Source organism: Colletotrichum karsti, assembly GCF_011947395.1.
Source record: "Colletotrichum karsti strain CkLH20 chromosome Unknown Scaffold30, whole genome shotgun sequence".
In the NCBI taxonomy this organism is placed as follows: domain Eukaryota; kingdom Fungi; phylum Ascomycota; class Sordariomycetes; order Glomerellales; family Glomerellaceae; genus Colletotrichum; species Colletotrichum karsti.
In genome coordinates this window covers 61,365-195,372 of record NW_024065930.1, presented here as the reverse complement: position 1 = coordinate 195,372, position 134,008 = coordinate 61,365, and the positions used below count along the sequence as shown (strand labels likewise).

At 55.1% G+C, this 134,008-nt stretch overlaps 36 protein-coding genes across 36 annotated transcripts; 15 read left to right on the top strand and 21 right to left on the bottom strand.

The window, feature by feature from the left end:
- Positions 1-3,156: 3,156 nt before the first annotated feature.
- On the top strand, positions 3,157-3,992 carry CkaCkLH20_08779 (uncharacterized protein; the record flags this gene model as incomplete). Its single annotated transcript, XM_038891494.1, has 2 exons — positions 3,157-3,208; positions 3,298-3,992. The coding sequence occupies 2 exons, from the start codon at positions 3,157-3,159 to the stop codon at positions 3,990-3,992; spliced, it is 747 nt and encodes a 248-aa protein (XP_038743130.1).
- Positions 3,993-4,445: 453 nt separating this feature from the next.
- CkaCkLH20_08778 (diacylglycerol kinase catalytic domain-containing protein) lies at positions 4,446-6,209 on the bottom strand (the record flags this gene model as incomplete). Its single annotated transcript, XM_038891493.1, has 4 exons — positions 4,446-4,814; positions 4,863-5,878; positions 5,937-5,993; positions 6,050-6,209. The coding sequence occupies 4 exons, from the start codon at positions 6,207-6,209 to the stop codon at positions 4,446-4,448; spliced, it is 1,602 nt and encodes a 533-aa protein (XP_038743129.1).
- Positions 6,210-7,918: 1,709 nt separating this feature from the next.
- CkaCkLH20_08777 (uncharacterized protein) lies at positions 7,919-9,172 on the top strand (the record flags this gene model as incomplete). The annotated part of the gene is made up of 1 exon (XM_038891492.1): positions 7,919-9,172. One exon carries the CDS (start codon positions 7,919-7,921, stop codon positions 9,170-9,172), a length of 1,254 nt encoding a protein of 417 aa, XP_038743128.1.
- Positions 9,173-9,610: 438 nt separating this feature from the next.
- CkaCkLH20_08776 (acetyltransferase catalytic subunit) lies at positions 9,611-11,883 on the bottom strand (the record flags this gene model as incomplete). The annotated part of the gene is made up of 3 exons (XM_038891491.1): positions 9,611-9,768; positions 9,819-10,931; positions 10,980-11,883. The coding sequence occupies 3 exons, from the start codon at positions 11,881-11,883 to the stop codon at positions 9,611-9,613; spliced, it is 2,175 nt and encodes a 724-aa protein (XP_038743127.1).
- A 920-nt stretch (positions 11,884-12,803) lies between these two features.
- CkaCkLH20_08775 (caffeine-induced death protein 2) lies at positions 12,804-13,457 on the bottom strand (the record flags this gene model as incomplete). The annotated part of the gene is made up of 2 exons (XM_038891490.1): positions 12,804-13,327; positions 13,391-13,457. 2 exons carry the CDS (start codon positions 13,455-13,457, stop codon positions 12,804-12,806), a joined length of 591 nt encoding a protein of 196 aa, XP_038743126.1.
- A 1,427-nt stretch (positions 13,458-14,884) lies between these two features.
- Positions 14,885-17,243, top strand: CkaCkLH20_08774 (ankyrin unc44; the record flags this gene model as incomplete). The annotated part of the gene is made up of 2 exons (XM_038891489.1): positions 14,885-15,327; positions 15,380-17,243. The coding sequence occupies 2 exons, from the start codon at positions 14,885-14,887 to the stop codon at positions 17,241-17,243; spliced, it is 2,307 nt and encodes a 768-aa protein (XP_038743125.1).
- A 244-nt stretch (positions 17,244-17,487) lies between these two features.
- Positions 17,488-21,233, bottom strand: CkaCkLH20_08773 (uncharacterized protein; the record flags this gene model as incomplete). Its single annotated transcript, XM_038891488.1, has 5 exons — positions 17,488-19,377; positions 19,865-20,246; positions 20,308-20,480; positions 20,531-20,829; positions 20,900-21,233. 5 exons carry the CDS (start codon positions 21,231-21,233, stop codon positions 17,488-17,490), a joined length of 3,078 nt encoding a protein of 1,025 aa, XP_038743124.1.
- An 829-nt stretch (positions 21,234-22,062) lies between these two features.
- On the top strand, positions 22,063-24,341 carry CkaCkLH20_08772 (uncharacterized protein; the record flags this gene model as incomplete). Its single annotated transcript, XM_038891487.1, has 7 exons — positions 22,063-22,160; positions 22,219-22,238; positions 22,307-22,405; positions 22,462-22,531; positions 22,594-23,576; positions 23,647-23,811; positions 23,887-24,341. 7 exons carry the CDS (start codon positions 22,063-22,065, stop codon positions 24,339-24,341), a joined length of 1,890 nt encoding a protein of 629 aa, XP_038743123.1.
- A 1,736-nt stretch (positions 24,342-26,077) lies between these two features.
- CkaCkLH20_08771 (uncharacterized protein) lies at positions 26,078-33,179 on the top strand (the record flags this gene model as incomplete). Its single annotated transcript, XM_038891486.1, has 7 exons — positions 26,078-26,320; positions 26,424-26,694; positions 26,756-26,866; positions 26,936-27,344; positions 27,404-27,712; positions 31,481-32,813; positions 32,877-33,179. 7 exons carry the CDS (start codon positions 26,078-26,080, stop codon positions 33,177-33,179), a joined length of 2,979 nt encoding a protein of 992 aa, XP_038743122.1.
- Positions 33,180-38,934: 5,755 nt separating this feature from the next.
- On the top strand, positions 38,935-42,184 carry CkaCkLH20_08770 (C6 finger domain-containing protein; the record flags this gene model as incomplete). The annotated part of the gene is made up of 5 exons (XM_038891485.1): positions 38,935-39,849; positions 39,936-39,992; positions 40,280-40,699; positions 40,750-41,227; positions 41,319-42,184. 5 exons carry the CDS (start codon positions 38,935-38,937, stop codon positions 42,182-42,184), a joined length of 2,736 nt encoding a protein of 911 aa, XP_038743121.1.
- Positions 42,185-43,723: 1,539 nt separating this feature from the next.
- Positions 43,724-44,935, top strand: CkaCkLH20_08769 (uncharacterized protein; the record flags this gene model as incomplete). Its single annotated transcript, XM_038891484.1, has 4 exons — positions 43,724-43,764; positions 43,825-44,039; positions 44,111-44,529; positions 44,588-44,935. The coding sequence occupies 4 exons, from the start codon at positions 43,724-43,726 to the stop codon at positions 44,933-44,935; spliced, it is 1,023 nt and encodes a 340-aa protein (XP_038743120.1).
- A 743-nt stretch (positions 44,936-45,678) lies between these two features.
- Positions 45,679-47,086, bottom strand: CkaCkLH20_08768 (adenosylhomocysteinase; the record flags this gene model as incomplete). The annotated part of the gene is made up of 2 exons (XM_038891483.1): positions 45,679-46,127; positions 46,186-47,086. 2 exons carry the CDS (start codon positions 47,084-47,086, stop codon positions 45,679-45,681), a joined length of 1,350 nt encoding a protein of 449 aa, XP_038743119.1.
- Positions 47,087-49,278: 2,192 nt separating this feature from the next.
- On the bottom strand, positions 49,279-50,557 carry CkaCkLH20_08767 (uncharacterized protein; the record flags this gene model as incomplete). The annotated part of the gene is made up of 3 exons (XM_038891482.1): positions 49,279-49,846; positions 49,912-50,390; positions 50,501-50,557. The coding sequence occupies 3 exons, from the start codon at positions 50,555-50,557 to the stop codon at positions 49,279-49,281; spliced, it is 1,104 nt and encodes a 367-aa protein (XP_038743118.1).
- Positions 50,558-51,532: 975 nt separating this feature from the next.
- On the bottom strand, positions 51,533-52,234 carry CkaCkLH20_08766 (uncharacterized protein; the record flags this gene model as incomplete). The annotated part of the gene is made up of 2 exons (XM_038891481.1): positions 51,533-51,746; positions 51,798-52,234. 2 exons carry the CDS (start codon positions 52,232-52,234, stop codon positions 51,533-51,535), a joined length of 651 nt encoding a protein of 216 aa, XP_038743117.1.
- A 1,629-nt stretch (positions 52,235-53,863) lies between these two features.
- Positions 53,864-54,820, bottom strand: CkaCkLH20_08765 (uncharacterized protein; the record flags this gene model as incomplete). Its single annotated transcript, XM_038891480.1, has 2 exons — positions 53,864-54,618; positions 54,694-54,820. 2 exons carry the CDS (start codon positions 54,818-54,820, stop codon positions 53,864-53,866), a joined length of 882 nt encoding a protein of 293 aa, XP_038743116.1.
- A 2,870-nt stretch (positions 54,821-57,690) lies between these two features.
- CkaCkLH20_08764 (nitric oxide synthase) lies at positions 57,691-61,092 on the top strand (the record flags this gene model as incomplete). The annotated part of the gene is made up of 6 exons (XM_038891479.1): positions 57,691-58,172; positions 58,221-58,321; positions 58,372-58,448; positions 58,495-58,808; positions 58,857-58,995; positions 59,047-61,092. The coding sequence occupies 6 exons, from the start codon at positions 57,691-57,693 to the stop codon at positions 61,090-61,092; spliced, it is 3,159 nt and encodes a 1,052-aa protein (XP_038743115.1).
- Positions 61,093-61,420: 328 nt separating this feature from the next.
- Positions 61,421-61,915, bottom strand: CkaCkLH20_08763 (uncharacterized protein; the record flags this gene model as incomplete). Its single annotated transcript, XM_038891478.1, has 1 exon — positions 61,421-61,915. One exon carries the CDS (start codon positions 61,913-61,915, stop codon positions 61,421-61,423), a length of 495 nt encoding a protein of 164 aa, XP_038743114.1.
- Positions 61,916-62,753: 838 nt separating this feature from the next.
- Positions 62,754-65,172, bottom strand: CkaCkLH20_08762 (uncharacterized protein; the record flags this gene model as incomplete). Its single annotated transcript, XM_038891477.1, has 6 exons — positions 62,754-63,296; positions 63,350-64,356; positions 64,412-64,692; positions 64,748-64,878; positions 64,944-65,070; positions 65,129-65,172. 6 exons carry the CDS (start codon positions 65,170-65,172, stop codon positions 62,754-62,756), a joined length of 2,133 nt encoding a protein of 710 aa, XP_038743113.1.
- Positions 65,173-66,440: 1,268 nt separating this feature from the next.
- CkaCkLH20_08761 (allantoate permease) lies at positions 66,441-68,221 on the bottom strand (the record flags this gene model as incomplete). Its single annotated transcript, XM_038891476.1, has 4 exons — positions 66,441-66,876; positions 66,926-67,283; positions 67,343-67,802; positions 67,862-68,221. 4 exons carry the CDS (start codon positions 68,219-68,221, stop codon positions 66,441-66,443), a joined length of 1,614 nt encoding a protein of 537 aa, XP_038743112.1.
- Positions 68,222-68,346: 125 nt separating this feature from the next.
- On the top strand, positions 68,347-77,369 carry CkaCkLH20_08760 (uncharacterized protein; the record flags this gene model as incomplete). The annotated part of the gene is made up of 4 exons (XM_038891475.1): positions 68,347-68,547; positions 71,379-71,453; positions 71,505-75,508; positions 75,557-77,369. The coding sequence occupies 4 exons, from the start codon at positions 68,347-68,349 to the stop codon at positions 77,367-77,369; spliced, it is 6,093 nt and encodes a 2,030-aa protein (XP_038743111.1).
- A 1,489-nt stretch (positions 77,370-78,858) lies between these two features.
- Positions 78,859-79,409, top strand: CkaCkLH20_08759 (uncharacterized protein; the record flags this gene model as incomplete). Its single annotated transcript, XM_038891474.1, has 4 exons — positions 78,859-79,000; positions 79,056-79,148; positions 79,196-79,316; positions 79,370-79,409. 4 exons carry the CDS (start codon positions 78,859-78,861, stop codon positions 79,407-79,409), a joined length of 396 nt encoding a protein of 131 aa, XP_038743110.1.
- Positions 79,410-79,835: 426 nt separating this feature from the next.
- Positions 79,836-81,406, bottom strand: CkaCkLH20_08758 (phosphoglycerate kinase; the record flags this gene model as incomplete). Its single annotated transcript, XM_038891473.1, has 3 exons — positions 79,836-80,602; positions 80,662-81,082; positions 81,341-81,406. The coding sequence occupies 3 exons, from the start codon at positions 81,404-81,406 to the stop codon at positions 79,836-79,838; spliced, it is 1,254 nt and encodes a 417-aa protein (XP_038743109.1).
- Positions 81,407-82,553: 1,147 nt separating this feature from the next.
- Positions 82,554-83,718, bottom strand: CkaCkLH20_08757 (integral membrane mpv17 pmp22; the record flags this gene model as incomplete). The annotated part of the gene is made up of 4 exons (XM_038891472.1): positions 82,554-82,670; positions 82,724-83,268; positions 83,334-83,424; positions 83,650-83,718. The coding sequence occupies 4 exons, from the start codon at positions 83,716-83,718 to the stop codon at positions 82,554-82,556; spliced, it is 822 nt and encodes a 273-aa protein (XP_038743108.1).
- Positions 83,719-85,741: 2,023 nt separating this feature from the next.
- CkaCkLH20_08756 (glycosyl hydrolase family 53) lies at positions 85,742-87,002 on the bottom strand (the record flags this gene model as incomplete). Its single annotated transcript, XM_038891471.1, has 3 exons — positions 85,742-85,864; positions 85,915-86,875; positions 86,926-87,002. The coding sequence occupies 3 exons, from the start codon at positions 87,000-87,002 to the stop codon at positions 85,742-85,744; spliced, it is 1,161 nt and encodes a 386-aa protein (XP_038743107.1).
- A 702-nt stretch (positions 87,003-87,704) lies between these two features.
- CkaCkLH20_08755 (uncharacterized protein) lies at positions 87,705-89,840 on the bottom strand (the record flags this gene model as incomplete). Its single annotated transcript, XM_038891470.1, has 1 exon — positions 87,705-89,840. The coding sequence occupies one exon, from the start codon at positions 89,838-89,840 to the stop codon at positions 87,705-87,707; it is 2,136 nt and encodes a 711-aa protein (XP_038743106.1).
- Positions 89,841-90,150: 310 nt separating this feature from the next.
- Positions 90,151-91,466, top strand: CkaCkLH20_08754 (uncharacterized protein; the record flags this gene model as incomplete). The annotated part of the gene is made up of 3 exons (XM_038891469.1): positions 90,151-90,250; positions 90,306-90,617; positions 90,670-91,466. 3 exons carry the CDS (start codon positions 90,151-90,153, stop codon positions 91,464-91,466), a joined length of 1,209 nt encoding a protein of 402 aa, XP_038743105.1.
- Positions 91,467-91,945: 479 nt separating this feature from the next.
- On the bottom strand, positions 91,946-92,152 carry CkaCkLH20_08753 (metallothionein-i transcription activator; the record flags this gene model as incomplete). Its single annotated transcript, XM_038891468.1, has 1 exon — positions 91,946-92,152. One exon carries the CDS (start codon positions 92,150-92,152, stop codon positions 91,946-91,948), a length of 207 nt encoding a protein of 68 aa, XP_038743104.1.
- A 504-nt stretch (positions 92,153-92,656) lies between these two features.
- Positions 92,657-93,235, top strand: CkaCkLH20_08752 (hit domain-containing protein; the record flags this gene model as incomplete). Its single annotated transcript, XM_038891467.1, has 1 exon — positions 92,657-93,235. The coding sequence occupies one exon, from the start codon at positions 92,657-92,659 to the stop codon at positions 93,233-93,235; it is 579 nt and encodes a 192-aa protein (XP_038743103.1).
- Positions 93,236-93,396: 161 nt separating this feature from the next.
- Positions 93,397-94,439, bottom strand: CkaCkLH20_08751 (aldo/keto reductase; the record flags this gene model as incomplete). Its single annotated transcript, XM_038891466.1, has 3 exons — positions 93,397-93,792; positions 93,857-94,340; positions 94,405-94,439. 3 exons carry the CDS (start codon positions 94,437-94,439, stop codon positions 93,397-93,399), a joined length of 915 nt encoding a protein of 304 aa, XP_038743102.1.
- A 4,284-nt stretch (positions 94,440-98,723) lies between these two features.
- CkaCkLH20_08750 (uncharacterized protein) lies at positions 98,724-99,472 on the bottom strand (the record flags this gene model as incomplete). The annotated part of the gene is made up of 3 exons (XM_038891465.1): positions 98,724-98,998; positions 99,054-99,166; positions 99,393-99,472. 3 exons carry the CDS (start codon positions 99,470-99,472, stop codon positions 98,724-98,726), a joined length of 468 nt encoding a protein of 155 aa, XP_038743101.1.
- Positions 99,473-106,276: 6,804 nt separating this feature from the next.
- Positions 106,277-109,009, top strand: CkaCkLH20_08749 (GTPase activating protein; the record flags this gene model as incomplete). Its single annotated transcript, XM_038891464.1, has 1 exon — positions 106,277-109,009. The coding sequence occupies one exon, from the start codon at positions 106,277-106,279 to the stop codon at positions 109,007-109,009; it is 2,733 nt and encodes a 910-aa protein (XP_038743100.1).
- A 712-nt stretch (positions 109,010-109,721) lies between these two features.
- CkaCkLH20_08748 (ubiquitin-conjugating enzyme) lies at positions 109,722-110,274 on the bottom strand (the record flags this gene model as incomplete). Its single annotated transcript, XM_038891463.1, has 2 exons — positions 109,722-110,186; positions 110,239-110,274. 2 exons carry the CDS (start codon positions 110,272-110,274, stop codon positions 109,722-109,724), a joined length of 501 nt encoding a protein of 166 aa, XP_038743099.1.
- Positions 110,275-113,781: 3,507 nt separating this feature from the next.
- Positions 113,782-116,086, top strand: CkaCkLH20_08747 (mitochondrial outer membrane protein iml2; the record flags this gene model as incomplete). The annotated part of the gene is made up of 2 exons (XM_038891462.1): positions 113,782-115,727; positions 115,777-116,086. 2 exons carry the CDS (start codon positions 113,782-113,784, stop codon positions 116,084-116,086), a joined length of 2,256 nt encoding a protein of 751 aa, XP_038743098.1.
- Positions 116,087-116,329: 243 nt separating this feature from the next.
- On the bottom strand, positions 116,330-117,349 carry CkaCkLH20_08746 (sterol desaturase family protein; the record flags this gene model as incomplete). Its single annotated transcript, XM_038891461.1, has 1 exon — positions 116,330-117,349. One exon carries the CDS (start codon positions 117,347-117,349, stop codon positions 116,330-116,332), a length of 1,020 nt encoding a protein of 339 aa, XP_038743097.1.
- An 8,158-nt stretch (positions 117,350-125,507) lies between these two features.
- CkaCkLH20_08745 (uncharacterized protein) lies at positions 125,508-128,195 on the top strand (the record flags this gene model as incomplete). Its single annotated transcript, XM_038891460.1, has 1 exon — positions 125,508-128,195. One exon carries the CDS (start codon positions 125,508-125,510, stop codon positions 128,193-128,195), a length of 2,688 nt encoding a protein of 895 aa, XP_038743096.1.
- A 2,289-nt stretch (positions 128,196-130,484) lies between these two features.
- CkaCkLH20_08744 (uncharacterized protein) lies at positions 130,485-131,501 on the bottom strand (the record flags this gene model as incomplete). The annotated part of the gene is made up of 1 exon (XM_038891459.1): positions 130,485-131,501. One exon carries the CDS (start codon positions 131,499-131,501, stop codon positions 130,485-130,487), a length of 1,017 nt encoding a protein of 338 aa, XP_038743095.1.
- Positions 131,502-134,008: the final 2,507 nt, after the last annotated feature.

Below are 134,008 nucleotides of genomic sequence, written 5' to 3'. Positions count from 1 at the left end.
GATGGCTACTCTCATAGAACACCACTATGCTGACGTCCAGCTCATCGAGGCCATTCGTAAGGAGGAGCGAGCTACTGTCGAGCTACTGTCGAGAAAGTCGCTGCGTACCAGATGAACATGATCGGAGAGTTCAATTTGGACCGGGAGACAGAGCTGAACTCGAAGATTGCATTTTTGGAGGGCTCGAAGAAGGCCGGAAATGCCTAAGAGGGGGTAATGAGAGCGGGTGGTACTTTGCGGGTTTGTAGATAAGATCTCATCCTCAGCATAATGGAAATCCGGTGCGCAAAAGCAAGATGATACAAAAAGTTTTCGAGGCAAGGCTTGTCTGAAACTTTTGCTGTTTTCATGATTCTTTGCTTACAAGTCGCAATGTTTTTGCCGGATTCCCCTATCTGCCGAGGGGCAGAAAGTTGATCTTGGTAACGTTACTGATGTGCCCCGGATTTGTCGAGGCTTTAGACGGTTTCACCTGGAGGCTGGCTCCTTCTGGCCATTCAGGCGATTAAGGCCAAAGGCATCGAGCTTGCCGCTCTGAAGGCCCAGAAGAAGTTCGACAAAGTCGTGCCGAGATCTTGAGGTGTTTTCATGCAACCGTATAAAGCCCCGGAAGCAGCAGAGAGCCTGGTGGGTAGCGGTGGCCAGCTAGACCGTGACGGCTCATGTGGTCAATTTGTGCCAAGCACGCCATCCCATGCTAGCATTAGAGAAATCGAACCAAACACTGAGGTTCTTGACGTGATACTAGGTGAGTTGGAGAATGAAACCTTTGACGTTGTCTCTTGCCCGCTCGGTTTTGACTCGTCATGGGCCCGACCCGCACGGCAGAAGTCTCCGCGTCGTATACGCCTTCTTTCTGGGCTGTTTCCTTTCGTGACCGGTATCGGTAGCTTTATCGAGGAACCGGCATTGTTAACCTTCTGCCTACTTTTTCAAGGGATATTGGACCTCGGGTTTGGCGATCTCGGCAAGCCTCGCGACTGTGTGATAAACCCTCGCAATGTCTTCAAGTACGTTATTTTGGTTGGCCGCGTTTGCGGGCTGTGTTGTAGTGAAGTTGTGATCGAACTTGTTCCGAAGGTCTCGCATGGAATGCTCACGGGCGTTCTTGACGTATGGGGCCTGCCGGGAATTGATGCTTTTGGCCGCCTTGGTAACCCCGACTTTTGTTGATAATCAGAAGATGATGTTATTTCTTCGTATGTTTCTCTTCTTCGTTGTTGCCTCCTTCTACGCGGTCTCCTCGCAGCGCACTCTAATCCCTCATTCAAGCAATTGTAGCTCTGTAGTGGTCGCGATTCTTCTTCGAAAGCCATGAAAGAATCTTCCGCTTGCTGACTAATAAGTTCATCATTGGCGAGACCGTCTCACCAGAGCATTCGAACGTCCTCAAGAACAACTCGAATCAAAAGGACATAATGGCCACCCAAGATGAAACCCTCAGGCTCTTGTTTTGCACTGCCTTGTGTAATTCGAATCCACAGGACGGTGAAGCGTAACTCCAAAGCAGTTGCAATGACCTCGATGTACTGAAGAAGCCAGCGGGCAGTAGTCTGCTTCGCCGGCGCAAGCTCCTCTCCGAATATAGAGACCGCCTCGGTAGTCTTGCCGACAACGTCGTCTTGATCGTCATCGCAGCATCTTCTTAGCGCTCTGCCTTAAGGGGACGGCAGAATCGTTGAGGATGACTAGGCATTAAGGGCTCGGGGCAGTGAGAGTCTTTTAAACACCACAACTGGTCATCTTAGGATAGAAACAGGCTTTGATGGCTGTTTGAATTGTAGTGGTGATGATTTGGGCTTCATACAGGTGATGAAATTACTGTCAAGTAGCTGGCGAGAACCCATTGATGTTCCCAGTAGCCCCGCTGCACTAGGTGGATATGGATATCTTAGATTCAAGGCAAAGGGACGCGAGGGGACACATTATAGTAGACCATCACGAACGATTCGCGCGAGTGTATTCGCGTCGGGTCATTCAGAGATTTGGCTCAAACCGTCCCAACGCGGATAGCAGCCGGAAGAGATAAAAGCAAGCGGAAACAGTAAACCCGCACGAGGGATGAAGGGAAGACGAAGATTAAATCAAACCATTGTCGACCGAAGTGGACAGGACTAGATGCGGTGGGCTTTGATGAGAGGCCTGGAGGAGGCCCCATGATGGGTGCTCCATGTTAAGCTTGCTGATCTTGTGATTTTCTCTATGGCTGAATGGAGGGTAGATCTTTATAGAAGACGAGAGCACATATTATACTTCTCAAGTTTTAGTTCATGAAGGCTATGACGACTTCACCATGGTAAAGCCTGGAATGATAGTTTTGGTTACGTGCAAATCACAGGCAACCAGAAGGCAACCAAGCCGCCACCTTCCAATAAAGACTTACAAACGCCCAACACTTTTTACAGTGTTACTTCCAAGGAAACTAAACTCTCTGGCCTTTGCAAAACAAACCCTCTTTGAAGAAAAAGTCTGTTATCAATCTACTCGACTTGATTGCTGTCCACAAACGGGAAGAATCTGATTGTGTTGTCCTTTCTAACCTGAGCTTAGAGTCTTGAATGACTGTTGTCTTGTAATCCACTTTAATTTTTGTTGTACTGAGAGGGAACCCGATTGTCGCAATTGGCATATCATAAAGCCCAAAATAATGTCAACAGGAGCCCTTGTCACCATGTCTTTGCCTGCAGGTGGGAAAACGCACAATGGGTTTGTATGTACTAGATCCCAGAAGACGAAACACATGACATCTTTCCAGGCTCCTCAAAACAGAAAAGCCCAACATCGCTTGCAAATTTGAAGTATGTGCTGTTCCCAAAGACGTTGATTCAGAGCTATGAAGACAGGTAGTCGGGCCCGACAGGCGCCAAGCCGGAGCCGAAGTGGATGCACCGGGCGCGAAACGGGACCCGCTCACCCCAGCCGGCGCCCAGACCCAGAATTCCAGGCGGTGACCCGATTAGGTACCCCTGCCATTTCACACCGAGGATCGGCGGGGCAGTTTTTCTCGGTGAACAATAATTTTATTTTCCCATCCCGCCCAGCGCAGAGCAGAGCAGCCTCTCCGCCGTCACCCAGAGAAGTTGTACCAAGCGATCATACGCCCAACACCAACCCACGCCCTCAGATTGAGCAGGACATGCTCAAACCCCAAACACGATGGCGTCCCACGAACAAAACATGCCATTCATAAAAAACCTGGCCTCAAGCGGTTCGTCCTCCTTCTCCCCGTCGCAAAGACAATCTCAACGCGCACAAGCAGGAAACAAACAGAACTAACTCTTCACCCGAAAAAAACAGACCGCAAGCTCCGAACCCAGGCCCTGACCTCCCTCCAGACCTTCCTCGGCTCCCACCGCTCCCTCGCCCGCCTCGACGCCCTCAAGCTCTGGAAGGGCCTCTTCTACGCCATGTGGATGTGCGACCGCCCGATCCCCCAGCAGAACCTCGCCTCCGAGCTCGCGGGCCTGACGGCCTGCCTCAAGAACGACGACGTCCCCGCCTGGCTCTCCGCCTTCTGGGAGACCATGTCGCGGCAGTGGACCGACATCGACGTCCTGCGCATGGAGAAGTTCCTGCTGCTCGTGCGCCGGACCTTCGCGTCCGGCCTGGCCTGGGTCAAGGAGGGCAAGTACGCCGAGGCCCGCGTCGCGGCGCTCGAGGGCGTCTTGAGCGAGTGGCCCTTCGAGGTCGAGGGCGACCTGCGCAAGGTGCCCATCGGGCTGCGCCTTCACGGGGTGGACATCTGGGTCGACGAGCTCGAGAGGGCGGATATTATCAAGGATGACGCGGAGGAGAAGGCTGTCGCGTTCGCGAAGAGGGTTAGCAAGCTCGTCGAGCCTCTCAAGCGGTCGCCGGTCAAGACCGTGCGCGTCAAGGCCGTGGATTCGCTCGAGGACGAGAGGCTGCCGTGGGTTGAGGAGAAGGTGGAGGAGAAGGAGGCCGATAGTATGGATGAGGACGACGACGAATGGGGCGGCTTCGGCGATGATTGAGGGGGGTTCTGACGTTCTGCCTCGGTTTGTCTTTGCATCGGATGGTGAACACGGCGTTTTTTTGGGTCTAGAAAGGGAGGCGGCTAAAAAGATCACACTTGTCATGATTTATCGGAACTGCTTCAAGAGGACGGCGGAACCGAAGAAGGAAAGCAATTATATGTGCTTGACGACGCTATTCTATAGTATACATTGATATCCAATGGCTCGCTTTGCCGGCCAGGCCTGACTCGGTCCGGCGACGGTTACGCTTGTTCCCATCTTGGTCTATCTGGGTATCTCGACTTTTTGAAAACACTACTCTGCCGCTGTTTTCTCCTGATGTCTCCCAACATTACCACTGCCCCTCCCGTTGACGAGTTTACCTCGTCATGTGTTTCAACGTGAAGGTCCCCGCCATGCCGCACAGGCTACTCCCATCATACCCTCTACTAATGAAACTCCTTTGACGACCTAGGCCATGATTCTGTTACCAATCGTTATTTTGTCCCAGTTCATGGGTCCCGCAGCCTCGTATCCGCCGCGCTTCGAGATAACCCTGCCGAGACTCTTGTGAATCTCGGCCTGGAATGGCTCAAACGGCACCTTCTCACCGTCGATGCTGATGTAGCCGTCTTCTTGATCGCGCGGGATTATGCGGTATGCCGTGACTTTCTTGTATGATACGAGTGGGTTGTCGAAGAATTTGCCATTCTCGACGGACAACAGCATATTCAGCTGAGAGCTGACCGACACGTCGCCATCAATTAAGACGAGGTCCATGAGACCGTCATTCGCGAACGCTGCCGAGAAGAAATTGGCGTCGGCTGCCATGTATGCCATCTGAAGCGTGTCAGTAAATCCATCTGCTAGTGAAGGTAGCAAACTCACATTGCCGCAGTAAAAGTTGCCCAGCGTGTTGTGGGGAATGAGCTCCCAGCCCTCTGGCAGATCATCGTTGATTGTGCCGTACTTGAGCGGCGGTAGACCTCGCGTCTCGGCTTGGCTCGATCCCGGCTCCGCGGATTCCGGCTTAGGGGCCTCCGCAAACCCAAGATTTGTTGCTGACGCGGCACTCATCATCCGCTTGTAGTGCTCCTTGACCTCTTGCTTGTCCTCGATTTCCACCTTGGCGGCAATGTCGCAGGGATAGCACTTCTTCTGGAAGATTCGCTGCAAGAAGCCCACCGTGAAGCGCGCACCGCCCATCCAGCGCATATGCTCCGTTGCCAAGTCGCTCTCGGCGACTACACCGAGCGCCTGGCTGAGGAAGCTCAGCGTCCGCCTGTCTCCTTGTGTGATGCTGACCAGGTCTAGCGCGGTCTCGACTCCCTTGATGATGGCGAGCGCAGCCAATGAGGGTCTAAAGGTGCCGTAGAGATTGCAGCTCATTGCGTTGCCGGATCCGCAGGGGATGTGCGACACGGCAATCTTCTGCAGCGCGCTGAACGCATCGGGGCGATTGCCCAGCCCATTGAAGACCTCATACGCCAGGCCATCGCCAGAGCAAGTAACAATGGTGTCGAAGGCGTCCACATCCAGCTCTTGCGACAGCTCCACTGCCTGTCCCGAGTACGTCGTGAGGGTCACGTCGATTGGCATTCGCGCCGCCTTGAAAAGGGGCTCGCAGTCCACGCGCCACTTTCTCTCCGCGCCTCCTGGGCCCGCGTGGGGATTCACCAGAACCTTGGCCCTCTTGCATCGTTTCGCCGGTCCATAGGCCTTCGTCAAGAGGGTGTCTGCCCATGTTCTAACATCCGCGGTGTCGGCATCGGCGATCGTGAAGTTCCATTGCGCGGCCTGGACTCTATGCTTGGCGACGTACTTGGCGTAGTCAATCGTGAGTCTTTGGTCGGCGAGCTCAACCCAGAGGACGTTGTACAGGGGGACGCTGGATGTTACTGGTGCTGCGTCGGCGAGCGGTGTTAGCGAGGAGAGGGAGAAAGCGCAGAGACCCGGACTAACCTGACGTTCCAAAGCCAGCGAAGCTGCAGGTACGACTGGCTTTCTTTGCTGTAGGATCTGGGGAGAGTCAGCGTCCTAGGCGCATCACGAGAGCTCCAAGCCGAATAACACACCATTCAATAGGAGGTTCTCTGGCGTCAAAGTCAAAGACTTGTTGCCGTCAACTTTGATCGTTTCCGGCAGGCCGCCTCGCGATGCAGGCTTGCCGTATGACTGAGACGACTCGGAAATGGATTCGGGCATTGTTAGGGGGCTGTTTTGGACGTTGGCCATGGTGGGATCTCGACGGGCTCCGCGGAGCGCAATTCACATGCTACTGCGAACCAGGGGCGCAGGCGCAATACGGGGATCTCGGGAGGGTTCGAGCGATTCGGGGGTGACGAGAATCTTTCGTGTGTATTTCTAGAAGCTGATGGACTCGGGACTCGAGAGACGTAGGCAGACAAGAAGAGTAAGGAGAAGGGAGGAGAATAATGGTGGGATAATTTGGGAGGAGGCGAGAGGAATCAATGCTAGCAGCAACGAGACATTGTCAGTTATCGATTTTTTTTTTCAGGTCTTTGTCTGTCTTTGTGAGGAGGCCCTTGCTTCCGGTATTGTCACTTGTCTCGTCTGCTACCGTTGATGTCGCGCCGTTCGCCGTCGCTTCTGCTTTCTCGGAGCATGAATGCCAGGGAAGAAATGCGAAGCAAGAACGGCAGGTTCGGGGAGGACGTGGAGATGAGAAGAAGGGCACGGGGATGAGGGAGCAGCAGGTCAGAAGGAGCAGGTCCCGAGGCATCGTGTCGTGGACGTGGAAGACGCCAGTCTTTCTTGGGCCTGGTCTGCGCCTGTAGAATGGAACGGTGGCACGGGCGGATGAATCGGAGATTGTAACGCGGACTGCAGCGGAGCAGTAGGCAGGAACCTGGCGCGTCAGCGAAATGTAGGTGCAGTGTCATGTACCTCGCTACTACCCAGCCGGCAGAGTGGCTTTGATAGCATTGGACAGCTGCGATAAGCACTGACATGGCACGTCCTGCAGCGCCTAATGCGAGGGGCCCGCGGTGTCCGGGCGCTTGCAGCACCGCGACGGGATGCGAGAGAAGCCTGCACCTCTGCATTCTGCTCCTGGGACTTGATGGTGTTTTGTGCGGAAATCCTCTTCGTCGACTGTAAGCGTCACGAAATGCACAAACAGACCCAAAACCTCCAGATAACCTCAATCCAGGAGCAGAAGAGTTTGTTCCTTTCAGGCTGGTGAGATGTCTAATATGGTGTGATGTTGGTGGTGTGAGTAAGCCTGCAAGGCACCGGACGGCAGAGCGGGAATGAGACTCAATGAGGAGGGACTATTGATGCCATTTCTACCGGCTGCGAATCGCCTACCTTACCAAGTTACGGATGCTTCAGGTGCGTATAACATAAGAGGCAGTGTCTCCGACGGTGAGGTTTCTTCTGATGTGACCATGAGTAATATGAGACAAACAGACCAAGGCTGCGCTGCATAATTAGCTGGTGGAAAGTAAGTTGGGAATATCAACAAAGCCTTGGACAGAAGGAAGAAACAATGCAACTCAAATAGCAAATAGAACAACAGACGAAAGAAACATCCAACGGCGAACGTGGAATTCGGCGCCTGCCACCGTTGATCGCCCAAATGCGGGAGCGGAGATTCCCTAACCGGAGAGGTCCCACTGCCTCCGCACCCAATCATGCCGCCCCGTGCCGTCTAAATCTGGTAATAATTGACCAATCAGCTGTGGGCCGCACCGCCAACCCGCAAGGTACCCGGTCTGGTTATCGGGACTCAATGTCATTAATCTCATATTCATCGATACATCGACTTTGACTCACAACAACTACATCTCACAGAATTTCGGTGACTCAGTACCTTCGAGACTTATACTACATCGCGCCAATCGATCCTTCCAAGACACTCCGACGTTCACTCACATCTTCAATCCTCATCCGCCCAAAAAAAGACAAGAGGCCCGCCCGCAATGGCCTCCTCTCAACCTCCTCCAGTCGCGGGGTCCGACGACACTTCACTCCCCCTCATCGACATCAAGCCCCTCCTCAAGAAACTCTGGCCCGTCCCGGACGGCGGCCTCGCCGTCACCCCGGACGAGATCGCCGAGGCCATCTCCAAATTCTTCACCCACCAGGTCTCCGACGCCCAGGCCGCCTCCCTCCTCATCTCCCTGCACTTCACCAACCTCGACCGCCGCGCCGACGTGATGGCCCGCTCCGCCCACGTCATGCGCCTCGCGGCCGCAAAGGTCGACTTCGACCACCTCTCGCAGGTCGTCCGCTCCAAGAACCTCGCCGAGGGCGCCTACGCCGGCGGCCTCTGCGACATCGTCGGCACCGGCGGCGACGCCCACAACACCTTCAACATCAGCACCACCGCCAGCATCCTCGCCTCGTCGCTGCTGCTCGTCGCGAAACACGGCAACCGCGCGAGCACCTCCAAGTCCGGCTCCGCCGACCTCGTCAACAACATGAAGCCCCGCCCGCCCGTCCTCATGGCCGTGTCCCCGGAGACCATCTCCAAGGTGTACTCGGCGACCAACTACGGCTTCCTGTTCGCGCCCGTCTTCCACCCGGGGATGCGCTACGTCGCGCCCATCCGCAAGGAGCTGCCCTGGAGGACGATCTTCAACCTGCTGGGTCCGCTGGCGAATCCCGTGGAGGACATCCTCGAGGCTCGTGTGATCGGCGTGGCTAGGAAAGAGCTCGGTCCCGTGTTCCTGGAGGCGCTCCGCATCGGCGGCTCCAAGAAGGCCATGATCATCTGCGGCGAGGAGGAGCTCGACGAGGTGAGCTGCGCGGGGCCGACGCTGGTCTGGAGACTCAGCGAGGCGGCGGACGGCGAGATTGTGCAGGATCACTTCAAGGTGCAGCCCAGCGACTTCGGTCTCCAGACACACGCCCTGGACACCGTTTCCCCTGGAAAGGAGCCCGCGGAGAACGCCGAGATTCTGAGGAGATTACTGAGCGGCGAGATGGCAGACGACGACCCCATCCTGGAGTTCGTGCTGTTGAACACGGCCGCTCTGTTCGTGGCGTCGGGCATCTGCGAGGCGGAGACGAGTAACATGGGCCCTGGCGACGATGGCAAGGTCATTACGGAGCGGGGCCCCGGTGGAGGACGCTGGAAGGAGGGCGTACGGAGGGCGCGCTGGGCTGTCAAGAGCGGCAAGGCGCTGGAGCAGTGGACTTCGTTTGTCGATATCACGAACAGCTTCCAGTAGAACGTGTACGATGAAGCGTTTCTCTGATCATCTGCCTTATTTGGGTGTACATAATTGAGCGTCGGGGCAGATGGAACAAACGGGCGCTTTCGCAGAGCAGAAAAACAGTTCACGGGCGAAATGGTCGACAGAAAGGACGACCGAAGCGGAACTTGGGACAGAACTTCATATTTGCCCCTGGAATGGACAGGGTGGGGGGTATCACGGCCTCGGTACAAATGCGACATACAGGGAATGCGCGACGACTCGAATGGAAATGGAGTCTCATAAGCTTTTGGTAGCCCTCTATCACAACCTTTTATGCACTATACCCCGGACACCAGATGACTCCCTTCGTCGTCTCCGTCCTTGACAAACAAAGTCGTCTCCATTTCATAATTTCGATATCTTTAGAAAGCCGTATTGGCCGTTCCCTTCGATCGGTTTGGCATCGGCGTCCTACGCGGCGGCCTTGACGACCTCCTGCACCTTGGCTGGCAAGCTGTCCAGACTGGATTGGATCTTGGCGAATTCAGCCGCGCGCTGTTGCACGCCGGGGTTGGAGTCGTCCAAGGCGCGGGCAGCGTTGAGGCAAGCGAGGGCCAGAACGTACTTCTCTGTAGATTGATTAGCACTGAAGTCATACTGAGGGGAAAGCGGTACTTACTCCGGCGCAGGTAGACATCGAAACCGGCAAACTGGGCCTCGATGTTCTTGGGGCTGTACTGCAGGAGAGGAACGACGAAGCGCATGGCGGCGCCGAGAGGCTCAGCTTCCAACAGCTTCAGGCCGAGCGGGTCGTCGTCCTTCTTCTTGGGCTCATCGGTCGCCTTGCCCTTGTTCGGGTCCTGCTTCGCTGCGCGCTCAGCCGCCTCGCGCTCCAGACGCTGTTGCTCCCTCTTGGCCTTCTTCGCAGCCTTCTTCCTTTCGGAGGCGTCGTCGCCGTTCGCGGCACCGTTGGCTCCGTTTGTCGCGGGGCGGTCAGCCCGCTTGAGGTACAACTGAACAGCATCGAGGGCTGCTCTTGAGTAGAAGGGGTGGTCCCGCAGGTGGTCTTCCCACCGCACCATATCAACGTAAGCCCGGATCTGGCCCTTGCGGAGAGAAAAGCTGTGGAAGTCGAACTGGTCTTCTTGCCACACGTCGAAAATGGTGTGAACGGTGTGGAATCGCTTCAGAGCCAGCGCGTCGTCGCCTAACCTGGCAGCAGCCTCTCCGTCCTCCGTCAAGTACCAGACACACTGCATATCCAAGAGATCCGCCAGAGGTCCGCCAACGGTGTCAGCCCTGGTGAACAGGCTCATGGTCTTGAGCGCCTGATCCCTCTCATTGTTGCGTAGCTGGTACTTGGCCGCTTTGGTGTTGATGTAACGGTCCCTGGTGTCCAAAGAACGGGCTTGGTCCATGGTCTCAGACGCCTTCTGCAGTTCGCCCTGGTGCTTGTATATCCTGGCCTTGGTCATGTGGAAGTCGACGCTGTCCTTGACCTTCTCGATCGCCTGGTCGATGTACTTGTGCGCCTGGTCAAGATCGCGGCTCAGGTGGTAGTTGTAGTGTTGCGCCAGGAAGTAGAGAGCGGCAGCCTCGCCCTTGGTCTGGTCGCCGTTTGTAGATGCCGTGCTCGAGCTTTGGGACTGAACGTATTCCTTGGCGAGAGCCTCCAATGCCTCCTTCTTGGACGAGTCGGCGTAGAGGTGCTTCAAGTTGGCAAAAGTCGAAGGAACACCCTTGTTGAACATCAACGTAAGATAGTCCTTCGCAGCAGAACGGAATTCGTCACCTGCCGTCTGTTAGTTGCTGAACGTGAGTGCGTTGAAGTCCGACTTACCAGAGAGGAAGTTCAGGGGCAGGCGGCGAGGGGCATCTGAGCGAGGGAACTGTTTGGCGTATGTGTCGTAAATTTCCTTCCTGGCGTCCTTGTCGCCGTCGGAGAATGCGTGGGCGCTCTCCAATCCCTCAAAGTAGGCGGGGCGGTCGGCGTTCCGCTCAATAAGGGCTTTCCAAGCGGCGATAGCTTCCTCCTTCTTGCCCAGGTTGAGCAGGTACTTGGCACGCAGCTCCAAGTACTCCAACCTGTCGAGGTTCTGCTTGGCGGCAGACTCGAGGTGATCGAGAGCTCTTTGGTAGTCGCCCTGCTCAGCAATAATGGTGTTCTTGTACATGACGGCCTCGGAGTTCTCGTAGTCGGTGCGGGAGGGCGTGGCCTTCAGAGTGCCTTCGTAGGTGGTCAGAACGTTCTCGGCAGCGGACAGGTCACCTGCGAGATGGTGAGCGATGGCCAGGGCAGTCCAGCTCTGGCGCAGCTGGGGACGCGCCTGAAGCATGGCAGTGCGGCTTTGGATGTAGCCGGCATAATCGCGCATCTGGACCTGGAGGATGGCCAGGTCGCGCTGAATCTGGGCGGACTCGGGCTCGAGCCTGAGGGCAAACTTGTAGGCCTTGATGGCCTCCTCGAAGTTCTTGTTCGCGCGATACAGCAGACCGTAGACGTGCCAGCAGATGTGCGATTTCATGTCGACCGTCAGGGCCTCCTTGCCGAGCGCAAAGGCCTCGTCGGTCTTACCCTGAGCGTTCATGATCAGGGCCTTCATAGCCATGGTGTCGCCATGCTTGGGGTTCTTCTTGAGGATCAAGTCTGCGGACTTGAGACCGCGCTTGTACTGCTTGTCCTCATAGGCGCGGATGACGGCTCGAAAGAGGGAAGCCTCTTTCGAATTCAGAGGTTGCGGCATTGGGTTGGTATTGAGGAGGGGTCGGAGAGTATGACTCGGTAGGGCCGCGATGGGAGCGAAGAAAGAATCGTCTCGGACGGGGCTGTCTCGGACGAGGCTGTGAGGCTATTCTGAGTCGCCAGACGCAAAACTCTTCGGACGCCTGTTCGGCGGCGCTGCGCTGTCGGGGGTAGAGGGGTACTCGGAGAAGGAGGGGTAGCTGCAGTCGCGTGACCGGGCAGCTCTTCTCGGAGAAGAAAATGAAGAAGGGCGATTGAGATGCAAAGAGCAGGAGTCGGCTGTGTCGGGGACCGATTCTCGTGCCTTGGCGGAGGTGCGGTGGGAAGTTGGCAGGAGTTGAAAGAACGAGTCCACAATCGCAGCTGCAGACGAGATCGAATCAGAGCGAACCGCTGAGGTTGAGGTCCAGTGTCAGGTCCAGTGAGAATTGGCTGGAGACGGTTCGGCCACACAGATGTTCCAAGGCTGGCGGGGGTCCAGGCGGGCTTCCAGTCTTGGGCGGGTGGCTTTAGCGAACGCCAGCGCTGTGGAAGATGGTGGGGCAACGTTCCGTGGGCTGACTTTCACCGTGTCGCCTGCCCGTTTTCACCGCCCAGGAACATCGCATGAGCCACTAACGAGACGGGAACACGCATTAGAAGTCGGCATCATGCGATCGTGCATCAAGTCAAAAGAAAAGAAGCCAAGACTTGGTCGCCGTTTGGGTTTAGTGAGTAAGGTAGCTATTCGAGATGCTGTGCTGCTGTTGGCATGAGTTCACGGGTTCTGAAAGAGTACAGAAAACGTCAAGTCTGGCTACGAATTTCTTCTCTATCATTACTCATTTGGAGTGGTACAGTGTTGGTACACGATATGCTGCTGTTTTACATGGGTATTTACAAAATAAGCACCTCGTCCGGAGAGGCGTCTAGGAAGAGGTGTTACTGATTGTCTCCCTTCACCCCAGTCCGTTGACGCCATCCCTCAAATGCTTCCTCCCAGGTATTAGAAGACTCGCCGCATCTCTGCTTGACCATATCCCAGGTTCTCGTGCGCACGATGTTTTCTACGCCCTTCTCCTGTCGGATCAGCATGGCCAGTTGCTCTGTACGAGGCTCTCGCGGGAAGAACCTCCCCGAGTAAGGGTCCAGACGCTCATCTACTACTCTTTCTTTGTCCCTGGCCTGCTCGATCTGCCGTACTAGAGCCTCCGGATCGTCGGGGTCAGGACTCGTGGCGACAACTCCACAGTAGTGCAGGACTTCGGCTCGCGCGTGCCATGTCGGGAACAGCGCCTGGTCTTTGAAGCTCTGGCAGGACTTGGGGTCTATTTGTCGCGGGAAGGTCTTTGGTGTTCGTTGCGATGTCGACGATGGGTCGAATCCGGCTCGAGATGGCGCCACAAGAGCGTTGAGGTTTTGAGTTATCGAGTCGTCGATGCTAGCGCGTGACAAACGAAGGAAGTCTAGATGTGGATTTTAGTCAGATCAGGCGTCGCATTGCTTCAACGGCACGCGAAATGGCTCACCTCTCAGTGTACCGGTCGAAAAGCAGAACTGCGGCGTGAGGTGTGGTATTGGTGGCGGTTGGGCCATGATGTCGGGAGGTGCGGGTAGTGATGGGTTTGCGACAGGAGCCACGGGAGACGGCTCCTTTTTCCAGAGAATGCCAGCCAGCTTGATCTTCTTTTCTCGTAGAGTCGGTGTATTTATTACTCGTGTGTTCTTGGTATTGTTCAGTCTTCTCGTCTTGAATTTCGGCGATGGTAGAAGGACAAAGACGGGAGTGTGCAGTAGTGACACTATGGTCGGCTTCGATTACGTCGACGGAGTGGACGCTAAAGCTGGGGAGCTTGGGACATGGAATGCCTGCAAAAAGGAAGAGCTCCGGCTGTCCCCGGCTGTCCAATCATACGACTTAAAATGAAGAAAAAAAAAGAGAGCCAGGCCGGGTCGGGAGATCTTCGGGGGCCGGAGCCGGTGGCCCGTGTCGAGGTCCGGGCGGGTCAAGTCCGTCTTGATGGTCCGTGCTGACGAAGCTATCGGGTGGTCAAAGCTTCAACGAAATTCAGGGATCGAAATCGAAATCGTCGTCTCTCCCGCTTCCGTTTCTCTTTTTCTTCTTCCCACGTGTGTGGCCGCTTGTCAAAAATGTCAGCATCTCATCAAATCGCTCGAGCACCGTCTTAGCGCCATGTCAAATCGTCAATAGTCCCAAAGCCACAAACATATGCCATCCTTCAACCCCGCGACTCAAGTCCTCAATTCGTCCACATCACGAATGACAAGCGTCAACCGTAGGAAATATGTTCTGATGTGATGCCTGGTCATCACCGCGCGGCACGGATCACCTCCGCCTCCTGGGGTTATGATCCATATGGAATCATGGGTACTTCACGGACAAAGTTTCTCGATCTGTGTCCCCCGTTTGTTTGGCTCCCCTGATATCTCGGCCAATAATGAACATCAAGCGATGTCCACTTGCAACATGAACTGAGTAAGGTGCCGTTCTGTCTCCCGCAGTCCGCATCGCTGATCCCAATACCTTGTCACCTTGGGGACCACTCCCCGGCACCTGAGCTGTGCTCGCCTTCTCCTCCTCTCCCGTCATTCCGATTCTAGCTGGATATCGATATTCATCAGTTGGATTCAGGTTCAGGTTCGAGTCCAGGACAATCGCCTCAGGTTGTGCTAATGCGCCGCTACCCCCTTGGCGAGTATCCAGACGGCCGGGTTCACCAGTTTTCTCATTTCGCCAAATGGTTCCCAATAGTTCTCCCCTGCCTACTAGCAACGCTCTGACTACCGTTTTAGGACGAACCACATCGTGTTGGTCTTTGGCTCGCTATGGGTCGTCGCCCAATTCGGCTCCCTTGCCCCGCGGTGGTGACTTTCTCGTGCTTGTTTCCCCTCGTCTCGCTCGACATAAAAGCAATGAGCTTTCTTCCGCTACTCTTCAAATCCCTCTTTTCGATCTTGATGCCGCTTTCTACCAATGCCTCTCGCTACTTAGGTCCCCGGCGATGGACTCCCCGGGATGTCTGCCCGGTGCTGGTCTTGCCGACTTGATACGGACCGCACAACTTCTGGCCGAGCGGTACGATTGCACTGCCAACAGTCTTAACACGGCTCCTGTCACCTTGGCTGCGGTGGCCAAAGAATGTCGCGCCGTCACCGACGCACTCCGTCGGTTCAAGTACCTCCGCCAAACAATCCCCGAAACTCTCGTCTTCGACCCTGTACTACTAGACGACTCCTGTCATGAAGCCCTCGACGCACTTTCGAAGAACCTCTCGTCCCTCGACTTCTACAGCACTCGCATCCGTTCCTCGAGCACCGACGGCGATGTCGACATGTCCACGGGTCACCTCACCATCATCTGGAACGAGGACAATCTGAAGCAGATCCTACGGAAACTGAGGACCAGCCGTCAGTCCCTAGCTTTTCTTCTGAACTGTGTCCCAAGGTGAGTTCACTTTCCTCCTTTGGTAATCAACTTCGATTCTCATACCGTTCAGCGAGCATGTTACGTCCAAGAACCACTCCACATTCATGCACTCGTCGCGTCTAGGTCCGTGGGACTGCGCGATCAGCCCAGCTATTCTCAACAAAGGCAGTAGACTGCGTTTGTCAACGATCGGCCCACGACCCCGTCCCGATGTGTCCCCGGTATGCGATGTGTCCGGTATTCACTCCGCCCTGAGGAGACTGAGGCCGAAACCCGGCGTGTTATTCAAGCAAAGCATGCGGGCCACCAAAGAATTACACGATGCCATCGATCACGGAGACGAGGCCACCGTGGTTAAGTTATTGTTGCAGCGTATCGACCCAAACGCACCGAGCCTCGGTTCAAAGACAACGCCGCTGCGACGAGCCCTCACCCGACAACTTCCATCGATTGCAACGTTTCTCTCGATGGCTGGAGCAGACTTGGAAACCCGTAACGAAGACGGCGAAACAGCTTTGATCACCGCCGTCAAGCAGAATTTCTCCGACAAGTACATCTCCTTGCTTTGCGATCTCGGCGCCTCTCTCGACGCTGTCGATGCCCTGGGTTGCTCAGCAGTCCATCACGCCGCCATGTCTCCCAAAGAGGACGATGATACCCTGGCGGTGCTAATTTACGCTGGAGCCGACGTCGATCGCAGGGACACGGGTGGGCGAACACCGCTAATTGCCGCCGTCCAGAACTATCGTTTCAAGTCGATCGAGAAGCTCCTCGAATACGGCGCCGACTTGGAAGCTCGCTTGCAAAATGGACGCACGGCACTTCATGTCGCGATCTCGATGCGGAGCAGGCCTCTGGTTGAGTTTCTGTCCGACCAGGGGGCATATCTCGATCGGCGAGTAAACGAGCACACGGCTCTGACTTTCGCGATCGCCACTGCCTCCCCTGACATTGCCGAAGTCCTAGTAGAGGCCGGCGCCAACATCAATCACGCCAGTTTAAAGGGCAATTTTCCGCTTCTTGCAGCCGCTGCGGCTGGCGACTTGCGCACCATGAAGCTACTACTATCTCGAGGAGCGAAGTTGGACGCTGTCGGCGGTGAGGGCTATTTGCCCATTCACATGGCAGCCCACAAGAATCGCGTCGAGATCCTGCATCTTCTCTTCAAGTCAGATTCGCCGATTGATCCCCTGACAGAGCACGGTGAGACACCGCTTACCATCGCCATGCATTTGGGATGTTACGAAGCGGCGCAGTTCTTGATCGAGATCGGAGCAAATGTTGACCACGCCGCCCCGGGTGCTGAAAGAATCATCAGTCAGGCGCTGAAAGCCGGCAACACGCGCATCGCAATGGCTCTCGTCCGAGGCGGCGCCGATCTCACGACTCCTCTGAGACGAGACGCCAGCATGACGCCGATACATCAAGCAGCTCATCTAGCACACAATGATGTGCTTGCAACGATGATCAAAACCGGCGTTGATCTGGATACTAGAACCTGGCCAGGCTATACGCCATTGTTCTTCGCCGCACAAGCCGGTCATATTGCTACAGTTCGCCTACTTCTTACTGGAGGTGCCCACCTCCGTGAACGCTCAAGATCATGCGCAAATCTGCTGTTTGTGAGCACGGCTTTCCCCTCTATGATGAAGTTCTTGATGGATCTGGGCCTGGACCCTAATGAGCGCGATTTCCATGGCGCCACAGCCCTTCACTACGCGGCATCCAAAGGCCACATGGCGAGTGTCAAATTGATGTTGCACCGGGGAGCGAGGATGACACACGCAAGCGCCGTCTTCGAGACTCTGGACGATTACAAGACGAAGGCTGCTTATCGTCAAGGCACTCCTGCGGGCCTGGCGAGGCAGAAGGATCACATCAAAGTCGCTCGATTACTCGAGGGCTGGAAGTTCAAGCCTCTTCAGCCCTCGTGACGTATTCGAAGGCCTTTATCGACCTCGTTATTTGCAATGCTTTTTCCCTTTGTCTTTGGGGGGCTTGGTTCGGCATAAGAAGATACCCGGATAAAACAATCAGGCGTTTGGCTGACACGACTGGACTTCCCACAAAAAACATCCAACTTTCTTTCTCCCATATTCAACAAACATTCCAGAATCTCAAGTCAATACATACCAGCATATGCCTGCCTGACTACATACAAACTATTACAATAAGAAATCATTGGAAATGAGGAAAGAAGTTGGACAGCTCCGGAGTCTCATACAATCCTTCGGGGGCGTCTCGAAGACTGAGGAACGCCTCAACGACCAAGAAGACCCTCGCCGCAGCAAAAACAACGAGCACGGCACCCAATATCCGTAACTTTGCCCTCTTCAACCACGGCTTTTGGTTCACGAATCCCGTCAAACGAGCTCCTGGCGCCTCCCCCGAGACAAATATGTCGAACCGTGGCCAGACCTGGCGGGCAAGAAAAAAGATCCAGAGCAGCACACCTGAACACGCTATGATGAGAGACGAGACTATCCACATCGTGCGCTCTACTCGCGTGGGGAAATGATCGACCCAGCCTGAGAGGTGGAGGCCACCGTAAGCCGCCGCCGTCATGGCCAAGACGGACCGCAGGGCGTCGCGGTGGACGTTGACCTGCCCAAGTCCGAGATTCGTCATGGACGGGAAGTTGACAATGTGAGGCACCAGGTAGTCCGTCTCGCCGAGGAAGACGCCAATGGTCGGGACCGTGGTGAAATAGTACGAGTGGTACATCTGCGTCTGACGATTAACGCACTGAGACCACAGCCTGTCCGCTGCTTTGGCGATCTGCGCCAAATACGTAGGGTCTATAGGCTTGTGACTCGCAGCTGTCTTCTGAACATCCGGAAAGACCCTGCGACAGTAAACATTACTATGTCGCAACGAGAGGCCTTCGTAAGCCGGGGTGAAGTACGTTCCAAAGCACTCGGTTGCGACGGTCTGCTTGGTTCGGTCGATGTGATATTCGTACGCTGTGCGGGGAACTCTCCCCTTACGGTACTCCTGAGTCGTCAGAGCCACACTTGGTCGAAGGTCGCTGACCCCGAAGCCGAGAAATCTTGACGGGTCCCTCGAGCCGGGTGAGCCAATGGATAGGTGCGTTGTGACGAGCCCTCTTTTGCTCTTCTCTCCGACGTTTCCGGCGTCGTTTCCATCTGCAAACCCTGCAGGTGGGTATATGAAGCAGCGTATATCGGTGACGCCATCGACCGCGCTGATGGACGAGCACGCAGTCATCAGGGCCAGAAAATCATCATGGCCATCACCGAGAACCGTGGGGTCGAGGACATCCAGCGGCTTGCTCCACCAAAGAAGGTACAAAAGAACAGCGCAGGCGACATGCCCGCACGTGTTGATCTCGAGCAGCGACACCGGCATTCCCTCAATCACCCGACCAATGACCTGTGCCACCATCCACCCGGCCTGGATGCACACGAGCGACTTGGCCATCCAGTCCGCCTTGCTCTTGTCCTGGATCTGTGACTCGTGGATGTCAGGCAACTTCCCGATGAAAGAAAGAAGTCGGATACCCTCTGGTGTAATCGTGGCCCTCCGAACACTACTCTCCTCCCCCGGGACCGGCCGATCGACGACGAACCCGCCCATGACAGCGTAAAAGCATTGCGTCATGTCCCAAGTATGCCTAGAAAGCCCCCCGTTCTCCGCCGCGCTGCCGCTGCCATCATCGCTATTGCGCCGGTGATCGGCGTCCCTCTCGATCTCCCGCTTCAACCACCGGGCCACGATGTACTGCGCCGCCGCCGTCGCGACCACGATCTCGGGCGCGAATATGCCGTAGAGGACCCACTTGGCCCGCTCCAGAGCCCGGCTCCGGACGGTGGAGCGGGCGGCGGGGACGTTGAGGTGGAGCGCGGTCCAGACGCAGATGGTCAGCGTGAGGACGCAGGAACAGATCAGGCCGAAGGTGCCGCGGCCGTTCGGTTCGGAGACCCAGCCTTTTGTCGCGGCGGAGGTGACTGCTGCTGCTGCTGAGCAAAGAGTTGGGAAAAGTAGGAAGATCGGGGTCAACGTCATCGGTAGGCTTCGCTGCGTGTGCGATTCATCAAGTTCGGGGTTCTATGGTTCATGCTGGGAGGTGAGATGTCGATGTTAATGGGGATGATGGTTCTAGATTGAGCTGTCAAGAAGAGAATGGGCGAACGAGTCGACTTTTGATCAATGGGGAATCGGTGTATCGCACTCTAACCAGATGGACAGCCCATTGCCTGGGATGATGGTAGCGTTGCTGCACTTCGGTGAGTCTGCGTCGAGCTGAAAACAGGGTTTCGCCACCACCATGTTGAATTTTGGGGTCAGGAGACCAATGGCGCTCAATCCCACTGCACCACGATAACACACTGGTGCTTATTGGAGGTTGAGTCTTGCGCACTCGTAACACCCGATACATCATGGTGCTCCCGAGATGATTGTCGAATGGAATAGGAAAGATCGCAATTGGCCCAGGCTATCATTCATCATTACACGCAAATCATTGAACACACTGTCCTCCTGAACGCACCTGTGCTCACCACGCCAACCCCTCAACCTGCCCTTGACTCGAAACACAGTCAAGCCCTTTACAGAACGACACATCTTCTTCAGTCTTTGCCGATGTAATGTGCTTGGGAGTCGCGGGCCAGATATCCTCTCCTTCCTTTTCCTCCCTCTCCCGATGCGACATGACCAAGCTCCGGGTGATCTGCTGGAAGAACAAGGGTCCCTTCTCAACTCGCGGATGCAATTCGCCATTCAAGAAGATGCCCGAGTTGAGGTTCTTCTGCGCGCCGTTGCACAGGTCCTTATCTTCTCTGAGGACCTGCTTGAAGAACTCGGAGATCTTGGTGAAGTCTTCCTCATTGGCGTCCTTGTGCCGGTATACCTCGTACTCCATCTTGGTCTGGCTCGCGGAGATGGGGACGCATCGCATGATGTACATGAAGTCCTTCCTATAGCGAACGTTTAGACGAATCATTCAAGATGGACGTGCGGTAAAGGACGCCAACTTACGATACTGTCATGGAGGTATTGGGATAGTAGAACGTGCTGTAGATTCCCAGACCATCGGTCTCGGGCTTGTCGACATTACAATGCTTTATCCAGTTGCCCTGCGTCTCAACCCAGTATTTGGAGAGGTCCGAGACAGCGTTGACGGCTGGGTGACCCGTGGGGCAATGGTAGCACTTCGCAGGTTAGTCGTAAGTTCCAAAGCATCAAGAGAAACTCGACTTACTTCGTTGTAGTTATCTGCCAGCGTCTTCCAGTTGTAATCGCCGAGCATGTCCCAAGCGTGGTCGAACGTGTAGTCGTCCATGTTATATGGCTTCAGTCGTGGTTGCTCATCAACTTGACCGAAGAATTCCTGCCAAGACACGCTCGGTTCTTCTGATGCATCTAGATTCACCCATATGAAACCTAGGTGATCTACGTGGACGTGAACTTTGAACAAGTTGTTCTTTGTCTTGTCGAAGGAGGGAAGCTCTTGGTATTTGGGCGCCTTGGCCAGCTTACCGTCGAAGCCATAAGACCAAGCTATTGCCAAATTGTTAACAACGTTTCATACAGACTTGGGAGTCGTCAATCGGCTCTTGAGGAGACTCACCATGATACTTGCACGCTAGCACATTCATATGTCCGCTGTCCTTCTCCACGAGGGGATATGCTCGGTGACGGCAAACATTGTGATGTCCTCTGATCTCGCCCTTCCGATCTTTGAGGAGGAAAAAGTTGAATCCTGCCTCAGTAATCTGAACAAAGTCGCCTGGCTCGACGAAGCGGCTTCTATGAGAAACGAGCATCCACCTTTGTGAGAAGATGGCCCGTCTCTCGAGCTCGTACATGCCAGGCGAGCGATACCATATTGCGGGCAAGGCTCGAACCGACTGGGGCTCGTCAGCTGCTTCTTCAGTAGGTTTCGCTCGGCTGAACCAGTTCATGATGTTGGCAGTGTGGAGTATCTAGATGTGTTGGAGGGGATCTGTGCACTGAGTGTGTGAGGCAGGTCAAGTGGTAAGCTGGTTAACTGCAGTTGGATCTCAATATGGACTTCCATATGAATCATGCTGCGTGTATTGCCAATAAATAACACAATCCATGCAAAAGCTCAAGAGACACTGCAGGGTCTAGACAATGGTCCCCATCTCCACCAAGCCTTATCCGGAGGGGTAACGGCTGTCTCGGTTCCGTGTGGTGGGTACGGCCCGGCTCCCGTACCCACTTGGTTACACGGCTTCCGGGATTGCAAACCCGAGGACTCAGCTCAGACAACGCGGGGTCTAATGAATCTGTGCACATGACGACTATTGAGATCTTTCCTTGTAAGCTTGGCTTACGATTGGTTTCTGTTATCAACTAGAGATAGCGTATCTCGGCATTGAACAGCAGCTGATCTACCTCTTCTTATCTACGATGGCCGTCCGGACCGCCGCCGGACTTGGCGGCCGGTTGGGACCCTCATCCCACTTTTCTTGTACGCACGAGTACATCATCCGCGACTGATACTCTCTCCATCCGGAAGGCAAGTCAATATCATCATACCTTGTTGATAGATAGCTGAGGAGTTGGTCAAACTCTCCCCAATCTCCATTGCCACTAAGACATCACTACTGAACAATCTCTTCCTTTGCAATAATGACTGCAGACGGAGGCATGAACGGTGCAACCAATGAATTCCGCAACACTTCGACAAGTGTCAACATGCGCAAGTCCCCTGAGAACCAAAACATGAATTCCACGGGTTCCGCGGGGGAAACCATTCCACATGAAATGACCAACGAAACTTCCGTGGCTGGCAGTGGTCAAGCCCGGGCTGGCTCTCATTTGAATGGCTATCGACAGATTCGAGCTACCATCATCGGCGCAGGGTACGTGAATATTCGGTAATCCCATCATTTAGTATATGACACTAACGCGGTTTGCCAGTGTTTCTGGGATTTTGATGGGTAATGATTTTTCAAGACCAATTCACTCACTGTGCTTCTCCAAGATCTGCATTGACACTCTTCCACAGCCTACAAGCTGCAGTATTATCTCAAGGATCATGTTGAGTTCCAAATCTTAGAAAAGTCGCCTGAGCTTGGTGGCACTTGGTTCGAAAACAGATATCCAGGTATGAGATACGATTTGCTCCCAAGCCGCAATGAACAGAGTTGATGTGAGACTTAGGTTGTGCCTGCGATGTTCCCAGCCATTGCTATCAGTACAGCTTTGCCCCCAATCCTGAGTGGTCAAGATTGTGAGTGTTGCACGCTGTACCAAGCCCACTGGTCCAAGACGACCAACTTACTGACAACTCAGTTACGCATCATCCGGAGAAATTCAACAATACCTATGCGGAGTTGCACGTCATTTTGATCTTCTGAAGTACATCAGGTTCAATACTAAGGTTGTGAACGCTCAGTGGTCAGAGGGGTCAGGCACATGGACAATCGAAACCGAGCATGGTTCCAAGATTGAGTCCGAGATCTTGGTCAACGCAGGAGGCATTCTCAATAACCTCCAGATGCCAGCCATTGAAGGTCTCAATTCCTTTACTGGGCCCATACTTCACACGGCGAACTGGGACCATTCTGTTGATCTCAAAGGCAAGGCGGTTGGAGTCATCGGCTCTGGCGCCAGCTCTGTCCAGCTTCTTCCGCAGATACAACCCGAAAGCCGCAAGATCAACATCTTCATTCGCACCCCATCATGGATATCTCCTCCGGTCGCACTACCGGAGGCAGATCGGGCAGGTAACAAGTACGAGGAGAAGGAGAAGAAGGTCTTCAGAGACGATGACGAGCAATACCTACGAGATCGCAAGAGACTCGAGTCGCAGTTCAACGCCATGTTCGATGCATTCTTCAAGACTAGCCCTCAGCAAAAGGACTTGCGCGAGAGGTTTGAGGGGCGTATGCGGGCTTTGGTCCGGGACGGAGCCTTACAGGACCGCCTGATACCCAGATTCGAAGCAGGATGTCGACGAATCAATCCCGGAGAGCAGTATCTTCTCACTCTTCAAGAACCTAACGTCGAACCAGTTTTTGACGGCATCGAGAAGATCACGCCGGACGGGATCGTTGCCGGTGGAATTAAGTATCCCGTGGACGTGCTCGTCGCCGCCACCGGCTTCAACACCACTTTCCGACCGCGATTCCCGATCATCGGTCGTGGCGGAGTCAACCTGCAAGACTTGTGGGCCAAGAGCCCGACTTCATACTGCGGAACGGGAGTGTCAGGCTTTCCTAACTACATGATCTTCCTGGGCCCTAACACACCAATTTCCAACGGAAGTCTTATGGGTAGGTGAAAAGTCCCCCGCAACGCTCATGCAACGGTCCCATGCAAGAGGTATTGACGAAAGTCTGTCAGGTCCTATCGAGGCAACCGGCGACTACTTCATCCGAATGATCTCAAAGATGGTTCGGCAGCGCGTCAAGTCTTTCGACGTGCGCCTTGAAGCACAGACAGACTTTGATCAGCACACCCAAAACTTCATGCGCAACATGGTCTGGACGGGTGCTTGCCGTAGTTGGTGTAAGTTTAGACTTGGTGTTTTTTTCAATCTCGTGACGAATTCTTGCGAAGTTACTGACTCTCATGGAAACGTAGTCAAGAAGGGCCTTGATGGGAAAGTGAGCGCCCTGTGGCCTGGTAGCTCACTCCATTACATGCAGTGCCTAGCCGAAGACCGTTGGGAAGACTACGAATGGCGGTATGACGAGCAAAGATACGCGTACTGGCGAGATGGGTTCTCCTGGATCGAGAAACCAGAGAGGGACCCGATGGGCCTCCAGCAAAGAGAATACCCGATGACGATGTCGACAATCGCTGACAGATCCTCGGATCTAAGCTTCTACCTGACGAAGAATGAGCCACTTCCTGAAGGCATCATTGCTGGAACTACCAACGTGGATGAGTCTAAACAACATCTCTCTGGAAGCTCATTTCTGCTAAATGAGGAAATGAACAGCGGTGGTGAAGCTGTCTTGGACGATATGCATGGGCCTGCAGACGACGCACTGAATGTTCCTGTCGGTAGATCAAGTGTTGCAGTCCCCGTTTAGATAAAATGAGCTCCCATTTTACAAGAGATGAATATCGATGATGAGCCAGTTTAGATGTTATTTAAACACTTTAGATTGAATGGTCTTGATCCTAACTTCTCCATTCACTCCTTCAAACTTTGCCATGAAGTCTGGAAGCAGGAGTATAATGAACGCAGTTGCAAACTTGATAAGAAGAGCAGAAGACTCCGTCGTTTTACTTTGATAAAACTCATCAATCATCGAGCTTCGTCATACACCAAACATTGGTCAGATCAACCTTCAATGTTGTAACATTGGGGCAATTCCCTAAGAACAGGCTATAGCTTCGCCAGAGTTTCTCGGCGCCACAACTGTACCAACGGGCCATCACTACCATAGACTGGGTCTGCCCTGGGCATGTCCACCCCCTTGATAACATGCCGAAACTGCTCGGCTGGCTTCTTGCCCATTTCATTTCTCCATCTAGGGCAATCCTTCATTTCGAAACGGTGAGCGACTTTGCAATAACGTAACATATGAGAGTGAACTTCGGCTTACCTGCGGATAAACTCCTATGTAGCGATAGTCTGGTGAACTCTCCAACGAGGAATGTGCTGTACCCGCAGGGAGTACAATCACGTCCCCCGTCGCAACGTCGATTTGCTGACCTTCTCCGTCTTCGATTTTGCCGATCAGAAGTTTTGAATGGCCTTGGAAAATTCCTGGAAAAGCGATGTTTAGTCGCGTAGTTATTACAAATGCATACGGCTGGGCGCTGTATTACCATAGCACTCGTGACTATTGGGGTGGAAATGGCGAATCCCAATATGTCCCCAGGTTCCCTTTTTTATAAGACGTTAGAAGATCTCGCAACGCTTGGTGCTGGTTTGATAAATAGCGAGTTGTCAGTATCATACCCTCTTTTCCCAAAGATTTCTTGTCAGGAACTCCGTGACCGTCGTTTCATTTCTCGGTTCCGGAAGTACACCTCGATAATGTAAGACTGGCAAAGGATTGTTGGGCGCATCCTTGGTAGGGCGCAGAAAGTAACACTGGACAGTCATCTTGGGAGTCGTCATCGTCGTGTGTGTGCGGTTTCAGATCATAATCAACTCAGATTCTGCGATGTGCGAAGAGAATCTTCCGTGTTGCTCGACCAAGTCTTACGGGATAGAATCCCACAACCTCCGCCCTGGCAACTCCCCGAATGACTTCAGCTCGCATGCTATCAAAGAGAGAGGGGTCCGGACAGTTCCCGAAGTCCCCGAGGACGGAGATAACGGTCCGTCCCCGCATTTCCAAATGGTTCATCGACCCGGTCCGTCCTCCGCTTTACCCCGCGAATTCATATCGGCGTATCCCAGCAGACTTCTCGATTCCACTTTGATTTATCTCTAATCTCGCAGGGTGTCTGGGGTACAGCTATCTCTGCATATTACCCCTGCAATGTGCCGAGCAAGGTATGATGGGCACTCTCATGCCAAGCCGCCTTTGGGAAAGGCCAAGCAGGAATGACTAGGCAGTCAGGTCTCGCAATGTTTCTGTTAGTCTTTGATTATCCGTAGCTCTGGAAGAAGCCCAAGCGTACCCCGCTGAAGTTCTTTTGAATTGTTATCAAAGGTCTGGTGCTCTTCCGAGTTCTTATATAGAACACCTGCATAAAGCAAACCATTTGATATCAGAATAAGCTGCTTGCCCACACCCGTTCTGCTGTCTTCAACCAAAGACACTATTCTGCACTGCAAGTAGTGTGAAGCTCAACCGTTTCAGACGCTATGGATCCTCCGACACCTCATGGCGGCGTAGAAGAACGCTCCACGAAGGACGACGATGCTGTCAAGTCCATCGCCAAAGTCCCAAGTAACACCTGCGGTTCTGTCTTGGAGACCGATGAACAGCCTCAGAGCGATATTGACACGAATGTGAAAGTCATTGACGAGGCTATTGAAGCCATTGGCTTCGGCAAGTTTCAGTGGCAACTTACACTGTCGTGCGGATTTGGTTTCCTGGCTGACCAGGTACGTTGATAAGACTAAGCAAGCTCCTTACAGTGCCCTTTGAGAACCAGAGATGGCATGAAATCGATTTTGAGCAGGTAAACTGACAAAATTTCTTTCTCAGATGCTCCTCGTCTCCATCTCCCTTGTCGGACCGCAACTAATCCCCGAATTCGCACCAACATATCCCACCCTACTGCCGGCCGCTAACTACGGCGGCCTACTTGCCGGTGCAGTGATTATGGGCTTATTAGCAGATAACATTGGAAGACGTCTGATCTGGCAGCTCTCGATCTTTGGCATATCAATTAGCACCATGCTCGCCGCTTCTTCGCCTAACTGGGCAGCTATCAACTCATGGGTTGCAATCTGTGGATTCTTTGGTGGAGGCAATCGTAAGTGCACAAGGTGGAGAATGAACCATGAAAGCCTAGGTTGTCTAATTTCCCGATCTAGTCGCCATTGATCTTACTATCCTCGCTGAAAACATCTCACAGCGGTGGTCCTTCATGCTCGCAGGCTTGGCTTGTGTCTGGGGCTTGGGCAACGCAATTACGGGCTTCATCGGTATGTCCGAAACCTACAATATTCGCATTGAACACTGTGATTTGCTTGCTGACTTTTATGTACGGTCAGGCTGGGCTCTCCTTGTCCCGTTCGGTTGCCCTCAAGAAGCTACACCCTCAACCTGCCCGAAGTCCGAGAACATGGGATGGCGCTACCTCTATATAACTCTCGGCGGGCTCTGTCTCGTAATGTCCATCATACGCGCTTTTGTGATCCGGACGCACGAGTCTCCACGCTGGCTTGTGAGCTGTGGTCGCGTCGACGAGGCGGTTGGGGTGTTGAATCGTATCAGCGCAATGAACAAGTCAGACTTCAACGTTTCCGCGAACCAGTTCATCAGGACCACTGCTACTGAAAGTCCACCCAGATCTACATCAGTGGCCGAAAACATGCGCAGGGCGTCGCGACTGTTTTCCGGAAAATCGCAGATCCGCTTAATGATTTGCCTGACTCTTTTATGGATGTTGGTCGGCATAGCGTAAGTTTCTCCTTTTACCTCGGTACATCGTCGTTCCCTGGCTGACACTCTTGTACCAGATACCCTCTTTTCACTCTCTTTCTCCCATACTATCTTCGAGCTCATGGCGCGGACCTGGGAGACACAAGCAACTACACGACGTACAGAGACTGGACTATCACATCTGTCGTGGGCATCTTCGGACCTGCCCTAAGCATGTACATGGTCTCGCACAGGCATATTCGCAGCAAAAGGTCCCTCATCCTCACGGGGGCAGCTTGCACCGCCTTCTCTGCTGCTTTCACGTCTGTCAAGAGCCAGGCGCAGAATCTCGCCTTCTCATCAATGGTCAGCTTCTGGTTGAATGCCATGTATGCTGTTATTTACTCGTAAGTCACAACCATCATTGATACTATCCATTCAGCTACTGCGGCAGGTCGAGAATTTCTTCACAGGTTGGCTGACTTTTCTACCTAAAAGCTATACGCCGCAGGCTCTCAATGTGGAAAATCGTGGGCTAGGCAACGGACTGCTCATGGCGGTTGGCCGGCTTGCTTCCTTAGCTTCGCCTTTTATCGCCACATTTGCTGATGTCTCAACGCCTGCCCCTATATGGGTAGCATGTGCATGCTTCGCAGTTATTGGTGTGGTTGGACTTGTGCTACCAGTTGATACTGTCCCATTTCGTCGGTCTCTTTGATGTGAAGGTATCACCAGAGACATCCGGGGATATATGACGAAATAACATTAAGGAATGTTCTTGGTAATAAAACCGTTTATTTGCATCAGGACAATATGCAGGTGTCTCTTGTGTCAGGTTTCTCGCATCCAATGTAGACAGACAAATCAGATCGGTGCAAGTATACGTCAGCAGCCATGAGCCTTAGTACATGCAATATTCATGCACGCCGTCGCAAGATACTTGCCCCAACAGCCTGCTAAACAGCGACGCAGCACACTAACAACCGGGAGGCCAATGAGGCTGTGTTTTTAATTGTCACCCTACACAGATGCCCATATAACCCTGTTTTACCCCGCTACCCCTGGCTTCAAAACTCGCTTTGCTGCTACACTCCCACTATTGCCGGTTCTCACTGATGAATGATCGTGCTTTGAGGAAGGATCCACGCTTTGCAATCATGCTGAGTCGAATATCAGGTTTTAGTCGTGCCTTGCCTCTTCATCGCAAATCTCAACGGCCCCTCCAGCTGCCTCATGCATGTGAGCACTGCGCTTCGATTCTGATACGGACATCGGAGGGACATATGAGGAGGAACGAGAATAGGTTGGCTCAGCCTCATCGCATGTATTTCTATATCTGACGAAATATTAGCTTTACACGGTGGAGTTTGTCACGTTACGACATGGAGTACGTGCAAAGAGCGGCCATTGCAGAATGCCCTTTCTTCGTCTGGTTGTGGGACCAGATCAAAAGATCAGAGACACCGAAGAGTCAGTTGTCGCGAACAACAGTCTGTTTTCGCGTAGACTCGACCGACCACAGGATGTTGGACGCATTCCGCTTTGCTGTTGAAATATCAACCGGTCTGTATACGTGGAGCCCTACGCCGCCCACGTTCGACATTGAGTCTGACGCAGGTGCGTGATCTTCCAACCCTCGCAAGATCTGTTCACTCGCTAGAGTTCATCTGAGTATTTCGCAGGGGATCCCAGTGCAGAAGAGGCATTGGCACGAATGATTGTCGGCAAGACTTCCTCGGAGAGCAGCCTGGGACAAGTTCGCCGTCGGCTGGATAATTGCCTCCAGTCACACGATCATTGCCGCCACAAAATCGAGGTACGGCCCAAACAGTTGATGAAGATAAGTGAGAGTGGGTGGATCGTCCGACTGGGGAAGACAACTCATGCTTCTGCCGACCCTTACATCGCTCTCTCATATTGCTGGGGTCAAGATCGACCTTTTAAGACAACCCAGGCGAACTTACGAAAGCATGGCAAAGGGCTTCGCGTAAGATCTTTGCCAAAAACCATACAAGATGCCGTTGCCGTAACGAGAAAGCTTGGGTTCAATCTTCTCTGGGTTGACAGTCTATGTATTGTGCAGGACGACTTCGAGGAACTGGCACGGGCAATCGACAACATGTCACACTACTACGCCAACGCAATAATGACCATATCTGTTGCATCATCGAAGAGTTGTGGGGAAGGCTTTCTAAGCGAATCAGAAGGGACGCACGCAAAAGATCACCCAGGTTTTCACTTTCCTGCGATATCAAGTGAGCCGGTCACAAAACCCGCTCACTTGAAGCTCGTCACACGTGTAGAAATCAGCGAACACATCGACACCAGAGCTTGGACGCTCCAAGAATCGTTGTTCTCAACACGCCTGGTTTCGTTCAGCAGTCACCACATCAGGTGGTCGTGCAGAACAGCGACGTACGGACAAAGCGTAGGCTGTGCCGACCTTCGTGATCGAATTTTCAACTTTCGCCAGGGTGTAAACGGTGTCTACATGACGTCTACGGGGAGCCTTGAGCGCCGTCCAACAGATAACCCTCTCAAGTTGTGGTTTCGGATTATAGAAGACTACTCATCGCGGTCTCTCTCGCTACCCTCGGATCGGCTGCTTCCCGTTTCTGGCATTGCAAGAGTGATGGCGGAGTTCTTCGTGACCGGGAACAAGCAATTATACATCGCCGGGCTATGGAACAATACTTATTTATTAGCCCAGCTTTTGTGGACGCCTAAAGGGGCATTAAGGCATCAAACGACCCCGGCCTACGTGGCACCTTCTTGGTCGTGGGCAAGCGCATCGAGTCCAGTCCAATGGGAAATGCCTCATTATCATGTTCCAAGCGGGGATATCATGGCTTTCATTCCTAACGTAGGTATCGAAACTTGGGAGTCTCGGAATGATGAGTATGGGAGTTTCCTCCTGGCAGACGTACGAGAGACTTCCGTACGCCTAGCCAGCGAGGTGGCCCCGTTCGGAGCCGTCACAGCAGGATTCCTGACATTGAACAGCTTCACTTTTAACCCAAAAAAGACGGTCCTGGCTGATACAAAGATCAGGTTCGACGCAGACGGCAGCTTGGTTCCGTTGGGTGCAGTAGACCGGACGTTCTGGAAGGAAGTTGATGGCCCCTTATGCATTCACATACTTGGCAGAAAATGGGATGATGAGGAGGTAGAGAAGCACGCGTATCCAACAGGCCTCGTCCTCACGCCAAATGGAGATGGCACTTATCGTCGTGTTGGTGTTTATTACAGCCCGAGGTGGGATTTACCAAAGGACGAAGACGGTCCCTGGGAAGATATTACGATTATTTAGTGAAAGTTCGGGGGATTTTGCGTGCCATGAAAGACGGCAGATGGATGCATTTCAATCTCCAATTACCATACTCATGCCAGTTCCGTACACAATACATCGAGGTTTTCCTTCCACGCCGTTATTAGCGAAGTTGCACTGACACGAGGAGGTTACCAGGTTCGTCCCGAAACACCTGCGATACGACGTTGTATTCATCGAATTCACATGTTAGAAAGAAGCAGATGCGAAAACGAGATGATTGGCCCGCATACCGAACGAGTTCTCCCGGACAAGCCAACAGGCACAGAACACGACACCGGCACTCGACACGACGATTCTTGCTCAACGCCCGGGACGAGAAAAAAGCTTGGCCTGCGCCAAGGGGGTTTATTGCCGCCAGAAAAAACGGTGCAAACCAATTCCGCCTATCAGTCCCGGCACAATGACGTGATCTGCGTGGTAAAATTGAAAGGGGAAGGGGGGAGATCTGTCGGATGATGGATCTGGCATGCTGCTTGCTTTTAACCGGCCGTTCCCCGCTGCGCGAACGTGAACCCCGCGCTGCAACCCCCGCGCGCTGCCCCGCGCCGGTGGTTCGTCCGGGCACCGAAGGCCGGGCTTTGGATCCGGGCGGTGTTCGTAGGACTTATCCGTGTTCAAGGGGCTTGGAATAAAAGGGATAGGGGGCCTATATGTGATGTTCTGGGTTGTGGGATGTTCTCGTCTTGTTGCACGAGATTGGATCTCTCTTGGTGATTTTCAAGATGAAGTTTCTCGGTAGTGCAGCGCTGCTGCTCGCATCCTGCGTATCTGCCATCAAGAACCCGGTTCTTCCAGGGTAACCTTACCTCCCAACATATTTCAACCTCTCACTAACAAACACTAGATGGAACCCCGACCCAGCAATCCTCCGTGTTGAGGACACCTACTACATGGCCGTCTCATCCTTCACCTACTTCCCCGGCGTGCCCATCTACAAGTCCAAAGACCTAGCAAACTGGGAACTCATCTCCCACGCTCTCAAAACCCCGGAACACCTCCCCATCTACGGCATCTCTCACGGCGAGGGCGTCTGGGCACCCTCCTTCTCCTACCACGATGGCCTCTTCTACATCACCTCCATGACCCGCTGGGGCTCCGACCCGGGCTGGCGCTCCTGGCCTCGCATCTGGTACATCTCCTCCCCGGACCTGATCACCTGGTCCGACTTCACCTGGGCGGAGCCCTACGGCATCGACCCGGACATCTTCCACGACGTCGACTCGGGCAAGACGTACCTCAACCTCATGGGCGTGAACAACAACTACGAGCGCTACTGGGGCATCACGCAGTGCGAGATCGACCTGGCCAGCGGCAGGTGCGTCGGCCCGTACCGCAACATCTGGAACGGCACGCTCCCCAACGTCCCCAGCGCGCGCCCCGAGGGCCCCAAGATGTTCAAGCGCGGCGACTTCTACTACCTCCTCATCGCCGAGGGCGGGACGAGCACGGGTCACCGCGCGACGATCGCGCGGTCCGCGTCGCCCGAGGGGCCGTGGGAGGCGGCGCCGAACAACCCGCTCATCTACAACGGCGCCGACCAGAACCTCACGATCCAGTCCACGGGCCACGCCACCTTCACCGACACGCCGGACGGGGAGTGGTACGCCTCGCTGCTCGCGCGGAGGAACGTCAACGGCAGGTCGGTGCTCGGTCGCGAGGCGTTCCTGGTCAAGGTGGAGTGGGAGGACGGCTGGCCGACGATGAACGGCGGGGAGCCTTTGCTGATCAGCCAGAGCATCGAGGGGCCGGACCAGGAACTTCCCAAGCCGAAGTGGACGGACCGTTTCGAGGGTTCCGAGCTGGGTCTGAGTTGGTACCAGGTCCGGACGCCGTATGTCAAGGACTACCGGCTCGGAAGTTCGGCGGCGGCTCTCAACAAAAGGGTCGTGGCGAACCAGACCGGCGGTCTCTTGTTCAACCCCAACGTCTTCACGCTCGGCGACCGCGACACGCCGGCCGCCGTCTTCCACAAGCAGACGTCGTTGAACATGACATTCTCCGCGACGCTGTTGCCGACTGATAAGGGGCTAGGCCCGAGGCAGTCGGTCGGAATTGCCTCATACCTGAGCGACGTCAACCACCAGGATATCGGTGTCAGGGGCTGTTGGAATACGACTGGTCTGTGTTTGTACGTGGACCTCCTACCGACGTCAGCCGGAGCGGACACGCGACCGAATGTGAGTATCTCTTCTCGGACCACGATATATGGGTTGCAGATATGCAGACTAACACGGCCTCAGTCAACCGAGTATGCCCTGAGCGAAGCGACGATCCCCGCAGACCTCACGCTTCACATCCGCGCCGCGCCGCAGACGTACTCGCTGGGATACTCCCGGGGCAACTCGACGTCCCCGACGTGGGTGAAGGAGTTCAGTTCGAGGCAGATGAGCGCGAACCCGGGATATCCCAACTTCGAGGGGTCCATGTTTGCGCTGTTCGCGAGCGGGAACGGGGAGCCGTGGCCGTTCGATGCGCCCGATGTTGGGTTCAGCAGTGTGGAGGAGGTGTATTACGAGGAGAACCTGCCTGATTACGGCAGCTGAGGGGATCAACGTCGTCCATGAGAGAGGGGAGCAACACTGGCTGACGAGTGGCCACGGTGTGTGCCGTAGCTCTTAATCTCACTTGAGATCATCGATGACTTCATGTGAATGCCTCAACCGCGTGTACAAAAGCATCATTGTTCTTCACCTAACGCATTTGAATATTCAAGAGGCTGCTATGCTACTCTGTAATAACCCTGACGAAAAGTTTAATTGTCAATCAACCGCTATACGTGTGATATCAATATTATAGGCGGAGGAAGGCCGAATCGAGCATCTTATAGCCTGAAATAATGGTGTGCACGAGAAGAGAGCCGTACCGTGGGCAGCGGTTATGAGGAACGGAGCGATCTGCTTCGGAACCATCGGTAGATGTGGATGGCACCCTGGCGGTCGCTAAACGCCCATCTCATTCTAGCTGCTCCGGGTCCAAAGCGGCAGGTAGGCGGCCGAGAGGGCCGGAAGTTAAAAGGCTTGCGCCGACATGAGAGCGAGCGAACGCGGAAGGGATCTTCAGGTACGATGGCCGGAAGGTTGACGCAGCCACCCGTCATGCGAGACGACAACCCCGGCATAGGCCCGGTCGCAAATGAACCTCGGGGAAAGCCTTTGACAAGTGGCTGTACTGCATAGTAGTTGGGAAAGGGAAGAGGCCGAGATGATAACCAGCCAAACAAACGTCACTGACCGCCAGTTTGGGTCGGTGGCGCAGACATGCCTTGAAAAAGGAGTTGTGATATTAGCCCCCAAGGCAAATGACGTTCTGCCGTTCTGGAAGGTCTCAGGGGAGGGAGGAGGGCTCCCGGCTGGTGAGATGAGGATGACATGGTGGGGTGTAGCAAACGGTTCGAGCGGCCGCGATATGGCGGGGAACGTGGCCGGCTCGGTTCGAAGACGCGCAGGACGAACTCGTACAGTTCTAAGCCACAAAGAGCACAAAGGAAGAAAGAAGTTTGCGGGGAAGTCAAAAGAGGTAAAATCGCATTGCAACGTGGGCGATTAACGAAGCGAGGCGACATGACATGGTCCAGGCATCTCGCTGATGCTGGCTGTGCCATAATGTCACCGTGGGGACTACACAGCAGAGACATGGATGCCTCTATCTTTTTTTCCTTTCTTTTGATGATATCTGGGTAATGACGGAGCATGGCCAGAGATTGCAAATGAGATTGACGAAGCATATTGCGTATTGCTTAATAGGCCGGAGTAAGCTCCTGGGGGTATTTCTGGTCAGCAGAAAGAGCAGAAAGAGGCTCAGAGCTAGACCCTTGGACGAACGCATGAAGAAGCACGGACGATTGGAGATGAGCTTCGAGAAGCCGCCATTATTGGGTACGAGGTGCAGAGGCTGAAAGGGGATGCCGGTCGTGTGGGTGTGCTGCAAGACGTCGAGCATGGGTAATGCCAGGTGGAAACATGTACGAATACTGGCGGGATTGGAAAGAGATGTTTGCAAAGCTGTGACAGCGAAAACCGACCACGTTGGTGTTTATTAACCATGGTAGTTGCGGCACAAGGGATTGGCGGCAATCGATTGACGGATAATCTCGTAGTGGCGGGATATGAGAGGCACGAAAATTGTTGCCGTAGGCGGAAGATGCCAGCTCTGGATGACGGCCGACGTCACATGTTCCCGGTTGTGGTCGTGGACGAGCTGGATAAAGAACGGAGGGCCTCAACTTTGGGCTCCGGGTCCGTCTCGTGATGACAGGTGGCCAATTGAGAATGACAGTTGGAAATGACTCCTCGACTTCATGAGGAAGCAGTTTTTCTGCCTCGGCGAGGTTGGTTTTGGATGCGCGATAGGGAGACTTGAGTAAGATGTTGAAGGTTGATGGCCCCTTGATACTGGGATATATTGGGCGCGTGCAGCTCACACCCGAATCGGTGGCCGGTCTGGTCGTGGCCCTCTCGGTGTTTAGTGCTGGGCTTGCCCTGACAACTTTACCTGGGGCATGGACATGTGAGGATGCAGGGGCAGAAGAAGGGAAAGACGGAGGCTCAGGAGGCACAGAAAGGGGGGAAGAGGAGGGGCCTGTCGCGAGCAGAGCAAACGGGCAAGGTAGCACAGGAGAGGACAGGACAGGGTATGACGGGTTGACGGTAGGGTCCGAGGAGGTGTGCGTTCAATGCTGATGGTCTGGTTTTGGTGGATGGGATGGTGGAGGTTGTGAAAAACAGGGCCGCGATGCAGATGCAGATGCAGATTGAGATACCCAGTAGTAGGTGGTGATGTGGTTGTGCCAATTCTAGCAATGACGATGATTGTATTCGGCCGATAGAGATACAGAACAGGGCTGAAATTGAACGACAATCCAAGCTTAGTTGGCGGCTCAATGATCTGCTGCGCGTGTGGCTTTGGTAGAATTGCGAATTCATGCGCCGTGGGTTGGTACGAGATGGATTCGGAGAGAATTGGGGCAGGCGGTGAAATTGGATGGAGAAGCAAGAAAAACGCTGCGAGTACGGAGTGCATGGCAGAAGGCAGAAGTACGTGGACAAGACGCGTCCAGGCTGACCGGTGGAACATGGAGGATCGGTACCTGGTTACGTAATGCAGCTGTGAGACGAGGCTAAGGCAGAACGATGTGGACCTGAGGCAGAAGTACCTCGGAGCCTCAATTCGTTTTAAGGCAGGTACTGCACGGGTCACTTGCTTAATACACACTATTACGATGCACCGTTATATGAACAATGGATTCTTCAAATTTGCTCTATCGATTATTGCTAAGATGGCTGCTACCATATCCAGAAGAAAGTGTCATTATATCCACGGACGTCTCGCCTCTTTCGATATCTTGTTGCAGATTGTCTCTGTACTCGCGCAAACTGCTTGTGCAAGTGTTGTACAGTACATAGTACTTCCAGCCACCTGCAAGGTACAAAGTGGAAGCTAGCGCACACTACGGAACGGATACAGCGAGAGAAGGTCGCTGGAGATTGGTCGGGCCTGTTTGAAGGAGGGGCACAAATGGTTCGATATTCTTCTCGAGCCCAGCGTCTACGGATTCCAGCCACAGAAACAGGCCTGTTGGGGGCCGGCACGGGGCACGGAGCTGCCAGGAGTTGAAAGGGCCCCTCTTCCGAGTCGCAGAATAAGTGATGAGGCAAGTCTAGCATAGCAGTTGCTACAGATGGAGATTGTGGTCTTTTGTTGTGGGAGTTGACGTTTGATCGGAGATGCGGCGACTTGTTTGGTCAGAGCCAAGTGATTCTTTCTGGTCTGAGTCTTGAGGGCATTAGACTGACAGGCAGAACAGAAGCTGGACATGAGGGTCTGCCACACTTGATAGATGATGGTTCATTCGTACGATGCTGTGGCCATGCACAACATGACAGCAAGATGGCGCTAGCGTCGGACTGGCTCACCCACACCGCGGTTCGCCTCAGTGGAAAGGTCGGGACGAATTCCACTAAACTAAAATCCCCTAGTGGTGCAGAGCGCCCAAAGAAGCTGCTGTCAGTGTCAAGTTTCGTCCTCTCAGGCCAAGCTGGAGGTCAAGGTACCTCGTAGCTTAATCGTACCTCATCCGACCCGGTACGTGTCGTGTATGTAGCTATCAGCCAATCACAGCCTCGGAATATTAACTCGAATTCAGTCACTCAATAATTATTCACTAGCAAATTCATTAGCAGTAAAGAAATAGATGGGAATCTTTGCGCGTAATTGGCGCCGTTTTGTTTTTTTCCCCTCTCTTACCGGTCGTACCTTCCGCGCGGCTGGTCTTTGCAGCTCAGCTCAATACACCAAACACCAAGGCTCAAGCTCTCTCTCACCTTGAGTGAGCTTGGTCCATCCACCACCTCCCGTCATAATCTTTTATTTTTTTTCCCCCTCCTCTACCCAAAATCCTTCCGCGCCTACTCCCGTCGGCGCACTTGATCTCGAACGATCCCCTGCACCCCCTTCGACACAAAATCGGTGAATCTGACCCTGACCCATCAAACCTCTCAGGAGTCGTGGTACTTTCGTCCCTCGACCTCTCCACCGGCCTGGATACCGGACTGCAAACCGCCAGCCGCAAACCGCAAACCGCCGGCCGACCAGCATCGGTACCAGCATCAGTACCTGTACCAGGACAAGGAACAGGGCTAAATCGAACCTGGGAGCGATTCCCAGCTCCGCACCCGCGTCCACGTCCACGTCCTCGTCTTCACCGGCCCGTCACCTCGCCTCGCCTCTACGCTACCTTTCCGCTACGCTGATCACCTGTACTTTCCGATTGCTCGTCGCTCCCGTCGTCTCTCACGTCGTCTCTCACGTCGTCTCGTCTTTCGAGGAAGCATCCGTTCCTGAGCCCAGAAAACACCCTCGTCAAACGCACCCATGGCCAAGGTCCATACCTTGCCTCCTCGCCCGCATCCGCCTCGTCCCTGACCACCTCTTACGGATACGCACTTTCGGTCTTCGAGTTCTAGCTCGAGCTCCAGTGCCTGTTGAACTGTTCAACTCCTTCTGCCGCCTTCGAGTCTCGAGATCCACCCGCACCAATATCTCGTCAACCCTGACCAATACCTCGCCTCTCTCACCCCGGGTACCTTGTCTGCATATCGCCTGCTCGAGGTACCTCGTCCTTCCCTGCCGTACCTCTCGTCGCCTCTCTCCAGGTACCTCGACCTGCAGCGACACCAGAGCCACTTCTTTCGACCGCGGAACCGCAGAACCGCAAAACTTCACAGGCTCTCCTTGACCCCGTCACCGTCAACCCGTCTTCCAAAGGGCCCAGAGTCCCGTACGGATACACCCCGACCACCCCCTGGCCCTTCCGCCCTGCGCGCTCGCGTGGGAAACAGCCTGTGAAGTCTGGGCATTGCCATTGGCTTCTGCTCTGCTGCTCTTGGGTGACTGGCATTGGCGTTGTTGGCATTGGCTTTTTGGCTTTGCCTCTGGTATCCGTCTGGCACCAGCACCAGCCAACGGCAACGAGTGCGACGTGCCTCCATCGAGCCCGGCCCAGCCCAGCCCAGCATAGCACCCGCGTCCGTCGCGAAAAATTGTGCAGCCTTCTCCTCCTCGCCGCCGCCGTCGCTGCGCAGTCGCACTCCGTCTCGGCCGACCAGCCCACCACACCCGGCAACTTTGTTTGCACATTCGACTCTGGACTCTGCACATTGTTGCATACGCTACGGAGCAACGGACGACGGGCGACGCAGGACAGGACAGCCTTGAACCCCTGCCCTACCCAACGGCAACGGCAACGGCTACAGCCTACGGATACGCTTACGGGGTCAATCGCTCGCTTCTTCTCTTGTTCCGACGACCTTGCTTCCGCGACGCGCTCCTCCTCCCAGGCCTTGGTCCTTGACGACACCCCCAAGCCCAAGCAAGCCCAAGCCCGAGTCGGCCAAAGAACCTCCTTCTCCTCCTCCTTCTTCGACCTCCCTCTTCTCTCTGCTCGCTTCGCTCACACCCACCGACCCCATACGCGTACCCTTCCTCCCTCCTCCTCCTCCTTCTGCTGCTCCTCCGCACCCCCTCCCGCTACAAGCAGAAGCAGCAGCAGCAGCAGCAGTAGCAGCAGTGGGCGAGCTCCAGAACCGTACACGAGAAAAAATCTCTCGAGGTCGCGCCGCTCGCTGGACAGGGACCACATCGAGGCACAGCAACCACCACACCACGGCTCATCCTCTGCCTCCTTCTCCTCGCCTCTGCTGCCCAGGGTGTCGCGCATCCACGCTTCCATCCACGCCTCCTCCCCTGGTCGACCTCAGAAAACCAATCGTGGCTCCATAAAAATTTCTAATTAAAATCGAAATGGCTCAAGAAGACAGCCCAAGCATCAGCATCAGCACGAGTGCCAGCACCGCAACAAGCGTGCCTGCACCTGCTCCTGCTGCTGCTGTTGCTACCACCACGACTCCAATCACTACCACTACTACAGCTTCTCCCGCGCCTGAGCCTGAGCCTACGTCTACGTCTACGCCTACAGCTACGGCTACAGCTACACCTGTCCCCGTGCCGGTCTCTGATGCCAGCGACGTCGCTGTTACGTCGACAACCTCTACTAATTCTGTCCCTCCCCCGACAGCTTCGACCTCACCTCTTCCTCATCCTCCTTCCGCGACCCCGACCCTGACCTCGACCCCGACCCCCTCCGCCGAGACGTTGTCTACCGCGACCGCGAACGCGTCGGCAATCGCAAACGCAAACGCACCAGCGCCTGTCACTGCGACTGGATCTGCGCCTGCGCCCGCGCTTGCTCCTGCTCCTCCTCCTGCTCCTCCTGCCGTTGCTCCTACGCTCCCTCCTCAGCAGAACGGCGACCTGAGGGCGTCTTCCTCGCCCTCCATGGCAAACAACCAGCCGCCCGGGCACCCGAGAAGCTACCCGAGCCCGAACAACTTCAGCACCGCGGGCATGCAGCCGGCGCAGTATGCCTACCATCCTCAGCCGAACCAGCCCACGGGCGACCCGTACCGGGCCAGTCCCGGCGCCGTTCCCTCTCTCCCGAGCATGAAGAGCCTCGAGCACCACCACTACCCCCAGGGCGCGCCGCAACACCAACCGATGCCGATGCCGATGCCTATGCCTCCGAACGCCGGCATGGCGTACTACATGGCGCCGGGCGTACAGAATCCGTATATGGCGCAGGACATGAGCAGCATGAGATATGCTCTCCCGCCGGGTCACGATCCTAGGTTGATGCGCGGTCCGGGTGGTCCCAAGAAGGTACGTCGGGGAGAATACGGGCTTCAGCAGAGCTGGTTGTTTTTGTTGGAGTCTGGACTGACGATTGGGTTTTACCTCGTGTTTAGGAGATCAAGCGTCGCACGAAAACAGGCTGCCTTACGTGTCGCAAGCGTCGAATCAAGGTTAGTGATAATTTTTGTGATTCTTTTCCTTCTATTCCGCATCGCAGCGCATTGCGACAAACACAAACAAGGCAATTGGTCGTGTTTCGGACTCACCGGTTGGGGAGCCAATTGAGGAAAGAGGGAATGGGAAAAATGAGGCAAAGGCAATGAAAGAAAGAAAGAAACAAACTTTCCGATAAGCGAACCGAGTCGTGGTTTCGCGGGAGGGGACAAAACGGTCGCTTGTTGAATGTCGCCTCTCGCTTGATCTGGAGCTACTGCGAAGCGAGGAGCCATGAACCAAGTCCAAGTCCGCGTTCCGGGATCGCGTCAAGTCCGTCCGCCCCAAGCCCGCCGCCGCGCCTGTCGTGCCTGCCGCCGCTGAGGTCCGCCTGGCGCCCGCACCCGCGCCCGCAGCCGCAGGGAGGAGCAATGTTCCGTTCCTGCAGAATGGGACCTGGAACCGACCGTCAGCGCCCTCCCGCCTTTCCCTTCCCGCCTTTCGCTCTCTGCCTCTCGCCTATTCCCAACAGGAACTCGTCTCGCTTCAGACGCAACCCCGACCGGCTCCGACCAACCAGCCCAGCCTACCTAGCCTCGCGCCATTCCCGATCATTATTCACCTCAACTTTAAACTTTCTTACCTCATCATTCCAGCCATCAAGTGGCCTTACCTCACCTTCACCGAAGATAGCACAATCTCACACAGCACGCCCAATTGCCTCGTTTCTATTCTTTTTTCTTTTTTTCAATTCTCACATACTAATCTTTGCAGTGCGACGAGGCTCATCCTACTTGCAACAACTGCAAAAAGTCCAAGCGCGAGTGCTTAGGATACGACCCGATCTTCAAGCAACAGCCAGGCCCATCCGCCATCCAGCCTGCCCCCAACGCGCCTCAGCGGATATCGACTCCGACTATCCCGTCTGTGCCTTCGTCCGTTCCTCCCACGGTTCCTACCGTACCATCGACTCCTGTTGCTCCGCCTCAGGTCCCCGTCTCTTCGTCGAATCCTTACGGCAATCAGTCGGCAGTTCTGCCAAGCTCATATAACGCCTCCGTCGCTTCGAGCCACGCCCCATTGGATCCCGCTCTGAATTCAGCTGCGCCCAACGTCAAGGCCGAGCCGAACTACGATTTTGCCGCCTCCATCGACCCTGCTCTGCAAAATCTACCCCCGGCCACCTTACCTTCGACGCACAACCAGCCGTTCTCGGCCGAGCAAAGGGCAGGCTTCGACAACCATCTCAGAGGTGCGACCCTCCCGCAGTTATTGTACATTCCTTGCTCTCTTTCAGCCGTTGCATCACCTCGTTCCTGGTATACTAACTCATCGTCTTCTAGCCACAAGAATGAAAATCGATGAGCTCATCGGCCTCCTGGGTCCTACCGCTCCCACCCAGGAAGTCGCCCTCACCTCGGAGCTCCTCACTGAAATCGTCAACATCTACCGCGAGATATACGCCGACGGCCTCCAGAACTTCTTCGAGTCGGCCTGGTTCTCCGCCAAGGATGCTCAAGGAAAGCACGCACTCGAACACAACCAAGCAATCCTCGGCCAGTTCGCATCTTTTGTGACGGTTCTCCGGACTGTCCCGGCCAACGACCACCCTCAGATGACCCATACGGGGGTCCTCGAGGCGCGGTTGATATGGGCCCTCGCTACCTTGCCGTGCAACAGCGCTCCGCCCACGGTAAACCCGAATTCGAAATTCTTGCCTCCTCCCGAGGATCTGACCGAAGCCGCCAACCGAGTCAGGGTTCTCGAGGCTCTCCTCTGTGGCGACTTCTTGCCATCCAACCCTCTCACGCCCCCTGTCCCGGACCCCAACCCTCATCGTCAAGAAGAGTTCGAGTTCTGGTACAACCTCGCCGAGTTCCTGCGCTATCACGATCCTGCCAAACGCGAGGAGATTCTCGGCAGACTTCGGCTGCAACTGGGCGGCAGGGAAAACCGGGACCTCATCTACTCGATCGCCGTCACACGCGAGATATCGCCTCGCGTGGAGCTCGGCTTCGAGAAGAACATTCCCCAGCACTTGGACGAGTCCAACGACAACAACCGACTTTACGTGGCGAATAAGTTCATCGAGCAGGAGGCCCAAGTTACTGGCGGAACCACCAACATTATCCGCCGGATCAGCGAGATTACCATCCGGTCCTACATCAACCCCGGGGTCAACATTGGCCCCCGTCCGGGACAGTCCTGATCGATCGATTGACCTCTGACCGGTTTCTCCGTCTATTTTTTAAGCATCAGACTCTGCAGCATTTTCCAGGCTCGAGGGATGGGGGGGAACCCAAAAAAGCACTGTTTTGAGGCGTTACCGGAACGGAAGGAAAGCATTGTCTTGTTTCCTTTTGTTTAATTTCCTATTTGTATTGCATGCGGGCGGCAACCGCGTCGCTCGTCCCTGTACTCCTTTTTACGGCCGACGGCATTTGTACTATAAGCTCAACTAAAACTAGTGGTATTCAGGCATGGTGGTGCGGATCTGGCGAAAAGTAAAACGGCGAAGGGTGTGCGTGAGAGGGAGAAAGAGAAGAGAGCGAGAGCGAGCATGGGGTTGGTCCGCGGACATTTTGTCCTAGACTTCTCGGGCGAGCTGGACTTGGGTCTAGATGAGCCAGAGCTCTGTACGATACTAGACAGCACTTTCACTGGATCCCTAATTGGGTAGACCAGCAGAAGAAGAACAAAGTTACACATACGCGGGTTCCTCGGTTGGTGATGCTACGAACGAGTTTGGATGCAACTGCTCCTAGCATGCAGTATTCAAGGCGTGCAGGGATGGAAGGCATCTCCGGCCCGGGAACCCGGACTGCGATACCGGCCGGCGTCTTGCAAGATTGGCCTTCAACAACAGCATTGTTCAGAACAGGCTATACGTCAAGACTTCTCATGGTTGTTCCTATGGTGGTAGTGCTCCTTGATTCTCAATGTGACATTTTGGAACGGTAGCAACGACAACGACAGCAAACCGCCTCCTTATAGCCTGCTTCCGTCGGATGAGCGGTCTTTTCCAAACGCAATTGGCGAGCTTAGCCGCGGGTTATCCTGCGGCGACTCTTTGGAGTTCGTAGAAGAATCCCGATCCATGACGTCTGTAGGACGATATGGAAATTTACGTCTAAAAGGCACACTCGGCTTTCTCTCCGAAGAATCTCCCGATCGGTTTCTCTTGATCCGGCCGTCGTCATCTGCGTGAGAGAAAATGTCTAGACGACGAGTGCGCTTGGTTGGAATCCCCAACTATCTTCAGCGCTGGATGGAGACGTTTCGAATTTATAGCAAAAAGTGTTCTTTTCTTCTACCTGGGTTCTTCGACAAGTGACTGAGGTACCTAGGTAGGTAGGCAAAGAGGAGGTTATCGGCGCCGAAGTGTCAAGCCCGCCCTACGCCGCACCGATCAAGGAGGGTGTCCACCCAAGCCGAGCCAGCTGCCACCAATTGAGTTCACACCCCACCGACAATCCCCCACCTTCCAAGTCGGAGCTCGATAAGTCACCCCGCGCCGGCGCCGTTCGTTTGGAGGGGCATTTGCTGAGGTCGAACATCTTACCCTCGACAATCTCAAAGCTAGGGTGGACGGTAATTTGCATGTACGTTGTCAACAATTTACTCTCAGAGCCAAGCGAAGCTGACGTTGCCAGACAAAGCACCTGAGGACGTCAATTGACCGTCAGCATCTCAGCTACTTACACCCAAGATCTAGAAGCCATCAGAAAGATATCAGCCAATTCACACCATGACGAAGCCAAAGGTCCTCCAGCTCGGCAAAATCGAGCAGTAAGTCTTCTTTCTCATCTCTCGTCATCTGCTGAGAAGACAACTAACACCCCAACCCAGCGCCCACGAATCATGGTCCTCGCTCGGCCAGGTCGCCGACATCATCAAGCCTAAGGCGACCAACCGCGACGAGTTCCTCAAGGAGTGCGCGTCCGGAGCCCTCGACGGCGTCGTCGCAATCTACCGCACCTTCTCCAGCGTCAAGATCACCGGCAAGATCGACGCCGAGCTCGTCGCCGCACTCCCTTCGAGCGTGGGCTTCATCTGCCACAACGGTGAGTTCCCCCCATAAGTAGCAGCACGAGAGATGAAGACGGAAACCAGTGGCTGAGAAAAACCTCACCAGGCGCCGGCTACGACCAGATCGACGTCAAAGCCTGCACGGCCCGCCACCCGACCCCTCTCCTCGTCTCCAACACCCCGACCGCCGTCGACGACGCCACGGCCGACATCAACATCTGGCTCATGCTCGGCGCCCTCCGCAACCTCAACGCCTCCGTGCTCTCCCTCCGCGCCGGCGCCTGGCGCGGCAACCCGCCCCCGCCCCTCGGCCGCGACCCCCAGGGGAAGGTCCTCGGCATCCTCGGCATGGGCGGCATCGGGCGCAACATGGCGCGCAAGGCCAGGGCCTTCGGCATGGAGGTCCGCTACTTCAACCGTGCTCGGCTGAGCGCGGACCTCGAGAGGGAGGCCGGCGCCGAGTACGTCGATTTCGAGAGGTTGCTGGCCGAGAGTGATGTCATTTCGCTGAATCTTCCCCTGAACGTACGTCCTCTCCCTGGGAGACAAGAAAAAGAATGACTGACCCTGACACTACAAACAGCCGCACACGCGCCACATCATCTCCCACGCCGAGTTCGCCAGGATGAAAAAGGGCGTGGTGGTGGTCAACACGGCGCGCGGCGCCGTCATCGACGAGGCCGCCCTGGTCGAGGCCCTCGACAGCGGGCACGTCGGCAGCGCGGGCCTCGACGTCTTCGAGAACGAGCCGCAGGTGCACCCGGGCCTCCTCGCGAACCCCAACGTGCTCATCGTGCCGCACATGGGCACGTACACGCTCGAGACGACGGTCAAGATGGAGGAGTGGGCGATCGGCAACGTGCGTCGCGCCGTCGACGAGGGGAGGCTGAACAGCGTCGTGCCGGAGCAGAAGGACGTCGCCGGTGCGTAGAGTCACGATTTGATGGGAAGTTACGTTTTAGAGAGAGCATCGGGGACGTACCGGACGGAGACGGCTCCGGCATAGAGAGTAGACTATCTAACTTTGTATTCATGTTTACTTAGCTGTCAAGAACTAACATTTTCTTGAGTCTTCTACCGCTCGTGACGGATAGAATTGTGCCTGCAAAACGTTCTGTCCATTGGCACTCTGACAAGCGACACAATCAGTACGGTCTAGCTTGGCCGCAAGTGTCCTTGCCAAAGTAGACATCGGTGTTAGTTACCAGTCCTAAACCACATGAAGCAATATGAGTTGTACACAAGTGATCACAAACAAATCAAAGCAAGAACAGTCTTTCTCAGAGGACAACATATATTGTCTATGCCGAGTCACGGTTGACGGACTCTAGTCCTAGAGTTGATCTACCCTTAACCCCTATCCCATCCGGGGGTTGAGTCCCTTTTTTTCCCAAATCGGGCCGAAGAACAAAATACAAATGCCATGGTCTGGGGAATCACTATTCACAAGCCAACGCCTATTTTTTGTTGAAAAATCTCGCAGCCAGGCCCCCAACTTTTTTCAGAGTCCAGCCCGCGTAACCGCCCCCAACCGAGATTCCCTTCCCAGATGTGTCATGCAAGTCATGCTGTTGAGAACACACATTGCCATATGTTATGGTGTAAGCTCGTTGAAGTCATTATAATCGGAGTGTTGAAATCCAATGCAGAGATTGGACATTATAGTGAAGGTGCTTAGTAGCGGTAGATGTCGCTCTTGTAGGGACCCTCGACGGTGAGGCCGAGGTACTCAGCCTGGACCTTGGAGAGCTCGGAGAGCTCGACGTTGCAGTGGTCGAGGTGGAGTCTGGCGACCTCCTCGTCGAGGACCTTGGGGAGGACGTAGACACCGACCTCGAGCTTGCCCGACTTGGCGAACTCGACGTACTTCTGGCCCCAGGCGGCGTCACCGGACTTGTACAGCATGATCTGGGCAAGGACCTGGTTGGTGAAGGAGCAGGACATGACGAAGGAAGAGTGGCCAGTGGCACAGCCAAGGTTGACCAGACGGCCCTCGGCGAGGAGGATGATGTGGCGGCCGTTCTTCATGAGGAAGCGGTCAACCTGGGGCTTGATGTTCTGGACGCTCTGGGCGTTGGCCTTGAGCCAGGCGACGTCGATCTCGATGTCGAAGTGACCAATGTCTGTGGGGGAGGAGTTAGCAGGCTGCTTGAGGCACGGGATGAGACGTGTGGTACTTACTGCAGACGATGGCGTCGTTGGGCATGGCCTCGAAGTGCTGGGCAGTCAGGATGTCACGGCAACCGGTGGTGGTGACGAAGATCTGACCCTGGGAAGCGGCCTTCTCCATGGTGGTGACCTGGTAGCCGGCCATGGCAGCCTGGAGGGCGTTGATGGGGTCGATCTCGGTGACGAGGACGCGAGCACCCATGGTGTGCAGGGCCTGGGCGCAGCCCTTGCCGACGTCACCGAAACCGGCGACGACGGCGACCTTGCCGGCAACCATGACATCGGTAGCGCGCTTGATACCGTCAATGAGGGACTCGCGGCAGCCGTACAAGTTGTCGAACTTGGACTTGGTGACGGAGTCGTTGACGTTGATGGAGGGGACGAGGAGCTTCTTCTCCTTGAGCATGCGGTAGAGGTGGTGGACACCGGTGGTGGTCTCCTCAGAGACACCGTAGCAGTCCTTGAGCATCTCGGGGTACTTGTCGTGGACGAGGTGGGTCAGGTCACCACCGTCGTCGAGGATGAGGTTGAGCTTCTTGCCATCCTTGAAGGCGAGGAGCTGCTGCTCCAAGCACCAGTTGTACTCCTCCTCGGACTCGCCCTTCCAGGCGAAGACGGGGACACCGGCGGCGGCAATGGCAGCGGCGGCGTGGTCCTGGGTGGAGAAGATGTTGCAAGAAGTCCAGGTGACCTCGGCACCGAGAGCAGTCAAGGTCTCGATGAGGACGGCAGTCTGGATGGTCATGTGCAAGCAACCGGCGATACGGGCACCAGCGAGGGGCTGGTCGGCGGCGTACTTGGCACGGGTCTGCATGAGACCGGGCATCTCGTTCTCGGCGAGCTCAATCTCCTTGCGGCCGAAGGCAGCGAGGGACAGGTCGGCGACCTTGAACTTGTGGGCGGGAGCAGCCATTGTGATGTGGTTTGGTGGTGTTTTGGGGGGGAGGAAGGATGGATGGGAGAAGAGGAGATGTGAAGGAGAGAGGAAGAAATCAGAAGAGTAAATGGAGGGGGGAGGAGGAGAAGAAAAAGGCTTTGGAGGGGTCGACTTTCCAGGAAGGGAGCAGGGCGGTGAGGGAGAGATACCTTGCGTTGTCAGGACACTCGTTAATCAGTGGGATGGAAATCTCTGCTTGTACTTTTTGGTTGCTGTCCAGTCCAATCCGATTCTGCCCCTCGTTGGTCGGCGGCATGCGGCGGGAGAAGGAGGGGAGCCTGGACACTGGAGTCCAAGAAGGAGGGGACCTGCGCGAGAAGCGAGGAGGCGGGGCAAAAAGTTCAACGAGATGCAGAAAGTGTGCCAGACGAGGTGGGGTTCTCCTTCTTTCTCACTTCAGATGAGGTGGGAAGGGAGGCCGATAGCAACAGGTACAAGCTATCGCTACATCTTGCTGAGGTCCATTGCTGAGCTGATGTCTTCTGCCTTTCCTTCGTCACAAAACTCATCTTCCCTTTGGGTGCCTGCCTCACGTTCAATGCCGTTCCCTCCATACCTACGTAGGCACCTTCGGTAGTTCTAAGCCGCCTCCTACATTCATCACGCAGCTCATACAATGGACGGTGTCTTACATTGAGCTTACAATGGCAAGATAGCGTTCTGAAGGCTGGCTCAGCTCGTTCCAGTACTTGAAGTCGGCTAGGATTGGTCGCTGAGGCTACAATTGACCCCGCGCCTGTCTCATCCAACGTCTCTCAATTGGCGTTTTAGATTTTTTTCCCTTTCTCTCAATTCTTTTCGTTCCCGCCGGTACCTATCAGTACCCTCGGCCACATGGGAGGGAGCAAAGGCTAGACCCGAGGGAGCAAGCTTGGAATGAGAGCTTCCTCGAGCTCCAGGTAAGGTAGCTCTGTTAGTCCGCCACCTGAGCAAACATTTTTTTCTCCAGTGCAACAGTACAAAGTATGCCGATCGGAACAGCTCCAACACCTCAAGCCGGGGCCGACCTGCTCGGAGGTAAGCTATGGTGCCCTGAGGTAAGGTTAGGTCGGGTAAAAATCGAGGTACATGTCGCCTTATTCATATTGCCGTCCGGTCACATGCACTCTTGATAGGCAACAGGTACCTCAGGAACCCTGATGGAACCTGTGGAAGAGTCAAGATGCCCCTCCTTCGCTGCCACGGGTCACCAACAGAGCCCAGCAGAGCCCAGCAGAGCCCAGCAGAGCCCAGGTCGAGCGCTGTCCCGCCCATCTGCGTGCCGCCGAAACTCGATCTGAGAGGTCCCTTTTGTTTCCCCTTGTTTTACCGTTTTCACCCGCTAGTCCTCTTTCGGCGTGAAACCCCTCGAATTGCCCCACCATGCCTCTCTCACCACCTCACCTCAGTGTCCTCTCCCCTCCTCTGACTTTTGTCAGGAACTCAACGAGACCGTGCGAATCATGCAAGCTATGCCACTTAAGGGCAGTGAAGCTACCGTGGCTCCAAGGTACGAAAACTTCCGGGCACATAACATGGGATGGACGAGGACGAGGCGAAGGCGAGATAAGCTTCCAACCCCGAGCTGTCCGGCGACATTAGATTATCTGGTCGGCGAGTTTTTACTCATGTGCTATTCAACGTCCAATCTTCACCTGAGGTCGGCTTCGTAAGCCCTCCATCTCGCTGCATATCTACAACGTGATTGTCACAAGATATCTCTCTGCCTGCTCGTGCCCTACGCCCAGTCTTCGCGTCTCGTCTCGACTCGACTCAACTCTCCGCGCCGAGATGCCCTCTCCATACCATCACTACCGTCCATCGCCCCCCTGTGCTCGCCCCCTGGCCGTACACAGGAGCGTTAGGGAAACCTAGGGATGCGAACTGAACTAGACCACGGCTCTGGTATGCAAGAAAAACATCGAATATCGACTCAGTACAACTCTGCCTGGGACTAATTACCGTAACGCCGTTTCGAATGCTTGATCCGCTCCCCAGATCATTCATCATTCCCAGAACACCCCTTCTCTCTAAGGTAAGGTAAAGGTGAATCCGCTCTTCGTTGTCGTCTTTGGCCCCTTCTTCCCTCGACCTCAAACTTTTGATTCTTTGCCCGCCGTGTCCGATCCGCACACGGTGATGACACACCCGAGTCTGCCCTGGCCCCTTTTGCTTCTCCCCCGCGCCTCTTAGGCGTGCTTGGGGAGCAGGTTCTCCCTGACGGCGAACATCTTGGCGCTGATGTTGGCCGTGAATCCGTCCACCTGCTTGCTGTACTGCTCCACCTGCTTCGCGTTGAGCATGCCCTCCAACCGGCTGGGCTCCTGGGGGAGCTTGAACAGCCTCTGCCACTCGTCCTCCGGGAGCGGCGCCTGCTTGGCCGCCGCGCGCGCCGCGTTCTCCGCCTTGCGCTTGGTCTGCCATTGCGTGATCTTGGCCTGCTCGCGTCCGAGCTGGCGCTGGTAGAACTGGAAGTTGTGGAGGTCCGTGTAGTGGGACTCGATGCTCTCGAGGAGCAGGTCGCACGTCTTCTCGAGGAACGGGTCTATCGACAGGTCGAGGTTGTCGATCGACGGGTGCAGCGGCTGCTTGATGGGGTCTTCGCGCAGCTCCGACAGGGAGTTGGGCGGCTCGATCTTGTCCTGCGCGGAGACCTGGGGGAGCTGGTGGAGGAAGGACGTCAGGAGGTGGGTGTTGTGCACTTCGACGGGGAGCTCGGCGAGGATGTCCTTGAAGGACAGCTTGGACTTTTGCAGGCTGTGAACGTCATCCGTTAGCCACTTGATGCGATCTGCTTCGGTGATCACCACGCGCAACCATACCTCTCGGTCGTGAACTTGCCCTCCTTGTAGGCCGCCATGAAGTTCTGGGTGAGCTTGAAGGCGCGCAGGCTCAGGGAGCCCTGGGAGCTGCGGCTGACGTCGTGGACGAGGGCGACCGTGCGCTCGTTGTCCTTCTGGTAGTGGTACTGGTTCTCGATGAAGCTGATGTTGACAAAGTTGCCCATGGCGGCCGAGGTGTACCAGCCGACGTTGTTAGCGTCGACGTTGACCTCCTTCAGGTGCTTGATCATGTCGTTCTGGTAGACGATGTTGGCCTTCTGGCGGGGGGCGGAGGCGATGAGGGCCGAGGTCTCGTTCTGGTTCTGGTGGCTGTGGCTGTCCGTGTTCGCGACGTCGACCGTGGGGAACTGGAACGAGTTGGTGATCTCGAGGACACCCTCCTCGTCCATGCCGACGAGGGAGCCGGTCGCAGTCGTGGGGAAGGTGGCAGAGCCATGCTTGACGATTTTCATCACCACCTAAAGGCGCGCACATGTCAGCCACGTATCCTCCAAAGTGTACATGTGCCACCATCTCGAAGGCAGGCAGAGGCAGAGGCGGAGGTGGGGCAGCAGTTGGCAGGACTCACCAGGGCCTCAACGCGGACCGCCTTGAGCGGCACCTCCTTGATAACAGCATCCGCCATATTTGCGATACGATCGGGGATTCTTGCAGGAGTCAAAAATTCAGACGGCGTCGGTTTCTGCGGCTGCGGAATCGTGGATGTCGCGATCTTGGCGTCGGAGTTCGAGGGGCTCGTCGTGATGCGAAATATCGAACTTTTCGCTACACCGAATTGTGGGAGGGATTGTGGGCTGTAGGGCGGTAGGCACCGGCAGAACCTGGCTGGCTCAGTGACTGCTCAGTGCTCACTGACACTTGAGGAGGAGGGGAACCTGCTTATGTAACCTCGACCTGAAAGTTCGGCTTTGTGAGATGAGCCCACCCCTCTTCCGGAGGTAAATTCACCCCACAGCCGACAGGCCGCCGGCTTTCTTTTCTTTCTCCCACGGTGATCTGTAACAGATTCCACACGCCACGTCCTAGAAGGGGAGGCCATCCCACCCATGCCCCCACGCCGAAAGCACTCAATTCGAGTTTAAATTCAACGTCGTCTCATCTCGTCTCCTTCGTCAACCTCCTCCCTTCTTTCTCTCGGAAACCTCGCTCACCTTGTTCGCCTGCTCCTGAGCATCATTTTGCGATATCACTCGGGGGGTGTCCAGCGTCGACGCGGGCTTGGAATTGCGGACGAAAAGTGCGACCCTCATCTCGACGACATTTACACTCTGCCCTCCACACGGAGCACACGCTTACTCGAACTTTACGACGGGAATCATCTGCGACATGCTCACTTCTTGTCGAAACGATGGCCCGACGACTGTCACGAGAAACGAGGAAGCGAGAGTCTATCATTTGCGTTCGTGTATTACGCTACGCTGTCTAAGAAATCCGTATGCTGTGTGGCCGTCACGATGCTACCCAGATGCCCTCTAGTTCCAAGATCCTTTACTGGTCCTAACGCCTTCAGTGGTCGCTAAATTTTTGCTCATATCCCGGCGCAATTGCGACATTTCCCAAACCATCCAAACGCCGTTACCAATCACTTTTCGGTACCGTTTTAGTCCGTCCAGTCGACGATCTCCCAGCTCTCTGCGCCCTCGTGGACAACCAAGCGGTGTCGATCAATCCGCCAGAACGAGTACATGGATGCAGTGGCACGGCTTGCTCTGCGGTGGGCAGGACCGTGGCCGGCCTTGACGGCGTCGGGTCTGGATCTCCAAACGCACGTTGCGAGGTTTCTACCCTCAACATCAGGGCTTCCGAACCAGTATCTGCAAGTGGTCAGTCTCGTTCGCGATCCTCGGAGCAAACGGGTGTCTAACTTCAGAAAGCCTCCGACTTGGTTGGCCTCAGCATGTGCTGCCTTGTCCAGAATGCCGAGGTCTCCGTAAACCGTCGAGGGTGGGATTTGCGAGCGGAACGCGACAATGTAGAAGGAAGTTTCCTTGTACGACTTCCCCGTCTTTTGGACGAGGCTTTTGAGTTCACGCATGACGTCTTGCCAGTTGAAAGACTCGACGTAGTCGGCTGTGGCGTAGTCTTCCCGGAGGCATTCGAGGCGAGACAAAGCCCTGGCGAGTAGGGCGTTCTCGTCGTCGAGGGTCTCGAGATCCAGCAAGTGCTCCGGATCCGTGTATGGCGAGTGGACGAGAAATCGATCGGTGTTGTTGATGTCGACTTCGGTGACGTTGACTGCAGCTTTCTCTTTGATTTGCTGAGCCAGAGGGTCAACGACCCGAAGTGATGCGACGGCTGTCATGGTTGAGGTTGCGAGTGCTGGAGTCAAGTGATCAGATGAGACTCAAGGGGGATGTTGGTGAGAAACAATGTCCGAAGAGGGGGTGTTGTAATTGGGTTTCCGGTAAAGCAGATGGCTCAATGCTGAAGGGTATCTTGAGAAGCAAGGACAGCAGCAACGACAACCCTCAAATGATCTAACGTGTGAGGTGAGAACCGACCGTCTGAAAAAGGAGAAGACGTCGAAATATAAGAAAGGCCCGGAGTCGGGAGTCAGTAAGGTGGCGGCAGGGGCATCGAGGAAACGTCTTTTCGACACGGGATTGCCTAACCCAAGCCTGGTGGGTCGGGGACTACACCGTCGAGCGAGTCGGAGCGAGTCAAGTGCAGCTGACCCAACCGTCTGAGGAGCGGTGTTCATCCCTCAACCATGTTTGGAAGGGGGGTCCCTTTCGCATGGCATCTGCGACGCGCCGGACGGGACTACGTATGGATCATCTGAAAAGAATTTCCCGGCCGTTTGCATGGACGGCCAAGGTGCGGTGGGATGGCAAAGGGGCGCCGGTTGAGGATGGCGCAATCGCGCGTGGTTCTGATGCCAGAGTCGCAATTTCGACATGTCGGACAAAGCTGGCATGGATTTGACTTTCTGGCTTTTTTCGTCATTAATTCCTTGGATTGGAGAACGCGGCCCACGGACTACAGAGGTTGGAGACAAGCTGCAGTATGCCGAGACCAACAAACATTGTGTTGGCAACACTTGAGCGGCCAAGAGACGACGGACAATGGGCCGGAGAACCGCTTGAACAAGACTTCGTATCATTTCGGGGCGAGAACTCTAGACGGCAGCATTTCCCCCGCATTCCTTAGAGAAGATGGACTAACACTAACACGTACCTTAGTGATAGCCAGCAGGTATATCTAGCCGGCCGCTAAAATGTACTTTTTACCTTGGAAGATTGAGACGGAAGAAATGAAATGCAACGAGCATGCATTCGAGGCCAGGGATACAGATAAAGATCAGAGCACCTGGTGAATTCAGTGTTTTCTATTGGACTCGGGCTTGCATTATATCTGCTGCAAAGTCCCCTTTTTCCGCCAACCTGGACGGCCACAACTCTCGATTGGCTGGCTTCTCGGCGACCAGGACTCTTACCCGGATGACACTCGCACTCAACCGGCCTACCCCCGGGGCGGGCCCTCCCCCATACGCGGCGGCTCCAGACCCCTAAACCGTTGCCACAGATCATCCCCACAGCGGTCTCGATTGCACCGGCAGCGGCCCACTCCCCAAAACCCTGCCGCGACATGAGGTGGTGACACTGAAGTGTGCCACACCACAACCACCACCACCACTACACGTTTCGTCTTTTGCCTCGCTTCAAGCTTCCATTCTCTCTTTTCTTCTTGTCTCCGCTGATAGATAATGCGCATAGCAAAGACATCGACTCATCTTCCGAGGCCGCCCTCCATCTCGTCTCAACCGATTCATCCCATCCCATCCCAGTCCATCTCGTCCCGTCCGCCCTGTTTCTATATCGGTACATACATATCCTACAATCTCCAATCTACAATGCAACAATACCAACCCGTCACCGCTTCTTCCGCGATGCCACCCTGCAAACTTCACATGCAAACCGCCTATCGCTCATCACAACCCCCCGACGACCTCCGATTCGTCCTTGCCGCGCGTGAGCCAGACCTTCGACATCTCGTACGTCCCGAGATACAGCCCGCTCCCGACCGCCGTCCATGCGGCTCGCAACAACCCGCCACGGAAGAGCCCGCGAACCCCGTTCTGCCGGTATACGTCGCGCGTCACCTCCAAACTGCCTCGTCGCTTTTCCACCCGTCTCGATTCGTCCCGTCCCTTCTGCTGCTGCTCCGATGCCTTATCGCCCGCGCTCAGCATCATCCGCGTCTTGACCACGTCGCTCGGCGTCGTGATCCACGCCGCAAACGCCCCAGCACTTCCCGCGCTCGCTCCAGTGACCACCCCCGTCTCGAGCAGACCCTGCTCCTCCCCGTCCCCTCTCCCTCGTGTCCTCGATTCCCAGACCGTCGTCCGGACATGCTCGAAGATCGGGAACTGTATCGCTGTGAACGGCAGGTTGCGCGCCACCAGCGCCGTGTACCCCGAGAACAGCCTCCTCCGCGCCCCGGAGCCGGCGACCTGGCGGAAGGCTTCGAGTGAAGTCGACCGGCTGGCGGATCCCGTACCGGGGCCGGCACCCTGTCGTCGCAACATCTGCGCGTTCTGCTTGATGACTTCGGCCGGCGCGAGGACCAGGCATGATCCCATCTCCGCGACGGCCGACGCCGAGGCGTGGACCAGGGGCTGCGGGATTGAGCCCGCGCTGGAGATGGTCTTTTTCATGCTCTCGTACGTTGCGAAGAAGATGCCCGCTGTGCGATGTCAGCTTGCTGCGAATGATTGAGGTCGTTTACGTCGAAGGGTGGATGTCTTTGCAGATGACTTACCCGCCGGCAGTGTTGCAAGGACAACGCTCCCGATGCCTTGGTAGAGGCCGCGAAAAAGCGGCGCTTTGCTTCCCGGGGATGAAGCATAGGTCTTGACGAAGTCCTGACTTTGATACCTCGTTTTCAATGTGTCGAGGGGGTAGACTAAGCAGTCTACAGTGAAAGCTGCTGCAGCGCCCGCCTATGATTGTTAGTTGGGTGTGAATAGGCCATGGACGAGGTTATGAGCGGAGACTCACTGCGTATATTTCATACATTTTGCCCAGCGAATTCTAATCCATACGGCCAGTAAGGCTGAGTCCTGAAGATGATGATTTCGGGATCACGAATGAGACTTGTGGGTGGCTGCTGTCCGGACGTCTGGTTCTCCAAGACGATGGATGACCTCATAGGTAGCCGCTTGGCGTCACTGCAAGGGTCCTCAAGTCACCTACTCCACCTAAGCTTCATTCACCTCATTTTCCCAAATGTCTCTCTTACACTCATCTGCCATCGATATCTCTTTTTTGTTTTCTTTTTGTTTTTTGTTTTCAGTTCTTCAGGGACTCACGCGTCGTGATCAAGTATGCGATGAGAGATTTCCATAATTTTGATCAAGATGGTTGGTTGATTTCGCTGCTTGACGATTCTGTTCACTCAAGTCTTCGACTCGTTGTTCTGAGTGAGGCTCTCACATGTTCTCCATTCTCATCTCGTTTCAGAATCCTCACCTATACTCAAATTATCTCACAATCTCTCACTGAATCAAGCTTCAAGCCTTTTCTCTTATTGCTTTACTTGAGCCATGGAACACAATCACTAAAGACGTCATGGACTTCTTTGCATTTCAACGAGGAAGAAGGCGGGCATGTGTAACGACAGGTCGTAAGCGCGTCGGTCTTGGCATCACGGATTTCGGGCACCACTTCTCACGGACTTGAAGAGTGAGTCAGGCACTCTTCTCACTCACTCTGAAGATGAAGAGAGATGTTGCCCTCACAATATCGCGGGGGTCGAACAGTCTGGAAGGCATCTTCTAACCCTTGGCGATGTAGCCGAAGATTCGGGAATCCTCTTTTGATGCAGGAAACGACGTGTCTAAGACGACCGGCCGAACGAGGCATGGAACCCACCGAACGGCACCAATTGATGAAAGACACCTGCATATCCGGTTGCAGGTTGAGCTACGGCGGACCGGGACCGCTGTCAGGCTCGGTATTGCAGATCTGATCCGGGCGGGTTCGAGTCTGCAGTGCCACCGCCTTGACAATTCACCCGGGTTTCACGCCACGAGAGGATCTTCGCGACCGAACGAGTCCGTCGAACCCTGATTCCCGGAACGTGTTCATGATTTGCACGAAACAAATCACGATTCAATTCCACGCCATGTGGATCTCTTGGTGTATTATCGAAGGTTGAGGCGAGAGCTGGACGACTCAAGCTGAGCTACGTCCAAATTGGTTTCACGGACAAGCCCTTTCGGTTCGGGTTGCAAACAAGTCGAAATCACCACCTGCTTCTTGGCCTTCCAAAGCTTCTAGATCAGCGCCTCTGTGTCTCTGTATCCCGTTACGTCCTCGTGGTCGCCGGAAACTTATCACCAGACCACGCCCCTGCCAAGCCCAAATACACATGGCCATGGAACGTTCTTCTGGAAACCTTCTGTCGTACTCAAATCACTAGTTTGACGACACAACTGGAATTGCCATCACGGAAAAGCCTGGGCAGGCAATTGATGTGCCTCAAGCGCAACGATGGCGTCCACCTCCACGCGACTTGCGTGCGCAACAAGTCTCGGCCGGGAAGAGGCGATGAATTAGGCCGTATGACAAGAGTCACAGACAAGGCTCTGCGGCGAGGATCATTTGCATTCCATCCCGCGTTCTAACCCTTTTCTTGCGTCCAACAGCGAAGCGCTGGTTGTCGCGCTGTCCAATGACAACAAAGTCCAAACGATCAAAGACTCAGCTGAAGTCAGCCCAGGTCGCATTCATTAGCCAATTTGAACTGTTTTCCCAACGCAGGAGGTCGCTTGCTAAAAGATCACATCACGGGCTAAATTTCTGCAGGCTGGACTTGGCTTACAAAACAGAACTCGAAGCGTTGCATTGGGCTGCGTTTCCATGTTGTCAGCGAGATAATGCCTTTGTTTGAAGCAGCTGAGCGCTGACCGTGCATGTTGAAGTGAAGGAAACTCAGCCTTCCAGTAATAGTCTGGTCGGCCAGCCATTGGCATCGGTCCCGAAGGGCCCCCAAAAACGTGTACACACACACATCGCGTGGCAGCGCTAGGACGCTTCACCGGCGTCATCCCCCACTTCAGAAGCCCATGTTGACACCCTCGAGGATTCGTGATGGAGGGGTTCGAGTATTCTCGACCATGGCGGTGGCTTTGGGAAAGGTCTCTGACTGGATGCGACTGGCAACATTTCTCTCCAAAAACCCCTTGCATATTCAGCCATTCAGCAACGAGTCGCCCCGGACGCCTGAGACAGTTTGTACAACCCAAACTAACCGCCATTGCAGGATATCCTACGCGAAGTACGAGGTTCATTGATGCGCAGGTTCGAAAAGGGTACAGTGGCTTAGAGCGAGTGTAAGCATATCCAATATCAGACGGTGATGTCGGCCGAAACTGGAAGTCGCTGGCAACTCAAGGCGACCAGTTGTTTGTTCGTCTCAAATTTCAGCTCGAACTTGGTTGCATCTTTCGTTCCGTATAAAGTTGGGCTTCATCCCCTCTTTTTTCTTCAGTCCATGTCCGAGTCCGTCAAGAGATCTTCATCGGCCTTCAACTTAGTCATTCGCTCGATGCCGCCATCGCCAATTTTTCAGTCACCGAGAGATCCACTCTGACTCGCCGTTGCAATTGACGGCAACTCTTCTTACACATTCTCTTCGCATCTTATTGAAACTCCAGGGCACTCGCTGATATCCGGGGAAAATAAGCATCTGACGTCTCCGTCGATGTCACCTGGCCCCCACAGCTGATCGATCCATCAACATAGACAGACAAACATGGCTTGTCCTTTTCTGCAAGGCACCCTCGCGGTGCCGCCCCGGCCGATCTCGGTGGAGCAAGAATTTGCCAACATCCGCGAACAGTACCCGTCTCTATCTTCCACCGGCTGCACTACGAATTTCTGCCAGTCCGGCCGGATGACGCATTTGGACGAGGAGCGTGTTGGTCGGAACCAGTCGTACGCCCAAGTCCGCGAAGATGCCCTCGACTTCCTGCAGCAGATGTACAAGGATGGGCTCCTTACCGTGGAGCAACTGCACCACCGCGCGCAGGAAGTCCTCCAGGAGATTCAACAGAACTCGATGGAGGGAAAGTTTTCGACAACTTCGGACCACGGAGCGGAGGCTTCACCAGCCACTTCGGACGGTCTGGTCGGTGGTCTCTGGACTCAGACATTTGAGGAGCTTGAGTTTGGTCTGCGGACGGCGTGGAAACACGCGCGAAAGTGCATCATGAGATCGGAGTATAGGAACTTGAGGTTTGTGTTACTTCATTGAAATTGATTGGCATTCGCTGACTCGGATAGGCTCTGTGACTTGCGGCATGTCCGGACCAGCAAGAAGATGGCTGAGACTCTGATTGAGAATCTGAAGGTGGCTTACAACTCGGGCGAAATCAACCCAACAGGTAAGTAAATTCTTCAAGCTTCCTTGCACGTACTGACATGGAGATTTCAGCATTCGTATTTCCTCCTAGAGACATCAACGGCCGCGGCCCCATGATCTGGAACTCACAACTGTTGTCATTCGCAGGAGTAAGTCCACCTCCAACTGTAATACTGCAGCACTAACAGAACGAAGTATCAACAATCCAACGGCGAAATCCTCGGAGATCCTGCCAACGTCGAACTCACCAACGCCATTATCGAGCTCGGCTGGACACCGCCTCGATTTCGCTCACAATGGGACCTACTTCCCCTCGTCACGATGGCAGAAGGAGAGCAGCCCGTCATCACCGAGCTTCCCAAAGATGCATTCCCGCTGGTACGCATTCGTCATCCAAAGCATCCCGGGCTCGAAACCCTTGGCTTGCGTTGGGTTCCCGCGCCAGCACTCAGCCGTCTTGGCTTCAGCATCGGCGGCGTGCAATACACCGCGGCGCCTTTCATCGGGTGGTGAGTTGACACCTTTCCCGCTTACAAGCTCTGACTAACGCAATGCAGGTTCATGGATGCTGAGATTGGCGTTCGTAATCTCGCAGATTCTTTCCGTTACAATGCCCTCCCACAGGTCGCCAAGGCTATCGGCTTGGTTGAGGGAGATGTAGATGATTTGCCTGACTACGAGCGTCTGGCCGTGCTGGTGAGTGCACCTCGCCCAGATTTCCAGAAACTTACTGACATTTCCATGCAGTCTCGCGCACAGCTGGAGCTCAACTACGCCACGTACTGGTCCTTCGCTCAGGCCGGCGTCAGGATGTCGGATTCTCTCGGCGCAGCAGAGCAATTCGCCCAATTCGACGACGAGCATCTCATGAACAACGGCTTCCGCCTCCCCTCAGATCCATACTGGCTCGCTCCTCCTCAAGGCTCAATCATCCCACTCTGGCATCGCGGAGGCTCACCAAACTACCAGCCGAAGCCTCTCATCTGCCGTCACGCGAAGGATCCCGTCAAAGCCTGGCGTCGTGAACGGCAGTCCCTCCGTGTCCGACCCTCCCTCCCGTCGGACACGAAACTCAACATCTCGATCCCGGTACCATCCATCTCCCTCACAAGACCCCTAACGCCAGTATCACCCTTCGGTACCGCCTTCTTGCCCGTGCCCCCGCCTGTCAGACCTCTCACGCCCCTGACTCCGCTGTCACCGCGGGGGCCCGGGCGCAGGATCTATATCGGCTTCTGCAGCTCGGGCAACCTCGCGATCAAGCTCTGCAAGAGGCTGTGCGCGCAGCTGCAGCACGCGTGCGAGGTCAACCCCAAGCTGGGCACCGTCATCGCCCCGTGCACGCTCAACGCGCTTCCCGTCTCCATGATCGAGGCCGACGACGTGCTCATCATCGTCGCCAGCACCACCGGCCGAGGAGAGATGCCGCAGAACGGCAAGGCCTTCGCCGATGCGCTTGCGAGGAATCCGGCGCTTCTCTCGTGCCGGTACGCCATCTTTGCGAACGGCTCGCTGGAGTATCCCGACACATACAACCAGGCTGCTATGGATATTGAGGAGTTGATTAGCAAGGGCGATGCTCAGAGGCTCATCGGCATGCGCGAAGCCGATACTGGCGCTGAGAATCCGCCGTGGTCTGTTCTCGGGCAGTTCTTCAACCAGTGCCTTACCGCGCTGCAGAGGGCTAGTCCGGATGTTGCGGAAACGGACGAGGCGCAGCGGATTATTCGACCCATCAGACCCTTCGACACCAGGCCGTGGTTCCAGGCAAAGGTCGTCGGCAAACCCGTTATGGGAGCCACCACGGACGGTATGAAGAGAGTAACCTTGGACCTGGGAGACCGCGAGTACCCCACCATGGGCAGTCTGTGGATTCTTCCGCCGAATTCTGAGACCAAGGTCTCCCGTGTGCTTGAAGCTCTTGGGGTGCGGGATGACGAGCTTCTGGAGCTTCCGGGGAAGCCCAAGGTTGGTGGCTTTTTGCTGCGGTTCGCAGACTTGCAGCAGCCGTTCAAATCTACAGCGTGGGCAGAAGGGCTCTCACTCTTGCGCCCTGGGAGTCTGGCCAAGATGCCCATTGAGGACGCAGTTCACTTGATGCCTTCGAATTGGAGGCAAATTGTGTCCCTTGACGTACTCTGCAGCGCGATGCCGACCATTCAGCCGAGGGAGTATTCCATCGCCTCCGACGGCTCACGAACCAAGCGCGCGGATGGAAACACGCTGGACTTGCTCGTTCAATACCACAAAGATGGGAAGTTCTCGGACAGGTTTCTCAACTGCTTCGAGTCATTCGGGCCACTGACCTGCAAGATTCGCCCCTCGGCTCACTTGGAGGACATTGCCCGGAACACAGACAAGCCGATGATCATCTTCACGACGGGCTCCGGCATGGCCCCGGTGAGGGGCCTCCTGCAGAACCGCAACCACCAGGCAGAGTCCGCCACGGGTTCCTCAAAATGCCCTTCCATCAGCCTCTTCGCGGGATTCAAGGCGTCCGACGAGGCTCTCGTCCGCGAGGCCATGCAGGAGGCCGACGACCGGGGCGTGTTTGATGTGTTGAGGCTTACCGGCAGTAACCAGGAGAAGAAACGAGCGCAGGATGCGATGCTCGAGCCGGGCGTGAGAGAGAAGCTGAAGAAGAGTGTCGAGGATGGGGCGCTTGTGTTTGCGTGTGCGAGACCGAGAGCTGTTGATGATTTCTTGAGCAATTTGAGCGAGGTGTTGGGGCGCGATGCGAGGGAAGCTTTGGGCGATCGCTTTGTTGCTGATGTTTACCAGCCTGCTATCTGATGCTTCTTTTCTTGATCACATAGACTTTAGCGATGGCGGATACCTAGACAGCGAGGCGTTGGGGGCTTTTCATTCTCTTTCAAGATTTGTTTCCTACATTCTCAACATAGACTTAGACGGAGAAATTTATCAGTTTCACATCCTTCCAACATTTCATCACGTATTGAACATCACAAACCGGCCATTGCTTACAGAGAGTCACTTTGGGCCTCAAAGTATTGTTTGAAATCGTGGCCCATGGCCTATTCGTTATTGTTGTACACCGTGATCGTGATAATCATACAATGCCTGGTATCGCTATCCATCCCATGCCAACGCCAATCCAAATTTACCTGGTGCCAAACTTGTCGGGGTTCTCAGCCTCCGCAGAGGCCTGCGTCACGCTCTCGGGCGCGACGTAGCCCTCCGCCGAGATGCTGTCGGGCACCGACTCGGGCTTGTAGTAGTCGGAGCCGGGGTACTTCTGGCCGCCGGGGCCGGGGGGCTTGGTGCCGACGTTGTTGCGCACGGCACCCTCGCCCTGGAGCAGGATGTCGTCCTTCTGGTCCTGGGTGCCGAGCGAGGAGATCTTCTTGGCCGGCACGACGTCGTCGTCGTTCTCGGCCGGGTTCTTGGGGGGCTGCTCGGGCTTGTAGGAGACGTTGTTGGTGGGGTCGCCCTGGACGCTGACGGAGGCGCCGGGGAACTGGCGCTCTACCACGGAGGAGACGCCGGCGTCGTCGTTGCCCATTGGGCGGGCCGCGCCGGTCTTGGACTGGTAGGTGTTCATGTCGAGCTGAGCCTGGGCGGCGATCTCGTTAAGCTGATCCTTGGAAGGCGCCATTTTGTGTGTTTGTGGTATGGTTGAAAGTTGGTGATGTATATAAGTGGTTATGGAAAGATGTGGTGTGAGTTTCGTCGATATCGAGTGATTGAGATTGATTAAATGTTGATTGATGCTGTGCTAGAAAGTCAGTTACTGTCCGCTCGGAATCGTGAACTTATGTAGTCGTCGATGAGGCTCGCCGTCTGAAGTCAACCCGTCGACGTCATCTTGATGATCTCACTCGTTGCTGTGTTATGATTTCACTACCCGCCATTTTGTGGTGCTTGGTGGGGAAGGACTCATCTCATCGACACTGATCGAAAGGGCCCGACGCCGCCTCGCCGCCACAGACCCCAACGACTCTCAAAGCGTCCATGGCAATTGAAATTTTTGACGTAGGAGTGATATCAGTTGTCCCTGAGAAAATAGGCCCGATCGGCAGGTCCGCCTCACATCGGGGAATGGCAGCTCGGGGTCGGTGCTGCTCCGTGTGATCGGTCAGGTCTCCGCCGGTCAGCTGAGCGGGGCCGATTCACCGTCAAAATTGAGACGACTCCTAGTTTTCCAAGGCGTTCACGAGCGAATGTGTTGACGGAACAAGGTATCATTTGACTCTGTAGTACAGTCCTAGGGCCCAAATGGCCTCACCTCATGCTTTTGGAATATCCGACAAAGCGCACCGACATAATTGCAGAGATGCACGCTGTTGTGGTGGAAAACATGAGCAACCAAGTCGTAATTCTGCTAATTTCGTCCCGGGCGTGAAGACATCGCAGCACCAAACCCCTTTCTCCTCATCACCGGCAGACTGCCACCGTCAGTCGCCAGGTTTCCACTCCTTCATCTAAATCTACACTTAGCCGTCGGTACCGCTGCTGCGGAAGGTAGCGCACAGGGCAGCGTAGTGATGTGTGAGGTCGAGAACGTTCTGCGGTAGGCTGGTAGCTTGAATGATGCTCCTGACCTTGACCGCGCCTTCGTCCTCAATGAGCGTCCGGATTGTGTGGAGAAGCTCAGGGGAGAACTCCGAGTACCACCTGTACTGCCAAGTGACGAGCCGGATGACTGATGCGACCGTCTCTCGGGTGTTCTTGTCCTGCTCAAAGACCTTGAGGATACCGGTCAAAGCCTTGGGGCTGAATCTCGAAGCGAGGCATGCTCTGTAAGCCTCCACGGCCTCATCCGTGTGCTGCAGTCTTTCGGCCAATGAGCCGAGTATTTCCCATTCCTCGGCCGACTTCTTGTACTGCATAGACTGTGCGCGGTACTGCGCCATCTGAGTGCGCCAAATAGTGTATACGCGCAGGTCCTCGTAAAGGACCATGAAAAGGCTGTCCAGCCAGCGCTCACACAACCGTTTGTTGTTCAGCTTGGACAGGTGGTCGTCGTCCTGAGCCCCCTGAGTGATTGTCAGCATATTGAAATCGTGCAGTGCGAGTCAGGCCGGCTTACATTTTCAGCGTCTCCCTTCAATTCGCCGGGGTCGATTGCATGAGTAGGCTTCTCTACTGCCTCACCTTCCGCCTGGCCATTTGCAGTCAAGGTTTCGGCGGTAGATTCGGTATCCGGCTTAGTCTCGTCCTTTTCTTGTTTATCCTCTTTCTCCTCGTCTTCGGAGTCCGAGTCCGACTGGTCGCCGTTTGTTGTGGGGTCCGGTGTGCCCCGAAGGCCGTCGGTGCTGGGGTTGCGTGGTGGCTGCGGCTCGTGCTTTTCGGAGCGGTACTCGTCTTCCATGACGAAAACCGTGCTCCGGATCTTCAAAAGCTGGTCCCAGCCAATCTTGGCCGTCATTTCGGTCAGGATGCCGTAAGCTTGTTTGAAAGTGCCCTTATACACGGCAGCTCGAAGGTTCAAAAGGCTCCCATCGACCTGCTCGGAATATCTGGATTCGGGCTCGCTGTCGATCTCGTCGAGGCGTGTTTCCGGGAGAGTTGGAAGGTTGACGTCCTTGGGTTCGGGCATGATCGGTGCGTCCTTGTCCTGGTACGTGAACATGGGGCAGGAGTTGAGAATGGTGAGAGCATTCTCCCAGTCCTCCATGGCGACGTAGACTTGAGCCAGTCTCGCCCATGTACCAAACTCGCTGGGAGCGGCAATGGTGCTGCGATCAGCACAGCCGAGGGCCAAACGAAGCCTCTCTTCCTTCTGTTCCGGGGTCGCGGCAGTCTGGGCCTTCTTCAGGAGGAACTCGGCCTGGGTGTCGAGCATAACGTAGTCCATAGGAGACTCCTTCAACGCCTGGTGGAGGACTCGGACACCTTCGACTTCCTCGTTACCCATGAACAGGACCTTGGCCAGGAGAGAGGAAACCTCAATGTTCTGGTCCCTGAGCTTCTCGAACAGGTTGATGCCGGAAGCGTAGCGGCCGGTGGTCTGGAAGTACTTGAGGAGGCCAGCGGTCAGGTGGTTGGAGACGTTGTTCGGGACTTGAACGACAGAGTCAGAACCCAGCTGCCATCCTGCAACGACGTTAGCACCCGTGTCAGCATGGCCGGATTTTAGGTGGTGGCCTACCTCTGAAGAAGAGCTGTTCTGCGGCGTTGAGGAAACGGTGTTCGGTTTCGGTGTTGGTTACGGGGTTGAACCTGCGCACACCCATAATCTTGCGAATGGTCTCTCCGCTTCCATCGTCGGCGTACGAGTAGGCTCGTAGAACACTGCAGAGGTAGGTCTCGAGCCAGAGATCGTCGGTGGCCTTGCGCTTCTCGCCGCGCTCGTCAACGCAGTAGCTTTCGACGGTACCGGGGATGGTGACGTGCACGCGCATATCGAGTCGTGAGAAGGCATTGTAACAACTAGCCAGCAAATTAGCTTCGAAAGCGTTGATTGATGGGCATGGTTTGGCCGTACCAGTACAGTCCCTCCGAGATCTTTGTTTGTGCGGCTTGGCCGTGCTCGCGGTACGTGAGGGTGTTGATGTAGGCGGCAAGACTGGCCGAGGACGAGGCATCTACACCGGTGACATGGTGGTAGACTCCGAGCTTGAGAAGGCGGTCAGTACTGATCTGAAGGTCGGTAGTGTCGGTTATATCTCGATGTCGCGTACCTGCTTGCCTGGGTTTCTCGTGGCCTGCTTGAGGAGGTGGACGAGGTCGGGGGGGCCAAGTTCGCGCAGGGAGATGAGGGAGTCGGTGCGAGCGTCAATTGTTTCGGAGAGGACCTCTTCCGTGAGCCTGGAGACGAGGTTAGAATGGCAAAGGTCGATTAAAGAGGTGAAGATGGTTGACAAACTCAGGCACGGCCGGCGCAACCATTGCGGCGGTGTTGCGTGTCAAGCTTCAGCAATGCTGTGCTTGTGTTGGATGGATAGAAGGCTCGACTGGATACGGTGTCAGGAGCTTAGGGGGATTGAGGTTCGAGCATGCGCGAGCGATTGAATCACAGCTCCCGACCGGAATCGCGATTTCAAGGAGATGGCTGGGAGCAGAGGGATGAGCGCGGGGGCTCAATCGCAATTCGAATTGTGGTCGGTGAGATTGGCGAGGGATGATGGATTGCCTGGCCTGTCCTGGCGTGGCAGCGTGGCAGCGTGGCAGCGTGGCAGACGGGAGGGAGTGCGCAATGGACAGGACAGGATGTCTGCCACTTGGGGCAGGTGGTGAGCTTGGACTCTTTCGTGACAGGCGGGAAACCTGCTGCTCTGCTGCTGCTGCTGCTGTGCCGTGCTTGATGGGCTGGGCTGGAACAATGTTACTGGATTCGCAGTGGATGACAGGGAACAATAATGAGAAGGGGCGGCGCCATTGGCAAGCAGGAAACGCTGGTGAGGACAGGAGGAGCTGCCTCAGCTTGGCCGATCATCCAGTTCCACGTCCAATTGTCTGTCAATGTGGACCTCGAGAAGCAGAAACCTGGTTTGCCATGTTCCTGAATCCCGAGGTGCCAGCTGCCAGCATTCCAGTTCCTTTATTATGTAAGCATCTCGCCTAAGGCACAGACCACGCGTCAGGTACTGGAGCTTGGACCACATGTCACTCGTGGTTAGTGGACACATCACCCCCTGAGCGGGCCCCGAGCTCTGTCACTGCGGGTGGCTGGTGAGGAGTTGTGGCGCAACTGAGTAATGGAAGCTTCCACGTGACCATCCCGCCGCGGTTGCTCGCCTTCCATTATGCAACACCATTCTTCAATCTCACGATAGGTACCTAGCGAGAACAGTAAGGAAATTTGTCACATCACAAAAAGACACATTCATCGCTGTTTCAAGTTCTTGGTCACGTCAATTGCTTCTTCTAGCATCACCGAAGGACTCTGCTGTTGTTGTCCTCCTTGCCGTCTGCGTCCTCGTCGTTGTCGCCGCCGTCCGTCCCGTCTGGCTGAGTATTACGACCTGCTTATTACCTGGGCTTGACAAGTCTAGTTTTCGCACGGCTCATCCAATCGATATTACATCAGAATACCAGGAGACTTCAAGGCAAACATCCTTAATCATTATTCGGGGTATAATTACGCCTACGCGAGCGTCTTGCTTGCCTTGCAGCTATATCAGACTCTCCCTGAGGGGCGTTTAAGCATTACAATACATTCGTCTTCCTTCGCCATCTTAGTAGACGTAGCGGAAGTTCGGGTTCTCCTTGTCCGTCAAGTCATCAAATCCGTGAGTCGTGTCAATCTCGGCTCCGTGCTGCCTGTCCTTTCTCTTGTTGCGCCACGTCAAGTTCCAGCGGAGGAAAACAATGACACCAACGAGAACAGAGTAGCAGACAAGGTGGATGGTGAAGGCCTTGAGGTAACGAGGCCCGTCCCAGCTGAAGAACACTTGAGGGCCCGCAGCGTTACCGCCACACCACGCCAAGAAGTTCATGGTGATGCAGACCGCCTTCTTGGTCTGGCCACCGACGTTTCGCGTCAGCATGGACATACCGAGACCCTGAGCAGCCCAGAAGGTGAAGACAATCCAGTAGCTGATCAGGAGACCGGCCTTGGTCGCGTTGTTCGTGTTGGGAACGGTCATGATGACGATCGTGCCGATGAAAGATCTATGCTACGTTAGTGGCGACCACCAATACTTTGCATTTCAGAACTTACGGGATCAGGAAGATCGCCATGGTGATCAAGTTTTGGTTCCACTTCTTGGTCATCCACGCCGAGGTCATCAGTGTAAAGATGATGACGGCACCGAGAACCATGGCCAGAAGCTGAGTCTCAAGGAGGGAGAACTTCAAGTCCTTAATGATAATGTTGTAAAAGGCACCGAGACCCGAGGTGGGAAGAGTCGTGCAGATCTGGATGAGCATGTAGCAGTAGGTCTGGGGGTCCAGCAGGGCCTCCTTGACCTGGTAGGCACGGAACTTCTTGTTCTGAAGACCGGTCTGGTTGGAGCGGACACGCTCGACCATGAGCTTCTTGTCCGTCTCGGAGAAGCACTTGGCACGCATGGGGCTGTCTGGAAGAGAGTTAGCCACGATCGATCCCTTCCGGTCTGTTCTAGGTGATGGTGCTTACCAGGCAATCTCCAAAGGACGTACAGTCCCCATATGAACGAGGCACTGCCGTAGGTGATGAAAATGGCCTGCCACGAACGGATCGCAGCGGTACCGCCGGGCTTGAAGCTGGGGTGCTCAATGTGGGAAAAGGCGTAGGCCAAAAGACCACCGCAGATCTGCTGCATGCCGTTCATCATGTACCAGTAGGTGACAACCTGGGCCTGTTCCTCACGCTTGTACCAAATCGAACTCATGACCAAGAAGGCGGGTTGGCAGACCGCCTCGAAGATACCAAGCAGGGTTCGGCAAGCGATAAGGGCAGGGAAGGTGAAGCAGGCAGCGTGGCAGCAGAGGATGACACTCCAGGCCAAGATATTCAAGCTGAGGAACTTGGCGACGGGAACGCGCTGGATGAGCCAGTTGATGGGGAATTCGACGAAGAGGATGGCGATGTAGATACAGGTGGTGAGCCAACCCCACTGCGCAACACTGTCAGTAACGTAGGCTAACATATACAGTCGTGGGTCGTGTAGCTCACGTAGTAGTTGTTTTGCAGGATCGGGATATCATTGCGGATTCCCATGATGGAACTGAAGGACATGGTACCCTTATCCAGTGCCTGGAGGAAGTAGGTGACGATCATGATGGGAAGCACGCGTCTGTCGATGAGCTTCTTCAAACGCTTGTTCTCTTCCTCGGTGATGACGATCGCACCAGTAGCATTGGCGTACTTTGCAATTTCGTCGTCAACACGGTCGTAGTTGATGTGGTCGACCTTGGCGTCGGCGCCGGACAGCGTGCGCTCGATCTGGGTGGCATCTTGACCGGTGTGCTTTTCGTCCGAGGTGCGGATGATCTCAGGAGAAGCCTGAACGGCCTCCTGGCTGGCTCTGGCCATCTTTGCGGGCTTCCGAGGGGCTGAAGTGCAAAGAAGATGACTTCGTCGATGGGAGGGACGCGAGGTGTCAAGAGGGAGTCAGACTCAGGTTCAGACGGGAGAGGAGCATCCGCAGCCTTTAAACGATGGTCTTTCTCCCGCTCCTCGCGTGGACCTGCGGCCTTCTCCAGACTCCAGATTACCTACCCCGTGTGGCCCCAGAGTTTTCTCACCCCGCGGTCATGGTTGAATGCAACGTTAGCGGTGTGGAGTTGTCCATGGTCCAACTCCGTTCGTTATCGGCGCAAATGAGCCCGAAGCAGACTCGTGATGGGCTGAGGGTTGTCGTTACGAGCAGCAGGCCTGAGGCAAAGACTTCAGACGGTTGCCGTGTCTTCCACTCTTTCTCGCCGTGGATTCGGCCGGAAGTCAAGACCTACGCGTGTGGCGCCCAACAAGCATCGGCACAATGCGATGCGACGCCGGTCGTGCCGCTGGTTTTGGTATCAAGCTTTCATCCTTTCCGGGCGACGAGATAACACCAAGAAAAGCCCAGCATCTTGGCGCACGACTTGTCTGCCGCTCTTCGGGGAAGTGGTGTGCCGACGACGAGGGATTATTCCGGGAAGCATTCTTGGCGCAATTAGTCGACCGGGCGTATTTCCTGATGGAACGTTGGGGGCAAAGAAAACAGCAAATGTGATGAATGCCCCCCGGTAACAATTCCCACATCCCAACCCCAGAACTGCGAAGGGGTCATCACACCCTTATGCGGGGAACAGCCAATAAGAAGCAAATTGTATCCAATTTTACCCCAATCAGAGTTGAGAAGCTAACGGAATGCAGTTCGTGTCATGTTTCTACCCCACAACACCCAAATCCTTCGGATGGCTCCAGACCAAGGCCTTGAATCTTGTCAGAACTTCTGGCCATGCAGCATACCTAGAGCAGGACGAAGTTCTCGGTTGAGCGGATGAACGGCCTGTCGAAGCGATCCGGCTTGTTGGTCTTGTGATTTGTAAAGCAAATTGCCCTTGGAAAAGTCATCTTCAACCAAGTGTTCCGGAGTCTGGATAAGGTGTGTTCGGTTCCACTCCCCCACGACGAGTTTTGCGGGGAGACCCTCCTCCACACGTCCGTCCCATCCTTATTCCGTGGAGAAGAAACCACAGCTTTGGAACATGCTACCTTGCGTTGTCATCTGTGCATGAACTACTGAGATCTGCGACTCTGTTCATGGGTTACGGTTGCTGAGGGGGTTGTTCCAACTCCATATTACTTGTCGTGATATTGGGGAAGCGCGGGGTACGCGTTGGAGAAGGCAGATCTGGACAAGACTTGGCTCGATCACTTGGCTCGATCGTCAAGCAACGCCTCTTCTGTATTGGGAAGAAGTTGCATCCTTGAGGAAACCAAGTAAAGTCTAAGCCTTATTTGAGGTTGTATCGTCGGCTTGCCGTCTTGGCGCCTTGTTTATCCTTCGCAACGTTGGCGAACCAGTTGCCAAGTCAATGTGACGATTGGCGACGCGAAGTTGAAGGTCAGTAATGGCACGTATGTTCTGAATTCTATCAACACTTAATGACATTCAAAAGCCAGTGTGGTTGTCTGTAACCTGAGTGGGTACAAAGCTAATTCTGTTATACCCATCGTCCCCTTTGCTTGTTCGCCCTCGCCACCTCTGTCCTCGGAATCATTGAGTGCTATTCCTCTGATTTTCGTAGCCGCTTGGTGACTTCAGAGGTACCTTTGGTGATCTTGTGAATCGTGTATGGATATGGCCGACATGATGCGAGGTATTGTTATCATCAGCCTACAAAGCCATGCGATGAAGCTGTTTGTGGACCAGGAAGTTTATGTATTTTGAGGCAAAAGATCGCACAAGGTAGCGTCTCAGTCTGAGATGACAAACGTGAGATGGTTCATGCGCAATCACCTTTGCCATTATCCAGTAGCTTATCAGCTGCCAAGTTACCTTACCTTATACTGAAATAGACCATGACCATGTCTTGGGAGGTTGTCTGCTGGAACCAAAGTTCGTCTGTTCCGTCGAAGCAACTGAGTCTTTTACATGTGCTTGGCCGAGGTATGCGCACATTTCGAATCATTTTTACTTTAGACGGGTGAAAGCGGGTTTTCATCAAGGGAGGCTTCCAAAGGAATCAGTGATTTTTCTGGTCACTTACATACCTCATGTCAAGGTCATTGGCCGCGTCGTATGTGTTGCCATGCACCAAGACGCCTAACTCGGAAGTTATTAATGGACGGTTGAAGATGCAGTAATTTCGCTGGTGAAAACTCTTTAACCAGGATACTCGAGTCTCGCAATGATTACTGTTTCCTGATCGCACACTTCCGACCTCGTTGAAGCCTAGTTAAACCCCTTCACACTTCGATTCCGCGGTTCGCGGTTCATCCGCAATACTCGTTTTGCGTTGCCCATTTGCAATCACCTTTCCAGCAGCGCGGGAGGTTCGTCTCCAGAGCTCTAGAATAAGCAGATGCTGCCTGGAAGCCGGCGTCGAGCTCGGCATCGGAGTAATCGCGGTAAAGGGCGGCGTTGAACCTGAGTCGATCAGGCGTGGCGCATGTCCTCGAGGGTTTGAAATGTAGAAAATCCAGGTCGCTTGGATTTCCTGACTGCGTTATTTGAGGTTTTCACAAGGAGATACTGGACCCATCTTACGCTCGGATGTGCAGTTAGCCGGTCCGGCATTCAAAAACTGGATCTTGACCGGGAATAGCGGGGCCGGGTCGGAGTCGGAGCCGGGGAAGGATGGAGCGAATATAGCACGTGATGCTGCGCCACACTCACCACCTTCAAGGTGCCTAGTAGCTTAGGTAACAGCCCGTGTGGTTACGTAGCGTGAATACGTACCCGAAGCAACCAATTTAGGTAGGCACTGTAACTGAGAGGAAGTTCGGTCGCGTCGAGCACCGATTTCTTACGCGCCTGTGCCTCCAGGGCTACTTTACATCCATCTCGACACCGTTGTTGTCGCTCGTCGCATTGTCGCTCGTCATCGCCCTAGGCAACATCGCCTCTGTCCTTTGATTATTCCCATCTCGTCTTATTCTCATCTCGTCAACATCAGTCTCTGGGGCTGCAACGCTCAGCCATGGTTCGTTCCATCCCAATGCGACCAGTCAGACAGAGCTACAGCTAACCAGACTGCAGCCAGCCTTCCAGGCGATCAACGTTGAACCGGAGGAGAATGTGGACGATGAGATCGATACTACCCGCGAGCTTCACGTGCGTGCGCCCACTCCTCCAATTGCCCTTTTTGTACTAACATGATTGTAGGTCGATGAAGCTCTGAAACGATTCCAGACAGCTCTGAAGCTCCATGCCCAAGGCCCACGATTTTTCGACGAAGCCGCCGATGCCTACGACGACCTATTCAAGTCCGAAATCTTCAAATACCCAGAGGCTGCCACCGAGTACGACCGAGCCGAGGAACATCCCGACCAGCTCATCACCGATGCCGCTCTCGCTGGCAACTTGGACCTCCAAGTCGCTGAAGTGGACACAACTACCAGCAGTTTGCCCCAGGCTTTCTTCTTAGCACACAAGAACCGAGGCCAGTTTCTGCTCGACAAAACCCGCCATGCCGCACGGGCAGTTGGCGACTCTTTCTTCGAGAAAGATGAGGCTATCGAGAACATGCGACATGCCTTGACCGACTTCAACGCCGCCCTCGACCGCGATCCCTCCGATGCCGAACTCTGGAGACGCACAGCGCGCGTTGCTGCCTCGCTCAAAAGCTCCAGGATAAGCAGATACTGCCTAGAGGCCGCCATCGAGCTCGACGATGACCCTGCTGTCCTAGAGGTCGAGCCTCCGTCGCTCGTGGAAGGATTCGCCGGTCAGCAATTGAAAGAGCAGCTAAAGGTCTTGGCCGACGACATGGCCTTGTCCCATCCCATCATGGGCCCATGGGTGAAACGCGAGATGCCCGACTTTATCAAGCGCCACCTCGATCCAATCCCATATCTCCCGAACCCGATCAAAGACCTTGAGTCTGCACGCACCACAATCGAAGAAGTCGGTACAACCCGCCTAACAATTACGCTGCCGAACGCATCGTGGGTAGATCTCGGCATGGCGCTGATCCAATTTGTTCTCGAGAAGGGACAAACAAGCCGAGCGGTGGTAATCGAGCTCCCCGAAATGGAAGACGATGAGGATGTCGTCATGGAGAGCCAGCCAGAACAGGACAGCCAAGTCAATGGTTCAGAGGCCAAAGAGGGGTCTGCCGATCATGAGACAAAGCCCGAAGATACCAATGGGGAGAAGAAGTCCGCAGAGTTGGATAAGACTGCAGACGACAAGGAGGCTGCCCCTGAAGAGCCTCCAAAGGAAGAGCCTCCAAAGGTTCCCGAAACCACCCGCGAAACTCGTAAGGGACGAAGCGCTTCTCAACCGACTAGAAAACGGTCACAGTCAGCCGCTGGTATTCCCGAGAACCAAGATGATGAAAGTCTTGTCGAGAAGAGGAGCAAGCGCATTCGACGCAGAGAAACGGCAGCCGCAGAGGAAGTCATTGATACCAGCGCTGTTCAAGCGTCTCAACTAGCTCCGTACCAAGCGGCGGACCACAACCTATTTCAAGCCACCAAGAACATGTTAGAAAATATCGGTGTAACAAATCAGGATACTCTGGACCGGATCAGCGAGGTGCTGGACTCCTTGGTATCGGATGAGCGGGCAGCAGCCATCAAGAACAGCGCCACAACAGACCTGCGGAATGCCATCAACTCCTTCAGCGAAGAAAACGCGAAAATTCTACTCAACAAGCAGGCTCAGGCGTCATTGAGCTTGTCATCGTTCCTTGAGCACGCCAAGGGTGGCTCACAAAAAATGTCTGTCATACCACCATTCAAGGATACACCGGGAATCACAGCTTTTGCAAAGCGCGTCAACGCTTCGTGGATGACTGCTCAAGAAGTCGCGTATGAGTGGATCAAGACGATCTGCCCTAGCTATCTCGAGACCAAATGGTCGGATGCTATGAAGACAGCAGTCGTTCAGGTTATCAGTCGGTTCGACCAGGACATCCTCCAAGCTATCAATTACGACATGGAGTGTGCGCGCAAGTCAGACGGGCAGGACAACGCCTTCGCCTTCATCAAAGATATCGTTGAGATGTTGTTCGAGATCCATCTCGACGTGTATGAAAGAATAACGAACCCCAACAGTGTTGTCGACTACAGTATTCGTGTCGAGGCCAAAGGTCGCTTGGGTCGTTGGCTGGACATTGCATCGGCTCTGCTCCGTGGAAGCCCACAGGAGGGAAACGAAAAGCTGACTGCGCGGTTTCTCTGGGCCGCCATCTTTTCTACAACCTTGACCGAGAACGCCTCCAGGGAGTACATCCTCCAGTGCTGGACAAGTTTGCGGGATTTCCTTGCAGAAGGACATGTCGATCAGCTGTTGCTGCCCAACAATCCTGTGATACCAGAAATCTCCGAAGCTGCGGCCGACAGGGAAATTTCCAAACTGACTACCATGGACTTCTTTCTCGGCCTTTTCCAGGACAACGTCAGCGATCCTATTGCTGTCATCGACAGTCTGGAGCCCGTTCTCAATCCTGGATCAGTCTACGTGTCAGTGCCGCAGGAAGATGCTTCAAAACACAGCGAAGGCACCAGCTCCGGACGGCCCAAGCCTAAGAAAGTTCCTATCAAAGACTTCGCTTCGCAGGGCCTGCAAGACCTCTGGAGGTTTCTGCTAGGTACCAGTACTGAGCTGCGACTTTTCTTGTGGTCACGTCTCAGCGATGCTTACGGTACAATTAAGTATTCTACCAAGCAGTTTTCATGCCAGCTCAGAGCCATTGAGATGTTGACTGCCGACCTGGGAAGCGACAGCTATCTGAAAAACGCGCCGGAAACTAGGCCATCGCTGCTACTCAAGATGCTGAAATCTCTCGATGATCTGCTCATTACAGCTCTCTCGCTGGCTCTGAACGATAACTCCGCGTACGACATTGTTGACGACGAACACCTGAAGACGACATCTGCGGCTCTCGCCAAGCTTAGTTGCATGCTTCACGCCTCAGCAATGCACGAAGACGAGATTCGCATCGGCATGACGCGGGTGCCACCAAGCAGCCCTTCGTTCCAGGCATTCCTCAACAAGCTGCGGGAGATCCAGGTGCGGGTGTGGTGTCTCCAATACACTGTGGTCAAGGTTGGGGTCAATCAGAACCGAACAATGTTTCCCCAGCCAGAGATGGAACTGGCGGACTATCTGTCGGCTATCCATCAAGTTCTTGGATTGAGGAAATGCTGCAAGGCCTCCAACAAGATCTTCCTCAAGATGATGCGTGTGGAGCTTCTCAAATTCAAGAATATCGAGAATTGGGAAGACTACCTAGGACAGGTCCTCTACGATCTTCACGGCCTGAAGCTTGGCGTTGGCGTTGGGGAGGTCCAGGACCACGGATGCCCGCCTGAGAAACTCGAGAAGCGCAACGCAATGCAGTTGGTTGACAAGATCACGGTATTGGCGAGGAGAATGCCCAGGAAGGATCTTCTCAAGTCGGATCTCAAGACGACCATCGAACACATGCAGGGAGCCATCGGCCAGACCAAGTCGACTCCTCAGATGATCCACAACCTCAGAAACTTCACCGAGTACCTCAAGCGCCCGATTCATCCCTTGCGATTGTACCAAGCTCTCACAAGCAGTGTTCAGCTGGACGTCGTCGCTGTTAACACCCCAGAAAGCGCCCTTGCTCAACACGGCTGGTTCTTTCTTCTGGGGATGATCGCGCTTACGAGGTTTAAACAAGTTGACCTGAGCAAGCGACAAACGCCTGGCGCTACTGATGACTTGCGACTTGCGGCAACTTTTTTGCGACTCCAACTCCAGTTCACCCCGGACAAGTGGGATGCGTGGTTTCGCTTGGCCGAGTGTTTCGACTACGAGCTTGACGAAGCTGTGTTGTGGTCAGCTGACAAGATGAACAAGGAGCGTGGCGAACTGCTCAAATTCCAGCGCAACTCGATTCACTGTTATACTCTTGCTCTTTCCAACTCTTGGGAAGCAGATATTGACGACGAGGACGAGGATCCCTTGTACGAGCTATATCACAACTTTGCGATGCGATTGTATGCCTCGAGTCGCGAGCCACTCGCGATGGAACCATTTCAGCATGCAGACCACGAACGTTTCTTCATCGAAAACATGGGCCATGGCACTTTCCAAAAGGTTCTGCACGATCAGATGCAGGATTACAAGGTTTGGAAGTACGCCGCCGGGCTTTTCAAGCGAGCCATGCGACGCAAGCCACAGGACTGGAGGTAAGTCAACTGCAGATAGATGTATTGAGCTATGCTAACTTGAACAAGGAACTCGTTCATGCTCACGAAGTGTCTCTGGAAGATGTACCAAAAGCCTCTCGATCAACTGACCGACAAAGACCGTCAGACGCGACCATCAGTAGACTACCTGATCTCAGCTCTGGAGTACGCCGTTGAAGTTGTCGCTGCCGTGCCCAAGTCACGACACAGTGACCCCATTCTGGAGCCACACTACAAAATCGTCTCGATCATCCACAAGCTTGTTGTCAGAGGCGACCTCACCTGGCAAGACGGCGCTGACATCCTGTCGAGACAACCATTTGGCATGGAGTTAGGCGACGATATCACTATGGACGATATCGAGGACTGGGAAGAATACGTCATCCGGAATTTGCACCACCTGCGGGACAAGGACAAGTCTAACTGGCAGCATCGCATCATCATGCGTCACGCGCGTTTGCTATTTGACGAAGATGGCGAGTCACCCGAGCTTGTGCAGGCCAAGGCGGCATTCAACGTGCTTCGAGAGTCGATGTTCACGAAGACGATGGTCATGAACGTCTGGAAGTGCGATGCCGAACGCCCTGGACGCCACCACGTGTATACTGCACAATACATACGGTTTATGGTCAAACTCCTGGTGGTTATGAACGACAGGGTCAACCTGGAGATGGTTTTGAGACGTCTTCGGAAGAAAGGGGCCGACTTTTACCACTTCAGCGATTTGTGGCAGTACTGCTGCATGGCCTATCTCAGACTGCTGAGGCAAGGATTCCACATCGCCCCAACATTGGAGGACTCCTTCAAGTCGACCTCCATGGAAGAGCTGGAGATCATGGCCGATCGCATCACCGAATGGGCGGGAGGTCCATCAACGGATATTCCTGCTTTTAACTGCCTCAAGGAGACAATAGAGTTGAAGAAACTGAACGGCGGACTTATGAAGGCTGGAGCCATTGATGACCTCATCAACGACTGCTACGCGCTCATCTATCAAGAGATTGGCCCGACTCTTCCCGGCCCTGAGCCTCACGAAGTTCTCGAGGCACGCGCCAGGGCCCGTGCCAGGGAAGAAGCCGACGGCGGCAACGATTTGAAGCCAATGAGTTCTCTCGGCAACCTGCTGAACCCGTCGGCTGCACACGACTCAGGCACGAATGGAGATACAGGTGATAAGGCGGCAGCCGCGCCTGAGGCTGCTCCCAGGCGTCGACTTGGCGTCCGCAGACCCGACATCATCCGCAAGGCAGAGCAAGCGTTCGCGCGGTTCGGCGAGACGCCCAAGTCAGCTGTGGCGCCGTCCAAATCACGAGTGGGATCGGTCTCGAGCGGCAGGAATGGCGGGCAGACACCACCCGGAGATGTCGATGAGGGCAGCGATGCGGAGGAGCAAGTCGAAGGTGGAGAAGAGCGCGAAGATGGTGAAGACACCGAGATGAAGGACGATACGGCGGTTGAAGCAGATGACGGCGAAGACGAGGAAGAGGGGCCTGGGGGTCAAGTCACAGCAGCATCCAGCCCTCGGGGTAGCATCCACGACTCGGCTGATGACGAAAGTGAGCTTAGTGATATCCCTGACGACTGGGACGAGGAGCCACCCCCGTCGATGCTCTTTCCCAACCTGAGAAGGAGTGTAGACACGGCACGGGGAAATAGCGGCGAGACCACCGACGAAGAGGAAGAGGACGATGAGGAAGGCGTTGAGGACGATGATGAGGAGGGTGTGGAGGAAGGTGACGAGGAAGGCGCTGATGAAGGTGCAGGGGAGGAGGAAGGCGAGGACGAAGGCGAGGGGATGGACGAAGAGGACGTGGAAGACGAAGAGGAAGAGGCCGAAGAGGAGACGTTGGCTGACGAGTAGAGCTCAAAGCTGAGACTGAGACGGCGAGCTACCTAGACGATGCCTTGATTAGTTTGCTTATGCCCAATACCTTGTACTATTGTTTGATGTCATTTCTATTACTTTTGCCCCTCATTGCCGTCCCTCATCGCTGTCCCTCATAGTCATCCCTCACGGTCGTCTCTCATGGTCGTCCATCATGGTGGTCTTATACATCCTACCACATTCCACGCAACACACAAAGTTCAACATCAGAGCGAAACACCTAAGACTAGCCGGGTATTTTTACGGTTTTCACACGATCCACGACATCTGTGGGACGTACCACCCAGCAAACAAACCTTGTTCAAACAGGTTGTAACCACGCCGTGGATGAGTCGTCAAGGCAGCGTCAAAGACAACAATATAAAAAGGCCTTTTCCTCCCTTTGGGAACTTGCCAAAACAATCACCAAGCTGATCACTTAACACTCATCACTCATCACTCATCAAACCCACCTTGTCTCTGCCTCCTCCCTGCCACCTCAAAACAAACAACAAACAAAACTCCATACCACCATACCACCATCCAACCAAACCACCAAACCACTACCAACAGAACCAACGAGCCACCAGCATCACGATGTGCTCGAAGTGGAGAACCAAAAGACAGGACTGCGGCCACACCATTTGCCGCTGGAACGAGAGGTGCGACAAGGCCCGCGAGGAGCGCAAGGACTGCCCTGAGTGGCGGTGGTGGCTTCAGACCGACTGGGAGATGGGTCTATGTGACCAATGTGCGAGGGAGGAGCTTCCTTCCTTCTAAGCAAGCAGAGGGGGGAACGAAACCATGTGGTTCACCTTTGCTTTGGTTTGGGAGATCGATCACCTTTGCTCGATGAGAAGAGAAAACACCCTGAGCTATCGGGAGAAGGGCCGTTGAGGTATGGGACATGATTCGGAAGAAAACGGAACGGATCAACCATCAGACGATACCAGGAGACTCATGGAATTCAAGTAGCCAAATTGAAGGGATCAGTACGTGTGAAGGCGGCATATTATTTGTTCGTGAAAAGGAAAGGAAGATGAAGCTTGAAGCTGGAAGCTGGTGAGGTTCATGTTGGGGATGACTGCTACTGGGGTGAGGCGAGCAAGCTAGAGCCACCCCCCGATTCCAATCTGTCCAGGTCCAGGTTCAGGTCCCAACGCTGCTTGCGCCTTCCAGTGGCCGCCTAGGGACCTGCCGCACCCATCAAGCAGCGCAGCGGCATTTCCCGCCCCTCGACGACCTTCCACCAGCAGCCCGCCTGTTGCTTTCCATCATCACTAAACATCCACACAAACCGCCGCGCCAACGACACACCAACGTCCTCATCCACGAAACGATCCCGCGACCGACGAAGAAGTGATTGCATACACTTCTCTCCCTCCTTCCCCGAAAACAAATCTTTGCTCCCGAAAAAACAGCAAAGCTCGTGACGTGACGCTCCCGTCACAAAACACATCCACACATCCACACATACACATACACAATGGCTTCCTCGGACGCAAAGCCCGCGCAGGACAAGGCCGCGGCCGACGCCAAGGCCGAGGAGACGACGCAGCAGCAGGCGGCGGCGGCCAAGAAGCCCGCGCTGGGCGAGGACGACGAGTTTGAGGACTTCCCCGTCGATGGTAGGTCCTGACTCTTCTCTCTCTCTCCGCCCACCATACATACGCTACGATGCAGTTTCCCATCTGCCTGAGAATTGCGAGGGCAGCGGTGGCGGTGGTTTATACACACATCCAAAAGGGACGGACGGCATCGTGGCGCCCGGAATGAGTGGAATCATTGAGGAAACGAGTTGATGGCTGACGTGCGGATTGCAGACTGGGCCCAGGAGGACACCGAGGCGGCTGCTGGCGGCAGCGGTACCGGCACGACGCAGCACCTTTGGGAGGAGAGCTGGGACGACGATGACACGAGCGATGACTTTTCCGCGCAGTTGAAGTATGGCGTCCATCCACCGCCCCGAGCGTACAACGGAACTGACAATGATCCAGGGAGGAGTTGAAGAAGGTCGACGCCAACAAGAGACGCTGATCCAACAAGAGACGCTGATTTCACGCATCGATGGGAGATTACCAAAGAGAGGAAACGCGGGAGTGACGAACGGGCCGACTGGCTGGGACTACGGGCATAGACTACGTACAAGCTCTAGACGACTGGCGGAGCACCAGTGACGAAATTCAAAACAGGACACAAGGTTTTTATCTCTTCTGGGACGCCATGACTCTCTGTTTTTACGATTTTTATTTCTGTTCGTGAAGGTTTCTAGGACATGATACGGGGCATTACGTTCATCATCACCGCCCGTTTTCTTCTTCCGGGCTTCCGCTACCACTTCATATCCATGCTTTACCGGGCCTACAGACTGGGCTTGCCAGCTCGACCTTTTTTTGCCCCATCCATCAGACCGATCAAGTCGTACAGGGCGGAGCCAACTCTTCTACGCTGGCGAGGAATTGTTTACTTACTCGACAGAGCAACGACACCAGGGAGGGCCTTGCCCTCGAGGAGCTCCAAGCTGGCACCACCGCCGGTGGAGACGTGGCTGAGCTTGTCCTCGACACCGTACTTGGCGGCAACGGTGGCCGTGTCACCACCACCGATGATGACGATCTTGCCGCTCTCGGAAGCAGCGACGGCGGCGTCGAGGGTGGCCTTGGTGCCGTTGGCGAACTTCTCCATCTCGAAGACACCGGGGGGACCGTTCCAGAGGATGGTCTGGGCGTCGTTGATGGCCTTCTTGTACAGCTCAATGGACTTGGGGCCGCAGTCGAGACCCATCCAGCCGTCAGGAATACCAGACTCGTCGGTGGCAGAGTCGGTCTTGGCGTCCTTGTCGAACTTGTCGGCGGTGACGTAGTCGACGGGGAGGACGAGCTCGACGTTGTTGGCCTTGGCCTTCTCGACGAGCTTGCCGACGGTCTTGGCGCCAGACTCGTCGAAGAGGGAGTTGCCAATGTTGACGTTCTCAAGGGTCTTCTTGAAGGTGAAGGCCATGCCACCGCAAACGATGAGGGTGTTGACCTTGTCCAGCAGGTTGTCGATGAGCTGGATCTTGTCCGAGACCTTGGCACCACCGAGGATGGCGAGGAAGGGACGCTTGGGGTTCTCGAGGGCCTTGGCGAAGTACTCGAGCTCCTTCTTCATGAGGAAGCCAGAGGCCTTCTGAGGGAGGTCGACACCGACCATGGAGGAGTGGGCACGGTGAGCAGTGCCGAAAGCGTCGTCTAGGGGTTATTGTTAGCTGCGGTACCAACACGATGGTGGTGGATGAGGTGGGACGTACTGATGAAGACATCACCGAGAGCAGTGAGTCCCTTGCGGAACTCGTCAACCTTGGCCTTGTCAGCCTTGGTCTTGTTGCCGTCCTTGTCCTTGGCGGAACCCTCCTCCTCGATGTGGAAGCGCAGGTTCTCGAGCAGGACAACCTGGCCGTTGTCGGCCTTGTTGACGATAGCCTCGACGTCAGGGCCGACGCAGTTCTTGGCGAACTGGACGGACTTGCCGAGGAGCTTCTCGAGCTCGGGAACAACCGGCTCGAGGCTGTACTTGGGGTTCTCCTGTCCGTTGGGGCGGCCCAGGTGGGACATCAGGACGACGGCCTTGGCGCCATTGTCGATCGCGTACTTGATGGTGGGAACGGCGCCGGCAATGCGCTGGTTGTTGGTGATCTTCTTGTCGGCGTCGAGGGGGACGTTGAAGTCGACCTGTAAGGGCGGTTGTCAGTAATGGTCTCGTAGCTCGAGTCCCGACTACTAAAGTGAACTGCGTGCAAGGCCCGCGGCTAATGACTACCCCGGGTCGAATAACATAACCGCGGGCCGTTCCGTATCGCCAGAATACGGAACGGGGTTTGAAGTCATACCCGGGATCATGCGTAGGGTGTCATGGTGGGGTAGCAGCATGCAGAGCAAACAGCACGGCGCGGGGCACTGAAAGAGTGGCAGAGTAAGGTATCGACTTACGCGGATGAGGACGCGCTTGCCCTTGAGGTCGACGTCGGTGATGGCGAGCTTGTTGGAGAGAGACATGATTGCAATTGTAATGGGGTGATGCAGAAAAGTTGAAGAGGAGAAGAGAAGAAGATGGGAAGACGAAGAAGAAGTAGTCGTGAGGTATATTTAGGAAATGGAACCCAGGGATGGACGGGATGGAGGGACACACTCACACGCTGCACTTCAAGCTAAGGCGGCCAGGGGGAAAGCACGCTGCACCTCAGGTCAATCCAGTCACCTTCAGTGGTTCAACAACGTTGAGAGGTCCTGTCCAAATGGAACGGCACGGCGAAATGGTGGGGTGCTCTGACTGCTCTGTGCTGGCGGGGTGTTTTGCATGACTTTTTTTTTTTCTCGGTCGTCTTTTTGTTGGCGGGGTTGATTTGTCTTAGTGGGGAGCTTCCAGGTTCACCAACACTGAAGCCTGGTCCAGGTGCTGTGGTGCTGGTACAGCAGCTGTTTCCCACTGCAACTCATAGAAGCACAGCTGCCCCGCCTTGGTTTGTGACGTGATGGTTGTCTGATAAGCTGCCTCAGCTCATCCTCACCACCTGCCACCCCGGTCGATTGTCGCCAGTCATCCCTACCGCAAGCACGAACCAGACTCCTTGCCGGACCGAGCAACATCGCCAGACGAGCCTGCAGTGTCTTGGCTGCTCGTTTCCTGTTTCGCTGCTATTATTGGACAATCAGCTTCTTTTAGCTACCTTTCGCACTTAACGCTGTTGTCAGACAGAACTCGCAGAACTGTCTTTGGATGTGGACATCAGGGTCGTCCGGGGCGTTGATCAGACAACTCCAATAAGACCGAGAGATGGACCGCGTCTTTTCTGCATCACCCGCAAGTACCGCACTTCTCAGACCACACTTCGGAACTTCGATCACGATGCAAAATGTCGACTCCGCATCATGTTTCCCGAAAATCAATGCAATTTATTGCTGTTTACGACAAATGGAAAATGACGGGAAAATGACGTCGAAAAGAAGAGAACCGCTGGAGTCGGAACCCCATGCCCATGCCTGAACCCAAACGCCTGCCTCTCGAAGCATCCGGTGCTACTAGTAGCGATCGAGTGAACCTGTATAACGCCCCCCGAAATGCCTGCAGTGTTGTGCGACCTGCGACCTGTCCCAGCCCGTGCCACCAGCAGACCCAAAGCATATAGATGTTGTAAGAGTCCCTCTAGCTAAGACGGATGTGATCGTCCTCATTGGCCGCTGGGCGGTTGTCGACGTCGGAAGCCGAGTTGGAGAGGGAGAGGTAGGCAGTCCACGCGATACCGATGGTGGAGACGAAGGGCTAGCGATGGTCAGTATTCCTGAATCGTGTAGGGCGGCGCGATGAAGACTTACGAGCTGGAACTGGACCGGCATGAGGCGGAAGTTGATGATCTGAACGGCGGGCCACACCAAGAAGTTGGCCTTCAGCGTCGGGACGTACATGTCGCGAAGCTTCTGGTAGACAGCGCGGCGGCCGCCACCCTCGGCGACAGTCATGACGGAGAAGAAACAGACCAGACCGAACGGCGCGAAGATGAGCTGGTCGAAGGCGACTCGCTTCATGGCGGGGACGAAGGCGCTGGTCTTGGTGATGGGGAACGTCGTGGACAGGAACTTGAACCAGCGGAACTGCAGCGGCGCCATGGCGAAACCGTAGGCCATGAAGCGGGTGAGACGCTCAAAGTCGAACGGGGGCGGCAGCAGCGACGAGTTGGGGATCAGGTCCTTGTCCGAGAAGGGGTTCTTTCGGTCGAGCTCGTGGATCTCGATGGCGAACTTGTCGTCCTTGTCCAATCCTCCGGGCTTGCGGATGGCCTTCTGGCGCAGGGCGGTGATCGTCTGGGCGGTCGTGTCGGCGATGCCACCGAGGATGGCGTTGGTCACCATCATGGTGAGTACTGTTGCGGAAGTGTCAGTACGGTCTCGGAGACTTGTGGCAGGATATTGGGTTCGTGCGACATACGTGGACGTTCATCGTAGTATTGATTGAAGCGGGCAACCAGCCTGGCGACAAGCGCCATCTCGATAAGGAAGATGACTGCGTGAAGTAGCGGCTAGATGGCGAGCGATGTGTCAGTCGACGGTCGGCGCAATTATTGACGGCAGCAGGTGAAGCAATTCAAGGTGGGAAGCGGACGCAAGAATGGATGGGCATGGACGGACAAGACAGGCGATTCAGACTCGGGAATGCCAAGTCATGAAGAAGCAGGTGGAACGGGCCGCGAAGTGTAGTAGACAGGTGCTCATGCGAGATACTGAAATGGGAGAGAATGGCATACAAGACGTCCGTAGAGATATTTGCCGTTGACGGCGCGAATAATGCGGCGGCGAGAGAGTTCCCACGACATGGTGAATAAGATTCAGGAGATATGGATCTCTCTTCTTTTCTGGGTGTTTGGTTTTGGGCGGCGGACCGAATCGACAGGGTGGTGCAAGGTGCGCCTGGGCCTGGGGCTGGGCCTATTCCTTATTTCCTCAGAATGAGATAACGAGAGCAAAAAATGATAGACGAGGGTCTGGTCCTCCTGTCCGTCTATCGATATTATCTGCAGCGGCTTTCTTTCTCTTTGGTGGTGCTTCTGCAGGCTTCGAAGGCTGGGTACGATGACGACACAGTAGCCAAAGATTCGCTCGGTGGCGCTGGGATCGCGATGATTGGTCGATGACGACGGGATGAGGAGTCAGGAGACGGAGGGTTTGTTCCACTGGTGGCTTGGGGGGGAGGGACGGGAGGCCCAAAGCAGAACAATTATTACGAACTGGAAGGACGAGGTGACAAAGGGACGCAAAAGTTGAAAACGAAGATGGGAAAAGACGTAGGAGTGATGTGTTTAAAGATGGGGATGCAAGGAGCAAACGGAAAGAACTGGAGAATATGGAATAAGCTGCCTGCTCCTGCCTGTTCAGTGCTTGCTGCTTTGCGTGCTTCAAGCCAGCATTTGGCTCTTTGGGCATTGAATTCGGAGGGAAACACTGGGGCGAAGATGCCTGTCTCTGTGCCGGCTGCCTTTGCTGGTGCTCTTAGGTACATAATTAAACCATGTCCAGCGCCTTTTTTGTCGACTCGGGCGAGGTTTCGACGCTCGCCACGGCATTAGCACTGTGATACTGTGCGTTCGAGAGTGGAGCCCATCTTAGGTAAGGCGCCGACGATGCTATATTTGGCCTGTTGGTTGGCTCTCACCGGCAGCCACAGGCGGACTCCTCCACGGCCCCGACCGTGCCGAAACCGCTCTTCAGTGCACCGCACAGTGCATTCACCGCCCTCCTCCGAGGGGACACTGGACTCTGGACTCTGGAGTCGCCTCCCCTCCATCTCGGCGTCGATCACCAAAGTCCCCTCACCTCTTCCCAACTTCGGCACCAACACTTGGGATGCTTGCCCACCACACTCCAACTGTTCCAGCAAAACCCGTTTGCATTGAACTCCAAACACGACCTTCACTCTCCCGATCAATGCTCCCGTTTCACCCTCACCCAACAGCGTGGGGTAACCTGTCTACTACGTGCTACAGCTGCTGACGTCCTGGGGCCCGCCGTCTTAACTGACTTCTGACAGCCCTCTCGGAGCCTCATCCAGTCTATATGCAACCGAAACTCAGACATGCAAACCCGACTTCTAAATGTATGCGGATATCGTGAGGCTCGAGCTTAAGGGTTCCTACTCGCAGGATCCTCCTTGGTCCGCCTACGTAATCGTCGGATCTTTTGCTGTTTGCTCCCTCACTTTTTGTTTCCTTCCGGACCCCAATGTTCAGATGAATCGACGTCCCAACACCAGATTACAATTATCAATTGTCGATTCAGTTCCCTCGCAACTCTGTCCTTGGAAGTCCAATGATCAGCTCAGAGGGGTTGACAATTTCAGAATTGCTGGAGTTGCTGCCCAATGACTTACTCTTGGGCAAGTAAAACCCATGTATCCTGAGACCCGATGCTCTCATCACCTTCTATTCTGCGTCTCCTCCTGTTATCGTCTAATGTGTGTTTGAATCATTTCTGTTGTTACCTGAATCTACACCAACATTTCTACAAAAACTTGCGGTAGAATGTTTAGTCCAAACAAACTTCTTACATGAATGAAGAGGTCTCCCACGTGGTCTAGTCCCGCAGTACACTGTAAAAGCTTCAAAAGGGCAGGTACGCTGTGGAGGCCCGGTCACTTCGGCGGCGGGGCCGGTAAAAGCGGGTCGCCCCGATGGATTCTCGGCGGATAGAACATGTACATATCGGAACCGTGGCAAACACATCTGACAACTTTATTATGTTGCTTCAAGTTCGTACTAATAAACCTTCGGTCGTTTTCAGTGGCATAGAACTCCAGTTCGGTTCTAACCCCACGGCCAGGCACGCCTTGTACATTTTCATGTATCAGAGATACACGTTGACCGATGCCCTCGAGTATCCATACGTCGTCGGCCACTGGCTATAATCCGGCTCAAACAGGATGGCATCATTGCAATCACTTCCCAAAGATGTGTTGTTGAGCCACGCCTAAGCAATGTCAGTAAATCACCCAATAAGAAGTAGAAAGGCAGACTCACAGGTTCCCAGTACCAAAGACCCTGTCCAAGGCCGTTCGGCACCTCCCGCACGATCTTCAGCACCTCATGCATCCACTCCACCTGCCCCTCGACATTGTAAGGGATACTCGGCTCCGAAGACGGCGGGATCGGGTTCCACGTGCCGTCGCAAATGGCCGGGTAGTCCGTCTCCACAACCTGCATCGGCTTGCCGTACTTCTCGCCCATGACGCGGAGCGTCGTCTCGAGGTTCTCGAACGTGGCCGCGGTGCCGTAGAACGGGTAGAAGCTGAAGCCGAACGAGTCCCACGCCGACAGCGGTACATCGTTCTCCACCAGCGCGCCGTACCACCGCTCCTGCAGCGTCAGGTTCCAGCCGTTGTCGATGTGCAGCATCACCTCCGGCTTGGGGACTCCTGCGCACGTCGCGTCCTTGACGCCGGCCCGCGCCGCCTTGTACAGCGTCGAGAAGTTGGCGAAGCTCTCCACCAGCGCCGGCCACGGCTGCACGTCCACGTCGACGTAGCCCAGGGGCCAGAGGAACCCGTGGCGGAGCTCGTTGCCGAGGGAGACGAGGTCGAGCTTGACACCGGCCTCGTGGAAGGCGACGAGCGTCTCGCGGACGTACTCTCGAAGTTTTCCAGTGAGAGGCTCCAGCTCCGTCGGCCACGCCGCTGGCAAAGGCTGCTTCTGAGGGTCCGCCCACGAGTCCGAGAAGTGGTAGTCGAGGAAGATCCGCTGACCCTTGTCCTGGAAGCGCTTGGCGAGCTCGATGGTGTAGTTCAGGCCGTACGTTCCATCGGGAGGGTCGACCCAGAGGCGCAAGCGCACGCCGTTCATGCCGCCGTCGGCCAGGATGTCGTCGGCTGGGCGCGTCTGGTTTCCTCGTGCCGTGTCGATGAAGATGTTGTTCGACTCCTCCAGCATCTTAAGGGAGCTGAGGTCGTGGCCTTTGTAGAAGAAGGGCTTCTCGGGGCTGACGCTGGCTCTAGTTAGACCACATCAATTCTCGAGTTATGGGAGAATACTTACTTGACGCCCTCCGCGACCGGCGTGGCCGCCGCCAATGCCGTGAGGCCGAGCAGGGAGAAGAGGCGCGGTGCAATCATGATGAACGGACAACGACACGTCTTTCGCGCGCACGTCTCTGCTTCTTCCTTCCGGGGACTGCCATTATATATGGCTCATTCACCGCTTCACATGACGAGCAGGCATCGAGCCACGGTTGAGCTACGCCAAGAGCAGAATAAACGCAACCGAGCTGTCATGGCTCGGCAATCTCTTTGTTTTTTGGACTTTGCCGTGACGACTCGACGGAAGATCTCAAAGGAACACAACAACAGACGGATCGAGTGCGGGGGCCTCATCCATGGATCGCGGGGTTGCCGGGAACCGACCCCATCCCCGGCCGGCTGGCCATTGGTGCGCCTGGATAAGATCCCCTGTCCATCCCGCAATTTCGGGCAATGTGCCTCCAACGAGTTAACAACACCTCGTGGCCCGGCACGCCAAGGTTGAGCCGGCTTGACTGCCACAGGTCACGCGTTGGGGGGTGGAGATGAAGCCCTGAGATAGCGTCGAGGGAGAGTCTAGACCGGTTTATTGTGGTCTGCAGCCGAGGTATTGCATCGACGAACATCAACGTCACTTCTGATGCCATCGCTGAAATCGCCTTTTTCTTTGTTGATGTCTCCCTTATTAGCGAATAATGATCGCAGAGTCTTTGGGTGAGGCCAGCAACCAGTAGAATGAATATAATTAGTAGTTTAATACAAGTGATGATCCGAAGACACATGCCTTGTATCTAAGACCTAGCTATCGCTGAGGACTCGGGTCCAGTCGAACTTCCTCCACTTCTTGTTGAAACTATCGACCCGGCGGTCTCCCTTGTTCCACCTTCCCTGCTTCTTGATCACGTCCGGCGCCACGTCCAGAATGCCTCCGATGATCTCTCTCGCGAACAGGTCACCTCTGGGCCAGCGGTCAGAGTTCTCGACAATATGACCGAGACCCCCGTCCAAAGTGAACCAGGCATGGAAGTAGGGCATCTCTTTGGCGATGCTCCGCCGGAAAGCCATCCGCCCCATTCCATCTCGAGCCTTGGCCCCGGTGTCGATGATCTTCTTGTGCTGCGACCACTCCTCGTCGGCTGTGAGGAATGCCTCCTTGAAGTATGCCGGGGCTGTCGCGCCCTCTTCGTAGGGAATTGGCACAGCCATCATGGCAGCATGTAAGTGTCTTTGAGGAGCAGCGGCGTTCTCGTAGAAGATGACTTCCTGTCCCTTTTCGTGGTACATCCTGGTTAGGGATTTCATGAAGTTGCGGATCTCCTCCCATTCGTCGTCGTCGCATTCCAAAAGGTTCTTGCGATGAGCGATTGGCGTGATCATCGCACCACCCTCGCTGACTTCGGGGTCCGTGGGCAGCGTCAGGAAGACGCGAGTGCCGAGAGAGACAACAGGCGCCAACGGCGGCTGGCCCTTGTCTTCGTGATGACAGAGAGGGCAGTTGTCCAAGATGCGCGTGACTTTCTGATACTCGTTGACGGCCACGTTCTTGAGGTTGATCTCTGACCTGTGGACTCTCTTTGCGAGCTTCTCCGCGTTTTCATCCATGTAGTCCAGATCGTTGTCGAACTTGCCATCCTTTGCAATACGCTCGGCAAGTCGCATACCCTCGCCGCCCGTCTGACCGCGTGTCCTGCGCTCCTCGCGGACCATGTCCTCGATCGACATATCCTCGTTGGCCTCCACATTGCCGCGCTCTCGCCCTCGCTTTGTCTCGATAGCCTTGACCTCGCCCCGTGAGCCAGCAAGCATGCGGTTGTCCATGACGCCGAGTACGACCGACTGAGGACCATTCGTAGCGAAGCTCGCGGCAGCTGCGTTGTACTCGGCTTCCAACTTGGCGGCATCAGGGGCCCGACGAAGCTTCGCCTTCATCATCTGAGCTCGCATCCGGTTCAGAGCTGTCTGGTCGATGGGGGTATGCAGCATGGCGTTGTCTGGGATTACAGTGCCCTGCTCGATGCCTTCCATAGGACTTTCGTCAACGGGCATCGGGTCATGACGGTGCTTTTCCATGCGCTCGCGGTACAGATCGCCAGTCGGCTTCTCCTTGCCCACGTACTCGTCGCCGTACACCTTCCGCCGGTCCATCTCAGTCTTCTCTTCCCTGGCATCGTCAAAGTCCTGCAAATCCCCATATCTCTCCAGGGCGACGTCTTCTACAGACCTGCCTGACTCCTCTGCCATGCTGTAGACGCCCTTGAGCTTTGTCATTCGCCACTGAGAGCCGTTGTCGCCGAATGTGTAGTCGATGGTCCTCTCCTTCGGTGGGAGCTTCTCATCCAAGGCCGTGACGTTGCTGAGATCTCCAAAGTCCTTGTTTATTTCCCTCTCGTGAATGATTCTAGCCGGCTCTTCCTTGGGTGGCGGTGGTTTGGCGTCCTTGTCTTTTCGCTGGACGTAGTCGATGTCGATGGCCGAAGGCGCGGTCATCCAGGAGTCGCGCACCAAGGGAGTGGAGGTCTTGTCTGCTGGGACAGACTCTTCATCGGGAATCGGCAGGTCTTCCTTCGGGTCGGTCGTTTTCTCGTGCTTGTGTTCACGTCCTTCGTCGTCTCTCTCCCGGTGCCTCCTCGATCGTCGTTCCTCGTCGTCTCTGGAATGGCGCGATCGCTTGTGCCTGTGTCCATCTTCATCTTCCTCGTCATGACGTCGTGACCTATGCCGGTGTCGATCATGATCGCGATCACGGTCGCGATCCCTGTCCCTGTCCCTATCGCGTTCGCGGTGTCTGTCGGGGGATCTGTCGCGTTCGCGGTGGTGGTGATGATGGCTGCGCTGCTTCTTGCGTTGCCTGCGCTCTTCTTTTTCGCGTTCAATGCGCTCTCGCTCGCCCTTTTCGGCTGCGAGAGCCTTCTCAAAGTCGTCGAGGCCGTCCATCGGGTTCGATACCGGCTTCAAGCTAGCGTTTTTGGCGAATAAACAGATCTTGGTTCAAATGAAGTGATTGACAGCCAGCTACCTACCTACGAGTCGGCGATGCAGGTTGGACGTCACTCTCAGCACGGACCATCCAAATTTTGGATTGGACTGGGGTCGGCTTAGTACCTTCGTTACAAGGGGTCTCGTCCACTCTGACGCCCCGCGCGGGGCAGTCCAGCTCTTCAACTCTTCCAGAACTTTTTTCTAGCGGCCGAGATCAACCTTGGATCACAACCGTCGAAAGCCGACAACACATTCTGCACCCACGATGGCTTCAACTTCCTCAGCCGCGCCCGAGTCCGCGCCCGCCGCTACGCCCACTCCGGCGGGCGAGTCGCCTGTGTCCATTGTCGTCGTCGGCATGGCTGGTAAGAAACTTGCTTGCGAAAACTCTCGTCTCTCGCTGACCAATACCGCCTCTAGGCTCTGGCAAGACGACCTTCATGCGACGCATCAACTCACACCTTCACGGAAAGAAAGAGCCTCCCTATGTGATCAACTTGGACCCCGCGGTTCTCAACGTCCCCTTCGAGAGCAACATCGACATCCGCGACTCGGTCAACTATGAAGAGGTTATGAAGCAGTACAACCTGGGGCCGAACGGTGGAATCTTGACATCCCTGAACCTATTCGCGACGAAAGTCGACCAGATTGTCAACCTCCTTGACAAGCGCGCGGCGCCCGACCCGGAGAACCCGGATAAGAAGCCCATCAAGAACATTCTCGTGGATACCCGTGAGTCTTAACCGTTCTCGCTTTCCCAGATACTCAGGCTGACGCTACGCAGCCGGCCAGATTGAGGTCTTCGTCTGGTCCGCCAGTGGTACCATTCTCCTCGAGTCCCTCGCTTCCTCCTTCCCGACCGTTATCGCCTACGTTATCGACACACCGAGAACCACCTCCACGAGCACATTCATGAGCAACATGCTGTACGCGTGCAGTATCCTGTACAAGACCAAGCTGCCGATGATCTTGGTGTTCAACAAGACGGATGTGCAGGACGCATCATTTGCCAAGGAGTGGATGACCGACTTCGAGGCGTTCCAGGCGGCGCTCCAGCGGGACGAGATGAGCGACGTGATTGGCGGCTACGAGACGGCAGAGGGCGGCAGCGGCGGCACGGGATACATGGGCAGTCTCCTCAACTCGATGAGTCTGATGTTGGAGGAGTTCTATTCCCACTTGAGCTTCGTGCCTGTCAGCTCCCGTCTGGGGACGGGTATGGACGAGTTCTTCGAGGCCGTGCAGGAAAAGGCAGAAGAGTTCAAGCAGGACTACCTCCCGGAGCTGCAGCGCCGCCGAGCGGAGCGTGAGGAGCAGAAGCGCAAGACGCGCGAGCACGAGTTGGACAAGATGATGAAGGGCATGTCGGTGGATGCCGGCAAGAGGCCGCAGGTCGTCAAGCCCGTCGTCGACGACGACGACGGCATCGAAGTCGCGAGCGACGTGGATGACGATGACATGCCGGACGACGAGGACGACAGGGAAGGGCTGCAGGCTCGTTACGAGGCCGCCATGGAGGCCGAGGGCGACTCGGTCGTGGCCGACGGCAGCTTTGCCAAGTACCTGCACACACGCCAGTAGCGAGTGGGTGGCTGGCTTGGCTGGCTTTGGACACACAAAATACGCACATAGAATGAATCTCGGGCAGGGGACGGCGTTTAAGAAGGTTGCTGCATTATCATGAGATACCTCGAAAAGGAAGAACAGGTGCAGAGTGTGCCTTGCTCTATGAATTGATTTTGACCCCCCAAAGCCCAAACTCCTCGAATCTCTGCGCGTGTGACGCCGCCTTGGTGACTCCTGGTGTCATGACTGAGACCTCCCATGAAACTCGTTCCGTTGTTGTCGTCTATCCGACTTCATGTCGAACCGCGGGAATGTCTCATACCTCCCCAAACATGCAAATGACGGAGCCGGTTTGTTTTCAACTCGAAAATCCTCGCTAATAGTAACTCTCTCGTTTCTCCTCGCATCCGGCTTTCTATCTCGCCTCGAACTGGACCATTCTGCGCAGTGAGTCAGCACGCGCACTCGTCCACTACAGCATCACCAAACAAAACTCACCTCTTGGTGCGCTCCTTGTACAGGATACGGCAACCGCACTCCTTGCAGCGGATGGGATCGGCGCGACGAAGCTGGAACTTGAGGCCGCAGTCACCGCAGAGGTACTGCATCTGGGGACCCTCGTTGCCGTAGCTCGAGTAGGCGGCAGCGCTGGGGGCCGAGTTGGCGCCGGCGGTCGGGACTTGGTAGGCTTCGCGGGACATTTTGGCAGTATTGTTTCGGAAGCGACGTCGAGAAATTCGGTAGTCTGGGGGAGGGGCTCGGTTGTGCGGGAATGTTGGGTGCGGACGCGGTGGACTGGAGGAACACGGAATCGACGATTTTCTTTCTTGTCGCGCGGAACGGCGATTGGAAATGCAGGTGGGCCTGGATGGACAATTTGTTTGGCGGTGAGGCGCAAAGGCGGCAGAAAAAAACCGTCGGCCTTGGGCGGTGTGGTCGGCGCACGACCTGAGTCCCACGGGTCCGGTCCGGCCCACTTCCCGAGGTTAATGTTCATAGGACCGGGTATCGCTACGGCAGAATCGAATCCCGGAAGCGCAGGGCCATCTTCGCGTCATCTCCCACGATTCGGTTGAGTTCCAGAGTTGTCTCTGTCAAGCTACGGCAATCGATTGCGACCAAGCAATGCCTCGATAGCTCCTCCCCTCGAAACCGCAGCACCGCCAAAACATCACTACCATCACCACCTCCGCGTCCATCCCATCATGACGCCCGCCGCCTTCGACTCGGGCGTCGAGCCCCCCGAATCGAGCTGTCCCTTTTGCACAATCGCAGACGAATACCCTGCATACGACCCGGAGCACCCGCCGCAAGACGACGCGACGCTGGACCCGAACCGGATCCCGACGCCCGCCTTCGTCGTGCTCTCGACGCCCACCCTCATCGCCTTCCTCGACATCCTGCCGCTCTCGCGCGGTCACCTGCTGCTCTGCCCGCGGACGCACCGGCCGAAGCTGACGGACGCCTCGCCCGAGGAATCGGCCGAGATGGGACGGTACCTGCGCGTGCTGTCCAACGCCCTGGCGCGCACGACGGGCGTCGAGGACTGGAACGTCGTCCAGAACAACGGGGCCGCGGCCGCGCAGGTCGTCATGCACATGCACTTCCACCTCATTCCGCGGCCCGAGATCCGCGCGAGCGGTCGGTACAGCGAGAGCTTCACAATGTTTGGGCGTGGGCGGAGGGAGGAGCTGGACGAGGAGGACGCCGAGCACTTTGCCAAGGACCTGCGGGAGAACGTGGCCGATGTTTTGAGGGAAGAGGCACATAAAGCGAAGCTGTGAGCGTTGTATTTGGGTTTTTATCATTTTTTTCTATTCATGTACGGATTTGTGAACTCTGCTGCAATATGGCAGCCGGATTTCGACTATATAGCGTCGTTGTTTTTCGTCTACTCATTATGTGAGTCTACCCAACTCACCCCCTTCATATACCCAATTTTCGTTTACTCATCATCACCGAAGAAGACCTTGACACCGTCAGGCAGGAAGGTGCCGTCGCAAACCTTGAAGCGGTCGGGGATGGCAGAGATCTTCTTGATCTCGTCCTCGGTCAGGGACCAGTCGTCGAGGTCGAAGTTGGCCTTGATGCGGCCCTCGGAGACGGACTTGGGGATGACGCTGGTGTCGCGAGTAAGACCCCACTGGAGCAGGATCTGCTGGGGAGTGCGGCCCTTGGCCTTGGCAATCTCGAGGAGAGTCTGGTTGGTGTAGAGGGGAGAGTCGGTGCTGCCGAGGCAGGAGTAGGCAGTGGCGTGAATGCCCTTGGACTTGCAGTAGTCGAGGAGCTTAGGGGAGGGGTTGCAGGGGTGAAGCTCGATCTGGTTGACGGCGGGGACGACCTGGATGTGTCAGTACTTGGACAAGAGGCTGGCAGCAGTGGCAGCAGCAGCAAAGAAGACTTACGGTGGTGGCAGGATCGCTCAGGAGACGCTCGAGGTGGGTGAGGCCAAAGTTGGAGACACCAATGTTGCGGACCTTGCCGGTGCCGACGAGCTTCTGCAGCTCGTGCCAGGTCTTGACGTAGTCCCAGTCGGGGTAGTGCTTCTTCAGGTCATCGGGGTCGGTGGAAGAGGGCCAGTGCATGAGGTAGAGGTCGAGGTAGTCGGTCTGGAGGTTCTCGAGGGACTTTGTGATGGCCTCGGGGACGCGCTTGTGCCAGGGGTTGTCGAGCTTGGTGGTCAGCCAGATCTGGTCGCGGGGGACGCCCGAGGCCTTGATGCCGTCGCCGACCTCCTTCTCGTTGCCGTAGGCGAAGGCGGTGTCGATGTGGCGGTAGCCGTTCTTGAGGGCGGCCTCGACGGCAAGCTTGACCTGGTTGGGCTGGGACTGCCAGGTGCCGAGACCGATGGCGGGGATCTTGTCACCCGTGTTGAGGGTGAAAGTACGGCTGGACGGGACGTGTAAGCTGAAGTCGTAGACGGCGCGGGAGCAGCATGTTGACAGTCACTTACGTGGTTTGCTTGGTGGCGGCCATGATTCGTTGCATAGAAGATCAACTGTGAATAGAGACGGGTATCTTAGAAGAAGAACAAATCAACAAGTCCGAAGTAGAAGGACGTGAGAGAAGCAAGAAGAGGGAGCTATCGTGGTCTATGATTGCTGGCTTGGGAGGGGAGGGGGAGCTCTTTTGTACCCCTCCTCGGACAAGATGAACGGATGATTAACGTAAGCGAAAGATACAACGAGGAGAGAGAAGCAAGCTCGGCATTCGTTCTATCGCATCAGTCTGCCCGTGACAGAAGAGAAGGCGACGGGAGAGATTGGACATTGTGTAGGTGTACGGTACAGTACTTGCTCTATTCCTGCAAAAGCAAGGAAGGTCCAGGCAGTCTGTCCCCCGCCAACACCCCTGATCCTGCCAGCAGCAGCACCAGCAGCAGCACAATTGCCCCTCCCCCCACCTCGTGTGCGCCCGGGAATGACGCAGTGAGGCCGGGGACCCGACGCGCCTGCGCCTGCGCCTGCGCCTGTATGCGCCGGAGGCGGGACCGCTGACATGCCGTCCTATCGGCGTTGAGCCTCCCTTCTTCATTCATAGCTGTGGGCATCTGGTACATGGACATCAGGAACGAGAATCTGGCATCTGTCGGCCGCTACATCGAGCCGGGCAAGTTGAGGAGTTGATTCAGAAAGACGAACCTCTGGCCTCATAGCCCACTCGTAACATCCAGCCTATCCGTACCTATCTACACCTATCTACTTCGACTGCAGGGGCACGATAACATGAGGGGCGGACAAGTGTAACGAGGGGCAATGGAGAAAAAAAAATGCCATGTCAGCTGCAGTCGGAAGGGGAGAAAGAAAGATGAAGCTGGTTGCTGGCCTGGACCTAGTCAGCCAATTTCATAGCGCCTGATTGGCAGCGCTTGTTATCCGTTCCAATCCGCGTCGTTGGAACGGGCAAATGTCTCCCGACGCGCGCTTTTTTTTTTCTTCTCTTCGTTGATCCCTCCCACTCACAAGTTCTACAACGAGACCAACTCGACCGACCCCAACAAACTAATACCGGTTGTTCTCAAGAGACTTAAGGGACGCCCCATCGCTTGGTCCCGGGTTGGCGGAACCTGGCGCATCTGTCTCTGCAGCCGCGCGAATGTCTTGCCAGGAATTCTTCAACCCCGCTGCCATGACTCTTGGGCTTCACCGGCTACGCTTCGTCGCTTGGTCTATCTTGACTGCGACTGGCTCGCTAGAGAACGGAGATGCTCAAACAATGGAATCCTCCAGAATGTTCCTTTCGTCTTGATACCTGAGCAGGCTTTGTTCGATCTTCAGGTTGCATGGACCTAAGCCGATAAGTTTGGCATAAGTGAGGGGTTTGTGGGTTGAAGACTGGTCCATTTAAAGCCAGTCTCCCACGTCTTTTTCTTTGGCTCACAGCCGCTTGACATCTCCAGCTTTTGTGTTCATGGGAAGCGAAGGGGACTTTCCTGGAGTGGCATGAATGCGAAGTAATGTCTTCGAGAGGTATTCAACCTCTAGGTCCTGGTTTTCATCAGGTTTACTGCTGTTCCACACCGTCGTCGACTAGCCATCTGGGAATTCATCGTATCCGAGTGACCAAATAGTCCAGCCTCCAACCTCGAAGCGAGGCATGTCGTCTGGATTAACAACATAACGTCACATTGGGCACCCGCCCTTCGGCCCGGAGCACCATCGGCTGGCTTCTCATTCGGCCATGCTATCCAAAATCTCCGACTTGACTTGCTGCCCTGAACGGGTCCGGGGTGGCGTGATCGTCGAAAAGAAACGTTGTGTGGGGAGACCTTGCCGTGTCTGTCTACCTGCCGTCATTCAGGCCCGTATTATGCCTCTTTTGCTTTGTGACTCTTCTGCTTCAGCCTTGAATCTGTTGCATACTCTTCCCACGCCATCTTATGGACGACTGGCACCGATTGGAAGGCAGACCTCACCCGTAGACGGACCACTCAGCCTCAATGCATTTCAAGACCGTGAAGTCTAGCTCCAGTCATGATTGGGTTTTCGGAGCTCAATATTGATCATGTTGTCATTCGCCTCTTGAAAGGGGGCTAAAATGGTTGATCCAGACTTAGGCACCCAAAGGTTTGAGAGTCCAGATGGAGTAGACTTCACCAAGATGCTGGCAAGATATTCTGGCGCGGCTCTTCTGCCTTCTTGTATGTGGTTTGGAAGGTTCTAGTGTGAAATATGTTCCATCCGCTTGCTTCCGCTGGCGAGACCTTCCATCCCGCCGTTGTCTCATGGGAACCGTATCACGAGAATATTCCCAAATTGATAGATCACAAGAATTATGGAATTCCCTCCTTGGAAGACTAACATCACTAATCTTCCTCCTGTGTTGAGGCATTTAACGTAGTCGGCTGCTTTCTGTTATATATTGACTATATCGTGTAGAAAAATAACCAAGTGGCGTATGTTCTGGCCATAGCCCTTTCAAACGATGGGCATAGAAGTCTCGGCTAATCTGTTAACCGTATCATTGGCTCTGAATACCGTCAGTTTGACACACTCAGGAATAAAAATTCCCATATCCAAGCAGCAGCAAAGTTCAGCTTCATCTTCTACAGTCGCAAAGATGGTAGCACAAAATCATAACCAGTCTTGAGGAAGTCCGAGGCCTCCCCGAGCCCGTTACTGGCGCCATAGTCATATGAAGGAAACCACGCCGCACAAACAGCGACAACAGCCACAACGTCCGAGTCCCCCCTCCCAGCCACAGTTTGATCAAGCTCTCACCGTACAGCTGGTCTGACTGCCTTAAGGTTTGTGGGGGTGGGCAATCGGAGTACCGCTGTTTCGCATTGCTGGGGTGACTGACGGAAGAGAAAAGAGATGAGCTCCCGCAGTGTGAGAGGAATTCGATGGTTCTAAACGGCTTCATTAGCTGTCAGATGATGCCATTGGTTTTCCGGTCTCATTGGTATCGACGTTACGTCTCATGCTGGTTGTTAGTACAATATTCGACGATCTGTAGTTTAGCAACGAACTCTTGGTCCGTAAGATGCACTCTACAGATATTTCACTGTGCCAAAGGCATGTCCTTTGGTCTAGGTTACACAGACTCTATAGTCAAAATCATAACCCGCTTCTGCGTTATCGGTATTGCAATCCAAATACAGTTCATAAGAACTTGAGAGGAGTTGTTATGGAAGAAGTTTCTGGAGTAACACATGTTTCGACGGCCAGATGAGAGACATCTGCCGCAATTTATAGAAATACCTTCAACTATAATATCCAACATGGCCAACTACCAATGACGGCAAATACAGCGATCAAAAGCTCAAGCACACGAGGCGAGATCGTTGATAAATGGTCAGTTAACCAAGCCGCGGCCCATCACCGAACCCAGTTGAAACCGCTAGGTAATCAAAAAGAGTTACTTAATACTATGCACAGCTCATGATAACAGGCCATGGCCCGGCTCAACGTCGTCTACCAAGCTAAGACGATGTGCCGCTAACCCAGCATCACCAAACTCGCACATCGCGCTTCTTGTGCCACGCTTTTCACAAACCGACGAGAGGTGCTATACCAGTGCAAAAAACACACGGATCTATTTAGGCATTGAATCATGACAATCGAATCGAACCCAAGTGACCCAACCATGCACATGAAGACAGCAAGCAAGCATATCACACCTCCCATACCGCCGCCGAGATCGCCGGACCGGAACGGCCCCATCCCGTCCATCGTGGCCGCCGACCCGACGACGCCGGCGACCACGGATTGGACACCCCCTCCCAAAAGTTCCCCGTCCGGCCGCCTTTTCCGGGGGACCCAATATGGGGCGGGCCTCGACGGCGGCGGCCATCCATCCATCATTCTTCCTTCGGCAATCGACCAACCAAAAACGCTGCGCGGGCAGCGTTCGAGATGCGGGATTGTGGACTTCATTGGACCGTCGGGGGAAGTGAGTGGTGGACGACGTCTCCTGCTCAGGTTGGGCAGTTTTGCGTGGGGATTGAAGCCCGATTAGGTGTTTAACTACCGACTATCCCCCCCGGTAGTCTGGACGAATTTTGCTCTTTTCTCCCTTCTGTCAGAAGACGGATCGTTGAACCCGGTCGCATGTGATCGCATGTCGACAAACCACGCAAGCAGCATTGATTGAAGTTGACAAGTGTGGGTCATCACGATTCAAACATCAGGCTCAAGGCCTATTTCATTGGCTCATATCGTCATCTATTCTAGAAGCTGACGACAAGAGGATATACAATACTAAGTGGCGTACATGTGACGGATGGAAGAAGCGACGGCATGACAAGAGTACCACGGGAACAAATCGCTTTTAGTCCTCGGTATCGCCGCCAGCAGCGACGGCAGCGGCCGCATCGCCGTTGGTGGCAGCAGGTGCGTCGGCGGCCTTGACGTCGCCCTTGGCAGGAGCGTCCTCCACGCCGTTGGCCGCCTCCTCCTCTTCGTCGCCCTCGCCCTCAGCCTCTTCCTCGGCGTCGTCTTCGCCCTCAGGCTCATCCTCTGCCTCCTCTTCCTCGTCAGCAGCGGCCGCCTCATCGGCATCGGCTGTTTCGGTCTTCCGCTTCTTCGAGGGGGGAGCTTTGTCTGCTTTGTTTGATGGTCAGAGAAGCTGTCCGGATGGAAGCCGAGGATCCAGACTCACCTGCTACACCGTTGGCCTCCGCGTCGTCTTCGGCGTCAGCCTCGTCGTACTCCTCCTCTTCCTCCTCCTCTCCGTCATCATCATCAACTTCCTCGTCTTCCTCAGACTGGTACCTGTAGGCAAGCAATGTTAGCCGTGCTACTGACAAGACCAGCGAGCTGATGGCGCCTCGTTCACCCAAGTTGGGCGCATAGTTGCGACGACACTAGCACTCAAGCGAGAAGGCTGGCTTGTGGACGGCACAGCTGAGTTCGAGGCAAGAGCTGGAGCTGGAAAGGTCCTTTGACAATTCCAAACCGCGGGATGGCAGGCGCAAACCAAACACTGAGGGAGACTTACTCCTCTTCCTCTTCACCGTCGTCATCGGGGAGAGAAACGAGCTCCTCCTCCTCGTCTTGCTTCCTCTTGCGGGTGGACATGATGCTCGTGGGATTCGGTAGAAGTCAATTGGGTGTAGTTGGACAGCTCAGGGTGAGTATATGGTAGAGACCAGACAAGAGATGGATGGGAGAAGGAGAGAGAGATGTAGGAGAATCAAGAGGAAGAAAAGAGAGTTGGGGGGCGGCAAGGACGAAAGGTAGGTAAGGTAGGTAGGTCGGCGCATACAAAGCTCTTGGGTCTGGGGGAGGGAGACGGGGCCAGTCCAAGGTCCAAGGTGGGTGGGTGCAAGTTGACTGGCGGCGGCGGTGCGGTACGGTACGGTACCTGTCTACCTGTGAGACTCGGACGAGAGAGAGCCCAGTGTACGGTGTGGTACGGGCGTGGAGAGAGGAGAGAAGACGAGGAAGAGGAGGGAGTGGGCGGTGGTGGTGCGGTGTGGTGCAGTTCCAGAGAGAGAGGGGAGGAGGAGGAGGAGGGAGCTCCCTCTCACCTCTCTCTCTCTCTCTCTCTCTGCTCAGCTGCGCGGTGCGCGCCCTGCCATTCTGGTTGTGAGGTGAGGCAGAGGCAGAAGCAGAGGCAAAGCCAAAGGCTCTGGAGCTGGAGCTGGCCCAACTCACCCCAGAAAGGACGGGGAAGCACCAAGGTGAGGTGGTGGAGGGTGGCTGGGGGGAGCTTCGAACTTGGACTGGAGCGGACCAGGGGCGCGGCGAGTGAGGAGGCAGCAGAGGAGGAGGAGGACTGGAGAGGAGAGTGAGCGGCCTTGACGTGAGTTGGAGGAAGGGCGAAGAGCGAGGGGCGTGGGCGCAGGAAACGATTTGGCTGGCAGATCCAAACAGGGAAACCTGATTGACTTGCGCTGATGGTGTGGTTGGTCGACAGCGACAGCGACAGGCGAAAAAGAGCTCGGACACTTTTTTCTGTTGGAGACGAAGAGCAACATCATCATCCCTGTCCGGACCTTGGACCCGGCTTTGCGCGTGCAGCTCCCGTCCTTAGCAAAAGGTGAGGTGCAGCGTGCAGCACCGAGGCGGAGGTGGGAGAGTGACGAAGCTCCGATGCTTTCCCGGCGAAGTCTCTCTGTCTGTCCGTGCTGGCCGCGCACCCTCGACCTCCCGTCCCTTTCCCCTTGCCCTTCCCCTCCTCCGACTCCAACCCTCCTTGGTGCTAATCCTCCTTGGTCTTGCTCTCCTGGCACAGGTATGGTGGGCTGTTTGGTGATAGCGACCCTGTGCGAATCGGCAGCTCAGAGCTGTTGGCGACTGGCCAATCATCGTTGGGAATGACTATCATTTTTCTGCTCCGACCACGCCGGAGGGTTTGCCGTGGGAGACAGAACAGCCGTCCAGTTGCTGACGTGATTCTAACCGCAACGGGACGTCATGGATAGCGTCATCACGTGCGCTAAAGCTGTTCCGTCCCTCGCACGAGTCGCGCTCCCGTTGAGCCGTCGCCTTTGCAAGGCTGGGCACACTTGCGGCCCCTCGCGCTTGTACCTGTAGCATGGCCAGGGCTGAACTCGTTGCCAAGGTGAAGCAGCTACACTTGTGAACTGATCGTTGAACGGTTGTCCATGAAGAAGTGAGAGATGGATGTGTTTTCGAGGACAGGCAAGGAGAAAAACCCAGACGTGACCCAACGCATCAAAGCTAGGTGTAGTATAGACAGAGGATCATGGATCCCCGGTAGCATGCGGAGCTGCGTCGAATTCCCCGGTTCATCCGAAGACCTTCGTCTGGCCTCAAGGCAGTTCCGTAGGGAGCGAGATCAGCGGATGACCTCTGGAAGGTCTGTATTGCCATGGTGTATACTGTAGAGAGAGGGCTGGAAGAGAATGCAGGTTAGTCAAACGGGACGGGACCTGGACTGGACCGTCGGGTCTCGTCAATCAAAGTTGTTCCGGCCCGAGCGAAATTCTTCGTTGCCGGGTGTGTCTGGTGTCCGGTCTGGTGCAAACATCCTCGGACTGTGCGATGCGTATTTGACCAGGAGACACTGGGCGTTAGCTGGCCGGCCGGCGGGTGGCACAGTTTGCGGTCGGTCTGGACGGCCGCGGTTGCGTCGGATGCATGTTGCCTATCTTTATTCGGAAAACCCTGGAAGCACGAACCGCTCGGCTTGGGCAGCCGAGAGCTGGACGAGATGGAAGAAGAAATGTGTCCCTCTTTTCAGCTGTCAAGGGAAAGTAAGACATTGCCGATCTGAAATGGCTGACAGTCGGATAGTAAGAAGCAAGGGAAAGACAATTTGGAGAGAGAATGTGGCTGACGACTGGAACAGAGGGAGATGTCCAGTGTTTCTTCCTTGGGATCCTCGACAGACAGCCCAATCGCTTGGGTTCGTCCCGGGGTCGAGTGGTAGCACCGCGGAAGGTGACATTCTGTCCAAAGCTGGCATAGCTGCAGCCAATACAGCAACAGAGGCCGATATCTGGGCCAGAGTGGCCCTTCATCATCGGAGCAGTCGCCGAAAGAACGCTCTGATGGGACGTTGGCGATGCTGGGAAGGGCGAGATTCGGACGGGTCCACGATCCGTCGCGATCTCGTCATGGTGACCGAGCAATTGGCACTGATGATGTGACATGAATATCCGGTGGGAAATTAATGCCGGCGACGAGATGGAAAGCCAAGTCGTGGAATTTGGGTCGCGAGTGGTGAAATAGACCACGTCAGACGCGAATGGTGAAATCCATGACGCGGAGGAAAAGCCAAGTTGTTCCTGTGTGAGTGGGCAAACGCGCAAACGCCAGGCTGAATAGAGATATCCGATCATCGAGATCGGTTTAAGCGGCCGGGTTCCGTAGCGCAGACGGGATAATGCATGCTGAGGACGAGGACGACAAGACGCATGAGAGCCGCGAGATTGGTATCCGTCGGGCGCCGTATTCTGCCTGAAGCCCCACGCTTCTGATATCTTGTTCCCAGACTTCCCAGGGGCTGAGGCAGACAGCCAAGTCAGACGGCGGGAGGCTGGCGGGAGACGCACGAGAGAGACAAAGATGTCAGTCCATTTTGACGGAGGAACGTCATCCTGAGCGAGGCGTACGCCGCGGGCCGTCAGCTGGAAGTGATAGGACAGGACTTGGGAAGACAGCGGCAGGGACCCATAGAAGGAGTTGCAAACAATCAGAATAAGGCCATCGCAAGGAAGAGAAAAAAGAAACAAGCCCAGCAGACCCAGTCATAAGCGGGAATGGGGAAAAAAGGCAAATATTGAGCAGCAAAAATGGAAAGGAAGGGAATTGCAAAATGACGGAGGACGAGCAGATTTTCTTTGGTTCTTCCCGAAAGCGGACGGTGGAAGTTGGCCAGTCAGGATCGGAATCGGGGGGTTCTTACCCGGGAAATTGGAAGGTGATTGACTGGCAGGACTGGCAGAGGGGTGATGACTTCTCGATTGGGAATAGCTTCAGGCACCCGACGAGCTAGCAAACCCTCTTTGGCAGGGCCCTGCTTGACCCCGGCCTGCTTTTCAACCCCTGGCCGTACCTGCCGCCGCCGTGACTCCGTAGCACCTCACCACGGTCGCGGTAAGGTAATGTATGAGGTGGCCACTGTCACTGTCGCGGTTCACGGTCACGGCGAGCATCCGGGCATCGCATCGGCCATTCATTAATTGCATTGCCGGGCCTGTCCTGTTCAAGAAGGCTCGTGCTCAGGTCCCGAGTCTGCAGAGAAATCCACCTCACCGTTCCGTCCATTCCTGAATTTCCTATCCGTACCTCAACACCTCAACCCCTGCATTTGCAGACTTTGCAGTACAAAAACTTTGTGAGGTCGTCGACATCTGCCATGTCGAGTGTTGCGTATTCATGAGATACGTACGTACATACGTACCTGCTGCCAGAAACAACAGGGGAAAATGGTCAAGGCGTAATAATGCCTTGGGCAATGTGTTATTAGACTTGGTTGCAAGGGATGCGGGAAGAGGGCGGAGAGTGACGACGGGGAACCGGGAAACATCAGACGGTACCTCTATCGGCAGCAATTTCACCGCCGACCCTCGGGTACCTTTCAGTGCATGCCGTACCACATCCCGAGTCGATGGAATCTGCTTCGAGAAGGAAGAAACGGGGCACTACGCATGCAGCTCGGTGCCAGGTAGCTGACACTGGACCGACCCGACCAGGGCATTCATTCATCATTCATCATCGACCGTTGGTGACCATTCTCCAACATTGCGAAGCCCGAGAGGTGGTGGGTGATTGATGACCGACTGCGGGGACGGAGCCTTTCGCAAAATTTGGCGACCATGTGGACCGAGCACTGAATCGAATTGATTGTTGACGATGCCGTCCGTGTGCGCCGTTGAGGCAACGAGCGACGAGAAGAGCGACACGGAGACGAGGGAGACCCGAAAACTCGGAGCTACTGTACTGATACTGCATGTTTGCCTATCCGTCCATGACCACTGACCACTAAACACTGACCAGTGTGCGTCTGACTCTTGACTCTCACCGTTTTAATCAATCTATCGCTTGCTGGCTGGGCCTGGGTCAAAAGTCTTGGTATGGTCCTTGGTGTTGGATTCGGAATTGGCTTCGGAGGCGGCGGCGGCGGCGCTGAACAGATTGAAGTCCAATATCCATACGCTCTGTAATAATCGGTATTCGTTCGTAAGGCACTGGATCTTATAGGTTAGTCTCGCCTTCACAAGCCAGTCATTGGAATTCGAGAGGTTTTAGTGGCGTCGGCCATCAGTTGGCCCCTACTCCGTACACGAACCTGGAGGGGGGGATTTTGATAGAAATCCCCATCCAATTAGTCCATACCCATTAGACGAGACAGATGAGGACTGGAAGCGACGACAAGGGCAGGCGAGGCGAGACGAGAGGACGAGAAACTTAAGGCAGAGAGGCAGATGAAAAGAAAGGGAGAGAAAAGGATCATCCAGTTCAAATCTCAATTCCGTCAATCCCAACTGGCAGGAGCAAGTCCCTTTTTTCTCACCCTCGTCTCCTCCTTCTCTTTCTCTTTCTCTTAGCATCGTCGTATCCGTGCCTGCACCTGCACTTGCACTTGCACCTGCTTTTTTGCTCTTGCACCTGCCTGCATCTTGCATCATTTTTGCACTTGTACTTGCACCGGCAGCTGCGCCTGCAATTAAGTCACCGTGCCTGGTGCTATTAGTGTCAATCTCGGGAAGCTCCTTCAAACTTCCATCCATTCCTTCCTTCCTTCCCTTATTCCATCTTTCTTCTTCACCTGCTTCTGCTTCTGCTTCGGCCGCGTCCGTCTCGTTTGGCTACCTTAATTCGCCCGAACAATTAATCTTCTTTTCTTGTTCTTTGGTCTGGTCTCAGCTCAGGGCAACTCGTCTTCCCAACTCACCGCCTAATCTGTCTTTCCTCTGTCTCGATACCTTACCTTACCGCACCGCGAGACGGGACACACACTCCGACTTCATCAAAGCACCATCGGCCTTAGACTCGACCCGAACCGACTCTTCTCTGTTTGACAACAATCAAGAACAAACCAACAGTCAGACCGACCAATCAGCCCAGCCAGCCCTCCCACCACCACGCCGCCGTCGTTCCTTTTACCTCGTGGCAGCGCCTCCCCAAATCTGACGCGCGAGTCAATCACCCACATTCTGCGTCTCCGAGACACCTGCAAACTTGGCGACGCCACAGATGCCCGACCTGCCCTGAGCAAACATCAAAGCAGCAAAAACAAGCCGAGGAAAAGAAAAAAGAAGAAAGACGCCTCTCGAGACTTGAATCCGTCATCCGTGGATCCCTCCAACAAGCATTCCGCCCTTCATTTTTCCACCTCCCGCTGTCTAATTTGTTCCATCCTTTCCATCCTCGAGATACCTGTTTCCTGGCCTCGGTTCCGGCCAATGACGAAGACGCCCTGGTCCGGCCCCAAACACTCGCTTCAGTTTTAGCATCTTCATCTGCGACAACAGGCATTCCGCCCCCAAAAAAATCAGGACCGCCCAACCACCAGCCACCATCCCATAAGCAAAAGGTACACCGTACCTCAGACGACGACCACATATCCGTACCTACCTTACGGCCTCTTTCCAGCGCCTCCGCAAACCCAGCGTACCATTGGATTCCGACCCAGCAAATACCACCCTCTGCTCTCTCACCGCACCAGTCGGATAACGCTCCATTCTTCTCCTCATTTTGCCGACGATAACGACCCTCCTGCGTCCTGCGTCTCCGTCTGCACCTCACCTGTCAGTGTCGGACCCATTCGTCCACTCGACTCCCATACAGCGTCTGTTGTTTCGCATCTCTCCGACCTTCCATCCAGACCCAAACTCCTCGTCAGTCGACTCAGCTGCTCGTCGATCCTTCACATCCAAGTTTCCCCCTTACCTTCGGCCCCCAGCCTTGCATGCGTGCGTGCATGCGCATGAACCGGCCTCGAGGTATCACCTCGTCTCGTCGTACGCCCTGTGTTTCTCTGGAAGCCTGCCCGCCGCTCCTATTTTTTCTCTGCACCACCTTCGCACCGACCTTTCTTCGACCTGCCGTATCCCGGCTTCCAGCAGCGATCACCCATTGAACCCGCCCCGCCCCGGCCAATACCGACTACGAGTTGTTGAGACTTTGGAGGAGGGTTGCTGCCAAACGCAAGGTTCATGCATGTGCCGCAATGGTACCGTTCCTGACGACTTCCACTGCCCTACAAGTTCGCAGCCAACGTGCACCATTACTTGACAACGTTATTGCAACGATCAATACCGCCGCTTGCCTGCCCCGTCAGAGAGAGGATTAAGAACCGGAAAACATCAATTGCGAGCCTGACGCGTTCTGCGCCCGGCCGGCCCATTATCGTACTTGTAGCACCTGCCGCCGCTGCCATATAACGGCCGGAGGGACTCGACCAACATGACCCTCATGGCCGTGGCAGCGGATTCTGGCCAGCCCGACGCCCAGATCGCCTCGGGAGCCATGACGGAGCAGGACCCTACCATCCACCGCAAGACGAGCATAAAGCATCGCCAGTTCGGTATTTATGCTTCGAGGCGCACCCATCCGAAACCCGTCCCAGCTTCTGACGTTCCAGAGCGTCCCGAGTCCGACTCCCCGGCCGCCAACCCTACACATGCACATCCCATACCCACCTCCCCTCCACGCTGGGACTCGCTGGCGAACAGCTCGACCAACTTTGCGAGACATCAAAACCACATCGACACCCGGGCCCAGCCGCAGTCGCCTCGACGACCCGTCTTCCACGCAGCTCTCCAGTACCCTTCTCCGGATAGGCCTTTTGCCTCTCCTTCCCCTAGTCATGGTTACGAAGAAGACGACGACTTGAGCGCCGACGAATGGACTAGCAGAGCCCTCGCCCGATCCCTCAGATCTCCCGTTCCCTACGACGACGACGACCGCTCCTCGATCGATACCATGCAGATGGACAACTTCTCCCGCCCGAGAAGACCCAGCATCAAGCAGCCGATACAGGACCCAAACAGTCCTCGGCAAGCGAACAACTCGCCCTCAGACCCACGCTCCGATCCCAATTCGCATCATCAAGCATGGCCGCGGCCGCGGGGTCAGTCTGGTTCCTCCGCCAGGTCTGCCTCGACCTTCTCGTCGATGCCGGCTTCGGGCAACGATAACTACGAGCACCGCGCCCCGTCCAGACTCCGGAGTGCCCCGCCTCCATCGAGCCTCGCCCGACCCCCATTGGCATACGGACGGGTCGAAAGTTCAAGCTCAGGCTTGTCTACTTACGCGCGGGAGGCACCATGGATGAGTGGGGACGAGATGAGATCCAGTTACCGGTCTCAGATGACCTCGTCGAGCGCGCAGGGCACGTACGTGACGGAAAGAAGCAGCGTTCTCACCAAGAACAGCTCAATTCCATCTCTGTACGCTAACGGTGAAGAGCTTAGTGTCGACGACGTAATGGGCATGTACGAGAAGGGTTTCCAAGACTCGAGCCCCGAAGACAACGATAACGACGATCACCTCGTGCCGGCGGCCGAAATCAACAAGCGCAACACCAGGATGCTCGAGGTCCTGAGCCAACCACTGATGCCCGCGAACTCTCTAGCTGTCCCCGTTCCGGAACCCGTCGTACGTGATTCCGCCGCCATCTTCAGGGTGTCCGGATACCCTGCGTCCCTGCCGAAAGAGGTTAGCCTTGACGATTACGACCGGAAGGAGGACGAGAAGGACGACAAAGAGAAGAGGGACTCGGCCAAGTCGCTCGACACAGACTCATCATCTGCATCTCCCAAAATGAACAGCCCTACGACTTCTTCGGTGCAGACGGCCGTTGAGCCAGAGGAGATCGAGGAACCCGGTGCCCGGGACCGCTACGGTTTCAAGAAGGCCAACCAGTACATCACCAGGGAGCAATACGACAACTGGAACAAAGGCTACTCACAGTACCTGGACAGGAGACGGAAGAAGTGGACGGGCTTTTTGAAAGAGAATGGCCTCATCACGGATCGGCCACAGCGCTTTCCTCCCCACAGTGCCAAGGCAAAACGCTTCGTCCGCAAAGGCATCCCTCCCGAATGGAGAGGTGCCGCCTGGTTTTACTACGCGGGAGGCCCTGCCATCCTCGCGAAGCACTCTGGCTTATATGATGAGTTGCTGAAGAAAAAGGCCAAGGACGTCGACGTCGAGGCCATTGAACGAGACCTGCACCGAACATTCCCGGACAACATCAAGTTCAAGCCGGCTAGCATGGCCGGCAAACCCAACACCGAACCCGAAAGAAAAGACAAAGAAACGGAAGCTGGAGAGACAGTCAGTGAGGAGAAGAACGAGCCCCAAATCATCTCATCCCTGAGGAGGGTACTGCACGCCTTTTCGATCTACAACCCCCGGATCGGATACTGTCAAAGCCTGAACTTCCTCGCTGGCTTGCTGCTCCTGTTTATGGACTCGGAAGAGCAGTGTTTTTGGCTGCTGAACGTTATCACCAGGCTGTATCTGCCTGGAACCCACGAGGTTAGCCTCGAGGGATCCAAGGTGGATCTTGGCGTTCTGATGAATGCCATCAGAGAGTCTATGCCCGCCGTCTGGGCAAAGATCGGCGACGACCTGGAGGTGGACCCCAACGCACCACGACCTGCAGCAAAACCGGTCAAGAAGCCGAGAACAAGGAGAAAGAACCAGCCCAGCATCTCCTCCAACCACCTCCCGCCCATCACGCTTTGCATGACGGCTTGGTTCATGAGCTGCTTCATCGGGACCCTTCCCATCGAGAGCACCCTCCGTGTGTGGGACGTGTTCTTCTACGAAGGATCCAAGACGCTGTTCCGCATCGCTCTCGCCATTTTCAAGCTCGGAGAATCAGAGGTGCGGGCTGTCACCGACCCCATGGAGATGTTCTCAATTGTCCAAGCTATGCCCCGTCGACTCTTGGACGCGAACGGCCTCATGGAGGCGACTTTCAAGCGTCGCAACGGATTCGGCCACATCAGCCAAGATACCATTGACAGCCAGCGACAAGAGAGACGCGACAAGGTCCAGTCTGAGCGCGAGAGAGCTGCCACATATGCCGTGGGCAGCGGAAACGTAACCGAAACTGAAGGAGAAGTCCGTAGGAAGGGCACGCTTTTCGGACGGAGGAAGCTGGGAAGGTCAGCAGAGGTGAGGTGATTCCATCGTAGCAGAGCGAAGCAGGAGGTTGCATGCATATCATTGAGCAACGGCGTTTGGGGGAAAACTGCATTTAATGGTAATGACTACATGGCATGCGGCAAAACTGGCAAGCGAAAAAGGATATCATCTTAGAAGCGGGCGCGGACCAGCCCGTAGCATATTGGAATTTTGACAGCATAGAGCAGATGTAGCGAGATTGTCTGACTGGGGCAGCATCACTGCTGCGAGCTCTACCACAGGGTGCCTCGTCGCCCGCAAAGACGTTTTACTTTGTACAGACCAATACATGAGAAAATTAGTCATGGCGAACGAGCTGTTCTGACGCAGGTTCATTAGTTTCTCCGGTGAGGTGCACGATGAGATGGTGACGAGGAGCGATTTGACGAATTCTCACAACACTGCAGAGCCAGCTTTCTGTGATGTGTTTTCAAGCCCGTCTTGATCTGACTATTTAAAAATGGTAACTGGTTCAACTCAAGGTATCAAGGCTCGAAAGCCGAATTCCATTCCATTCCCCCAACGCCGTAAATGCTCGCCCTCGTGAACGCCACCATTTTGTGTGTTTCATGTATCCCGAAGCTCAGTCGTTGTTGGTATCTGATCCCCGCACTCTGCCCTTCGTCCCCGTCCTCTCGTCGTCACGCCGGAGCAAACGGTCGATCGCAGACCGTGGTCGTGGTGGGCTCTCCTTCTTTTGCCCACTTCTCTCTCACTTGGCCTCGGGGACGGAAAAGTTGGCGGGGCCCTTGGCGTAGCGGGAAACGTAGATCTTCGCGTTCTTCTCGAAGTCGGCGCGGTGGTTCTTGTACTCATCGGCGATGCGGGTCTCGAGGGGGTCGTCGGGCTGGGGCTCGACGAGGAGGGAGCGGAGGGCCTCGAGGACGGCGGCGAGCTTGGTGGCGGGCTTCCAGTTCTCTGGCTTGAGCATGCCGAGGCAGATGTTGCCGAGGGAGTCGTTTGTGATGTTGGGGTGGTAGACGCGGGTGGCGAACTTGACGACGGGGGCCTTGAAGGGGTAGTCCTTGGGCAGGTCGACGATGACGGCGAAGACGCCGCCGGCGTAGGGGGAGTTTTCGGGCCCTTGGAGGGTGACGTGCCAGGTGTGCAGGTCCGAGTCGCGGGCGAGGGCGACGGTCATGCCCGGCGGAGGGGCGGTGGTGACCTCGGTGAGTTCCTGTTGAGGTAGGTGGTTAGCTTGGGAGCAGAGGGTAGAGGAGACGGAGAACGGAGGTGTGTACCTTGGCGATACGCTTGCTAGACATGATGCCGGTTTTTGGGGGCTATCTGTGGTCGATGTCGAAGCTCCGTTGAATTATCGCAAAAGCAGTTGTAATAGTCAAGGTTGGAAGCTCTTGTTGGTAAGGTAGCAAGGGAGGTAAGGTAGATAGATGTTGGTTGTGGATCTTGAAAAGGATCAAGTGGAGCTCGCAGGAGGCAGCAACCAAATAGAAAGCGAGGTCCAGAAAAGAAGCAAAAAGAAGCAATGCCAATGTAGGTAGCAACAGTTGGTGATGGATGACTGATCTGCCTGGTTTGTCGGAGCTGGAGGGGAGAGAGCGGTGGTGAGCTCAATGGCGGGGTAGCTGGTTTTAAGGCGTGGTGGGGTGAGGTTCTGAATCACTGAGGTGCGCAGTCGTCTCGCTGCTGAATCTCTGACGCCGGGCTGTTGCTGCTGCTGGCACTTGGCATGACACCGGGCAGGCAGCCGTGATGAAGTGGGGTCCTGGTGGTTGTCACCGCCGCATCATTGCGTCGATCAGCTTCACTGCAGACATCACGGTGTTTTGTGATACACTTCAGGAGAAAATGACAGAAGGTTGAATTGCGAGTGGAGAAATCTCAGGGTTTTTGGGATTTCTGAGAATCTTTAAATCATAATTCACCTGACATAGTTGTTGGCGCTGTTTCTGTTAGTGTCGGTGTCAGTGCCAGAGATTATGCTGTCTGAACAAGCATCCCAGAAAGGAAAACGAACAAAACGCATTGTTTCGTAAGGTTTCTCACGACGTGTTTGGTGACTTAACTCAAGAGTAGACATGTCTTTTCTTTTCTGAGATAACGAATTTGAAGGTTCTCATTTCCGATGTATTCATATCCTGTCACTCACACCTGCCCATTAGAAAGCACTTCTGCCTAGTTTGGGTCTCAAGCGACAAAGTTCAACTGTCATTTCTGTGTCGGGTGTCACAATTGACATTTGAGTTGTATCGAAAATCTATCCAGTCGGAAACAAATGTCGGTATTGCCCTCAAACAAGAGCCACGGGGCTGATGACATATTTGACCTGGCTTAATCGACCGATGTCAAGACGTCCCGTTACCTTACTATGCAGCGTATGCGATGCGAGGTATGAGAATGCGGAGTTGGGACGGCCAGTCGTATGTTTGTGCGTGAGTTTACGCCAGTCAGTGCTGCCGTGGTTCGAAAAGGGTATCTGTTCGTCCCCAAAACGCCCATACTTGGTGTTGTCCTGGATGCACAGCCGCCTGTGAAGAAAATGCCCGTATTAGGTGACTGAGCACGCGAGCTGGCACCATCACGTCGATGGTTGCGCGGCTTGCTTGCGAGCTCGGGACGAAGGAACAAGACCAGCCGGGCACCTCGTGCACCCTCTTGGTGCAGTAATTTTACCACCTCACATCGATCGCCGTCCTTGTTTTCGGGAATGGCTTCGGGAAGCGCTCCGACAGAGTTGAGACGATGCAAACTTTTGTCAGTCAACTCTACTACTGACTGACTTGCCGACGACCACGCACGCGGAAGAAGAGTGTCGCGGGCGTTCTTTTTTTGTCACTTGTCGTCCAGGACACCTGGTCGGCGGGTATTGGACTTTGAGGAGCCATGAGACATGTGGGAGCTTGATTCATGTGCCAACGCCGGCGTTACCAGGCTCTGACCAGTCGTCCGTCCGGATGGCGGAAGGCAGACTCTGCCGCCAGCTCTTGGAGTTGCAGTAGCGGATGATCTCTCGGCTAGGGTCTCTCTAGGTCTAAGTGCTTGGGATGGCCGACTTGGCATGCGAGTCTCTCTGAAAATGGTTCAGGACTACGGCCGGTCTAGAGTCGATGAACTTGCCAGCCGGGTTCACACGTGCCTTCGGGGTTTACTTACTTACTGTAGTCTACGCGTGGTGGATTGAAAGAGCTACACTTCCCGAGGGCTGAAGAAGAGGCCAAGAGGATTACGGAGCGGAGTCTTACGAATGCGATCCCCGGCGCTTCTCGGTGATTGATACCAGCCGATAGGCCCGATAGACCCGGGCCCAACTCACTCACATCTCCCACCGCCCGCAGCAATGAATGAGTGAAAATTGCTGGAATGATGCCTCATGCGAATGCGGAAGCGGAAGCGGAGCCCTCAGCCACAAGCTATTCTCTCGGGATACGACGCTACTGCTGCAATGTTCGTACTTTGCTTGGGTTATTGAACCCTGGAATCCTAGTGTAGAGCTGTCAAAGGCGTGTGTTCAAGTCCCCTTTTGAATCTTACACATGGAGCTTTGAATGCACTACGTCAACAACTCCTCCGGATAATCTGCAACTGCGCCTCGCAACAACTTGTCCAACACATCCATTCAGTCTGTTCTCTCGCTTCGCCTGCAGAGTACTCATCTCATCTCATCCGTCCATCTCTCAATCACTGGACTACACTACCTAGCCGGTGCATAAACGAACAAGCCCTTAGCTCCATCTCTTAGCCACCCATCCGAGCCCGTCGTCGACTAGAGACCCGTCTTCCCCGCCTGAAGTTCCCTCCCTCGTGCCCCGCGCCACAAGTAGACTTGCTTGACTCTGCTACTTCATGCCCTGAACCCCCGGATACGTGTATTCGCCTCAAAGCTTCTGCGCGGTGAGGTGTACTGAAGCAGAAGCACAAGCACATACGTCGTCCATCTATCTGCCTACCGTTCGTACATACATACAAGACTACCTTGCAAACCAACAACCGCCGCTGGCAGACTGACTGGCCGGTCTGACGCGCCGTTTCTTTTGACTCGTTACTGTACGTGCCACCCCTTGCTAAGCTATCTCGTGCTCACTTGTCGACGCTTACTCTGCCTCACCTTGCCACGCTACTTTACCTTACCCAACCATTCCTTGTCTTTTCCTGTACTCCTTTTTCTTTCATATGATTCTCAACCTCTCACTTTCACTTTCACAAGTCCCCCTCCTGACATATTCATCCCACCAACGACAGTCATCGTCGAGCTCAGCCTTGCTCGCTCATGATCCCGAGGCTTACGAAAGTCCCTTACTCGAGCATCCCCCTCGCCTTAAGCACACATCGACACGAGGCATAAGAGCCTCGATGCCGTTTCCGGCCCTCGACTCCCCATCTCTTCTCTCCTAACGGAACTCTTTGTCCCGGACGTCGTGCTTCGAGAGCCATTTCTCGCTTCCGTGTCCCATATTTAATCCCACTTGCTGGCTGCCTCAACCCCGGAGTGGTCCTTTCAGCGCCGGTACAACTGGGATAGACGTCATTTTCCCCAATCGGCAGCGCAGTCGACCCGTGTTTCAGCGCCCAGTGTCCCTGGGATCCACGGCTCTTGTGTTCGTCCGTCAGCGACGTCGCCGGAGCGTTTCCGGTTTCCAATAGGCCTCGCGACTCCGAGGGTCCGTCCGATAAGTGAGAAAAAAAAGGACAAGGGCGGCGATTTTTTTTTTATTTTTTTTAACCTCCATCCTCCGGGAAATCTTACACGTCACAACTTCTGCTCGTGCGGATCTCACCGGACTCAGCACACAAATCCCGCGACCGCCGGCACGATGAGTAGACTCGGCTCCTGGTTTCGTGGAGCGGCGGGAAAGGTGAGCAGCAATGCGAGCCCGGCGGGTTCGCAGCTCAACCTCTCCGCCAAGGAGATATCCGCCCGGGAGATGGCCGATATCGAGGAGGCCATGGCCGCCGCCAGCCTCATCATGAACGACGACATTGACGGCGCGGAGGAGCGTCTCAGGAAGGGCGACTCGGCCTTTCACCAGCTGGGCCTCTCCATGACGACTTTCCTCAGATCCGTCCTCGGCTTCGAAAAAGATGTCATGAACGAGGCCTCAAAACGGCTGGCCGACACCGAAGCAAAGGCCTGGGCCGACTACAAAAAGGCCGAACGCGAGGGTTCCTCGGACGCCAGCAGCAGGATTTACCCGCCTGGGACTGAGTTCCTACTGATCCACGCCGAGTCCCAGCTCATGGCGGCCGTAGTCGCCGTCTTGCATGAGAGTTTAACTGAGGCCCTCAAGGGCTTCTACAAGCTGCGCAAGGCGTTCGTGACCCTTGACGGCATCATGGTGCATGAGGCGAAGGCTTTGGATAAGGGGAGCAAGGCGGACCCGCCGCCTCTGCGTTCCAGGACGAGTGACGATAAGATGCCCGGTAGCTTCGACGACGACGAGTTTGCGGATCTGGATCAGAAGGAGGACAGCGAGATCGAGTTTGTGGACGCGAGTGAGGTTCCGAAATCGGGAGCTCAGACGCCTGGATCCGGCGCGGAGAAGAAGTCCAACGGATCGCAGACTCCCGCCCAAGACCTAGCGAATCTCAGCCTGGACTCGGGCACCTCGACGCCGCAGGACGACGCAAAGCTTGCTCCTCTGCAGGTCTCTTCTCAGATGGCGGATGACTCGGACTCAGACTCGACCGTCTTTTCTAACCCCGTAGACGCCTTCATTCACAGCGGAGCCAACATGTGCTTCGGCATGCTGCTCTTCATGCTGAGCATGGTCCCACCGGCTTTCTCGCGTCTTCTATACGTCGTCGGCTTCAGGGGCGATCGTGAGCGCGGCGTGAGGATGTTGTGGAAGAGCACGCAGTTCGACAACCTCAACGGCGCTGTTTCTGGACTCATTCTTTTGGGATACTACAACGGACTGATGGGCCAGGCCGACATCGTTCCTGCCGAGGCGGACTTCGACGCCGACGCGGAGCTGGTCGGATACCCGGCCAAGAAGTGCGCCGGGCTGTTGGCCTCGATGCGCCAACGCTACCCGGACTCGCGGCTCTGGCGAGTTGAAGAGTCGAGGGTAGTTGCACAGCAGCGTCGGCTGGCGGACGCCATCCAGCTGCTCACGACGGGCCAGGAGAGCAAGATGCGTCAGGTCACCGCGCTGAATAGTTTTGAGCTGGCTCTGGCGGCCATGTCGCACCAGGACTGGGAATTGATGCAAAAGACGTTCCTGCGGTGTCTCGAGCTGAACGACTGGAGTCACACGCTTTACTACTACATGGCCGGCTGCGCTGAGCTGGAGCTTTACCGCAACGCGGTCCTCGAGAAGAAGGAGGAGGACGAGGTGAGGAGGAGGAAGAAGAAGGTGGAGGAGCTTTTCCGCAAGGCGCCTACGGTCGCCGGGAGGAAGAAGTTCATGGCGCGCCAGCTTCCTTTTGACGTCTTCATCACGAGAAAGATCCAGAAGTGGGAGGACCGGGCGAAGGAGTTCAAGATTGACCTGGCCGATGCCCTCGGCGTCAGCCCGGCACAGGAGATGGTCAACTTGTGGAATGGCACGAAGAGGATGAATGACGAGGAGCTTCACAAGTCGATCAAGAGTCTGGACTGGGAACGCTGCACTGCGCCAGCCGAGGTGGTCGAGAAGATGAAGAATACACCCGATGAGGCTTCGATCCGCTCGGTGTGCTTGGCGGCCATTTACAGGACGCTTGGTCGTTACGAGGAGGGACGGGAGGTCTTGCAGACTGAGGTCCTCAGTGCTGACAGGTGAGTTTGCTCGGCCGATTCGTGAGGAGACGGAGCTGATATGTCACAGGGCGGCCTTCAAGGGACCTACCAGAGACGAGTACCCCATGCCTATGGCTCACTACGAGATGGCTGCTATTGCCTGGTCCGAGGCTTGTGACCCAAAGTCCCGGAAGGCGGCTGCTGATGAGCCAGCGGATGCTGAGGCTCAAGCCAAGTTGGTGAGCGAGTATCGCAAGAAGAAGACGGATGAGTGCCAGGAGTGGCTTGACAAGGTCGTTGCGTGGGAGGCGTTCGTCTTTGATGCGAGACTCGGTATGAGGGTGACTGCTGCCCTCGAGACGCTCCGTTGGTTCAAGAAGAAGAACAATTGGGCATAGAGGTATTGGCTGGCACCTTGTGATCAGAGGGAGTTTGAAACGGCCTTTGGGCGCATTGGGTAAAGGGTTTTCAACACACGGATATGAAGCGCTTCATCGGTACATACTTAGACTCATTGGTTATTTGGGGTATCCTCGGGACATACAAGAGCAACTCATTTCAAACGTTCAGAACAACTCGCGAGCAAATTCATCCCTCCTATCCTAACGCCGTCCGACTCAAGAAAATTCCGAACCAGCGCTTCACTGGCTGTTCTGCTTCTTTCCCTTGCGACCGCGACCCTTCTTCAACTCCTGAATACCGTCCTGCAGAAAGTTGGCTCCGTCACTGGCCGCCCTCTCTCCGCGCTGCTTGAGACGGTGTTTCTCCGCTTCGGCGCGCATGTCGTCGATGACGTCCTGCCCGCAGCTCGTGCCGTGAGCCCAATCCATCACGCCCCAGGCGCCGTAGTTGCCGTCGCCCTTGCCGGCGTAGTGGATTGCCGTGCGGCGCGTGATACCACCCATGATGATTCCTGGGACGATGCTGTAGCCGGACATCGCGAGTGTCTCTTCGGCGGTACAGAAGCCGACGAAAAGGAAGTAGGTCAGCAGGTGCGGGCGGAGAGCGAGTGCCGGGAGGAAGACGGGAACGATGCGGTGGAGGATGAAGGGAATGGGGTGGTCGGCGTAGGCCATCAGGGAGAAGGGCGGCGCGGCGCGGGCGTGGGCGTAAGAGGTGTGAAGCTTGCCGATGCGGGTACTGGTGAAGCGGTGACCGCGGCTGTGGAGGACGCGGGTGTGGATGTAGAAAGTCAGGACCTCGCGGGCGGCGATGAGAAGGGCCATATGCTTAACCAGCTGGAATGGTAACGGCAGAGCCGAAGATGCTCTGAAGAGCGGTTCGTGGAAGTAGGATGCCCATGCTAGACTTACACCTCCTTCAAGACCGGCGGCAACGATGAGGTTGAAGAGGGCTAAGAGAAGCGTCTTGATGAGGGTCGGGCCGTGAGTTGGAGGGAGAGCCGCTGATCCTGCTGTTTTGATGGACTCTGCGAGAGATGGGAGGAGAGTGTCGAAAAGAAGGAAGAGCAGCGATGGAAGCAGCCAAAGGAAGATGCGAAGAGCGAGGGTGCCGAGAAGTTCGATCTTGAGAGGGCCGTGAGAGAGGACGAGGGTGGTCCAGGTCATGTAGAAGAAAAGGAGGTTGAGAGAAGTAGTCCACGAGGTCATGGCAGGAGCGAGGAAGTACGAAACGATTGGTAGTGAAAGTAATATGTCCATCGTGAAGGCTTCTGCGATGAAAATGGTCGGGTTTCTTGACTATCAGGTCAGGTTGATGTAACCGAACCGATTCTTGAGAATGGTTGTTGTCAGAGGATTTGATTTTCGATCTTCGCGAAGTCGCGATCTTTACGATCTGAGTTTGTAGAGGGTAAAATAAATCGTGGCAGTTGCGATAGGGCTGGGCCATTGAGGAAGGGACATGAAAGTAATCAAGAGTCGAGGCGCACGTTGGTAGCCATGACGTATGAAGGTGGCATGGATCGCCGACCGTTGCAGCCCACAAAGGCTTAGCGCGTCAACCTATCGGTCTGTACATTGACAGGCCTCCAAAGGATGCAGAGTTGGATTGTTTCTACGATTTCTTGGATTTGGAAAGACTCGGGTTTCTTTTTTGTTGCAGTCGCCGAGTTGGCCGGATGTCCTGACTTCAACGTCAACCCGGAAGAGTTGCCCCACTTCGGCTCCGAAGAGCGGATCCGGGTGGCTTCTCCCTGAGAACCGGGAAGTTCTGCGAATCTTTCAACATTCTCTGTCCTACCTTTTGGGATTCACTGAATAGACTCATAAACGTTTGCAAAGCTTCAGATGTACTTTGTTCTTAAAAATAGAGATGTGATCTCTTTGATGTTTTCATCGCTGGCAGATTCTCGCATCTCAAATGGTAAATGTATCAATCGAGATTGAAACAACACTGTTCAAACGTGGACATCTCGCAAATTTTGACGCAGTTGACCATCGGGAGTAAGTTTGGCGACAAGAGGGGTTCGGTGAAGTCGGTCAGAGAGGGGTGCAGGCGAAAAGCCTTACTCGGCTCACCAATAGTGGCATCGCACACCGAGTGCCAACAGGCGTGTTGGTAACGATTCTTAATGAATTCCATCTGGAAACACTGTCAAGTACAAGAGAAAACGTTGTTTTTAATGAAACGGCTCTTGCCCAGTTAAATCCGTCGGAGACGTCGAAGGTTTGATAACTTCAGGTGCAGAACACAATGTCAGCGATGTCATCCAAAACGCTCCGCAGGCTCGCTTCAGGGAATGGATTTCGCTTTTGTCGCAGTAGCTGGCTGGGATGCCAGCTGTTCGCAGGCGATCCAAATGGCCGGGTACTTCGGCAAAGTTAACACACAACCCAGCAAGCCAAACTCATTCAGAGAGTCACCCCAACACACACAAAGTCAATAACCCAGGCAAGTCAAAGACGCTCTTTCTTTCCTTGTGTTTGAATTCCTGTTGCCTGCTGCCTGGACGGCAAAAAAAAACAGCGGGGAAATGAGGTCTCCCCCAAAACACGCAAAACACCAAAAAATCGACGAAGACAAGACTCGAACTTGCGCGGCCGAAGCCAATTGATTACGATTTACAATGTAATTCGAGTCAATCCCATTAACCACTCTGGCACTTCGCCCTTGATGAGATCGTAGCGGCTAATTTCGTATAATAATGCTGTGCGTTGGTGTTTTCCCCACGCGGGCTGCATTCCGCCGCAACCGAGGGCCGGAGAACGCCGGAGAAAGCCGGAAAGAGCTCTGGTACGATGACATAACCCACCGAGACAAAAGAAATACTTTGCTGCTCATTTCTGGTTGGTTTGGCAATCATTTGGGGCGCTGCTTGAGTCTACCACCACGGAGCCACATATCGCAAGTATCCTCAACGCAAACTGCCCCGCAGTCAGTCGCATCAACTGTAAAGTAGTTTGATTTTGTTAAATAGATAGTTATGTGACTTCCCATGAAAATTTAAACTTGCAGAGGATGTTTTGTGGTGCAGGTCTGATGATCGAAGTTGGGTGGTTTTACTGATTTAAGTGGCTCTGACGTCACAACATTTCATCTACACTGACGATGGTGACAACGGACAACAACGATGGTAGCGATGACAAGGACAATAATGACAGCAACAGCAATGAAGACAGCGTCGATTAAGGACGACGGCGGACGACGGCGGACGACGACGACGGACGATGAAGGATGACGATAAGAGGGACAATAACAACGACGACGACGACGACGATGAAGACGGATAGTCTCTTGCCCTGATGCGGGCGTGGTTAAGTCTGGCTACCTCATGATCATGGATGTTATCAAGTTGCGTCCAATTGAGGCGTAAACTGCATCACCACAACAAGCGCTGGTCTTTTCGGCCGTCTACGCAATGCGCCGGAATACCTGAGCAAGAATCTCTTCTCTCGGGCGACAAGTCTCTCTCCAACCAGGAGTCTCTCCAGCAAGAAGCGCCAATGCCAATCGTCGACGGCCTCTGCAATGTGCTGAAGTCTTGCAGGAGCGCTTGGCCGGCGTGACATCTTTCTTTCCCCGTAGCAACAATGCAGGCTCCTTGAAGAGGAAGTCTTGAACCGCAAAACGGACGGAGCCTCGATCTGCCCGACGTCAAGGCCCAGCTAGCCACGCACAATCCAATTCGGTCGTTCTGGGGAGATATCGCTCGATCTTACGTACAAGATCAACACATCTACACGCACGAGGCCTAGGTCAGGCAGACTCGGAAACCTCGCAACCTGCCACTCTCTCGTCTCTTGTTCCCACGAAAGAAGTCCTCTTCTGTGGGGCAGACGAGATACACGTCTCTCAGTCATTACCCCATCGAGAAGAGAATCCCCAACTTGGTCTTTGGAAGCTCCGGGAATAGTTCATCACAAGCCATACGTCAAGTCCTTTCAGGCTGCCATGAGCAGCGCCAACACCGTCAAGAGTTCCTGTATGGATGACTCGGTCTCGCACGACGAAACGGCCAGCGGCTCCAGACCGAGCTGAAGTCGAGGAAAGCTATGAACCCCTCCTCCCCCGCCGAAACAGGAGGAGTTGACGGTTTTTTGCACTTCGTCACACTACAACAAAATTTCTTCTGTCTCTGCTGCAACGAAATGTGCTGAGTCCAGAGACAGTCAGGCGACAAAAAGATGTCAAACAAATCACTTTACTTGAAACATCTTTCCAGGCTCATTCCTTCTGATGTCAAGGCCATTAGAACCACGCAGAGTCCTTTCCATATAAGTCAGCTGCTCTTCATCTCCAGATGCTCACCTGGACTAGCAATATGATTCAGGCCGACTCAGATTTAGTGCTACATCTACCGCATACCAGGACCAAAAACACGAGTTTCTCGCTCTGCATCTCGGTCCTTGCCGCGATACCTCACAATGAGGCCGGCCACATATCCATCCTTACCCGCTGCGCCTAGGGGAGGCCTCAGCTAGAGTAACTTGGTCGAAAAGGAAAAGGAAAAGGAAAGGAAAGGAGAAGGAGAAGGAGAAGGAGGAGAAAAGAGAGAGAGAGAGAGAAAAAAGAAGGGGGAGGGAGGAGAAGCAACCAGCAACCACCAGCAACCAGCAAGTAGCAACCAGCAACAAGAGGATACAGAGGAAGAGGAAGAGGAACAACAAGCAACAAGCAACATGAAGGCAGCTACACACCAGATAAATTCGTGTTCTCGTGTCACCGTTGGGAGAGGATGGAAGAGGACATACACCATCAAGAGACATTGGGAAGCTCATTTCAAAGTGTTGGTTCTCTGTCCGTACACTTGAAACTTCGCAGCGACTGACCACAACCGCTGGGCTCTAGGTCCGCCTACCGCTGTCACCTAATCACACCCGACCTTTACCGCAACCGGCAGCGAAGACTCTCTCCCTCAAACCCATCACCGTCAACCGAAAGAGTGGCTGTCTTGTTGGCCTTCCCTGATGTCGAGGAGCGATGCGCACAGTATGACACGCAAGACGGCATTGTCGAACTCGCGATCTTGGCCGATGTTCTCGAGTCAAGATTCCCAACCGAAGCACCGTCAACACACCTTTCCAAGGCCTTTCCTCTACGACCACTGATGTCGATAATCTCCATTTCCTGACCAACCCGCGACATCCACCCACACCGCCATCCATTTACGTGCGTCGGAACAGCCCGGAACAGCCGAACTCACTTCTGTCGAATGCCCATCTGATCTCAGGGGCTGGACGGACTGGAAGTTACTGTAGACCCAATAGATATGGTGTTATTAATACCTTATCTATCTAGAAGTGTGAACTATATACAACTGTGAAATATGAGTCAATACAATTAATCACTCTGGCACTTTGCCCTTGTCGAGATCAAAGGATCAAATTTTGTATAATAAATAATGTTGTGGTTTGGGGCTTGGGGGGCTACTTTTGGTCGATATGGCCGGGCAGTTGCCCAGGTCTTTTCTCAGTACATCGCTTCTGCCGCTTTGAAAGCAATGCTAATATTCATGAGGAACAAGGATAAAGTTTAGTTATACATCCATTGGATCTCACTCTAGGCATAAGAGTAAACTCCTTGTCTCCAAGTCAGGCCCGTAGTAATAAGAAAAACCATGCCGTCATGCCGTAACTGCACGGGAACCGGCATTCGGAGACGCTCAGCAGCATCGAAAACAGAGGATAGGCGAAGTAGATACGCAGGTCTACCTAACAGGATCGAGAGTAGCCGAGGGCGGCATTGAGCTTGAGTTACTGATATCTAAATAGGGCTGCAATAGATGAAGTTATTCCTCATGCTAGTGAAATATCTGCAACTATGAACTTCAAGACCACAATCTCGTAATGTGCCATCTTATGGTAGGCTCACATCGCGAGCGAGCCGAAGTGATTTGCTGTGGTGGCAGCATATGGCTTTTGATGTTACGGTGATAGCCACTAGCGAGGCGATGTGCGAGCACAGTCTCACTTATTTTGTTTCGAGATTTGTCTGTGATCGGAAGATTGAGTACGGGAGCGGAGGCTTAATGACATTCGTCCAGCAGTGATTGCTCATGGGAATGTCTCGCAACAGCTTAAGGATTTGTGAGAGACCATATGGCCGTTGAACCGAACTGACAAATGATTTCGCGTGCCATTCACAAGCACAAGTCTGGGAGCATTGTTATTCGTACTTGGGATTTGTTGTTCATAGCGTTCGTGAGACATCTGTAGCTGCAGGGTGGGTTGTACGCACGAAACACACGGCCTAGATAGCAGAGGACCGCCCAGCGTATCATCGGTTAATAAGACGATGCAGTTGAGAGACAAGGACGGAGATGACAATATGGACTTAGCCAGAGACACGAACGCCCTCGCCAGCTAGTAACACAGCAAGGATCGGCGGCAAACATGATATATAAAGTGTTGACGCCAGCTGGCCTCCCTCAAGTTTCTGGGTAGCGTCTGTTTCTTCGATAATGTTTCGTTAGCCCGGTGTCAGCATCGCCGTCCACAATCACGCGAGACTATCGAAAACTAGCGACTATTGCTGAGATTTCCCGTCCGCTCGAGCACCGAATCGCGTCGACTGCAGCACGTCTGAGCGGCATCCTGTATCGATCTCTTCCACAAGGCCAATCTGGGAGTCGTTCGCGGCAGAAACTCGGAGCGACGATCTGTTTCTGGGGGTTGCGTTTTGAGGGGTAAGTTTGAACATTTTCGTTGTCGGGTTCCATTCATAGTTCATGCTGCTCGTCTCATGTCGTCGTCAACTTTCGGGAGTCAAAGAGACCGGGCGTTGGGTCGAAATCCAGAATCTCTAGCTGGGTTTTGTGTTTCTCTTTGCAGGCTTCAGTTCAGCGAGTCGCATGGGCGATTCCGGCTGCAACGCGGTTGAAGATTCAGACCAGACGGACGCGTCGGGAGCAAGGAATCCCTGTCGTACCGTCCCCGTCCCATCTGGAGTTATGAATGTGGCCAGATACATCACGGAAAGCCGAGCGCAGCGCAGCGTACAACATGAGAGCCATGAACGGGGTGTTGGCCGGCTCTTGGAGTGAGTCGTGTCGTATCGTATCGTATCTTGTTCTTTAATATTCTTTCCGTCTTCGAATTTTCCATCGGCTTGTTCCCGCCCCTGTCCTAGCGACAGGGTCTTTTTGGGTATCCGCACCGGCCCGCGAAAGAGGGCAGAAGTCTGCAGACGGGATTGGTCAGTTGGGCGGGTGTATCCAGGGGTAATAATTGAATTCAGAGCCCAGCCTGATGCCCAGATGTCCGCGGGCATGATGGATGTGGTGTGGTTGCCAACCGTTGCTTCAGACGTAAAGGCTGGAAAGAGCTGGACGGACGTTTCAAACTGACCTGTCTGACAGGTAGGAATGGAATTGACTGAGAGAGAAACGTAGGCTAGTGCGTCAGGCTAGCAACATCCAGTCCATCAATCATTCCAACCTAACAATTCCACGATCTGCAATCTGTACCACCAAAGGTAGGTAGGTACCTGTTCAGAAAGGCGCGCCTGCCTCGACGTCGACAACCAAAATTTCAACGGCAGGTCCCCCCTGAGGTGGAGACATACCCCACTCTTTCAGTCCCGTGCGCCTGGATTGAGATTTGCACCAGGAGGGGCAGGTGGCAGGCACAGGGGGTTTTTATCGTGAGTCTTTCCTTCCTTGGGCAGCAGCCTCTCAGTCCTCTCACCCTCTTCACGGACCCCCCCTTTTTTCCCCAATCGCGTCTACGCTTTCCTCTCCCACAGCCGTATTTGTTCCATTATTCCATGATCCGTCGTCCATCCATCACCATTCTCAGCGTGGTATCCATGTCCAACATGAATTGCTCCTGCTGTCTCCCACTTCCTTGGGTTCAATTCGTCCTCTCTTTTTCCACACACAGACGCATTGATTCGTCACGTCGTCCCTTCTTTTCTGTCTGATATATGCGCCGCATTGCGTACGACAGCCGCACCAGCAGGACGGCAGTTATGCAAGCAACCTGGCAAAGCAAACTTGATATACATACATACCTACAATCCCTAAAGTCATGGCAAGGGTCATTAATACACTCTCGAGCTAATAATACGGCGCACCGCCTGACCAGTCACCGGCCAGAAGAGGCAGAATCCGGAGACTCCAAGAGATGAAATCAATCAATATTCGCCCAATTCTCTCTTCTCGCCCTTCTTCTCTGCCATTCCGACTTGCGACGCCACCGCTTTAGACTACCGTCAATGCGACCCTGACTTTTTTCCCAATCTCCTCGTCTTCCGCCTCTTCCATCACCTCTCGGCTTTCTTTCTGCCTGCGACCGACCGTACACTAAATCCTCCACCCATCCCCGATCCAGCAAAAGTTGAACAAACTTGCAGCTGGCTTGCTTGCTCCTCCTGTCTGCAGTCAAGTCACATCGCCGTCACCCGGAGCGACCAACCAACTGCGCCATTCATTCGCCCATCCACCACACCCTCTTTTCCTCCTCGTCTGATCGAGCGCATGGCAAGCGATCTTTTCCAGGGGAGAGAGCGAAAAAGAAAAGAGAATACCAGGGGAAAAACGAAAGAAAACAGAGCACGGCCCCTCTCTCATCATCTCCTCTCCTGGTCGATCATCGCGAACAATCGAGACGAGACGAGACACGCTCAGAGACACAGATACGCCAACCCCGAACACTCTCCGCCTCATCTGCCTGAGAGCCGCAGCCACATATCATTCCTCCCATCTTCCAAAAGAACAAGAGACGATTCCGCCGCCGCGTGAATACCTACAAGTCGTCTACTTTCGCGGTACCTCTACCTCGCAGATACCCACGTCGCCCGCCGCGTACCTGCGCCTTCGCCTACGCCTACGCCTGCGGCCTACCCACGCGCGAACACCGGTTTCTGTTCCTACGGCTCCAGCTCCTGCGCCCTGTGTGCGCCATCGACGCGAACCCTTTTCTTGGTCCCCTCTAGACACCAATCCGTTCCATTTCCGCAGCCGAATCCAGCAGAGCCTACTTTGACTATTCGCTCCCAAGAAACCAGCCGCCGCTTGCGCTGCAAGTCTGCCACTCCACCGGCGTCCCGACTGACGCACAGTAAGGGGGCCACGGCCGCCCTAGCTCTACCTTACGTTGCGTTGCGTTGCGTCGCCTTGCGTTCCCATTGTTTCCTGTGGGAAGCCTGGGTCCGTCACCCTGAAGCCCCCCTCCTCCTGTTGCATCCCCAGGTCAGGTTGTTTGTACGTAGGGTGTACGTTCCGAGGTACTCTCCTGCGGTACCTCACCACACTCTGCTGCCATTGTCGCACCGCAGCCGCAGTAGCAGCTCGACAAGCGGCAAGCCAGCAGCAGATCCCGTACCATCTCCTGAGCCCGGCCCCGTCCCGTCCGTCCTGCAGTCGCGTGGTCTGTCGATTCTCTAAATCCTCCTTTCTCTCCCGTCTTCTTTGTCGCCATGGACACCTCCGATCCAAACTCAATCCCCCCTATCCCTCAACGCTATCGACACCTCCAAACCCCTGAACCGCGCCCGCGTCAACGCTCTCTACCCCCTCCGTCGCGCCGCGACCCCGACGCCGTTCCCAGCTCCCCCGAGGTCATATCTTCTCTGATCACCAGTCTCTCCGTCATCTCCAAGCCCGCCGACCAACACTTCGAGCGCAGCGCCCCGAGTCTCTCTGTTCCGGCATCACCCCTCCGCAACGGCAGCTTTGGAGTCGACTACGGTGCCTTCAGTCAGCCCTCACTTGCTGACCTTCGTGCCGCCGACGTCCCCCTCGACGAGATTGCAGCGTCGGCTCCCGTTATCAAGACCTCCAAACCCCCTTCCGGCCTCTCGCCTCTGACAGCTCCAAAATCGCCAGCCCGCGAAGCCTCCTCTGGTGGCCTCAGGTCTCTGTTGCGAAGTTCGTCGCGGCCCTCTTCGAAAGGATCTCTGGGGTCGCGGGACGATGCTCAAAGCATCGGCAATCTTTCCATAGAACGAGGCTCTGCGCCCACCCCGGAACTAAAAAGACAGCGCTCGTACGACAGCTGGGGCAAGAAGCAGGGGAGGAGCCACAGGGGCTTGATGTATATGAGCTCCAAGGAACAGTTACGAGAGAAGGAAGACAAGAAACGCGCGAGCTTCGGTGACCGAAGCTCCAACAGCTTCACTGGAACGTCGCTACGTCCCGATCCGTTCCTCGCCGAGACACCAATCAGCGAAGAGCCCGCCTACAACATGGAATCGTCCACACGAGACAATTCCTACCACCAAGACATGTCCAGCCCTAGCCGTGTGGAAGCCACGAGCCCGAGACCCATTCCCGCCCGAGATTCGTCCCTCTTCAAAACCGGAACCAACGCCAAGAGATCTTCCACGAGATCCTCACGATCAAGACGAGAGAGCGAAAACGGCACGAGCGAGATTATCTACGAAGGTCACGCGCAAATACCAGCACGGGATGCGCCGAGGCGAAAACACCTGTCTCGCCATGCTTCCGAAAACGATTTGGCCAGGATATCCGCCGACGCATCCGGCAAGCTAGCGAGCCGTCCATTGTTCGAGACTCGGCACACCGAAGACTTTCGAGTCTCAGGTCCGTTATTTGAAGAGGAGGATGTCGAAGACAGCGCGCCGTTTCCCGCGGTTGCACAAGGCCGTCGTCGTGACGATCAAACTGTCGACCGGAATATTCGGAAATCATTACGAGACAGCTCAGACGTAGGCGAGACCCTCAAGATGAAGCGCAGCAGCTCCAGACTCAAGCGTCTATCCGGGCCGTTGAGTCCCAAGGATGAGCCCCAGACCAGCGCGCGCAACTCGGCGGCCTCACCAGATCACCGCAACAGCATGCCTGCCGGCTACGAGCGCCCACGCAGTGCAGATTCTATCGACGATGCGGTTGAGTCTTACCTGTGTTCTCCCCGTTTATCGCAAAAGATCAAACATCCTCAGACCGGCCGAGTGATTTCATTCTCCGAAGTGGGAGACGCAGATGGCTCCGCAGTGTTCTGTTGCGTGGGCATGGGGTTGACGAGATACATCACGGCCTTTTACGACGAATTAGCATTGACGCTGAAATTGCGTCTCATTACACCCGATCGACCTGGCGTTGGTGATAGTGAGGCATACGCCGATGGAACCGCGACGCCGCTCAGCTGGCCCGACGACGTCTACGCCATTTGCCAGGCTCTCAAGATCACCAAGTTTTCGATTCTCGCACATTCCGCCGGTGCGATCTACGCGCTGGCGACTGCTCTTCGCATGCCCCAACACATCCGCGGGAGGATACACCTCCTCGCTCCCTGGATCCCCCCTTCGCAGATGAACGTGTTTGGCACTTCACAAGCACTGCCCCCGACGAACGCGATTCCGACATCCCAAAGAATTCTGAGAGCTCTCCCTACACCATTTCTCAAGGCTGCGAACAGCTCCTTCATGTTGGCGACGAGCAGCTCTATTACGAGCTCGCTTCCCAAGACGCAAAGACGCAGCAAGCGGAAATCCACTGCCACCACAGGCCGGGACACCCCGGCCATGTCCAACGGCAACAAGCGAGACACGACACCCCACCTCGACAAGGAGAACTTGGGGCTGTTCAACTTCAACAAGGACCGCAACAGCGCCGGCGACGACTTGCTTGGGACGGGATCCGCCCCGATTGCCACAGAGAATATGGACCGGATACGACCCGCCGGTACGGCGTCAGCACAGGGCCACTACGACTCTGACACACAGATCCTGGCCGCCGCCGCGGATGCATTGATGGACAAGGAACGTCAAACGATTTACGACAACAGACTGACGCACGCCATTTGGGAACTGGCGACAACGGGCGCCAACCCTGCGGTCGACCTGCTGGTCTGCCTAGAGCGCAGACACACAATCGGTTTCCGATATGTTGACATCACGCGCCCCGTCGTAATCCATCATGGCAGCCGCGACACTCGCGTGCCCGTCGACAACGTCAAGTGGCTGGGCAAGACGATGCGTCGCTGCGAAGTGCGGGTTCTCGAAGGTGAAGGCCACGGCCTGATGGCGAGCGCCGGTGTCATGGGTTCCGTGCTCATGGAGATCAGCAAGGAGTGGGACGATTGGCTCCGCGCGACCAACGGCAAAAAGGACGACCGGAGCCGGAGGAACACCAGCGCGCGGTAAAGGCCGGGTGCTCTCCGAGGCTGACGGGCCTCGAGACGATTTGGAATGACCATTTTTTCGACCTTCGACGATTTGCCGATCTTGATTCATATACCAGCCCGCGGCAGGGTGTTTACATAATATTTGAAAGGGCCATGTACGATTTGCTTGATATCCTACTCAGCACCGGCGTCAAGCGTTCCATTGGGGATATTGGGCAGCGCGGTGTCCTGGGTCGAGCTTCGGATGGACGAAGCCACGGAAAGAACAGGACCGAGGCGAGCTGTTGATTCATGTCGGACATGACCTCTGCGATATGTTTTCCCATGTAGTATATAGTAGTACAGCACCGGACTCTCGCCGCCATCGTTGCGAGCAGCTGTCCGGATAATGTGTTAATACGATCTCATTTGTGGATTGACATGACGCTCCTTGCGGTGACATTACATGACATGACGATGTTTTGCATTTACACAGCGGTAGGATCCTCGAACAAGTACATCAACATGGATGACATGGATGCTCAGTTTGAGTCTGTCGAGAAGCAAAGTCGACGGGTTTTGTTATCTCCAACATCAGTATCCATGTCGACGAAGCTTGATGAACCAAAGTCTCTTTTGAACTTGTCATCCGATGATATGAGTTGTTGTTTGTTTTCGACGGGTTCCTGTGCTGCTGCAACTGTTTATTCATGAAGAGCATCAACAGACTGGCGTTGTCGAGTTTCATGTTTGACTCGGCTTCAATAAGAACTTGACTCGAAGAAAAGAAATCAACTCCAAGATGTCGCTTTTCATTCCATAGCGGAAGATCATCGTGGAATACATGTATGCTTTGAGGCACCAAAGCTAAAGAAAAGGTGGAGTTGCGGCGGTTCATCGGAGGGAGCCATCACTTCAACTCAAGTTCCAAAGAGAACCCTGGACGAACAGGCTTCGAATCACATGGCAAGAACACATCACAGGAGCAGAGGAACAACAGTATTGAGGTGGCCGAATTTCTCATTTACCTCGCCCTGTCGAGGGCTCAAGCCGGTCGAGGCCGTCCGCCCGCTGGGGACGGACTGACCTGACGAAATCATCAAGATCGTCATCTTTCGTAAGTATGTACATACATCAAATAAAAGAACCGCCCGGCTGTATCGCGAAAGCGACAACCAATGCAGACCGTTTCCTCCTCATCTTCCTTCCGTCGAATCCGAGAGATGCCAGAGTGAGAGAGACAAAGGAAAATTCCGCGCAAGAGAGTGAGTGAGGGAGAAGACAAAAAATCAGAGGCATGTGGTGTGAGTCAATCTTGACATGCTTTTTTTTTTGTTGTTGTGTGGGAGATTTCCGTGTTTTTTTCTTCTTCTTCTTCTTCTTTTGGCGGGAGATTGTTCTTTTTTTGGTGATTGATTACCTCCTCGGCCTGCCCTGGAGTTTTGAGGCGGCACATCCGTCCATCTAAACGTCCGTATTTCCGTATCGCGCGCCGAGGCGCGGGGAAACAACAAAAAACGACACAAGACAATTCTGTATTGGTTTTGTGAGAATTCGAGATGCGCCGCCCTCCAGTGCCGAGGCAAGTTGAAACAAAGAACAAACTTGGCGTGGGTGTTTTTTTTTGTTGAGGTTTTGCGTGTGTTTTTGGGTGCGTGTAAAAGCAGAAAAAAGAGGTAGCAAAGTTCTCTTATGATCGTTTCCTCTTCCTCTCTGATGAGGCCATGGGAGGCCCCCTCTCGTTCGACCACCGGCGAGTGAACGCGGAGCGTACTAGATGAAGGGGCCCGTGAGGGTGAACGCCAGTGTTGAAAAGAGAAAAATGATTCGCCAGGCCGCTGTATCTATGTGGAAGATGGTCCAGAGATGCGGAATACGAGAACGTTGAGAAGAGCGGGAGGAGTGTCTTCTTCGTGTACGGTGGTATTAGTCCTCTCGACGCTCTGCAACTCCACCAGAAAAAGGTTTCGGCCAACCTCGCGGAGAAGTGGAGATTTTCTTTTCAAGAGAAAAAGAACTCCCAAATGGTGGTACTTCCAATCTGGTTTGTGGGAGAGCAAGCGCAAAGGGGGAAAAAAGTGACGTCCGTAGAAGAAGCAATCAGACCTCCGTGATATCGCAATTCAGAACAGCCTCCGTTCCGTGTGATGCAAATCCGGAGCAAAATGCCAGTGACAAGAAACACCGTTAGAACGCCGTGGCAAAAAATACCATGCTCGCTTTTAGAATCGGCACACGTGAGAGAAGAAGCCTCCCCGTCACCTCAGCCGACCGACGCAGTCAGTCGGGCCGAGATAGCTGGTCAAGGTTTTTGTTCTCTACACCTCGTTCAGACGGTCTTTGGTGTGCGTGCGTTTGAGTGGTCGATGACGTCGTCGAGGTGGTTGCACATGGCCACGAACAGGTCGAAGAAGAGCTTGCTACCGCCGCGCTCCATCTCGGTCTGCATGGTGCCGCTCCTCTTGAATGTCTTGCGACACCTGATGATGAGGGCGAGGTAGTGAGCGCGCAGGCGCGAATCGGAATCCGGGGTGTGGGCGTAGGCGTACTGGGCGGAGCGCAGGATGGTGCCGACGTCGACGCCGGACTGCAGGCCCTGCTTGCGCAGTGCCAGGCGCTTGAGCTCCTCGAGCCCGTACCGCTCCGCGGCGCAGTAGATGACGGTGTCGCGGAGGATGTGCTGCCCACAGCTCGAGATGTAGATTGTGGCGTCGTTGTTGTTGGCGCCGGCGCCGGTGCCCGTCGTCGCATTGCTGCTTGTGGACTTGGGCGTCGGCGGGTAGGCGCCGGGGGCTGCGCGGCCACCTCTGGGGTATTCGGGGTTGGGGGAGGTTTGGGGAGTTCCTCTGACGGCGTCCTCGAGCTCCCAAGAGTTGCGGTGCCTGTTGTGCATGAGGCGGGGGTAGTAGTCACCCTTGTAGAGGTACTCGAGGATGGCGGAGAAGACTTCGGGTTCTTCGTCGGGGAGCGCGATGCGCTTGCTCTGGGCCTCGAAGAACTGACCTCGGCAGGCGGCCTCGAAGAAGGACGACTGGAAGAGGACGTCTTCGTGGGCGGCGAACAAGCGGCCTTCGCGGCCGACGGTGAGGGTGACGATGGGGGAGGGGGCGACGGACTTGCCGGCTCCGGCTCCGGAGGAGGCCTTGGCCGGGACGGGCGGGGCGGCGCCGCCACGGGGAGCGGCGACGGGCGGGGCCATGGAGCCGGGCTGGTCGTCGGTGGCGGATCGTTGCATTTTCGACAGCTTCTGGTTATCCCGGACCGAGCTCGACTTCTTCAGCCTCGACGACTTGTCCACGCGGACGTTGGGGTCTTGCGACCTGAACGTGCGCTTGAAGAGGGACATGACGGCGGATGATTGACCGTTGGGTTGCGGTTCTCGCGTGAAGGGTGAATCTGAAGAAGACGTGTTCTGGTTTGTTGTTCTTGTTCTTTGGTCGTTGGTAGGGTGTTTTGATAATGAACGGAACTCGAAGTGGGATTGTGATATAGAGTGAGAGACCAGGAAACCGAAAGCGATAGAGGCGCGTTGCTCAGGGGTCCTTATATGTCTGTTGCTCTATGGGGATAGAAGACTTGAAGAGAGTGACGAAATGAGCGAATAGAGGAGAGGGAGGGAGAGTATGAAGAGGGGGGTGAGGTCGGGAGTCGGAGTAGAGAGAGAAGAGAGGGTGAGGGTGAGAAAGAGAGCGAAGGAGGAGGAGGAGGAGGGACGAGTGAGTGACACACAAAAAGATTGACAGGGGCCCGGGGGTGGGAGATGTTCTCCTCAGAGGGAGACCCGATTGAACGAACGACCGGTTCCAAGGAGATATTCCCAACTTGCAACTTTGCGACCCTTTTTTTGGTTGTGTGTAGAGGGGAGAAGGAGAGGGGGAGGGGAGAACAAGAGGAAAGAGGGGTAGTTGCGAAGGGGGAGCCGCCATATTTATAGCGACTGATGAGGTTGGTGATGTTTCCTGCCTCCTTTGCCGTGTTATTGGCTGCGGTCGCCTGTCCCCGACCGCCGCAATTCTTGTGAGTGGTCGAAAATGCTTAGTACAAGGCGCGCCATGATAGGATGAAAATAGAAATAAAAATAAAGACGCGCCGACGGTCTGAACGGTCGACGCCGCGGGGGACGGGAACCGCTGGGTGTGAGGGGTGAGAAGGAAGGAGGGACAGCCCGGGCAGCATCGCCGCCTAACGCCTAACAGCTGGCGACCAGAATGGAACGCTGGGCACTTCAGTTGGTGACTCTTCGTTCTGGAATGACTTCACCAGCAGAGAGAATGAGGTACGTACTCTACACAATTAGGCGCAACCGGGACAACCTCAAGCGCCTCCAACCGGGGGACTAACCGCTGAGGCACCTTAATTCCCCGTTAAACCTCCTTGGGTATCTCTACCCCCATTCCAGAGTGTAGCGGTACATCGTTCGGCGTCTCGACCCTCGATGCGTTGGCGCCCTTCCAAGGCACTGCCCATGAGTCCAATGGGGAGGAGGTACCTAGGTACCTACCTCAGATTCCATCGCCAACGGTCGGGAATGGCGGCCCAAAACTTCACCTCGACACTTCAGACCTCAGCACCTCATCGTTGAATGCGCTGGCCTGGCCCATCCAGTGTCCCGTCGCAAGTCACCGCACGTGAGGCACTCGCAACGCGGGGTTTCCTCCCCTTCTTTCCCAAGGACTCATTTCCCTCATGGACACCTACAGAAGGCGCAAGAAGGCGGTCGAGACGCTCCTTCTGGTGTCATTGGTTGCGGTCAGTGAACTGGGTACCGATACATGCCTCAAGTACCTACCTGACCTCACCTCACTGGTTGAAGTTGGCGAACTTGGGGGCCCGATGGCGTATTGCGGCAATCCGACTTGTTGATACTGATAACCCGACATTTCCTTATCGCCATGGCCAAGCAACCAGGCCAGACGACCTCGAGTGCCAGCTCATCGGCGGCTCATCTTTCTGCCCTTCCGGTTGGTGCATCGTGTGTACCTTCTAGAATGTATCTCGGACTGCAGGATCTGGACTTGCCATCCTCACTTACACTGCAACTCTCTCCTCATCGTCCTCTCGTGTTGCCTACCAAGGACTTCTCAGACTTGGACCCCAGGACCCTGAGGCCGTCACTGCGAACACTGCCCTGCCTTGCGTCACGCCTTCGTCGATACCTTACAGGAACCTCGTGCGTCCAGTGTGAATGATCGATACCTTACCTCTCTCTCTCGCCATCTCGTTTCCACGACTGAGCGTCCGCCAGCGCCATCCCTCGAGTCCGCCGTCTCTTCGTATTGGCTTCACAGCCGCCGGCATGGCGACCTTAACCTCACTAGCCACAACCCAAACGGGAACCCAACGCCTCCTTAGACGCATGAACCATCTCTCTTTGACAGTCAGGCATACCGTTGCTTCTGCTTCTGCTTCTGCCTCAACGTGAACCTACCTCTCTTGACCCCCTCGTCCGAACTGCGCTGCCATGGCGGGCGAGCCCAACATCCTAGATGAACCCCGATCCTCAGAGCATCATCCCACTTCCCCTCCCCTCGTCTCCCCTCTTTCGAACCTTTTCGAAGCAAACCATATCGTACACTTCCGCGCCCCTCCAAGATTGGCGTATGCAGCTAGTCGGGCAGACTCAGGCACAACTTCACCGTCGCCAATCATGACGCTCCACCCCGACCCCCGGTCTCCTCTATCGCCAACCACCACCCCTGCACCGCTCTCTGCCTCTCCGCTCTGCTCTCCTGCTCTCCGCTCTTCTTCACTGTCGGCAACACCAGTGACCTGCATCACCGCCTCAACACCGCTCCTTGCGCCGTCCCCATCTTGCCCCCTCCGTGCCGTCCCGTGAACGGCCACCGTCATTCA